At 43.6% G+C, this 144,179-nt stretch overlaps 1 protein-coding gene across 1 annotated transcript; it reads right to left on the minus strand.

Moving 5' to 3' along the window:
• Positions 1–10,800: 10,800 nt before the first annotated feature.
• On the minus strand, positions 10,801–119,283 carry TSEN54 (tRNA splicing endonuclease subunit 54). The gene is made up of 11 exons (XM_077459605.1): positions 119,119–119,283; positions 104,111–104,275; positions 85,819–85,882; positions 74,180–74,263; positions 62,410–62,508; positions 62,236–62,288; positions 59,201–59,287; positions 39,726–40,342; positions 39,491–39,551; positions 24,103–24,219; positions 10,801–11,118 (listed from the first exon to the last, which is right to left on the minus strand). Exons 1-11 carry the CDS (start codon positions 119,124–119,126, stop codon positions 10,968–10,970), a joined length of 1,506 nt encoding a protein of 501 aa, XP_077315731.1. The 5' UTR covers positions 119,127–119,283; the 3' UTR covers positions 10,801–10,967.
• Positions 119,284–144,179: the final 24,896 nt, after the last annotated feature.

Raw genomic sequence — 144,179 nt, forward strand, 5'->3', positions numbered from 1 at the left:
CTCGGTTGCGAGCGGTGTTTCCGTGACACGCCGCCACCGAAGGAACAGGGATGACGCCCTCCCGCCACAATAGGTGCGCCGCCTGGCCATCATTTGACGGCCGGCGGTCAGCATCTAGTTAAAGAGGAAGTTCCACTCCGCTTTAAGTATTTGTGTGATCTCTTTTTGCACATATTAAACACAGCCCCAAAAACGTGACAAAACACACACTTCAAGACTTTTTTTTGCCTGAATAAACTTTTGGCAGGATGTATTTTTTACCTTTATTAAACCGATAAAACACATACAATATTATATTTAACAGACTAAACGTGAGCAAATGAGAGAACTTTATTGTTAGGATTTACATAAACTTTAACCCTTTACAACAATGATCCCTTCATGTCTCTAAGGAGTTTCCTTCCAGTGCTGCTGCTTTCTTGATGAATTACTTATTTGATGGACTGCGTTTGTATGAATTATTAGTTTTTGGGACTCATGTGGATTGCTTCCCATGGACTTTAAAGGCGTCTCCCTACCTATGTGCTGTCTGTTTACACTTGTGTGATCACAATGGTCACATGATCAAAAGTGCCCAATCACAAAAATTGACCAGGATCTGACCATGACAGCTTGATCACTGTGTTGGGAGCATGCAAGTGGGAGTGCTCCCAGCACCGAAGAGCAGTTCCCTATGGACATATATGTGTGGCCATAACTCCCAACTGTTCCTGATTTTGAGGGACGGTCCCTGATTTGGAACAATGTCCCTCTGTCCCTCATTCCTCCTCATTGTCCCTCATTTTGGTCTGATCCATATAGCTGTATATAAAATGCACTTTTTATCTACCAAAAAGTGATTCCCAGTGCTAAACCTTTCATCTAATTTCTAAATTGCTGCATTTGTCAATTCCAAAAGCCAATATAAAGGAATAGTAGTGGTAAAAAAGCACCTGTGGGTTTAACCAATCTTGTTTTTTTTGTACTATTCTCCTTTAAGGGGGGGCGTGACAAGGGATGTGTCCTATGCCTGCATACTTTTGGTGATAGGTGTCCCTCATTCCCATCTCAAAAAGTTGGGAGGTATGGGTGTGGCGACTCAGTGATGAGGCCATTGCCACCCAACCAGACATATATGCGAACAGCCATCATTAGTTGACTCTAAGTGACTCTGTCTCAAAAAATACTACCTCCAACTTCCTGAAATAGAAGTATTATTATTTCACTTCTCCAGTGGCCCACGTCTCTTACCTTTCCTCCCTTCTGCTGCAGCAACATGGAAAAGACTCTTCAGCATTTCACACTTCTTAGAGTATTGGATTCCTGTGTCCTTCCTATCCTATCTCCTACATCACTACAGAACACTGCAGATACCTTGGGCATCAAAGGATGGAACGAAAGTGTACAGTGAGGCCTCATTCTCATAGGTATACTTACCTACTGCAAACCTTTGAGACATGTCATCTTTGTCCCTACACCTGTGCATCCACATGCAGGTAGTCCCGTTTCTGTCTGTTAGGACACAGCCACTGGTCCCAATGTGACAGCCATGTGGGTACATGTCCCTGAACGCAGAACCACGTGGCAGTCTTGTGTCGCATGCTGAAGAGTCTTTTAGAGGGTGCTACATTGAAATGGAGCAGAAGTATTAGATGCAGACCAAAGGATTTAATAAGGAGAGACATGTGCTGCCCTGGGAGTTGTCTCTCCACCAAAGCCCATGCACAAAAAAGCCTGCCTAGAATTTGCCAGGGCCCTTGCTGAAAAAGGAGACTACTGGGACTCTGTACTCTGGACTGGTGAGTGAAAGATAAATGTTTTTGGAACTGATGGCTTCAAAACTGTATGGTGTTGGAGCGTGACTTGCGCGCTGAAGAAGATGGCTGCTTAAGCCTAGAGCTCTCCACAGACGGCCATTTAACAGCAAAAAACAGGCAGGTATTCTCCTCTAAAAACATACCTAAATACTCTGCAGTACTCCTGGGACAGTTGGGGCAATAATGTCTCGCAAAAGAGGACAAGAAAGGGGTCAAAAAAGCTGTCATTATTTACATTTAAACATAGCAGTGAGCTGACTAAAATCCAAGATGGCGCCGCCGGAGCTATGAGGAAAAATAATAAAACTCACACAAACCTTTCTGATAGGCATCCACCTGAAATGAATGAGGAATTATCATCCTCATATTCTAATGGCTCCTCTCATCTATCCCCAACATCTCAGGGACCCGCAAAATCCCGGATGAAGCTGGATTCATATTGTCAGGCAGCTGATACTGTGAACACACCTCTGCATAGTGATAATACTATGTCCTCATTACAGACATCTATAGCTGCTTTCCCAACATCAGGTCAGCCAGTACTAGATACCACAATGAAAGAAATGCTTGTGTCATTACAATCATCTATTATATCCTCCATGATTCATAAATTCTCTCTTGATATGAAACATATGGATGGTACACTGCAATACGTTGAAAACAAAATGGAGGAATGCACTGAAACAGTGAATGAGCTAATGGATGCATGTACAGAACAAAAAGATGATTCCATGTGGGTCAAGATGAAATTTGCAGATCTCGGGGACTGCTCACGTCGAAACAACATTAAAATGAGAGGAATACCAGAGTCAGTTCTACCTATGGACATACGTAACTATGCAAATACACTATTTTCTACATTATTGCCAGAATTATCGTCGATTGAACTTACAATCGATCGTATTCATAGAATTCCCAAACCAAAACATCTAGAAGAATCAATTCCCAGAGATGTTATTCTGCAAATTAATTTTTATCAAGCTAAAGAGCAAATTCTCTCCAAAGCGAGGGAGCTAACTACTCTGCCACCACCATACTCAGATATATAATTATTCGCCGATCTCTCGCAATTTACACTACAAATGAGAAGACAGCTCAAAACTGTAACAAAGGCATTATCTAATCATAAGATCACATACAAATGGAGACATCCAGCCACTATCTTGACCACTTACAACGGGAAACATTTTGCTATATCTACCATTGAAGATGGCATGCAATTACTCCAAACATGGGGTATTATAGTTGATCTTCCACATAACACCCCTGCCTTGAAGGAAAAACCAAATTTGTTCCACTTTGGACAAAAACGTGAACAAAATAGAATTAAATACAAATGAACTACTCCTGCCTGTTAACTCATATGCATTACTGACATACACGGTCTGGTTTGATGCTCAATACCTTACTACTTGAACTTCACCCCCTATCTTGGTCAGCATTCCTTTAAGTGGATTACTGCTGACTCTTGGGAAAAAAAAATTTCTTTACTCTTATTTTTTTTCTTCTCTCTTTTTTTTTTTTAATTCATTTTTTTTTCTCTTGCAATATATATTGCCAAAAAACTACTAATAGTGTAATAACTAGTTTTTTTCATAGATTTGAAAAAAAAAAAAAAAAATCGACATTGTTGTGTGCATGATTTAATAGTAACTGTGAACTGATCATATAACAAATACTTAGATATTTAGTTTAAGTGTTATAGAAACTAGATAATATTCTTTTAGGAATATACAGAATTATAGTAACATCTAATTGTGATATATATTAATATGTCTTTCAAAATATTGTCCCTAAATGTGAAGGGACTGGATCACCCAGCGAAAAGAAACCTCTATGTGGAGGTCTGCCTTATCCTTTAATAGTGACATATTATGTGTTCAAGAGACACATTTTGCTAAAGATGCATCTCCCAAATGTCAACATAAACATTTTCCTCATATTTTTCAAATAAAATTCTCCAAAAAACAAAGAGGGGTGTTAATAGCTATTAGAGATACTATTACATTTCAATTAGATAATTGTATCACTGACCCTGAAGGTCGTTATATTTTTTTTGATTTGTACCATTAACAATATTCAATACACCCTTGTATATATTTATGCTCCGAATATGAGGCAAATGCATTTCATAAAAAAAACTATAGAGGAGGCGAAGAAAGTTCAAAAAGGACACCTCCTGATATGTGGAGATTTCAATTTGATTCCAAACAATGATATGGATTCTTCTGCTAAGTCCAAACGCTATGCTTCTCCCCTTGATAAGTTCATAACTTCAAACGACTTATTTGATGTGTGGAGATGTGGACATGCTAATGAAAGGGGTTACACATTTGTCACCACGGCACAATACCTACTCCAGAATTGACTTATTTTTGACAGATAAATGGCTGCTTGACAAGATTTCATCCTCCCATATACATACGGCCACGTGGTCGGATCACGCTCCCATTAGCATGTCTATAACAACCACATCATCCGAACCAAATTCATATATATGGAGAGCTAATAACTATATTCTCCAAAATGAAAATTACTCCACAACACTCCAACAACACCTTACTGAATTCTTTTCAATTAATTCAACGTCTATATCTGACCCAATGATATTATGGAATGCTCATAAAGCTGTTATGAGAGGGGTGTTTATGCAATTAGGTTCTAAAGCTAAAAGAAAGAGAACTCAGAGAATGGATGAACTTACTAAGGAGATAGCCAAAGCTGAGGAACACAATAAAAATGATCCTTCTCTTTTTCATTAAAACACAAATTTTCCAGCTACGTAATGAATTAAGAACCCTACTTCTAGAGACGCATGAGAAATCCTATAAAAAATTCAGAGCTACCACTTATGCAACAGGGAACAAAGCAGGGAAAACAATGGCATTACGCATTAAAGGTTATCGATCTAAGACTAAAATTCCATTCCTCTACCATCCTCACACTAATGAAAAATTGCTTAAGCCTTCTTCAATAGCTGAAGCATTTAACTCATATTATAATGATTTATATAACATTAAGAACAATGGCTATACCCATCAACCTTCTCAGGAGGAGATTGACACCTTTTTGGAGAGTGTCAAACTTCCATCTATTTCCCCACAACAATTAGAATTTCTCAATTCTCCCTTTACTATCCCTGAAATTCTACAAACTATCCTTTTTCTTCCTAACTTGAAATCACCTGGTCCAGATGGCTTTACAGGGGAATATTTAAAAAAACGTCAAAGTACTCTAGCACCTATACTATGTGACATTTATAATTTAGCAGCCAATTCTTCATCATTTCCCAATGAAATGCTGAATGCTCTTGTTGTAACTCTTCCAAAACCAAATAAGGAACCATCTTCACCTAAAAATTTTAGACCAATTTCCTTACTCAATTTAGATGTTAAAATTTATGCAAAACTTATAGCCAAAAGACTAGATAGTTTGTTACCCTCTCTTATCCATAGGGATCAATCGGGTTTCACCAAAGGAAGACAAGCATCGATGCTACTAGAAGAATGATAAATATAATACACCATGTAGAACTCACCAAATCGCCATCCCTGTTTCTGTTTCTTGACGCTGAAAAAGCATTTGATAGAGTTCATTGGGGATACCTGTCATCAGTTCTGACTAAATTTGGCTTAACAGGTCAAATCAATAAAGCAATATTAGCCCTGTACTCTGTCCCCTCGGCTCGAGTGTATACTACGGATTCTTTATCACCTCTATTCCCAATAACAAATGGTACACGACAAGGATGCCCCTTATCCCCCCTAATTTTTAACCTCGTTATTGAATCCCTAGCTGAGAGTATTAGGTCCAACAAAAAAATTCTAGGAGTTACCATTGCTGAATATGAACATAAAAGCAACCTTTTTGCAGATGATGTTGTTCTTATGATTACTGATCCAGTGAAATCCTTACCGGAAATTCAGGAAACACTAAATATGTTCAGCAAAGTTTCTTATTACAGGCTTAACGCGAATAAATATTAGTATATTGAACTTGGGGATAGATGAAAATACTACTAAACATCTTAAATTAAAATTCCCTTATACATGGACTGAAAGTACAATGAAATATTTGGGTATTTAATTATCAAATTCATGTAAAACACTGTTCCAATATAATTATATTCCACTTCGTAATGCATTACAAGAAAATCTCACTAAACTAGCATCCCATGAATTTTCATGGATGGGACGTTTGTCAGCATTTAAAATGCTTCACCTTCCACAAATTTTATACTTTTTTTAGAACTCTCCCGATTCCAATTCTGTTAAAATTTTTCCAATCCCTTCAGACTCTGTTTACTAGATTCATCTGGCAGGGTAAAAAATCTAGATGTGCTCATTCAAACTTAGTGAAGAAACGTCAAGCTGGGGGAACAGGGTATGTGGATTTCCAAGATTATTATTTAGCCTCGGTTCTCACACAGTCTAAGGAATGGTTTCTAGCTCCTCCATCTACAATTTGGGGGGAAGATGGAAACTGCTAAGATCCCAGGAAATAATCTATCAATATGGATTCCTTCCATGGCACTTGGAGCCAAGATACCTTCTCGCATCTCCCCAACAATATTATCAATACTTAAATCCTGGGTTCGATTTCTGCATCTAACTTCCTCTCACCCTCTTCCTACCAAAGTCCAAATTCCGCTAAATACTCTACATAATTTCATGAAGACAACCTTATTCACACCATGGATAGAGAAGGGAATTAAATATCTATCTGATCTACTTGATAATGGGGTGATCAAACCATTTCCTACACTTCAAAAGAAATTTCAATTGCCAAACTCAGATTTATTCCTCTACATTCAAACTAAGAATTGCATTTCCATCCTCCCATCATGGACCTATAATGTTCCCCATATGGCTTGGTCCTTCCTTAAGATCCCCATACATCAACAAAAAGGGATCTCTCTTTTCTATAATCTTCTTCAACAAAAAAGGGTGTTTACAAAGACTATCCCTTTAATTAGATGGGAAGAAGACTTAGGATAAACCTATACAGTTGACCAATGGGAAAAAGCTTGTAACACCACATATAAAGCCACATGCTGCTCTACATTATGGGAAGTATCCATTAAATTGACTCAACGCTGGTATCTTACTCCTGAGAAAATATCTAAATTCAACGGCACATTTGATGACAAATGTTGGAGATTGTGCGGCAAAATAGGTGATATGTTACATACATTTTGGACATGCCCTAAACTTGGGAAGTATTGGGAACAAATCTTTCAAGTTATGTCTGAAATTACCAAAACAGTCATTCCTCCAAATCCCTCACTGGCTCTATTATCCATTGATCTTGATCGATATCCTATCCAGTTTAGAAATGTGTTTACACATATTTTGCTGTCAGCCAGGATCAGTATAACGAGGAACTGGAAAAATCCTGACCCTCCTTCCATAAAAGAAGTGATAGAATCGACTCAAACTCATTACATTTATGAATCAATTCTAGATCTTCGGCCTCACAAAAAAGAACACTCTCATAAAATATGGCAGCCATGGTTAAAATGGGCTAGTCCCCAAAACATTGCACAAGTTCTTTGTTCCTAGATAACGTGAATTAAAAAATTACTTACCCCGCTCTAATATTTTAATCTTCATCTTGTATCTATTAAATGACAGGTTACTATTACTGTCCCGAACACAGTTTAGCACCCATAGGGGTGTTCGGGAATATATTTAGGTTCATCATCTTTGAATTACTTGAATTGGCAGTATATAAATATATGAAGATAATATTTATATTACTTTTGTGTATTGTCTCCACAATGGATGTATTAATAACCTCCTGATCGTTATCTTTATTTCCCCTATTATAATTGAGATAATTAATATGGTTTTCTTTATATTATATTTTTTATTATTTTTGGATACTATTATCTATCTGATCTGTTATTTAGTCATAATTTCTGTCATTTGTCTTGATAAAAATATAAACTTTAATAAAAACCATTGATTAAAAAAACAAAAACTGTATGGCGTTGCAAAGGTGAGGAGTACAAAAAAATGCATGGTGCCTACAGTGAAACATGGTGGTGGCAGTTTGCATCTGGGGGGCTGCATAAGTGCTGCGGGTGTCGGGGAGCTGCTTTTTATTTGATGTTATCATGAATTCACAGATGTACTGCTCTATACTGAAAGAGTAGCGGTTACCATCATGCCATGCCCTTGGTCATTGTGCACTTTTTCCAACATGACAATAATCCAAAACACACATCTAAGGCCACTGTTGCATTTCTGAAGAACAGGTTGAAAGCGATTCAGTGGCCAAGTCTCCTGATCTGAACCCAATCAAACACCTATGGGGAATTCTGAAGAGACAAGCTGAGCATCACTCTCCATCCAGCATCCAGGCTCTAAAATAGGTCGTTCTTAAAAAAGGAAGAAAACTCTGCTTTTGTTTTTTTTGCTTTTTTTTCTTACCTGCAAAGTAAAGGCATAATGTCTGCATTGCATACTAGCACATTATGTGAAACTTACCTGCAAACGAAGCCCCTGTCATCTCAAAAATAGCCTGTGTCTTAGTTTAAATAGATTGCGTTCACTCTCCAACAATAACAAAAGAAAATTAATCATGGAATGCACTTGGCTGCTATTAGAAATCTTTCAAATGTTTTCCTTGCTCCAGTTTTTTTTAAATGGAACTCAAAATGGTTTCTGGAGTTATACAAGAGGTGCAGAAACACCTTTTATACTATTGTAAAATGTTGTATAATTAAGAAGCGTGCAACTAGGTTAATTGCCTTGTTACTAAATTAGTTCTGGAGAGTGCAAAGGCCTGAGAAAGGAATGGATCCAGTAAATGTCAGCAATGCAGTAACTGTAAAAGATTTTATTTATTTATTTTTTAATACAAAAAACCTTTGTACAGATGGAGACCTTTAAACTGTCAATGCATGTTTGCTATTGCTGCATCTTATAAAATAAAGTATAAGTTCATCTTTTCAGAAAAATGAAAAGAAAAAAAAATGAAAAGGTGAACTAACACCCTACATCTGCCAGGCCTCCCTCATGGGTGATGGGTAGTCAGTGCCCATAAAGCTGTCGTAGCGGTAGGGGGATTTGAGATCCCTGCTCTTCTCACTCTTCTTTCTGCAGTGCTTCTGGGATGGATGCAGGGGTCTCAAACTGGTGGCCCTCCAGCTGTTACGAAACTACGAGCCCCATCATGCCTCTGCCTGTGGCAGTCATGCTTGTAACTGTCAGCCTTGCAATGCCTCATGGGAGTTGTAGTTTTGCAACAGCTGGAGGGCCACCAGTTTGAGGCCCCTGGATTAGAGCAATTCTGATTGGCCAGCACTGCTTTGATCTGTTCTGGTATCATTTCAAAAAGAAGAGGAAGAAGAGTGGGGATTTCAAACCCATGGACTACTGCACCAGCTGCGAGGGAAGTACATATACAACAGGGACCAAGGAGGGTGTCTAATAATTTACTGGTTCACTTTTTTTTTTTTTGAAAGAGTGAACTATCCCTTAGTAACATCGTAACTTAAAGTGGATGTAAACCCACTCTCATCCTTTCTAAACTACTGCCATAGTGGTTATCTATAAGGATATGCATGCCTCCTGCATGTATCATTACCTGTCAAATGTCTCCCCTCTGTTACAAGATCCAAAGAACTGCAGATTCTGTAGGTGGGTCTGTTGTCCAGAGCTCAGTGGGCGTTTATTTTTATTTTTTTCAGGGTTACATCCACTTTTTAAGCTGGCCATAGATGGTTTGAATCTCGGCCAGTTCAGCAGGGATCAGTTGAGATTCGAACCATGTATGGGCAGGCTGATTGTACCCAGCAATTGACTTTGGTACAACCAGCATGTTGGAGTTCTAGCATGACAAACGGAAGAAAACAATGGCTCTGTGGAAGGGATTGCAATGACTGTGTTGATGGGGGGATTGAGTGATTTTCTTTTCTGCAATCCGTGGTTGCAGGAAGGAAAATTGCATCATCTATGGCCTTCCTTAACGTGTATCCAAACCTAAGAACAAAACAAATCCATGGATGTGGGGATCTGCATTCGTTTTCTTTATTTTTATCTGAGGACACTGCCATTAACACACTTCTGACAGGACAGGGTGCTCACTTAGTGTACGGTACCTATAGAAAGAATATTGGGGGGGGGGGGGGGGGTGTTGGGACCTTAAATGAAGCACATGGTAAATGTGCCTCCACCCCTGGTTCGAGTAAACAAAAAAGGAGGTTTGGGACTTTAAACGAGGCTGTTGACTTGTTGAAATTGGATACATGTAGACATATTTGATAGACATAAATATCATACCATCTCCAATTAATCATGTCCATACAATCTTTTGTCAAAATTACATTATGGCGATGTGCCGTAAATATGACATGTGTTCATACATGAATTTATACAACAACTTTACTAACAATTTTTCCTCATTGTCATGTGCTGTCAAGCCGACATGTATATATCCATGTATCCACGATGTCCATGCCATGTGTGCATGTGTATTTATATATGAAATTACTTTTCCACATGTTTTGTACCATGTCATGTACTCCAATATATATTTATGCCTATCAAATATGTCTACTTATTATCCAACCTCAACAAGTCAACAGCCTCATTTTAAGTCCCAAACCTCCATTTTTGGCACCTATAGAAAATTATCCTCGTCACCCCAGGCTGCTGTATCCTGATTTGGAATACAAAACCTCTCTCCCTTTCCTCATCTACATAAAACATATAGGGGAAAGGTGTTGTGTACCCAACACACTGGGTAGGGTCAGTATCAATAAAATTACAGTGCAGTACAGGCAGAATCCTCAGGAAGTCAGGAGCCCACCAGATGGTATTTTTTGCATTTATCAGATATAACAAAATGCTTTCAATTGTTCTTTCTAAGGGTTTACATACCCTTTCATATTCTATATTAGACTGTTAGATGCGAGAGTTCTTTTGCACAAAATTTTAGCATACACTCAGTAATTAAGAAAAAAAAAAAAAAAAAAAACTTAGAAGAAGCTTTTCAGTTTATAGTCTTAATTCTGTATTTATTAAAATAATTCATTTTACTGAAACAAGCATGTTTGCATTTTGTTTCATTCTGCAAAAGGTCAGGAAAAATATATCAATTACATTTATTCCCAAATTCATGTAAACGCATGGCTCTGTGTACATGCTCAGTTGCTAGTCTTCTTCAAGGATATACATCCACAGGCAGCTGAAAGTCTTTGAAAGTGTAAAAGGCCACTTCTCCATAATCCACCAGAGCAAACACCACAGGTACATCTCCACTTTGATAGGCCAGGTTCTTCAGCATATGTAGAGTGGGAATCTGCTCATCAAAGCTATAAGAAGGGAGGACAATGGCTATTAATTGCATCATTTTCAATTAACACATAGTTTAGGTTACTATTGTGTTGTCACTTTTAATGTGACTTACACATTTGTTTTTCCATATTCTTGCTATTGTATAAAAGAAGAGTCTTCAGTGAAAAGAAAACACTACTCACCCTTTCCACTCTCCAACTACATCCTCCTCTGCTGGACGCCAGTTAAATGAAGCGGAGCATCATTCAACCTACTTTCTGTAAGCCAAGGTTATGATAGACACTCCCCAGGGGTGTATCACCAAGCAGCCTGGACTGACAGAAGAATGCTTTATCTGGAGTCCCTACAGCATGGATGACCATCCACTGCTGGAGGGAAAGTAAGAGTACCCCACTTAACAGGTGACTGTGCAGAAGACACCTGGAAATCATACAAAACTTTAATGTATGTGAGCTGCCTTATCTGAAAGTGGGCTTTAACCCCTTCCTGCCCTCAATCTGTATATTAAGGCAGCATTGTTCGGTGAAAACATTTACAACATCCTCCCCTTGAGAGTCACCAGCAGACAGTGCAGCTGTTGGTTTTCAATCCCGGCTTCCATTAGCCACTTAAGCCCCGGACCAATTGTCAGCCTAAGGACCAGAGGTCTTTTTACAATTTCGCACTGCACTGCTTTAACTGGTAATTGCGCGGTCATGCAATGTTGTACCCAAATGAAATTTGCGTCCTTTTCTTCCCACAAATAGAGCTTTCTTTTGATGGTATTTGATTGCCTCTGCGCTTTTTATTTTTTACGATATAAATGGAAAAAGACAGAAAATTTGGAAAAAAAAAGAAAAAGATATTTTTAAATTTTTGTTATAAGAAAAATCGTATAAACTCAATTTTAGTCATACATTTAGGCCAAAATGTATTCAGCCACATGTCTTTAGTAAAAAAAAATGTCAATAAGCGTATATTTATTGGTTTGCGCAAAAGTTATAGCGTCTACAAACTAGAGTACATTTTCTGGAATTTACACAGCTTTTAATTTATGACTGCCTATCTCATTTCTTGAGGTGGTAAAATGGCAGGGCAGTACAAAACCCCCCAAAATGACCCCATTTTGGAAAGTAGACACCCCAAGGAAACTGATGAGAGGTATGTTGAACCCATTGAATATTTTTTTTTTGTCCCAAGTGATTGAATAATGACAAAAAAAATTGTTTACAAAAAGTTGTCACTAAATGATATATTGCTCACACATGCCATAGTTATATGTGGAATTGCACCCCAAAATATATTCTGCTGCTTCTCCCGAGTACGGGGATACCACATGTGTGGGACTTTTTGGGAGCCTACCCGCGTACGGCACCCCGAAAACCAATCACTGCCTTCAGGATTTCTAAGGGTGCAAATTTTTGATTTCACTCCTCACTACCTATCACAGTTTCGAAGGCCATAAAATGCCAAAATAGCACAAAACCCCCCCATATGACCCCATTTTGGAAAGTAGACGGCCCAAGCTATTTACTGAGAGGCATGTTGTCCATGAAATATTTTATATTTTGCCACAAGTTGCGGGAATATTACAAACTTTTTTTTATTTTTTTGCACAAAGTTGTCACTAAATAATATATTGCTCACACATGCTATGGGAATATGTGAAATTATACCCCAAAATACATTCTGCTGCTTCTCCTGAGTATGGGGGGATACCACATATGTGGGACTTTTTGGGAGCCTAGACGTGTATGAGACCCCGAAAACCAAGCACTGCCTTCAGGATTTTTAAGGGCATTCATTTTTATTTCACTGAGCCTGAATCTGACGGATGAGTGACTTACTCTTCACTATCTGTCATGCTCAGAAAGGTGTAGGCCTCTTCACTACTGTACCTTCGCTTTGCCATTTTGGGCTCTAAATTTAGTGGTACACTAGTAAGATTCACAGGTAAAAAAGCACCTAGGCTGTCAGCGACTGTATAAAACGCTACCAAAAAAAACTGTTAGCGGTCGCAGGGATCAGGCCTGACTCTGCGAGCGCTGCAGTTATGTGTTTAGTGTTTTGTAAGTGACAGTGATCGATCGATCGATACTGCACTTGGGTGGGCTAGGCAGAGAGGCAAAACGCAGGTGCTAGCAGGTATCTGGACTGATCCCGCTAACAATGCGTTTTTTGGAACCCTAATATAGATCTGATCAGATATTGATCTGTTCAGATACTATACCACTACGGGAGGTGTATGCTTTGCTCGTGGGTGTTAGCGGTACTGGCACTAACCTAGCGCTGCCTGGGGCGACGCAGACCCTATCTGACCCTAAAACCTAATTGATATCACCCGCCGGGTGATTAGGGGGTTAAACCTTTATTGGGTAATAAATGGAGGGTGCCCTGATGCTATAAAAAGCAAAACTAACTAACCAGCGTCACCCATAACACTTACACGGTGATCACTGGTGAAAGGGTTAACTAGGGGCAATCAGGGGGTTAAAACCTTTATTAGGTAGTATATGGGGGTACCTGACGCTATATAAAAAACTGACGGGGAACTAACTGGATAACCAGCATTACCAGTGACACTTATACGGTGATCACTGGTGAAAGGGTCAACTCTAGGGGCAATCAGGGGGTGACAGGGGGTTAAAGTGTGCCTATGTGTACCTACGTGTCAGTGGACTGTTGGTGCATTTACTATGTCTTATCTCCTTGCGTCCGGTCAAAAAGACCGCCACAAGGAGAGTGACATCACTTCCTCCTGCCTGTGTTTACACTACACAGGCAGGGGAAGCTTCTCATTCCCCAGGAGCGATCGCGAGGGGATGGCCAGAAACCAACGGCCATCCTCTCATCCCGGATCGCTCCTGAAGTGAAACGGACTACCGCAGCCAGCGGGAGGGGGTCCTGTCGAACCCCCCACCCACTGGAAGGCAGGCACGTACGTGCTTGTGCCTGTCCGTGCCATTGTGCCAACGTATAAATTACATGCGGCTGTCCTTAAGTGGTTAACAATTCCAGTCCCAACTGATAAATGGGAACCAACCAGTCAGCTATGACATTATATGCAGGCTACAGACTTAAATGGCAAAATAAGCCTTTAGCCTGCAGATGAACACTGCCACCTTATTGCTGAGATGGGATCTGCTGTGCCAACTATTAAATAATGCAGTTGTCAGATTCAATTACATTAATAAAGACAATAAATTAACAAAATAAATATGATTTTTTTTTAACTTAACTGTTTTCTTCTTGTTTTTATTTTAAAAAAGTGTACTTTTCCCCCAAAAAATTTAGTTTGTAAGACCGCTGCACAAATACGGTGTGATAAAGTATTTCAACGACTGCCATTTTATCCTCTAGGGTTTCTGAAAAAAATATATATAATGTTTGGGGGTTCGAAGTAATTTTCTAGCAAAAAAATAAATGATTTTAACTTGTAAACACCAAGTCTAAAAAATATGACCAATGCTTAACCACATGCTGACCAGCAAATGACGATGTACGACGGCACAATGGCATGGCTGGGCAAATGGGCGTACAAGTACTTCCCCTCTAAATAGTGGCATTGTGGGCGCATGAGCGCCGCAAACTCCACGACCGTGCCTGCGGACTCGATGCCCGTCAGCACCCCGGGGATCGTGTCACGGAGTGGCAGAACAGGGAGATGCCTTTGTAAACAAGGCATTTTCCTGTTCTCCCTAGTGACACGACAGAGATCTACTGCTCCCTGTCATCAGGAGCAGTGATCACTGTCATGTCAGTGGTAGCCCTTCCCCCCCAGAGTTAGAACACCTAGCTAGGACACACTTAACCCCTTGATCCCCCCCTAGTGTTTAACCCCTTTCCTGCCATGTCATTTACACAGTAATCAGTGCATTTTTGATCGCTGTATAAATGACAATCGTCCAAAAATAGTGTCAAAAGTGTCCGATCTGTCCGCCATAATGTCGCTGTCACAATAAAAAAAAAAAATCACAGATCGCCGCCATTAATAAAAAAATTATAATAAAAATGCCATAAATGTATCCCTTATATTGGAGACACAATAACATTTGCGCAAACCAATCAATATACGCTTATTGCGATTTTATTTACCAAAAATATGTAGAAGAATACAGATCGGCCTAAACTGAGAAAATAGGATTTTTATTACAGCTTACCTGTAAAATCATTTTCTTGGAGTACATCATGGGACACAAAGCCATAGTATTAACTATATGGGTATATAGGCACCTTCAGGTGATTGACACTGGTATACCACATATACCCCCTCCTCCTACCAGGAGTACCTCAGTTTTTGTAGCAAAGCAATATACCTAAACCCCGGAAAGAGGGGAGGGACCTCTGTGTCCCATGATGTACTCCAAGAAAAGGATTTTACAGGTAAGCCGTTATAAAAATCCTATTTTCTTTATCGTACATCAGGGGGCACAGAGCCATAGTATTAACTATATGGGGCATCCCATAGCAATGCTATTTGAGGGGAGACACAACCCGTAGGGCACCCCCAGACCTGAGGACCTATACCGCTGCCTGCAGCACACCGCCCTAAGGCGATATCCTCATACCTCCTTACATCCACCGGAAAAAAAACCTTGTAAATGTATGTACTGAAGACCAAGTTGCGGCCTTGCAGATTGAGCCATGGAGGCCTGGTGACACACTACCCAAGAAGCACTAACCGCCCTGGTAGAGTTTGCTTTGACTTGAAAAGGTGGAATCTTACCCCTTAAATCATAAGCCTGAATTATAACTTGCTGAATGCACTTAGAGACAATGGATTTCAACACAGCCTGTCCTTTCCTAGGACCTTCTGGCAACACAAACAAGACATCAATCTTCCAGATCTGAGCAGTCATCTTTAACCACATCAATACTGGGCACTTTCACCCCTTCCTTCCTAGTCCAATTTTCAGCTTTCAGCGCTCGCACTTTCAATGACAATTGCGTGGTCATGTACACATTGTGTGTGTGTGTGTGTGTGTGTATTATGTGTGTATATATATATATATATATATATATATATATATATATATATATATACACACACACACACACACACACACACACACACACACACACACACACTGGATATAAAAAGTCTGCACACCCCGGTTAAAATATCAGGTTTCTGTGATGTAACAAAATGAGACAAAGATTAATCATTTCAGAACTTTTTCGACCTTTAATGTGACCTATAAATTGTACAACTCAATTGAAAAGCAAACTGAAATCTTTTAGGCGGAGGGAAGTAAAATAATATGGTTGCATAAGTGTACATACCCTTAAACTACAACTTTGTTGAAGCACCTTTTGATTTTATTACAGCACTCAGTCTTTTTGGTATGAGTCTATCAGCATTGCACATCTTGACTTGGAAATATTTGCCCACTCTTCTTTGCAAAAACACTCCAAATCTGTCAGATTGCAAGGGCATCTCCTTGTGCACAGCTTCCTTCAGATAACCCCACAGATTTTCAGCCAGATTCAGGTCTGGGCTCTGGCTGGGCTATTCCAAAAGTTGAATCTTCTTTTGGTGAAGCCATTCCTTTATTGGTTTGGATGTATGCTTTGGGTCGCTGTCATGCTGAAAGATGAAGTTTCCCTTCGTATTCAGCTTTCTAGCAGAAGCCTGAAGGTTTTGTGCCAATATTGACGAGTATTTGGAACTGTTCATAATTCCTTCTACCTTGACTAAGACCCCTGTTCCAGCTGAAGACAAACAGCCCCAAAGCATGATTCTGCCACTACCATGCTTCACGGTGGGTATGGGATTCTTTTGGTGACGTACATTGGTGTTTTTGCGAACATATATTTTGGAATTATGGCCAAAAAGTTCAACCTTGGTTTCATTTGACCATAACACATTTTCCCACATGCTTTTGGGAGTCTTCAGATGTGTTTTTTGCAAAATGTAGTCGGGGTAGGATGTTTTTCTTTGTACTTGCCAGATATTTCTGTAGCTCCTTTAATGTTGCTGTAGGCCTTTTGGCAGCCTCCCTGGCCAGTTTTCTCGTCGTTTCATCAATGTTGGAGGGACGTCCAGTTCTTGGTAATGTCACTGTTGTGCCATATTTTCTCCACTTGATGATGACTGTCTTCACTGTGTTCCATGGTGTATCAAATGCCTTGGAAATTCTTTTGTACCCTTCTCCTGACCGATAGCTTTTAACAATGAAATCCCTCTGATGCTGTGGAAGCTCTCTGCGGACCATGGCTTTTGCTGTAGGATGTCAGGAAAGACCCACTAGAACAGCTGAACTTTATTTGGAGTTCATCAGAAGCACTTTAAATGATGACAGGTGTGTACTGACTCCTATTTAACATGAGTTTGAATGTGATTAATTCTGAACACAGCTACATCCCCAGTTATAAGAGGGTGTGCACACTTATGCAATCACATTATTTTAGTCGTTTTATTTTTATGTGATAGACCAACACAAAGTGGCACAAATCTGTGAAGTGGAAGGAAAACAATAAATGGTTTTCAAATTTTTTTTACAAATAAATATCTGAAAAGTGTGGCACTCATTTGTCAATACTTGGTAGAACCACCTTTCCCTGCAATTACAGCTGCAAGTCTTTTTGGGGATGTTTTGCCCATTCTTCTTTGCAAAATAGCTCAAGCACTGTCAATTTGGATGGAGAGAGTCTGAACAGCAATTTTCAAGTGTTGCCACAGATTCTCAATTGGATTTAGGTCTGACTGGGCCATTCTAACACATGAATATGCTTTGATCTAAACCATTCCATTGCAGCTCTGTTTAGGGTCCTTGTCCTTCTGGAAGGTGAATCTCAGCCTTAATCTCAAGTCTTTTGCAGACTCGAAGCCCTTGTACACACGGTTGGACATTCGGAAGGAAAATGTCCGATCGGACTGTGTTGTCGGATAATCCAACCGTGTGTGGGCTTCATCTGACTTTTTCTGTCAGAATGTCTGACCAACAAAGTTTGAGAGCTGGATATAAAAAATTTCCGACAACATGATCCGATCGGACTTTGTCTGAATCGTTTGTAGAGAATTCTGATCGGACATGCTCAGATCAAATTTCTAGACCAAAGCTATTGGCTACTAGCCTGAACGTAGTCCCGCCGTAACTAAATAACGTTACGAACGATCTGATTTTCCGACAACTTTATCCAACTGTGTGTATGCAACACCAGTTTTGGACAAAATCCGTTGGACAAAATCCGACGGATTTTGTTGTCGGAATGTCCGACAGTCTGTACAAGGGCTAACAGGGTTTTTCGAAGATTGACCTGTATGTGGCTCCATCAATCTTCCCATCAACTCTGACCAGCTTCCCTGTCCTTGCTGAAGAAAAGCATCCCCACAACATGATGCTGCTACCACATTTCCGGTGGGGATGGTGTGTTCAGGGTGATGTGCAGTGTTAGTTTTCCCCCACACATAGCGTTTTGCTTTTAGGCCATACAGTTAAATTTTGGTCTCCTCTGACCAGAGCACCTTCTTCCACATGTTTCTTGTGTTCCCCACATGGCTTCCCACAAACTGCAAACGGGGCTTCTTATGGCTTTCAACAATGGCTTTCTTCTTGCCACTTCCATAAAGGCAAGATTTGTGGAGTGCACGACTAATAGTTGTCCTGTGGACAGATTCTCCCACCTGAGCTGTGAATCTCTGCAGTTCCTACAGTTACCTTGGGCCTTTTGGCTGTTTCTCTGATTAATGCTCTGAAGACAGATAGACCCAGAGGACTGGCAGATCATGACAGCAGCCCTTTCAAAATGCTCCAAGAATGTTCTCATACTCCAAAATGCCTACAATATAGATGTTAATATACACCAGTTACACTTTCCATCTTATTTCCTTCTCTGTTTACGGGGCCGTTCACAGGAAGGAACTATGGCTAATATTTGGTGGGAATGTCCTAAGTTATGCAGACTAATAGCCCTTGTACACACGGTCGGAGATTCCGACGGAATGTGTCCGATCGGATCGTTTGGCGGATATTCCGACTGTGTGTGGTCTACATTGGACTGTATCCGAAAGAAAGTTTTCCAACTTAATGCTCCGATCGGACATACTCCGATCATGTGTAGAGAATTCCGATCGGACAAAGTGCCACGCATGCTCAGATTAAATTCCTACACCAAAGCTATTGGCTACTAGCGTGAACGTAGTCCCGTCGTAACAAAATAACGTAATCACGTCGGATTTTCTGACAACTTTGTCCGACCGTGTGTATGCAACAGTTTTGGACAAAATCCGACGGATTTGGTTGTCGGAATCTCCGACCGTGTGTACAAGGGCTTAGAATTGCACAATTAACCGTTAAAAAATCGTGACCTCGATTCACCCCTTCTGACGATCTCTCCTGCAGAGGTTGCCGATTCTTTCATATAAACAAGTGGAGAAACTATCTGCTCACTCAAAAGACAAACATCTGGGCAGTCTGTTAAATTTTTTTTAACTTGCAACATTGTAACTAAGCTTCCTTCTTAGATCAAAGGGATTTTTCTGACACTTCTTTCTTAAGTTAAAATCAATATGTTTTGCTAGAAAATTACTTGGAACCCCCAAACATTATATATATTTTAGCAGAGACCCTAAGGAATAAAATGGCATTTGCTGCAATATTTTATGTCACACTGTAGTTGCCCAGCGGTCTTTGAAATGCATTTTTTTGGGAAAAAAAAAGAAAAAAATGAAACAGTAACGTTAGGCCAATTTTTTTGGTTTTAATGTGAAAGATGATGTTACGCCACGAGAATCGTGATCTATCTTATAAGCAAAAAAATTGCGATTCTCATTTTAGCCAGAATCGTGCAGCTCTACAGACTATGGGTCAGGGTTTATTCCCTCCTTCACAACATGTTTCACACTAACCTCAATAGAGACCCATACAAGCCCCTTCTTTGTAAACTGATATCAGAACTGCTTCGTCTCCAACTGGCTCTGCATCTTTTTACCTGCAACTAAGTTGACCATTGTGAGCTTGGAAAACCCCTGTGCTGAGCTTTGAAGCAGTCAAGAACAGTATGAAAGATATCATTATAATTGAGGAAATTGACGGCCTTTGCCTTGGATATCCATAATAAATTTCTCAGGGTCTGGCAGCCGTGGATAACATACAACAAACCTTCCAGGTTTGATAAATTCCTTTCAATTTAAGTGATCTCCCGCAATACATCCCGGTGGACTCCTCCCCTTCTTTTTCCTCTTCTCTGAGCTCTTTCCTTTTCACTTTATTTTTCAGCTTTCATTCTAGCTCTTTTCTTTTTATGTATAAATGTCTTTTACTCACCACGCTGCCGAGCGTGGGTTTGGTGAGGATGGTAAGGCATCCACTCTGTCTACCAGTTCCATGGTTTTGTATTCTTTATTAAAAAATTTGGGTGTCTAGGTTTTAGTCCAACATGCACTACAGTCTGGAGTATTAAGCTCTCTTCATCAAGGACTTAAGTTGATATTTTATATTGTATTTGAGAATTATGCAACATTCTTTTTGCACCCCTCTGTTGGGATCTTTTCCTTTATGCCATGTTTGATACAACCATCCCTTTGTCGAACTAACTTGTTACATTTATTTTTTGCAATAAAATACTTTTGTAAAAAAAAAAAAAAAAAATCCCAATAAAAAACACTTACGTTTTTGGTTGTAACATGACAAAATGTGGAAGATCAAGGGGTATGAATACTTTATCAAGGCACTGGGTGTGTGTGTGTGTGTGTGTGTGTGTGTATGTATAATATATATACACACACACACACAGTATATTTATTTTTTAAATAAAAAAAAACTAGGTCTATAAAAATACAACCTATGCAAAAACAGATCCCTTGTAGAACAAGAAGCAAATACCACAAATTATAATGGCCAAGGGAGTTTCAGGGACCGATTAAGGCAGTCATTTCAAAACCTCTGTAACAGTTTGCCTTAAACATTGAGGAAAAATCTCCACATGATGTCATTAGCATTCTCTTGTGGTTATGAAAATGCATAATGGACAATATTTATCTAAGTGTCTGATATATAAGATTGTCATAAATAACCTGAATACAGGGGTCATTGTGAATTAGAGACTTTCCTAATCATGCATATGCTCATTGCACAAGTCACAAGGTCCCAGGTCTAAAAGGGATGCATAGATATCCTCCCACCTACTGTTCCCAGGGAGATATATGGTTTAGTTTGTCACCTATGGCTGCTTTCCTGTTTTTGTTATAGTTGGGGCCTTGGATAAGCACTTCTTATTGACATTATGTAGATCTGTCTGTCAAGTCATAGCTCCTAACTCAACTCTGCATGGTTATCAAACATCAAATGCAAGACGTTTTTGCAGCTTGCCCGCAGCTGTAGAGCTCTTGTCCTAGTGATGACTCCAAATGCAAGAAACTTGGTGCCCAACTCAAAATGGTTGCATACTTTACTATAGTTCATGTTGGGGAAGGGGGGGGGGGGGGCTGCGCGGCACCCCCTTCCCCAAGGCACCCCCCATTTTGAGGGCACGCGGCCCAGGAGGGGGGGGGGGGGCGCTCGCTCAACTCCACACCCTTTCCTGGCCGACCAGGTAGCGTGCTCGGTTAAGGGTCTGGTATGGATATGGGGGGGACCCCCACGCCGTTTTTTCGGCGTAGGGGGTTCCCCTTAAAATCCATACCAGACCTAAGGGCCTGGTATGCTCCTGGAGGGGGGACCCACGCCGTTTTTTTTTTATTTGCCATGGAGTTTCCCCTTGAGAGCTCATTCTCTGACTTCGCCACGGCAAAAGTCGCCTAGCCTGGGGCGACTTAAAGTCGTGTTGTAAGTCGTGTTGAAGTTGCCTCCAAAAGTCGTGTTGAAAGTCGTGTTGCTCCTGTGTGAACTGGCTCCAAGGGTGTACTCCTAATCTCAGCTCGTTACCTGTATAGAAGACACCTGGGAGCCAGAAATCTTGCTGATTGATAGCAGATCAAATACTAACTTCACTCATTAACCACTTGCTTACTGGGCACTTAAACCCCCCTCAGTCCCAGACCAATTTTCAGCTTTCAGCGCTGATGCACTTTGAATGACAATTGCGCGGTCATACAACACTGTACCCAAATTAAATTTTTATCATTTTTTTCCCACAAATAGAGCTTTCTTTTGGTGGTATTTAGTTGCAGCTCGGAGTTTTATTTTTTGCTAAACAAACAAAAAAAGATGCAAAAAAATAAAAAAAATAAAATCATGTTTTAATAGTTTGTTATAAAATTTTGCAAACGGGTCATTTTTCTCCTTCATTGAAGTGCGCTGATTAGGCGGCACTGATAGGCTGCATTGGTGGGCACTGATGGGCTGCATTGGTGGGCACTGATGGGCTGCATTGGTGGGCACTGATAGGCTGCACCGGTGGGCACTGATAGGCACAGTTAAGGCGGCACTAATAGGCACAGATAAGGCGGCACCGATGGGCACAGATAAGGCGGCACTGATGGGCAAAGATGGGCACAGATAAGATGGCACGGATAAGTGGCACGGATGGGTGGCACGGATGGGCACTGATAGGTACCACAGATAGATGGGACTGATGGGCACTGATAGGTGGCACTGATAGGTGGCTCTGATAGGTGGCACTGCTGGGCACAGATGGGCAGCACTGCTGGGCACAGATGGGCGGCACTGCTGGGCACTGATGGGCGGCACTGGGGTGCAGCACCTTTGAGGCAGATTGGGTGGCACTGTGGGTGGCACTGTGGGTGGCACTGTGGGTGGCACTGTGGGTGGCACTGTGGGCACTGACGGGGGGCACTTACTTTTGCTTTTATTTTATTTCAGGATGGCACTGCGGGAGGCAGGTGGGCACAGGCAGGTGGTCCCTTGTTAGGATGGCCGTGATCGGGACTGATGTCCCGATCACGGCCGCCGGCGATCGGCTTTTTTTTTCTCTCCTCGCGCTGTCAGCGCGAGGAGGAATAATAGCCGATTACCGGCTCCGTTCTATCACATGATCAGCTGTCATTGGCTGACAGCTGATCACGTGATAAGGGGTCGGGATCGACCCCTTACACGGATCGGTGATCAGGCGAGTCTCACGGACTCGCCGATCACAGAGCACGCCTCCCAGTGTTAACCCCTTCCCTGCCAGTGACATTTATACAGTGATCAGTGGATGTTTTTAGCACTGATCGCTGTATAAATGTGGCTGGTCCCGAATAAGTGTGAAAAGTGTCTGATCTGTCCACCGCAAGCCTGCTAAAAAAAATAATAAAAAATAAAAATAAAAAAATAAATCACTGATCACCGCCATTACTAGTAAAAAAAAAAATGGATAATAAAAAAGCCATAAATATATTACCTATTTTGTAGATGCTATAACTTTTGCACAAACAAATCAATTTACATTTATTGCGATTGTTTTACCAAAAATATGTAGAACAATACATATTGGCCTAGACTGAAAAAAGTAAAAAAAAATTGCCTGTCTTTTTTTTTTATTGTGCAAAAAAAAAATAAAAAAAAAAGAAGTGATCAGATACCACCAAAAGAAAGCTCTATTTGAGGGGGAAAAAAGGACATAAATTTTGTTTGGGTACAACATCGCACAACTGCATAATTGTCAGTTAAGCAGTGCTGCATCGCAAAAAATGGCCTGGTCATTAAGGGGGCAAATCCTTCCGGTCCTTAACTAGTTAATCAAAAGATCATTTCAATATTCTGATTAAATCCAATACATTTTTTTTTTTTTTTCCACTGCTGTTTTAGCCATTTTGCATATTTAGTGGGATCAAACTGAAAATAACACAACTGAATAATAAAAGTGACCTTGTTTTGGACATCCAATTGGTTAAAAAGTTTGAATGGTCGATGGGTGTATGGCCAGAATAACACCGATAGGTGTCATGTGCACAGAACCAAATATTAGCACAAACAAGCAGCCACTCAGTTTAGATGAGCTTAGTCAGTAAAGAATAACAATGTACCTAGCACTGTACATTCTCCCACAAACACCTGATGAGTCTCACAGTGACAATGACAACTAACCTAAAGAGGAAGTGTTGTGTTAATATGAGCAATAGCGTTTGCTCTACTCACCTTCGTACACACAAATGCGCATAGGGCTTCCCTGGTTTAGACTTCCTAAATACCGAGGTTCCATCAGCCTGATACAGGTTAAAGTGGATCTGTAGAAGTTTTGGCATCTTTTGAATCCTGGTAAAGCAGAAAGGCAGTTATATAGGTTCGTCAAATTGTCTTATAAAGTGCCATTAAAGCACACCAAATCTAAAATATGTACATCCAAAACTATGCTGCATATGACAGTCAAAAAAATGAAACCTACTACAGAAACATACACCAGAGATAGCAACATTAAAATGAGGCAAAGGCTTTTTTTTCCCAAATTACACATTATGATAGACCTCTTTGATAAGCGATTTAAGATTACAGTATCCTTACAGCAAGGCTGATCATGTGACCACTGTCCCTCCGGCTTCTGATCATTAGACCAAGAGCTATCTGAGAGCTTGGTCACTGTGCTGTGATTGCGCTCTCAGCAGAGAAAGCTTTGCCACCCATGGATACACATGTGCGAAGCATTAACATTAAAGTCCACCCTCTCTGCCATTACACATATTCATTACATGGGCAGCAAGCGGTTAAATATGCCCCTTGTATAAAGACTATAGAATACCCTCTGTTCATCTCCATAATATAGGAGGAGGTGTTTTGTGGTGCACAGAGACAGCTGGGGAGTACAGCTCAGACAGAGTGCACAGGAAGTGATTAGCTCAAAAGATTTCCGACAAGATCAACAGGTTATTTATTTGCAAAAAGAACACTTTCAATGGTATTTACCAAACCAAAAGGGAGCAACAAAGAAAAGTTGATTTTATGGTTTACATATACTTTAATTTTCTTTAATCTTTTAAAAAAAAAAATTGTAACTTTAAAGTGGTTCTAAAGGCAAAACGTTTTCTATCTTAACCACTTAAAGAGATTGTAAAATCAGAAGGTTTTTAATCTTAATGCACTCTATGCATTAAGATAAAAAGCCTTCTGTGTGCAGCAGCCCCCCCTCAGCCCCCTAAATACTTGACCTCTTTGTTAACGAGTGTGTCAGCTGTCCGAGATTCTCCCACCTAATTGGCTGAGACACAGCAGCGGCACCATTGGCTGTCGCTGCTGTTAAAGTCAGCTAACCAATCAAGAGAGAGGGGGGGGGGGGGTGGGACCATGCCAGGACTCCATGTCTGAATGGACACACAGAGCTGTGACTCAGCTCCGGTGCCCCCATAGCAAGCTGCTTGCTGTGGGGGCACTGAACAGAACAGAAGAGGGACCCGAGAAGAGGAGGATCTGGGTTGCTCTGTGCAAATCCACTGCAATAAAGCAGGTAAGTATAACGTTTTTTTTTAAATATATAAAAATAACAGACTTTCCAATCATTTTATGGACCGGGCCTATTTTTCAGACTTGGTGTTTACAAGTTAAAATAATATTTTTTTTCTAGAAAATTACCTAGAAGCCCCAAACATTATAGATTTGTTTTTTTTTTAAAAACCCTAGAGAATAAAATGGCAGTTGTTGCAATACTTTCTGTCACACCGTATTTGTGCAGCGGTCTTACAAGCGCACTTAAAAAAACAAAAAAAATATTATTTTTTTAATTCAAAAAAGTGTAAGTCAACAGTAAAGTTAGCCTATTTTTTTTTTAGATTGTGAATGGATGATGTTACGCCTAGTATATCGATACCCAACATATCATGCTTCAAAATTGCACCTGCTCGTGGAATGGCAACAAACATTTACCCTTATAAATCTCCATAAGCGACGTTTAAGAAATTCTACAGGTTGCATGTTTCGAGTTACAGAGGAGGTCTATGGCTAGAATTATTGCTCTCTAACGATCGTGGCGATACCTCACGTGTGGTTTGAACACTGCTTTCATATGCAGGTGCTACTCATGTATGCATTTGCTTCTGTGCGCGAGCTCGGCGGGACAGGGCGCTTTAAAAAAACAGGATTTTTAAAACGGCTTACCTGTAAAATCCTTTTCTTTGATGTATATCAGGGGACACAAAGCCATAGTAGTTACTATGTGGGTAAATAGGCCACAAATAGGTGATGGACACTGGCACGCCCTAAGACCAGAAGTGTACTCCCTATATAACCCCTCCAATTACCGGGAGTACCTCAGTTTTGTAGCCAAGCAATACAAGTGTATACCAAGAAGGGAGGGACCCCTGCGTCCCCTGATGTACATCAAAGAAAAGGATTTTACAGGTAAGCTGTTTTAAAAAACCTGTTTTCTTTTCATACATCAGGGGACACAGAGCCATAGTAGTTACTATGTGGGATGTCCCATAGCAATGGCAACTGAAGGGAGGGAGACAACAAAAAAGTAGGCAAAAAAGAGGCTAGAGGACACTGAGCCCAAAGGCAATATCCTTATGACCTTTAACGTCGATTTGATAAAATCTGGTAAAATGTATGAAGTGAAGACCAAGTTGCAGCCTTACAGATCTGAGCCATAGAGGCCTGATGATGCACCACCCAAGAGGCACTAATCGCGCTGGTTGAGTGTGCTTTAACATGAAAAGGGAGGAATTTTCTTCTTTAAGCCATAAGCTTGAACAATCACTTGACAAATCCATTTGGAAATAGTAAATTTTGATGCTGCCTGTCCCCTTTTTGGACCTTCTGGCAGTACAAACAAAACATTAGTTTTGCAAACCTGAGCAGTCGCCTTTAAATAGACTCTGATTGCTCTTACTACATCAAAGGAATGTAGTGCATTCTCTTCCCTAGAGTGAGGCTCTGGGAAAAAGACGGAAGAATAATATCCTGGTTTAAATGAAAACCTGTCACCACTTTTGGTAGGAATTCAGAATGAGGACGCAAAACCACCTTATTCTTATGCATGATCAAATATGGCTCTTTACAAGATAGAGCTGCTAGTTCCGATACTCTTCTAGCAGAAGAAATGACAACCAAAAAGATTATCTTTCTTGTCAAAGAAAAGGCTCAAAAGGCTGACTTTGCAAAGCTGATAAGACCAAATTTAAATCTCAAGGATTTAGAGGTGCCTTGATAGGGGGATTAATCCGTGTTACCCCCTGAATAAAGCTACGCACCAGAGAGTGGGAAGCAAGAGGCCATTGTAAAAACACTGACAAGGCCAAGATCTGGCCCTTGATAGTACTCAAGGCCAGCTTAATTTCCAATCCCATTTGCAGGAAATCAAGGATCCTACCCATGACATAGTTCCTAGGGTGCCAACCCCTGGATCCACACCAAGAAACCTATGCCTTCCAGACTCTATAGTAAATGATTCTGGAAGCCAGCTTCCTGACATTAACGAAAGTAGACACTACTGAAGGAGATAACCCACTGTTCTTTAGAATGTGGGTTTCAATAGCCAAACCGTTAAATTTAGCGTCTGTAAGGTAGGATATAATATCGAACTTTGTGCGAGAAGGTCTGGCCATAATGTCCAAGGGACTCCTACTGCCATCTTTATGATCTCGGCAAACCAAGATCTTCTGGGCCACCAGAATCACCTCCTTCCGTTCCTGCTTGATCCTGTGGAGAAGGCTCGGAAGTAGCAGAACTGGAGGAAATGCATAGATCAGTGAAAACTGATCCCATGGGAAGACTAATGTGTCTGTTGCGCATGCTAGCGGATCCCTCGTTCTCGACACAAGTTGTCGACTTTGTTGTTGAATCTGGATGCAAACAGGTCCACGTCCAGAATACCCCATCTCTGACATATAGGAAGATGTCGGGGTGAAGAGACCATTCCCCCGGAAATAATTGTTGGTGACTCAAGTAGTTTGCCTGCCAATTTTCTATTTCTGGAATGAAAAATCGCCGATAGGCAAGGAATGTTGTTTTCTGCCCAAGCTAGAACACGATTCACCTCTTTTTGGGCTGCACAACTTCTCATGCACCCCTGGTGATTGATGTAGGCCACAGCCGTAGCATTGTCGGATTGAATCCTGACAGGGAAATCCCTGAGCGTCCAAGATTCTAGTGCCAGACGTATTGCCCGAATCTCCAAAATGTTGATAGGCAAGGTCCTTTCTGACTTGGATCATCTCCCCTGGACAGAATCTTCTTCCAGGACTGCTCCCCAGCCTAGAAGGCTGGCATCTGTTGCCAGGATATTGGCAGAAAGGATTTCCCCTTTTGGAGGTTGCTGGATATCAACCACCAATTTAGGCTCTGACGTACATTGGGAGACAAGCGTATTGGAAAATCCAAAGCCTGAACCTTCTTGTTCCAGACCGTCAGGATGGTGTTTTGCAGCAGTCTTGAGTGAAACTGTGTGTAAGGGACGGCCTCGAAGGAGGCCACCATTTTCCTTAACAATCTCATGCACATCCGAATGGAAAGATTTTTCATTGTTTTGACAAGTTGAATTAGTCATATAATGGAACTGATTCTTGTCTGGGGTAAGAATACCTTCTTCTGTACGGTATCTATGACCAGCCCCAAGTACTGTAATCTCCTTGATGGTTTTAGGGAGGATTTTTCTAGGTTGAGTATCCAACCTAGAGATTCCAGGTAGTTTACAGTTGTGACTAAACTTTCGTTTAGACGAGAGACTGAATTATCTATTAAAAGTAGATCATCTAAATAGGCTAGGACCATTATGCCCTGAGCCCTTAACCTGGCTAAAGGAGGTGCCAGAATTTTTGAAAACACCTGGTGAGTGGTAAATATTGGCATGTGGAGATATGCATCCTTGTTATCGATCGATACCAAAAACTCTCCTCCTTGCAGGATGGAAGCAACCGATCAGATTGATTCCATGCGAAAGGACCAGATATTTAAGTGCCGATTCAGATCATTGAGATCTAGAATGGGTCTTACCTCTCCATTTGGTTTTGTAACCGTGAAAAGGTTTGAATAAAAACCTGTGCCCTGTTCCTCTACCATGAACCTCTGATATCACCAGACTTCTTCTCTGGATCCCTGGGAACATTTGATCTTAGGAAACGAGGAGATGGAAACTCTCGGAACTCTAGTTTGTAAGCTAGAGAAACTGAGGAAGCCACCCATCTGTCTTGACATTGTTCTTTGAAAATTGCAGGAGCCTTCCCCCTACCCGAGCGAGCAGGGGCGTCCCTTCATAAGGAGGCTTTAGCATTCTGCTTTGCTGGCTTTCTGCCCCAAGACCTCTTTTGACACTGGTGCTGCCCTTGGGGTCGAGACTGCCTATAGGCTGATGCACCTGGCACAGGTGAGGAAGCACGCTTAAAGGAAAAAAGTTTAAACTTCTTCTTTACTGGCAAAAGAGAGCTTTTCCCATTAGAGATCATTTAGATGTATTTATCCAGATTGCCCCAAATAGCCGTTCACTATGAAAGGGGAAACTGGACAAGAGTTTCTTACACGGTGCTTTGGCTGACCAATTTTTCAGGCACAGAACTCTGCGAGAATGCACTAGTCCTAGCATAAGCCGTGAGGCTTGAATGATAGAATCTTTCATAGCATCTACTGTGCGTCTGATACTCCAGCCCACTGCTGGGCCTGCTGATCAGGCAGAATCTTAAGTATCTCCACAAACCGTTCCTTAATGGACTGAGATACACCAATTGCCGCAAGAACCAGTTGAGCTACTGAACTTGATAAAGACATATTGCTTTCAGAAAGAAGTTCCAACATTTTATCTGTTGGATCCTTTAACATTAGCGCATTATCCACCAGACATGTGAGACTCTTGTTCACTGAGGCGATTACAGCATCAACTGCTGTAACCCCCTATTTCTTATAGAAATCCTCCTCCATAGGATAAAGTGTAGAAATTTTTTTTTTTTTGGGGAGAATAATATTGATTATCCGGATATTCCCATTCAGAATATATAAGCTTTTTTAGCCATGAATGAATAGGAAAGGCACCCCCAGATAGGGGAGGTTTTAGTGATCCCAAACCAAAGGTGGGTTCATCAAGAGCCTGTGCTGCAGGCAGCAAAAAGGTTGAACAAACCAATTTAGTAAGAGTGCACAAGCAACCTGTCTTATGATGCTACTCCCTCTGTATTAGAATCCTCAGAAGAGGATATATTAGTATCTTCCAAATCTCTTGGAAGATCTTCCTGATCCCCTGCCCCTCAATAAGAGAGTCCTGAGCACAAGATGGGGATCTGCTACGTTTAGACCCACTATGGAGAGCATAAATCTTTTCCAAATTAGAAATGGTAGATGAGAAAACCTCCTGTGTGATATATATAGGGACTGAAGTGTCCAGCGCAGCTGCAAAAAGTCTCCCCAGACGGCTCAATCTGACTGGCCACATCACTCTCAGAGGAGGATGACATTCTTTTGGAAATGGATTTAGTTTGTTGTGAAACCATGGACCCTTTAGAACCCTTAGAGGAGTTCCTGGTCCCTCTTCCATTCATAGCCTGAAGCAAAGCAGAGGCACTACCAAAAAATGTACACTGCTAGGGTATAATCCAGCGCTATAAGCTGCTATTAATACCTAGCCTGGTAAAGTAACAACGTGTCAAATGAAAATGCCTGTGTGACCAAACCTGAAGTAAGCACACACACAGTGCTTTAAAAACTTCCTCCACATGCAGCCGATGTCTGACACCATTATCCCTGCCACGCTGATTACTGCCCCCCCCCCGTTTTCAAAAGAAAGAATTTTCCCACGTAAGTGGCGGTCTCCAGGCGCTAAGCAAACAGCTGGCATGGCGGGGGGGGGGTGCAAAAACCACCGCTGAGCGGCCACGCAGGTTTTTTTTTTCAAGAAAATACTTCTTTCGGCATACAATTCCCCCAAAAGGGTTAATTTCAACATGGGGGGGGGGGGGGGGCGCAAGAGGAGAGACCAGTCCCCCCCTTACTTACCGGAGGATCTGCCTGCTTTTGGCCAGAGGAAGAGAAGGAGGAAATGATGGGTCCTGGCACAGCGCTGTTTCCAGCATAAGGCGGTGAGTGCTCAATACAGCCCCCAGTGGTGACACATAGGCATGCCAACATTATAATCTTAAAAAGAGAAATTCATAAGAAAATCCAAAGATATTTCTTAGAAATCTCCACTTACCTTCCCGCCGCAGGGTTTCTGAGATAGACCCAATCTTCAACCTTCACGGCGGGCTCCGAAACCTTCAGGAACAGGGGAACCTAGAGGTTACCCTCAATCCTGGACCTGCAAGAGCACCCTGCCAGTAAAAACTTTATGGCCTACCAAAAAGTACTAGATCCCAGGGTGCAGCTCTCTAAAAAGAGAAGCATTCGCAAGCAAAAGTAGGAATTTTTGTACTCACCGTAAAATCCTTTTCTCTGGGTTTCCCGACTGACACAGCTCCTCTCTTAGTCATTGGGTTGTTACGCCACCTTTAGGAGAATACTAGGCATTACATGTTATGTAAAACACAGAACTTTCCAGTTCCACCCAAGGGGCGGTCCCTTAGGCAACAATCCCCCAGCCTGCCATGTAGTCATCAGTACGTCAACAAGCAGTATAACGTAAAGAACAAACAGGAGGGGTGGGTGCTGTGTCAGTCGGTGAATCACAGAGAAAAGGATTTTACTGTGAGTACAAAAAAAATCCTATTTTCTCTTATATTCACCGACTGACACAGCTCCTCTCTTAGCCATTGGGACGTCCCCAAGCAGTGCCAAACGAGAGGTGGGAAAACAGCACAAAACTTCATCCACTATAGCAAGTGGGAACTAGTGTAACTATACCCACAAAAACAACAGTGTGTGGAAAAAAACCACCACAAAAACAGGGTACACTTCAACAGGAGGGACTACCTTCAACCGCACCAAAAAACTGCAGTAACTAATGCAACAGCGCATTAACTCAAAAGGTACTGCGTTTTTATCCAAAAAAAAAAAAAAACAGGTAAAAGGGGAATATTGCATATACAATTGCAACTATACAGCCACCTGCAAAACTTTGCAGCCAAAACATGCATCAGCCGATGCACTGACGTCTACCTTGTAGAACTTGGTAAACGTGTGGACAGACGACCAGGTCACCGCTTTACACACTTAAACGACAGACTGATGTCAGAAAGCCCAAGACGTTTCGATTGCCCTTGTGGAGTGGGCCGTGACCAGAAAGGGGGGCATCTGCCCTTTCAAGGCGTAGGCTTGCACTACAATCTGTCTAATCCTCCTGGAAATGCTGGCGGACGAGACCACCATGCCTTTCTTTGGACCAGCCACCGAAACAAACAGTGAGTCTGACTTCCAGAAGGGAGCCGTGGCAGACAAATACACTTTTAGAGCCCGAACCACATCCAGAGCGTGAAGGGCCACCTCCTTAGGATGTGTCTGCTTAGGACACAAGGACGGTAACACAATGTCCTCATTGATCTGAAACGCCGAGACCACTTTCGGCAGAAAAGATGGTTGCGGATGCAACGCCACCTTATCCTTGTGGATAACCAGATAGGGCGACTTGCAGGACAAAGCCGCCAGTTGCGAAACCCTCCTGGCCGATGTGATGGCCATTAGAAAGACCACTTTCTGGGAAAGAGTCAACAGGGGAATCTCCCTATTTTCAAATGGCGGTTTTTGAAGCACCGATAAAACCAGGTTCAGATCCCATGGGGGTAACGGTGGACGCACCGGAGGGACTACATGACGCACCCCTTGGACAAAAGTACTCACTAGTGAGTGAGACGCCAGAAGTCATTGAAAGAAGACAGCCAAGGCTGATATTTGTCCTTTAATGGTGCTTAACGCCAATTTCTGGTCCACCCCTTGCTGGAGAAACAGCAGGATCCTGGATATAGAAAAGGAGCGCGGATGCCATCCTTTCTCCTCACACATGGAGATGTAGGCGTTCCAGGTACGATGATATATCCTACGAGAGGAAGATTTCCGTGCTCTCAACATAGTTGGGATCACAGAGTTCGACAGACCCAAAAGCAGGATGAAGAATCGGACTTTGAGACAGAAGGTCTTCTCGTAACGGCAGTCGCCATGGGACGTCCGCCACCAGGCGCACTAGGTCTGCATACCAAGGACGCTGAGGCCAATCTGGGGCAACCAGAATTATTGGGATCCCCTCTAATTCCACTCTGCAAAGAAGACGTGGTAACAGCTTCAGTGGAGGAAAAGTGTAGATCAGCTGGTACTGATCCCATGCCATCAGCGCGTCTGATGCGTCTGCTCATGAATCCCTTGTCCTGAACACAAATCTCGGCACCTTCCGATTGAGACAGAAGGCTAGAAGATCCACATCTGGTGTGCCCCACCGCAGGCACAGCAGCCTGAATACCTCCGGATGCAACGCCCATTCTCCTGGGTCCAGCATCTGTCAACTTAGATAGTCCACCTGCCAATTCTTCACTCCCGGGATGTAAATGGCCGACAGGGCCAGTACATGTCACTCTGACCACCGAAGCATGTGAGCGACCTCCCGTGCGGCGGCTGAGCTTCTTGTTCCTCCTTGGTGAAGGACGTATGCCACTGCAGTGGCGTTGTCTGACTGGATCCTGATCGGACGCCCTTGCAGTCTCATCGACCATGTGGAGAGGCATAGCCCGATCGCTCTTAGTTCGAGCAGATTGATCGACAACTTGGATTCCTCCGTTGACCAGAGGCCCTGAGCCGACTGAACCCCCATCACTCCACCTCAGCCGGATAGGCTGGCGTCCGTTGTGATCACTGTCCATTTCAGAGGCAGGAACGACTTCCCGGACTGAAGCACCGGGGACCTCAGCCACCAGATCAGGGAATCTCCGACTAACTGGCTCACCTGGATCTGTCGATCTAGGGACAACGGAGATTTGTCCCACTTTGTCAAAATCTCCCTCTGCAGAACTATGGCGTGGAACTGGGCATATGGTACTGCCTCAAAGGAGGCCACCATGAGTCCCAGGACTCGCATGCAGAAGCGAAGCGTTGACCACTTGCGGTTCATCTGCAGTTTTACCGTGGCTCTGAGAGCCTGCAGCTTGTCTGAAGGGAGAAACACTCTTGCTTCCCTGGAGTTCAGCAGTAAGCCTAGGTACTCCAAATGCTGAGTCAGTACTACCACCAACTTTTTTAGGTTCAACAGCCACCCAAATTCTTGCAGGGTCTGAATGGTGATCGCCACATCCTCTTCTAATTCTGAGGCAGAAGATGCTCTCAGGAGGAGATTGTCTAGGTATCCCACAATCGCAATCCCGCGTTGCGGCAGCAACGCCAGGACTGGAGCCAATACCTTGGTAAAGACTCGGGGGGCTGATGCCAAACCAAAAGGGAGAGCCACAAACTGGTAGTGGGCTTCCCCAACTGCAAACCTAGAAATTTTTGATGCCGGAGGCATATGGGTATGTGCAGGTATGCATCCTGGATGTCTAAGGACGCCAGGGAGTCTCCTTGATGGAGTGCAGCGACTACTGAGCGAACTGATTCCATTCTGAACCTCTGTACTTTCACAAAGTGATTGAGGGCTTTTAGATCCAAGATCGGCCGTACCCCTTCCTTCTTGAGAACTACAAACAGGTTTGAGTAGAACCCCTGGAAACGTTCTGATTCCGGAACAGGTACAATCACCCCGCGATTGAGCAGGTCCCTTACTGCCCACAAGAGGGCCTCCCGGCGAGCCGGGATAACGGGTATGCTGGAGGGGAAGAACCTGTTTTGCGGCCAAGAGAGGAACTCTATCTTGTAGCCATAGGAAATCAGATTGCAGACCCATTGGTTGGACAGTCGAAAGGACCACCGAGTTGCAAACTCCCAAAGGCGACCCTGAGTAATGGGTAGTGGCAAACCTTCATGAGGTAGCACTTTTGCTTGCAGGCTTGCGGTTCCAGGGACGTTTCTGTCCTTCAGTGGTCGTCCTGTTGGGCTGGGGACGTTTTGTCGAAGCTCCGGGCGGAAGAAAAAGCCGTTTGTGAGCAGAAAAAGAGGGCCCTTGCCTACGGCGTGTCTCTTAGCCTTCCTGGCCTGTGGGAGTAGTGTACTCTTAGCATCTGTGGTATTTTTAATAATGTCATCTAAAGAGGCTCCAAAGAGCCGGTCGCCAAGGAAGGGAAGAGCCACCAGGGCTTTCTTGGGTGCCTGGTCAGCAGACCAGCATTTCAACCAAATCAGGCGCTGCAGCACAACTGCTGACACTAAAGCCTTGGATAGCAGGGGAAGTGTATCCTGGGCCACGTCACAAACCTTCTTAAGGCCTTACACTAGCTGGTCTGCTAGTTCTACGCAGACACGAGAAGCCTGTTCTCCCAGTTCACAGTTTTGCCCACTCAGTGTCTGCGACACAAACACAAGTGCGGATGCCAGTACTGGTCGCATAGCTAACCCCACAACCGTAAACAAGGAATGAGCCACTGCCTCTGCCTTCCTGTCTGTGGAATCCTTAAATGTAGGAGTCCCCTCTACCAGGATTGTGGTTACTTTGTTTAACCCGGATACTGGGGGGTCCATGACTGGAGGAGCCTATGACTTTTTGAGAAGGCTTTCCTCAAAGGGGTAACGCACCGCCATGTATTTGGGGACCGAAAAGGTCAGTTGCGGGCGACCCCATTCCTTGTAAATGAACTTGTCAAAATAAGTCAGATACAGGAACACCTTAGGCTGGCTTACAGGACACAAAAAGGGACCGCTACATCAGCAGAGGCTCCTGAATCTTCAGGGTATCACGCACAGCTGTGATAAGTGCTCCAACAAGCGCTTTGTCGCGCACGGACCCGGACGGACTTGTCCTCACTGTCCAAACGGTCCTGGTCAGCGTCATCTTAAATGACAGAACAGGGGTCACCAGCCTCAGCAGGGCCAGAGTCTGCGTCAGAGCTCTCCCCAGAGGGGGGGCAGGGGCCGCTTTTTAGCACCTTTGCGCCCACGCACCTCCTCCATCTTGGCAACTAACGAATTGAGGACTGCCGACAAGGTGTCCAAAGGCACTGCGCATTCCGCAGGTCAACCGGTTGCAATTGCCTGGATTTCGGGGGAAGAAACACCAGTTTCTGAAGCCATGCTGACCCTACCCTGTCTGCAACCTGAAGGGCACTTAGAACAGTGACGGCATAGTTGCATAGTTAGTAAGGTTGAATAAAGACACCAGTCCATCCAGTTCAACCTGAGTGAGTGTCTACAATTGTCCCTATCCCTGTACATTGCACACTCACATCCGTCTCTACCCTCAAGGAGCCCACAATCCAAGGTCCCCATTCATATACTAGGGCCAATTTGGGACAGAAGCCAATTAACCTACCTGCATGTCTTTGGAGTGTGGGAGGAAACCAGAGTACCTGGAGGAAACCCACGCAGGCACAGGGAGAACATGCAAACTCCAGGCAGGTAGTGTCGTGGATGGGATTGGAACCAGCGACCCTTTTTACTGCTAGGTGAGAGTGCTAACCACTACATCACTGCCCATCCCTCCTTACTGCTACTGGCTGAGGGGCTCTTTCCCGCAGGACTCACCACCCTGAAAGGTTCTGTGCTATCCAGCAAGTAGTGCCTGTGGTCTATGTTGGCTCCCAGGTGCAGAGGAATCTGCTCTGTGTCAGTTGGAGCTGCTGCTAATGGCGCTGAAACCGCTCTGCAATGTGCTCAGGCTCAAAAGAAATGGACGCCCAGCGCCCAGCATAAGGACATAAAGCACTAAAAAATGCCCGCCGGAGTACAGGGACACATTCTGCCGCTAGAGCAAGCTGCAAAAACTTGTTCAGGCTTCTAGAAAATGGCCGCCCGCATCCAGTATAAGGACAAATCACAAGGAAAATGGCTGCCGAAGCACAGGAGAGCATGATTTCCCTTGCCCATACCTAAGATGGCCGCTGACACTGAACCCATGAGGGACAGAGCTAAAAAATGGCAGTGCTCAGCGATGCAAAGATCACAGACACAGCCTCCATGCACCCCCAGGGACATGATAAACAGGACTCAGGGCACAGCCAGCCAGTGCAGCCTCCCCAGAGGTGAGGACCCCCCCAGAGAGCCCCTTCACATGACACACACACCGCTAGTCAGCCACAGGCAGAATCCCCCACGGGGGGGGGGGGGGGGGATAGGGACAGGGAGAGAAGAGAGGGAGGTGAGGGACCCCGGAATCGACCTCCCAGGGAATGCCCAGCTGCTCAGCCCCACCAAGGCAGGGAAAGCTGTACTTACCAGTCCTAAAGAGCTGGGAGACATTATATTACAGACCCACTCTCTGATCAGTACAGGGTGGCTGCTGGCCTCGGCACACTGTGACGCAGACATCAGTAGCCCGGTCATATGTGCGCCCTGGAGCATTAATGCTCACCGACCACCTCTGGAGCTGAGGTTCGCCATGGCCGACCCAGAGCGGAAATCTGGTCTGCAAACACTCGATGGCCAGGCTGGGGAGACTACAAGGATAAGGGTATCCAGCCTGTCACACAGCCGGCTGTTGATAGCAGATCACAGGATCTATCATCTTGCGCAAAAAGCAAAGCTTCTGAAGAAAAGACAGATCAATGGGCCCGTCAGGATTCCTAGGTTCTTCTCCTTCACTAGGTAAAATAAAACTGATGACTGCATGGCAGGCTGGGGGGTTGTTACCTAAGGGACCGCCCTTTGGGCAGAACTGGAAAGTTGTGTTTTACATAACATGTAATGCCTAGTATTCTCCTAAAGGTGGCGTAACAACCCAATGGCTAAGAAAGGAGCTGTGTCAGTAGGTGAATATAACAGAAAGGCCCGGGTACCATTCCTTAGGCACAAATAAAGGACAGCTGAATGGATCCGGTCAGCATGGCTAGCCCCAGCAAGTATTGCTCCAGTGGAGGTCAGCACAGCACATCTTTACTCATGACCAACACCTTAGACACTGGCAAAAAAACTGAGGTACTCTCGGTAATGGGAGGGGTTATATAGGGAGTGCACTTCTGGTCTTAGGGCGTGCCAATGTCCATCACCTACTGGTGGCCTATTAACCCACATAGTAACTACTATAGCTCTGTGTCCCCTGATGTATGAAAATACATTTTTTTTTCTCATTAAATTTTTTATTTTTACATTGGTCTTTAAAAAAAAAAAAAAAGTGTCACTTTTATTCCTATTACAAGGAATGTAAAAATCCCTTGTAATAGAAAAAAGCATGACAGGACCTCTTACATATCAGATCTGGAGTCAAAAATACCTTAGATCTCATTTTTACACTAAAATGCAATAAACAAATGAATAAATAAATTATCCCTTTAAGAGCTATGGGCAGAAGTGATGTTTTGACTTCGCTTCCGTGCTGCAATGGTATGGAGCCAAGCGGGGGACATCTTCCCCTCACTCAGCTCCATGCCAAGCAGGGGACAGAACCAAACCCCTCCACCGGCTAGGGCACTGGAGAGCTGCAGTGGGGGCCGCATGGTCCCTCTCCCACCACGATAAAAGTAATCTCACTGCGAATCTGCCGCTGAGACCACTTTTATCTGAAAGCAGACCGCCTGCTAAAGAAGTGGATATGGAAGATAGCTGCTGCCATAACAATGGTATTCCACTTCAAAGAGCTGCCATGTAATACCGGCGGGCGGTCCGTAAGTGGTTAATGCATTCTATGCATTAAAGAGATTGTAAACTCTGAAAAAGAAGAAATCGCATACTAGCTCATTATGAAACACCTTAGATCGAAGCTGTTGCAGCAGCGTTTTTTCTGGGTTTGTGGGCTCCGGTGCTGTGATTGGCCAGAGCCGCGATGACATCACAGACCGTTCACGGCACGGAGCTCGGAAGTAACGGCACCCCGTGGCCGTTCGTTCAGAGCGCCAGTGATGTCACTAGCTGCGTGTAATTTAAATATCTCCTAAACAGTGCACATTTAGGAGATATTTTCACTACCTATAGGTAAGACTTATTATAGCCTTATTATATAGGTAAATGTCAGTGGAGAAAGTTTAGTTCCTCTTTAAGATAAAAAAAAAAAAACTGTGTGCAGCAGCCACCCTCAGCTCCTCGAATACTTACCTGAGCCCCATCTCGATCCAGCGATGTTGTGCGAGAGACTCGGCTGTCTTGGTCTCTCCCTCCTGATTGGCTGAGACACATGCCATTGGCTCCCGCTGCTGTTAAAGTCGGTGAGCCAATGAGGAGAAAGAGGGGGCAGGGCTGAATGGACACACAGAGCAGCGGCCCAGCCCATAATAATATATCATAATGGAAAGTGAGTTGCGTTGAAATGCTGGTCTCACTGGTGAAGTGAGCTGTATGCAAATATAACTTGTTGCATAGACATTGAGAAGTGAATTGTGGGTGCTGGAGATAAGGTATCACTGGGGAGTGGGCATAGTGTGTGCTGGAGACAGGATACTGGGAAAAGATCCAAGTGTGTGGTAGGGGTGGGATTTCTCATGTAGACCCTTGCACTGTTCTGCTAAATTTACATCTGGGGGAAAATCCTCCAGCAGTGAAACAGGAAGTTGCAATTTCCAGAATCCCTTTTAGTACTATATATAGGATAGTATAGATTAAATAGATAAATGATTATATATATATCTTGTAATAAGTTGTATTTTACTCACATAGCAAGAGAAAACCACAGGTACTCAGTACTTACCTCTTACTATCATCCAGTATAGTAGACTGGCTCATTACTGTGATCTTTTCCAAAACAGAAGCTGGATACAGAAATATAAACATTAAAAACTAAAATCCTATGAATATGAAACCACAAGGATAAAATGACAAGACAGAAAAACATACAAATATTCACACTTTTCACTAAAATGTAATACAAAGAGATTTAAAAGTAATTGTAAAAATAGAAGTACATGCATATGCAACATCATCACCTGTAGATTTAATAGATCCAGGCATCAGCAGTGGTTGAACAGTACTCTTCCAGAGATGTGGAGGTCTATCCTGGTCCTGCTGACATGTCTTCTCCTGCAGGAGAGTCTTGTATTCCTTCCAGTTGGTGCATTTCTTTACTTTAGGGTCAGCATTGATACTGATTTTATACTTGCGCTCCCAGTCCCATTGTTCTTGCTCTCTTCGAGATGCCTTCTCCCTACGCAAGTTCAGCTTCCCTAACCAACTTGATATGTCCACGGGACGCCCAGACACGTTATCTGGTAGCAGAGTCGGCTCTGGGTCTCTAAGCTTAACACAGGGTTGATCAGGGGCACAATTTGGAAAACAAAGTTTGGCAAAGTCCCATTGAGAATTGGTTGGGAATGTTGATCCTGATTTGCATGTTTCTAGGTCAAGTTGGGAAGTCTTACATGGAGATTTTACATGGGTATCTGAATGGCGGCTGTCTATTTCTCCAATGGCTTGTTGACTACTCTGATGTAAGGGCACTGTGGAAGATGTTGTATTCTCTTCATCGGGGGAGAAGGTACTAGCAGCAATCACGTTGATATGTTCTTTGCCAGTGTTTATTGAGGTTTCAGGCTTTGATCCTAAACTGCAAATACAACAGTACTTGATTGTAATTGTCATATTTTATTTTAAAGAAACCCAATACTAGATACAACATTAAAAAAAATATGAAAACACACAAGATCAATTCTAAGCCACTATGTTCCTAAAACCAAAACCTAAACATAGTTTCTGGGTAAAGCACCCTCCAACTTAATTCTGTGTTTTTTTTCTCTTTCTGAATTTATGAAAGGAGTTAAAAGGCAGAGAGTTTTTCTCATCATGATGCATTCTATGAATTAGGAAAAAAAGTCTTCTGTGTGTAGCACCCACACCAGCACCTCCTGTTACTTACCTAAGCCCCCTCTCTGTCCAGCAACGTCCACAAATCCCTTGCCTGTCTAGGACCCTCCCCCGATTGGCTGAGACACAAAAATGGCACTATTGACTCCTGCGGCTATCAATTAAAGTCAGTTACCCAATCAGGGGAGAGAGAGGGGCGGGCTGAACAGCAGATTTGTGCACGGACCTGCAGCTCTGCTCGGGTACCCCCATAGCAAGCTGCTTGCTGTGGGGGCACTCGACAGGAGGGAGAGGCCAGGAGCAGCAAAAAGGGACCCGAGAAGAGGAGGATCCAGGCTGCCCTGTGCAAAACTAACTGCACAGAGGAGGTATCCATGACATATTTGTTATTAACCACTTGACCACTGGGCACTTAAACACCCTTAATAACCAGACCAATTTTCAGCTTTCGGTGCTCTCACATTTTGAATGACAATTACTTAGTCATGCAACACTGTACCCATATGAAATTTTTGTCCTTTTTTCAAACAAATAGAGCTTTCTTTTGGTGGTATTTAATCACCGCTGGGTTTTTTATTTTTTGTGCTATAAAAGAAAAAAAGACCAAACATTCTGTAAAAAAAATTAATTTTTCTTCGTTTCTGTTATAAAATTTAGCAGATTAGTAATTTTTCTTCATAAATTTTGGCCAAAATGTATACTATTACATATCTTTGGTAAAAATAAAGTACAAATTGGTGGATATTATTTGGTCTTTGTGAAAGTTATAGAGTCCACAAGCTATGGTGCCAATATCTGAAAATTGATCACACCTGAAGTACTGACGGCCTATCTCATTGCTTGAGACCCTAACATGACATAAAAGTACAAATACCCCCTAAATGACCCCTTTTTGGAAAGAAGACATACCGAGGCATAATGAGTTTTTTGAAGTTGTCATTTTTTCCTACAATTCTTTGCAATATCAAGATTTTTATTTTTTTTTAACAAAATTGTCATATTATCAGGTTATTTCTCACACACACTCCCGAGTATGGCGATACCACATGTGTGAGACTTTTACACAGCGTGGCCACATACAGAGGCCCAACATGCAGGGAGCACCATCAGGCGTTCTGGAGCACCCAGGCCAATTCTGACATTTCTCTCCTACATGTAAAAATCATAATTTATTTGCTAGAAAATTACATAGAACCCCAAAACATTTTCTATGTTTTTTTAGCAAAGACCCTAGAGAATACAATGGTGGTCGTTGCAACTTTTTATCAGCAATTTTTCGACCGTGTTTTTTTGGGAAAATAAACAGTTTTGTGCTTAAAAAAAAACAAAAAGAAAACAGTAAAGTTATTCCAATGTTTTTGCACAATGTGAAAGATGAAGTTACGCTGAGTAAATAGATACCTAACATGTCACTCTTCAAAATTGCACACGCTCATGGAATGGTGCCAAACGTCGCTACTTAAAAATCCCCATAGCTGACGCTTTACATTTTTTTACTGGTTACATGTTTTGAGTTACAGAAGAGGTCTAGGGCCAAAATGATTGCTCTTGCTCTAACGTTGGGCGGGACCTACGTATATGTGTTCGCTTCTGCATGCGAGCACATGGGGACAGGGGCGCTTTACTTTTTTTTTTTTTTTTATTGTTCATTTTACTTTATTTTAGTTTGACATTTTTTTCCCCAAAAATAAATTTTTTGATCACTTTTATTCCTATTACAAGGAATGTAAACATCCCTTGTAATAGGAATATGGCATGAAAGGTCCTCTTTACAGTGAGATATGGGGTCAATAAGACCCCGCATCTCACCTCTAGGCTGGGATGCCTGAAATAAAAAATAAATAAAAAATTCTGGCTTTGATCGTATTGGCGAGTCGGTAGAAGCACCGAAGGAGCGGCGGGGGAGGGGAGGTACGACCCCTCTCGCCTCCTGTAAGAACGATCAAGCAACGGAACAGCCGATATGATTGTTCTTATGGTGTAGGGAATCGCTGGCTGAAAAAGCTGATATCTGAATGATGCCTGTAGCTGCAGGCATCATTCAGATATCCCCGCACAAATTCAAGGACATCATATGATGGCCCGAGGGCGGGTGGTTAAAATGCATTTTTTTTTAAACACAAAGTTGTCCATTTATACAATATTTCTAACACATAGAATATACATACCAAAAATGACACCCCAAAATAGATTCTCCTACTCCTCCTGAGTACGGCGATACCACATGTGTGAGACTTCCACAGCCTGGCCACATACAGAGGCCGAGTACAGCCAAGCATGGCCGGGTATCACCAAGAATGGCTGAGCATGGCCAAGTATTGCAGGGTATCACCGAGTATGGCTGAGTATGGCTGAGCATGGCCGAGTAAGGCTGGGTATTGCAGAGTATAACCGGGTATGGCTGGGTATTGCAGAGTATCACCGGGTATGGCTGGGTATTGCAGGGTACCACCGAGTATGGCTGGGTATTGCAGAGTATCTCTGGGTATGGCAATTTATGGCAGAGTATTGGCAGGATATTGCAGGCTATTGCTGGGTATTGAAGAGTATTGACAGGGTATTGAAGAGTATTGACAGGGTATTGCAGAGTATTGGCAGGGTATTGGCAGGGTAATGCAGAGTATTGGCAGGGTAATGCAGAGTATTGGCAGGGTAATGCAGAGTATTGGCAGGGTATTGCAGAGTATTGGTAAAGGTATTGGCAGGGTATTGCAGAGTATTGGTAAGGGTATTGGCAGGGTATTGTAGAGTATTGACAGGGATTTGAGGGGTTCATTTTCGATGAGCAGCGATGTGGGCACTGCAGATCCAGACCACAGCGCTGCTGACACCGATCTCTTCCCCCTCCGCTGTACCGATCAGTACAGAGAGGGGAGGCAGGAACCGGCGTCATAACATGACGCCGGTTTGTTTACAAGTGATTGCTCCGTCATTTGACGGAACGATCACGTGTTAAAACGGCCGCGATGAGCCCGGCGGTCACGGATGCTCTCGAGTGCGTGCCCCAGGGGGGTGCGTAAGAGTTGAATTCTGAGAAAACGTCAGACGACGGCCTCTCAGAGATAAACAACAGCCCTGTAGCCGGCATTCGGCTATGGGCCGGTTGTTAAGTGGTTAAAAAAAAATAAAAAAAATCACAAGACTTTACAATCATTTGAAGTATGATAGAAATCACCTAAATCCACAATGTGGGTCCCTCGCCGGATTCAAATCCAGCATGGCAGATACGCATTTTTTTTAACCCTTTCCCGCCGAGCGTACGCAGATATGCGTACTCGGCTTCGGGGGGGTATACCGGGATGATGCCCGCACCTGCAGGCATCATCCCGGTACAGTTTTATTGCAGCAGGCAATTGGCTATCCAGGCATAACAACCGATGCGGCTAAAAGCCGCTCGGCTGTTATGCCGGAGGAGCCTCCCGCCACTGTTACCGGTGCTCCCGCTCGATCGGGGGCACCGATTCGTGATCAGACGCCTCCGGCTGCTGGGGAGGAACTGGAACGAAGCCGTAATCGGCTTCGTTCCAGTCTCCTCATCGTAAACACGGAAGCGACGTCATGACGTCACTTCCCGTTTACTCGGCTGCCAATGGCGCCGGTTTTAAAAAAAATCCGGTATTCAGAATCGCCGTTTTCGGCGATCTGAATACATTGAAGTGTAAAGGAGGGGTTTTAGACCCCCGATCCCTCCATAAAGAGGACCTGTCACCACCTATTACTGTCACAAGGGATGTTTACATTCCTTGTGACAGCAATAAAAGTGATCAATTTTTTATTTATTTTTTTAAACAATTTAGTCATTTTAAAAAGAAATAAAATAAATAAAAAATTTTTTTTAAAGCACCCGCCGTCCCCGCGAGCTCGCGAAGCAAAGAAAACGCATACGGAAGTTGCGCCCGCGTATGTAAACAGTGTTCAAATCACACGTGAAGTATCGCTGCGATCGTCAGAGTGAGAGCAATAATTCTAGCACTAGACCTCCTCTGTAACGCTAACCTGGTAACCGTAAACAAAAATGTAAAGCGTCGCCTATTGAGATTTTTAGGTACCGTACTTTGTCGTCAATCTACAAGTGCGCGCAATTATAAAGTGTGACATGTTTGGTATCTATTTACTCGGCGTAACATTATCTTTCACATTACGCAAAAAAATTGGGCTAATTTTACTGTTTTTTTTATTTATTTTTTATTCATGAAAGTGTCCCTTTTCCCAAAAAGTTGCGTTTAAAACACCGCTGCGCAAATACCGTGTGACATAAAATATTGCAACAATCGCCGTTTTATTCTCTAGAGTCTCTGCTAAAAATATATATATAATGTTTGGGGGTTCCAAGTAATTTTCTAGCAAAAAATATGGAGTTTAACTTGTAAACACCAAATTCCAAAAACAGGCTTAGTCATGAAAGGGTTAATGAATGAACACATGCATTCCTTTCCTGAATGAACACACTGAGTAATCGTGATACCAATCACTCCTTTGTTCATTCATAACTGAAGCATAGTAAAATGTGTTCAGTTTATGAATGAGCAAGAAGCTTCAGAGTGATTACAATTCATTCATCTTAGCAACTCAGGCTGCAAAGAAAGGGACTGATAAATCTATATCCTCAGTCACTTCTGGTGAAGGCAGGAGGTTCTGTCAGATAGGCTGTATGGGGCCCCGTGATTCCTAACAGCAGCCCTGTATTTTACCACCGACGCCCCCAACGCCCCAGTGTGAAAGTAGCCTGAAATATCACATTGGTATAAGTATCCAGATCCTTTGCAACAACACTTGAAATTTAGCGTAGGTGCCTCCCATTTCTCTTGATTATTGATGAGATTTTTCTACATCTTGATTGGAGCCCACCTGTGGTAAATTGATTGGATGTGATTTGGAAAGGCACACACCTCTCTAAAAAAGGCCTCAGAGCTGACAATGCATAGAGAGCAAAAGAGGCCAAAAGAACTGTCTGCAGAGCTGAGACACAGGATTAGGGCTGAAACAACTAATCGATTAATCGACAACTAATCGGCCAGTAACAAAATGGGGTTAAAAAAAAAAAAAAAAGAGCCCTTTATAGTACAAAAATGTAATCGCTACTGTAAATAGTACTTTCACTGTTCTACAATAAAAAAATGAACCCCTTTCAGTAGCGATTATCTGCTTTTTTGTACTATAAAGGGCTAATTTTTATTTAGTTTTTTTAACCCCATTATGTTACTAAACATCTTAGACCTGGTTCACATCTATGTGTTTATTTGTGCTTTCTGTAGAAATGCACTACAGTTCATTTACATGGTTTCCTATGGGACACGTTCATATCTTTGCTTTTTTTCAGCCGATGCATATTTGGAAAGGGTCAGGGACTTAACGCAAAATTGAGCTTTTTTGGTTCAATATACTTCAATGGAGAAGCTGCAGAAAAGAATGTAATGTGTTTTTGCAGCAATTTGTGTTTTTTAACCTGCCCCAAAAAAATGCAAATTGCATTAAAATCATGTGCGCAAAAATCAAAACGCACAGCAAAAAGTACTGCAGAAACAGATCAAAAGCAAAAACTGCATAGGTGTGCACCGAGCCTTATGCTGGCGACACGGATCAATTTTCAGGTGAAAATTTTTTGTACATTCGCTGAATGAAAGAATTCTGTTTGAAATTTTCACTTCATTTCTGAACAAAAACAACATGCACTGAAAATTCCTTTGAACAAGAAGTTTTCTATTTCCAAATTTTCCCATCACTGTAGTTGAAAATGAACATCAATTTGACCCACTATTTTGTTAAGGTTATTAACCGATTAATCGAAACAATAATCAGCCAACTAATCGATTATGAAAATAATCGTTAGTTGCAGCCCTACACAGGATTATTGCAAGGCACAGATCTGAGGAAGGCTACAAAGAAATGTCTGCTGCACTGAAGGTTCCCAAGAGTATAGTTGCCTCCATAATTCTCAAACGGAAGAAGTTTGGCACAACCAGGACTCTTTCAAGAGCTGGTCACCAAGCCAATTGGGGGAGAAGGGCCTTAGTAAGAGAGGTGACCAAGAACCTAATGGTCACTCTGAGCTCCGTGACCCTGTGTGGAGATGGGACAAAGTTCCAGAAGGACAACCATCACTGCAGCCGTCTACTAATCTGAGCTTTATGGCAGAGTGGCTAAACGGAAGCCTCTCCTCAGTGCATTAGACATTGCTTTTACTTCCTCTTTTTCCCCTATAAAGTAAACGCATAATGGGCTAGCATGAATCGCACTTACCTACAAACGAAGCCCGGGATGCCCCCGAGGTCCCCGCTGGTGGCTACGACCATCTTCACCCCTCTTCCTTCCAGGTCCATGGACTCCGGCTCTGACTGGAAGGAGACACGGGAGCCGATGGCACGGGCCCTTTAGAAATGGCACGATCATGCCCTTTCTTCAGTGTGCATGCGCCGATGAGACCATGCAGGTTTAGTAGATATTTCCTGTACCTACAGGTAAGCCTCATTATAGGCTTACCTGTAGGGAAAAGTGGTGTGTACGGGTTTACAACCACTTTAAAGCACCAAAAGGGCTCTCAGACAGCGGGAAACAAGATTCTCTGGTCTGATAAAACCAAGATTGAACTATTTGACCTTAATTCTAAGGCTTTATGTACACTACAGCTATTTCAATTTAGGAGCTTTTGGCATTTTTTGCCAAACCTCCTAAACTTAACTCCATAAAAGCCTATGTGGCCATGTACACATAGGTTTTTAGGATCATTTAGGAGCTGATGCAGTTAGGGGAGGTTTAACCTCTCTCATTCAACCTCTCCTGAACCCAGTAAGAACGTTTTGACTGCAAAACCTGGAAAAATCATGCCATGATTTTGCTGCCTTTTGCGCTTTCCCGTGGCAGGCGATCATATTAGGCTATGTGTACATGATGCGTAAACGTTATGTCTGAAACCAGAGACCGCACATAACCTGCCCAATACCACCCCAACAGTGAAGCACAGTGGTAGCAGCAGCATGCTGTGGGGTTCTTTTTCAGCAACAGGGACTAGGAGACAGGTCAGAGGGAAAGTTGAATGGAGCAAAGTACAGAGCTATCCTCAATGCATAAAGGTTATGCCCTGTACACACGACCGGTTTTCCCATCGGAATAAACTCTGAAGATTTTTCAGACGGAATTCCGCTGAAACTGTCCTGCGTACACACCAAAGTCCAATTGTCAAAAACATGGTGACGTACAACACGTGCGATGGGACTAGAAAAAGGAAGTTCAATAGCCAGTAGCTAATAGCTTCCATCTCGTACCTGCTTCAGAGAATGCATAGTTTTTGGTCCGTCGGAACAGCATACAGACAAGCAGTTTTCCCAATAGGAATTGGTTCCGTCGGTAATATTTAGAACATGTTCTATTTCTAGGTCCGTCAGAATTTAAAAAAAAAAAGTCAGATGAGGCATACACATGATCGGAATATACGATGAAATGCTTCCATCTGGCTTTTTCTGTCGGATATTCCGCTCATGTGTGCGCACCTTTAACCTCCCTGGCGGTAATCCCGAGTCTGGCTCGAGTTGGGATTTTACTAACAGGAGTGGTAACCCCCGAGCCACTCGGGATCGCATCGCTGGATGCAGAGAGGACACAGGGAGAGTTACTTACCTTGTCCCCTGGATCCAGCGATGTCCTCCGCACTGTGTGATCGAGCTGTCCTCCGCTCAATTCACAGTGCCGAATGCCGCCGAGCTCCGTTCCCTGCGACGTTACGGCGCACGGGAACGGAGAACGGCGGCAAATTCAAAAAAGTAAAAAAGACACAAAACACACACAGCACTATAATCTTACAGATGACAGTACTGTATTAAAAAATGACACACCCCCTTTGTCCCTAATGGTCTGTGCAGTGCCCTGCATGCACTTTTATATTATATACTTTTATATTATAAATACTGTTTTTTATGGCTGGAATTTGGAGATTGTCCATAGCAACCAGAAAGTGTCCCTTTTTCAGTGTTTTAGGATTTGATTACATTATTGAATAATTTTTATTATTATTATATTATAAACTTTATCATACCCGGGATGTCTGCTAGAGTCTGGTTTGAACAGATTTAAGAGAGTTATTCCTAAGAATTACAGGACTACAATATAAAACGCCAAACTTCCATGCAAAATAATTGTACTGCTGTCAGCACCTAAAACCAGAACTAATCATACCGCCAGGGAGGTTAAACACAACGATCCTAAGCAAACAGCAATGACAACACAGGATAGCTTAGCGACAACTCTGTGAATGTCCTAGAGTGGCCCATCCAGAGCCCTGACTTGAAGTCTATGGAACACCTCTGGAGACCTGAAATTGGCTGTTCACTGATGGTCCCCATCCAACCTAACAGAGCTTGAGAGGATTTGCAAAGAAGAATGGTGGAAAATCCTCCAATACAGGTGTGCAAAGCCAAAGGTGCTTCTACAAAGTCTTTGGAAAACAGCGCTGTCCAAAAAATTGCTCAATCATTCAAAAAAGAGCCTAAGCCAGTGAGGCAAGCTCTAAAATTAATAGTAAATTAATTACTAATAATAAACTAAGTATAAGTTCTTGCTGCAACACAATGTGAGATACCCACAAACACAAGCCAAAAAATAAAGCTGCGCTAAAACTTATAAAGTGAAAAAACTAAAAACGTGATATTGTGACATATTAGATCTTAGTATCACATACTAAACAATGTGTGTAACCAAAAATTGTGCAAAAATTATTCAAAATTAAAACACATTAAAAACACATAAAAAAACACATAAAAAAAGTCCAGGGGAAGAGAAACGCAAAGAAATAAATTAATTCAGTTCATTGAAGTGACTCTTTAAAACACCCTTTAGATGTATAGCAGGTGCACCCAAAGAGAGAGTTCTATCCACCACCGAATTCAGTAAGGCTTACCAGCTGACAAGATCTCTTTTTAGGGAGATCATACAGGCTTGATAATGAAACGATCACTCCTGATCTCTCCAATGGGTTCTGCTGGCGTCTCCAACTCCTATGGCTTCTTGTTAGAGCATCTTGAGACATGAAAAGTTGCAACGATCGCCATTTTATTCCCTGGAGTCTACAGCACAAAGGAAAGATCAGCCTTAAGTCCGATGCGCCGGCCGGACGCAAACGGACAAACTCGTCGTTCCTGGGTACAATTCCTTCGTAAGGGGTGACGTCAGCGCAATCGCTCAGCCCTACGCGTTTCACAAAAAATTGCGTCATTAGTTTTTTATGTGTTTTTTTATGTGTTTTTAATGTGTTTTAATTTTGAATAATTTTTGCACAATTTTTGGTTACACACATTGTTTAGTATGTGATACTAAGATCTAATATGTCACAATATCACGTTTTTAGTTTTTTCACTTTATAAGTTTTAGCGCAGCTTTATTTTTTGGCTTCTACAAAGTACTCAGTAAAGGGTCTGAACATTTAAGTACATGCAACATTACTTTTTTTTCTTTTTAAAAAGTTTACAGACATTTCTAAAATTCTGTTTTCACTATGTTATTATGGGGTACGGAGTGTAGATTCATGACAAAAAAAATAAAATAGGATTTTTACTACAGCTTACCTGTAAAATCCTTTTCTTGGAGTACATCACGGGACACAGAGTAGCCATAACTAACTGGGTTATACGCCACTTATAGGTGAATGGGCACTGGGAAACCAAACAAAAAGATAAGAAGTCCTCCCCTATATAACTCCTCTTACACAGGAAGTACTTCAGTTTTGGAGCAAGCAATAAACTTCCCAGACAAGAAGGGAGGGATCTCTGTGTCCCGTGCTGTACTCCAAGAAAAGGATTTTACAGGTAAGCTGTAGTAAAAATCCTAATTTCTTTATCATACATCATGGTACACAGAGCAGCCATAACTAACTGGGACGTCCAGTTAAGTGGCTGTAAACCCTTACAAACCACTTTGACCTACAGGTAAGCCTAGATTAAGGCTTACCTGTAGGTCCAAGAAATATCTCCCAAACCTATACGGTTTAGGAGATATTTGCCTGAAGACGGGCACCACTGTCTACGGCACATGCGCCATAGACAGCGGCGCGCAGGCGCACTGAGCGTGGCATCCTCGATAACGAAGATGCCGCGCGTCTCGGCTCCCGTGCCCATGCGCGGGAGTGACGTCACCTCGGCTTCGTCGAATGACAGCGGTGGAGCTGCGAGACCCACCAAGAAGATGGATGCGGCGAACTACAGGGGACAGTGGTGACTTCGCTGGCTCCTGTGTCAGATAAGCGACACATAATGGGCTACTATGCAATGCATAGTAGTCCATTATGCTTTGCCTTTGCAGGGAATGAAAGAGGAAGTAAACTCATCAGGGTTTACTTTCTGTTTAGGGGACGGCCAAGCAATACTCTTTTAGGGGAGGGAACCCATTATGACCAAATAAACACCATCTGAACAACAGGATATATATTGCTGCCTGCAGTACACTGTGTCCAAATGCAATATCTGAACATCCACTTATAAAACCTAGTGAATGTTTGTACCGAAGACCAAATAGCAGCCTTGAAAATCTGAGCCATCGATGCTTAATGACAAACTGCCCAGGAAGCACTCACTGTTCTGGTAGCGTGTGCTTTTACTGGAAAAGGTGGAGCCTTACCCATTAAACCATACGCCTGAACAATTACCTGGCGGATCCACTGAGAAATAGTTGACTTAGATGCCGCCTGTCCCATCTTGAGACCTTCTGGCAATATAAACAGAACATCAGACTTCTGCATCTGAGCTGAAATTCTCAGATAGACTCTGATAGACCTGTACTATGTCAAGAGAATGAAATAATCTCTCCTCTGCCGACTGTGGATTCAGAAAAAAGGAAGGTAGAATAATATCCTGATTTAGATGAAAACTGGACTCTACCTTGGGCAAAAATTCTGGTTTTGGTGGCAAAACTGCCCTATCCCGGTGCAAGATCAAATAAGGTTCTTTACAGAACAGAGCCGCCAACTCCGACACCCTCCTGGCCGACGTCCCTGCCACCAAGAAAACACATTTTCTTGTCGAGAGGACTAAAGGAATCTGCTGGATAGGCTCAAAGGGCTGCCTCTGTAAAACACCCAGTACTAAATTTAAATCCCAAGGGCACAGAGGTGGCCTGACCGATGGAAGCACCCGAACCATCCCCTTTACGAATTTTCGTACTAAGAAGTGAGAAACAATAGGCTTCTGAAAAAAGATTGCTCAGGCCGTGATTTGACCCTTAATTGTACTTAAGGCTAGATTCATATGCACCCCTTTTTGCAGAAAAGCCAAAACTCTCCCGATGACATATCTACAGGGGGTGCCAACTCCTGGCCTCATACCAGGCAACATAGGATCTCCAGACCCTATAGTAGATATTTCTGGAAACTGGCTTTCAGTTTTTTCAACATGGTAGATAATACTGAGCCAGAAATGCCCCGGTCCCTTAAGATCCTGGTTTCAATAGCCAAGCTGTTAAACTTAGAGTCCATAAAGCAGTGTGGACTATTGGGCCCTGTGAGAGCATATGCGGACGGAATAGAAGAACCCAGGGGTTTCCCACCACCAGTCTTACAATCTGTGCCTACCAAGTCTTTCTGGGTCAGGCCGGAGCTACTAGGATTACCGGCTTTCTCTCTATCTGGATCCTGCGTAGTAGCCTTGGCTACAGCCGTATTGGGGGAGGGTGGGGGTTATATGAGGGAAAACTGATCCCACAGAATTATCAGGGCATCTGCCCCTAATAACAGTGGGTCCCTGGTTCTGGACACAAAACTGTCTAGTTTCCTGTTGAACCAGAATGCCCGCAAATCTACATCCAGAACCCCCCCCCCCCCATCGGTGGCAAATTGATGCAAAGACCTCAGGATTTAGGGACCACTCTCCTGGTAACATCTGCTGGTGACTCAGAAAGTGCACCTGCCAATTCTCTACTCCTGGGATAAACACCGCCAATAGAGATGGAACAAATCTTTCTGCCCAAGTCAGAATGTGATCTACTTCCTTCTGGGCTGTCTGACGCCTGGTGCCCCCCTGGTGATTGATATATGCCACAGTCGTGACGTTGTCCGACTGGACTCTCACAGGACATCCCTATAGCCTGGAAGTCCAGAAGCTTAGGGCCAAGCGAGCTGCCCAAAACTCCAAAACACCGAGCTACTCCCTGTGTAGGAGGGGTTATATAGGGGAGGACTTCCTGTCTTTTTGTTTGATTTGTCAGTGTCGTATAACCCAGTTAGTTATGGCTACTCTGTGTCCCATGATGTACAATAAAGAAAAATGTATTTAAACAACTGTAGTAACAGGTTGCAACATAACAAAACTGAAAAAAGTGAGGTGGATCTGAAAACTTTATGAATGCACTATAGAATACACACACACATATTATAATATATATATATATATATATATATATATATATATATATATATATATATTTATGCTTCCAAATAAATCTGTAAATCTCTCATGATAGAACTATGTAGGCTGTCACCGATAAACTAAAAAAATCTATTATATTTTATCTGCTGAATATGCTTGTTACGGGTCTGTAGCTCAGAATTAGCGAAACCAGACACAGCCAAGCAGTTGGACTATTGTAGAACAACAATGGCAGCCCCTGTATTTCCTAAGTGGCAAGTGTACTTTAGAGGAGAAGTGTGCAGCACCTATGGCACGTTCCCATGAAAATGAATGGTATTGTGCAAAACAAGTAATATACATACATTTTTACACATTTTAAAAACCTCAAATTTAAGCAGATGTAAAACTGCTATTTCAAGATTCCTTAAAATAATTGGAAATAGAAATAGCACTTGAATGAGCCTGTATATTAGCTTTCAATTTGTTTTATTGACACTCTCTGATTGGTTACTGTGATTTAATGGGCATATACACTCACTGGCCACTTTATTAGGTATACCTTGCTAGTTGGACCCCCTTTTGCTTTCATAACTACCTTAATTTTTCGTAGAAAAGATTCAACAAGGTGTTGGAAACATTCCTCAGAGATTTTGCGCCATATTGACATGATAGCATCAGGCAGTTGCTGCAGACTTGTCAGCTGCACATTCATAATACAAATCTCCCATTCCACCACATCCCAAAGGTGTTCTATTAGATTGAGATCTGGTGACTGTGGAGACCATTGGAGTACAGTGACCTCATTGTCATGTTCAAGAAACCAGTGGTGAGATGGTTTGAGCTTTGTGACATGGTGCATTATCCTGCTGGAAGGAGCCATCAGAAGATGGGGACACTGTAGTCATACAGGGATGGGCATGGTCAGCAACAATACTGAGGTAGGCCGTGGCATTTAACCACTTCCATACCAGGCACTTAACCCCCCCCCCGCCCCCACCCCACCCCTTCCCGTCCAGGACAATTTTTAGCTTTCAGCGCTGTTGCATTTTAAATGACAATTGCGCGATCATACAACACTGTACCCAAACTAAATTTTTGTCCTTTTTGTCCCACAAATTCTTTTGATGGTATTTGATCACCTCTGTGGTTTTAAATGTTTGCACTATAAATGAAAAAAGACCGACAATTAAAAAAAAAGCCTGATGGGCACTGATAAGGAGCTACTGACAGTCATTCCTGAGGGACACTGATTGGCACTTCAATGACGCAGTTACAGGCATTACTGTTGGGACACTGATTGGCACTTTTGTGGGCACTGACAGGTGTTTATTATGGGGACAGGCTGGCAGGTGTTGGGGACTGATTGCCAGCTGATGGGCACCTTTTGATGGGGGCTGTGCTCATAATCAATGTGCCGATTATCAGCACAGATAGGAAGAGCCACCGATCGGCTCTACCTGTCAGCGTGAACTGAGGAAAGTCGTTTACCGGCACTTCCTGGTTTACGTAAGGATCAGCTGTGATTGGCCACAGCTAATCACGTGGTAGGAAGCCTTTGTCAGAGACTTCATGCCACGATCGGTGTTGCGGTGTGTCAGATGGACGCACAGCACCTCTGATCACCGAGCTGCACACCCCCCGGGTGCACGCCAGCTGTGTTATCCTGGGCAGGTCATATTACGTCCAGTTAGGACATCAAAACCACTTTAGCGCCGTCATTCTGCTATATGATGGGACGCAAGTGGTTGAACAATGCTCAATTGGTACCAAGGGGCCCAAAGTGCGCCAAGAAAATATCCCCCACACCATTACACCACCACCAGCCCTTGATACAAGGCAGGATGGATTCATGCTTTCATGTTGGTTACACCAAATTCTGACCCAATCATCTGAATGTCGCAGCTGAAATTGAGACTCATCAGACCAGGCAACCTTTTTCCAATCTTCTATGGTCTAATTTTGGTGAGTCTGTGCGAATTGTAGCCTTAGTTTCCTGTTATCAGCTGATAGGAAGGGCACCCGGTGTGGTCTTCTGCTGCTGTAGTCCATCTGCTTTAAGGTTCAATGTGTTGTGCGTTCAGAGATGGTATTCTGCATGCCTTGGTTGTAATGAGTGGTTATTTGCATTACTGTTGCCTTTATATAATTTTGAACCAGTCTGACCATTCTGCTCTGAACCCTTGTCATCAACAAGGCATTTTCCTCCACACAGCTGCCGCTCACTGGATATTTTCTCTTTTTCAGACCATTTTCTGCAAACCCTACAGATTGTGTGTGAAAATCGCAGTAGATCAGCAGTTTTTGCAATACTCAGACCAGCCTGTCTGGCACTAACAACCATGCCACGTTCAAAGCCACTTAAATCCCCCCTTCTGATGCTCGGTTTGAACTTCAGCAAGTTGTCTTCACCACATCTAGATGCCTAAATGCATTGAGTTGTGGCCAAGTGATTGGCTGATTAGAAATTGGTGTTATCAAATAATTGATCAGGTGTACCTAATAAAGTGGCCAGTGAGTGTATAAAAGGCATAAACCTCTGTTGTTCACATCATTTACTTCCCTCCTTACACAAGTTAATCGGAGTGCAAAAGCTGCTTAAAGCAAATTGATGCAGGTTAGATGGAGGTCAAAGGCCTGGTTCACACCTATGCATTTTTCAGAAGCACACTACAGTCCATTTACCATAGTTTTCTGCTGCATTTTTGAAAAGGGTCAGGGACTTTTTTTGAATGCAACATGGTGTGTTTCAAATGGACACCCTGCAGAAACGCATGTAGTGCATTTTTGATGCGTTTTTTAATCTGCCTAATGAAAATATATCCCCTTTAACCACTTGCCCCCAGGTAGGGGGTGCATGTGCCAGCTGTGCTGTGATTAGCGGGTGCCGGCAAATGGATGACTGTTGGCACCCACTGATCAGCGAGAAGAAAGGCAAGACACAGCTCTGTCCTGTCAGTGGCGATGTGGTGGCATTTGTCTCCCTGCAAAGAATGGGGGGCAAAAACAGCACATCCCTTAGTGGAAGCACCTCACACAGTACACACAAACACTGGTTAGGCACACATTTAACCTTTTAATTGCTCTAGATGAACCCCTTCCCAGCCAGTGTCATTAGCACAGTGACAGTGCATATTTTTAGCACTGATAACTGTATTAGTGTCACTGGTTCCCACAAACTGTCAGACTGCACATCATACTATTGCAGCCCCGCTATAACTAGTAAAAAAATAAAAATTCCAGTAGATATACCATAATTTGTAGATGTTACAACGTTTGCGTAAACCGATCAAGATATACTTCATGGGATTTTTATTTTACCAAATAAATGTAGCAGAATACATATTGGTCTAAATTAATTGGATATGTTTTATAGAAAGTAAAAAATACTGTTTTTCAAAATTTTTGGACTTATTTTTTTTGTTTATAGCGCAAAACATAAAAAATCCAATGGTGATCAAATAACACCAAAATAAAGCTCTATTTGTGGGAAAAAATAATACAAATTTTGCTTGGGTACAACGTTGCATGACAGCATAATTGTATGTTAAAATAATGCAGTGCCAAAAAGCAAAAAATTACCTGGTCATGAATGAGGGTAAATCTTGAGTGGTCAGCATGTGGATAAAAAAATATATAAAAAAAAATGATTTTTTATTGTATTTTTTTGATTTTTAGCAAATTTATTTTAATAAAATGCTTTTGGAGTAAAAAAATATTTAAAGATACAATAATAATCGAGTTTATTCAGCATAAAATGGAGTTGTGTAGCATGAGGCTGTAATATTTAAATTTTTGGTAAACTCGTTCAATGAATCCAAGTTCTGCAAAGGGCGATAACATGCACCGAATTGATACATTCAAACAATTTTACAGTAACCATGAGATAAAACAAAGTTCAGGAATAATCATTCATCCCATTGTTTTGCAAATCTATGTACAGTACAAACTGTATGATTGAATCGGTTCTGATATCGCTGTTTTACTAACCTGACAGCTTATTATTCTAAATAGGAAACCTTTATTTTGTTAGCAAACATTAAAGATTCTAACTACCATCAAGAATGATTCCTTACATTTAAAGAGCACCGGTCATTTCAGATCCATCAGGGCAGTGCGTGTTAGCGGGCATTCACTCACTGCCGCATCACCAGCCGTCCCATTAAAATGAATGGGACAGTCGGTGAGTCAACAGCGGGTCAAAGGAGGAGCCACTGCAGGACAGAGATGACAGTTGCTCTTTAAAAATTATGATTGCAATTGAGTTGATTAAAATCAAGCCTTTTTACTAGTGATTTAAATCATGATTTCAATCGTAATTTAAATCAAATTCACCCTGTAAGTGGTTAAAAAATAAATAAAAACGTACCGCAAAAAGTACTGCAGAAATGGATCAGAAGAAAACTGCATAGATGTGAACCAGGCAAAAAGCAGGTCTGAAGGAGCTTGACTGCAGGTAAATGCATCTGTCAATGAATTCTAAATGATCACAAAAGCATCTCCAACTGATATTAAATGATATTAAATGTGAACGGAATGCACCTGAATACAAGCTACATTTATAGCTGCATTGGGGCATATTTACAAAAAGGAAAATCTACTTTGCACTGCAAGTGCACCCGCTCTAGATCTGAGGGGTAGATCTGAAATGAGTGGAAGCTCTGCTGATTTTATCATCCAATCACATGCAAGCTAAAATGCTGTTTTTGTTTTTTTTTTCCTTGCATGTCCCCCTCGGATGTACAGTGACTGCACTTCTAAGTGCACTTGCAGTGCAAGGTGGATTTGCCTTTAGTAAATAAACCCCACTGTCTTCCATAGGACGGCCTGGACTCCCATTTGAAAAACAGCGTTTACTAAATGGATTTCCTATGAGAGGGTAGAGTCTGTGAACAGAGGATCTATTCATCAGAAGCAGCCTTGTTACCACAGACAAGGAAACCACTACAAAACCAAATTGTCACATGTGATGATCTAATTAGCTACATATACAAGCACTCAGAAGTGTTCCACCTGCTCTCCCAAGTCCCCCCCCCCCCCCCAAATAAATAAATAAATGATATAATTTGCTGACAGGATAATACAGTGTACCGTATATACTCGAGTATAGGCCGACCCGAATATAAGCCGAGGTCCCCAATTTACCCCCAAAAAACTGGAAAAAATTATTGACTCGTGTATAAGCCGAGGGTGAGACATGCCTGTCCATCCCTGTGTGTCGTCCATCCCTGTGTGTGTCCATGCATCCGTGTGTGTGTGTGTCCATGCATCCGTGTGTGTGTGTGTGTGTCCATGCATCCGTGTGTGTGTGTGTGTGTCCATGCATCCGTGTGTGTGTGTGTCCATCCATCCCTGTGTGTGTGCATGCATCCGTGTGTGTGTGTGTGTGTGTGTGTGTGTGTGTGTGTGTCCATGCATCCGTGTGTGTCCATCCATCCCTGTGTGTGCATGCATCCGTGTGTGTGTGTGTGTGTGTGTGTGTGTGTGTGTGTGTGTGTGTGTGTGTGTGTGTGTGTGTGTCCGTGCAGCCTACCTGTGTCCAGCCTGCCTGTGTCCGTCCAGCCTGTGTCCGTCCAGCCTGTGTCCGTCCCGGCCTGCGTCCCGTCCCGGCCTGCGTCCCGTCCCGGCCTGCGTCCCGTCCCGGCCTGCGTCCCGTCCCGGCCTGCGTCCCGGCCTGCGTCCCGGCCCGTCCCGCAGCTCTTCGTCGGTGGCCATTCTAGGATTCAAAAGCCGCGCCTCCGTCGGTGATAGGCGGAACACTCAATTTCCCACTGACTGCTGGGAAATTGAGTGTTCCGCCTATCGGATGTCCGTGATAGGCGGAACACTCAATTTCCCAGCAGTCAGTGGTCCGCCTATCATGGACGTCCGCTCATCCTCATACTACGGACGAGGATGAGAGGACGTCCGTGATAGGCGGAACACAGACTGCTGGGAAATTCAGTGTTCCGCCTATCACAGGCGAAGGCGGAGACGGAGGCGCAGCCTTTGAATCCTAGAATGGCCGCTGTCTGTCTGCTCGACACGCTGATCGGGCAGACAGACAGCGATGACTCGAGTATAAGCCGAGGGGGGCACTTTCAGCCTCAAAAAAGAGGCTGAAAATCTCGGCTTATACTCGAGTATATACGGTATATAGACTTGCTATCACAGACTTTTACATTCAATACTGCCTTTTCTATTCCTGATCCCTATAAAAAAAAAACTGGTTAACAGATAAGCTCTTACACTTTGTGTATCTCACTGCAGTAATTAGATCCAAGAGCTCTGATAATTACCAAGGACTTGAGCTTCTTTTGCGTTTACGGCTGCGTGCAACATGGCTATCCAAGTTTATCTGCCTCTCATATGGCGTTTTTACAGAACTGCAAAAGATTAGAGTAGTACATATAAAAAAGCTGAGCAAATAGATATAAAATGCAAATGTCAGAAAATAAATAAATAAAATAACTGTATGCTAGAGAAAACACACAGGGCAGCTGAAGGTTAACCAGCTTCCAATATCGATTGCTACCTAAAGTTAAAGGAGAACTCCAGCTTTACTGGTATCTGTGAATTTACTTCTGCCTTTGGTGCTCAGTGGAAAACAGTGCTGTTTTTTTTTCTCCCCTTGACCATTGTGTACTTCTGAATTTTCACTGAAGGGCATTGCAGCAGATAAACTTCCTGTCAGCAGATGCAGTCTGACTCACTCACTGTCTTAAGGCCTGTACACACGATCGGACTTTTTGACAACAAGCATGCAAATTAGCTGTTTTAAGGCAACATTCGACTGTGTGTACGCTCCATCGGACAAACTTTTTTCAGTTTTCATCGGACAAATGTTGGCTGCGCGAACAAACTTTTTGACAGCATAAGTCCTATCGTGTGTACAGAAAACCATCGGACTTTACAAACGCGCATGCTCAGAACCAAGGCAAAAGATCAGACAACAATACAGCAGTTGACCAAAGGTGGCGGTAAAGAGCAGAAAAACCACATGATTTGGTGAAAGTTGGCTGAAAAAGTCAGATCGTGTGTATGCTTAACAAGTTCACGGGCAACGCCCTTTGTACAGAAATCCACGGGAAAGTCTGTATAAAGTCAGATTGTGTGCATGAGGCTTTTGACATACCCCCTGGTTATCAGGGAGTGTCAGTCACTACTGCTGTGTCCTATGTGGTGCACGCAACTTCCATACATACAGTCAGTTACATCTGGATGAGAATTAATTACTGTAGAGTCCGCCCTTCCACACACTGGGGGCCATTTACTAAAACTAGAGTATGCAAAATCTGGTACAGCTCTGAAAATAAACCAATCAGCTTCCAGGTTGTATTGCCCAGGCCTACGCAGTACATGGAATGACAACTTAATTTTTTGGCTGGAGCTCTGCTTTAAGCTGGCTATAAATGGATCTTTTTTTTTTCTCCAATCAGCTAGTGGGCCGATCGAAAAACTGAATAGATTTCCCCATCCACATAGGTGAGGTGTATGGAGTTATCCTCCATGGAATATTGTTGTATTTTGCCAGCAGACACTCTGCTGTCACAATACACAGATCAGAAATGATGCCAATTGAGTGGATGTTACTGTGGGGGTGGCTCACTCTACAGGCTAGGGCAGAGCAAGATGAAAAGAATGAGTTTGGTTATGTCACCCCCTCGTTTCTTTCCATTTTTAAAGTAAAAAAATGAAGTCAAACCTTTTCTTTTGGATAAAGTAGGGCTCTGTCCCTGTCATGTTTTATTGTTTATTTTTCTATCTGTGCCCCATTGAGGCTATTTCCCTTCATTTCTTGTTCTGTAGACACAACAGGAAGTGAGAGAACATTTCTCCAAAGTGGGAGAAATCCCCTCCCAAACAGCAATCACCAGAATATTGGAAGATTACCCCTCTATTCCAGTTCTAGTAGCACTTTCATTCCCAGTGAATTGGTGACCAGGCAAGTCAAAGGGTTCATCTCTCTAACAAAAGTTAGGGGGAATCGCCACTCACTCAAAGTTTCTGTTTTAGACTCCATTTAAGGTAGAAAACCTCAGAAAAATGTAACAGGAATCCACAATTTGCTAAAGAATGCTCAATGCTGCAACTATTGATTACTATTGTGGTTTACCTACAATGGGGGAATTAACAAAGTTGTACAAGCACAAACTCACACACCTCTTCTAAATTTAGAAGTGCCTCTTTGTTAATTAGAAGCAATCAGTTCTCTGTTCTGTGGACGAGACAGGCAACAGCACAATTCATAGAGAGCAAAAACCTGGAGTAACATGCTCCGATCTCTCAGCCACCCCATACTTAAACCATGCTTATACTCTGCTCATGTAGTATAGTCACTGCACATGCAGGGAGGAGGATGTGAGCAGTCTGCTGACAGCTCACACCCCCTATGACATTGTCACACCTTGTGGGAATCTAAGGTTGTTTTTGATATTGAAAACTGCCTTTTTCCCTCTGTTAACCACTTTCTGACCAGCCGCCTCAGTTATACTGCAGCAGGTTGGCAATGTGCATGCCCAGCGGTCGCGATGACCGCCAGGCACCCACGTTCACTCCACATAGAGACAGAACGGAGATCTGTCAATGTAAACAGACAGATCTGCGCGCTGTCAGGGGTGAGGAGAGAGATCTGTTGTTCATACTAAGGATAAATAAAGATCCGTCTCCTTGTCCAGGCAGTCCCATCCCCCCAGTTAGAACCACTCCCTAGGTAACACAGTTAAGCCTTTGATTGCCCCCTACTGTTAACCCCTTCCCTGCCAGTGACATTTACACAGTAATCAGTGCATTTTTATAGCACTGATCGCTGTATAAATGCCAATGAACCCAAAAATGTGTCAAAAGTTTCCGATCTGTCTGCCAAAATGTCACAGTCCCGATTTGTGGGATAAAAAGAACGTCAATTTTGTTTGGGTGCAGCGTCGAACGACCGTGTAATTGTCAGTTAAAGCGATGCAGTGCCTTTAAAAATGGCCTGGTCATTGAGCAGCCAAATATTCCAGGGCTGAAGTGGTTAGAGGCAGACCTGTGCTAGTTTCTACTGTATTTCACTTTGAAATAGGCCTGAAAAAGGTGTATCTGCTTAGATGATGTGGCACAAGCAACTTTTGATGGTTTCCTGCAACCTTATAATGGTGCAGGAAGTTATTTGCCCAGATTATGTGTACTCAGATTATCTTGGATAATTACAATGTAGTCAGCATAAACTGCAGTTATTTACAAAGCTGCGATAAATTGCAGGGAGAGAGGAAAACAGTATAATCAAGAATTGTCCTTGCAGTTAGGCGTTTTGTTACCCAGAGATAAAACTAAACTAAAATGGCACCATTACCTTGGGTTAAAGCGTGTGACAATGTAGCCCAGTCTCTTCAAATGGCTATAAACCTGCAGAACAAACCATGCACAGACAACGAAGTGAAAGCTGGGTCAATAATGATTCTATTGTTCTATAAATGAATGACTAGAATGAGAAGTCCTTTCAAACAGAATGATATCAAGTTAGTACCTGGTAGTATGGCAAGGTGATTGAACCAGCTGAAAGTAGTTTTTCATAGGCCTCCTGGACAGACAGTGCTAGATCCCTATAGAACAGCTGAATTGTGCCCTAAGCAGAGAAAAGAACACTATGACTGACATATAAAAAACTGATAATCTATAATGAGGCATAGCAAATAAAAGCAAACATGTCATTGCTCGATATTACCAAAACCTAAACTTGGTATCTTGGCATTTCCCTAGAATTTCCCAAGCTGGGTAAATGAGAAAAGTAAAAATATATGCCAACATAGAACCTAGATCTATAGACTAATATAAATATAAATTAGGGATGCACTGAAATTTCGGCCGCCGAAACATATCGGCCGAAAATCCCCTTTTCGGCAATTTGCCGAAAGGAAAAAACGATAATTGAGCCGAAAATGGGGCGGGGCCTGGGGGCGGAACTCCGCTCCCGCCCCTGGTGCCGCCCGTGATGGGGGTTAATAGCGCAGGACTGATGCAGCCAGCGATGCCCCTCTGCAGTGAAGAGAGCCATCTGGTTGAATAGAGCGCCGGGAACATCACAGCTTTAATTTCAATAGCTGTGTGTTCCCCGTCGCGCGCCGTCACACACAGCCCCTCCCCCTTGTCCAGGGAACTTTGATAGACAGATCACCTGTCTAGATTGGATGGGTGATCTGTCTATCAAAGTGCCTAGACAAGGGGGAGGGGCTGTGTGTGACGGCGCGAGACGGGGAACACACAGCTATTGAAATTAAAGCTGTGATGTTCCCGGCGCTCTATTCAACCAGACGGCTCTCTTCACTGCAGAGGGGCATCGCTGGCTGCATCACTGGGGGGCATAGCTGGCGGCATCAGTGGGGGCAACGCTGGCGGCATCACTGGGGGCAACGCTGGCGGCATCACTGGGGGCAACGCTGGCGGCAACGCTGGCTGCACTTATCTCTTTTATTATGTCGCCAGCCTCTGACCACCTCCTGTACCATGTCGCCAGTCTCTGACCACCTCCTGTACCATGTCGCCAGTCTCTGACCACCTCCTGTACCATGTCGCCAGTCTCTGACCACCTCCTGTACCATGTCCCCAGTCTCTGACCACCTCCTGTACCATGTTCCCAGTCTCTGACCATCTCCTGTACCATGTTCCCAGTCTCTGACCACCTCCTGTACCATGTCCCCAGTCTCTGACCACCTCCTGTACCATGTCCCCAGTCTATGACCACCTCCTGTACCATGTCCCCAGTCTCTGACCATCTCCTGTATAAAAATATTTTTTAAAAACAGTCATTTTCGGTATCGGTGCTGTTTCGGTATCGGTTTTCGGCCTAGTGTATTTTTCATTTTCGGTATCGGTTTCGGCACCAAAAAACCCATTTGGTGCATCCCTAATACATATACACACACACACACACACAGGACTTTTTGTCAGTGGATGCCTGGAGGGTCTACTGATGCTGGGGGATCTAGTTAGTCCGGTTGAATAAAGACACAAGTCCATCTAGTTCAACCAAGAAAAAAAAATGTATCATACAATCCCATATACACAATCCTTTACCCACAGTGGATCCAGGGGAAGGTGAAAAACCCCAGCAAAGCGTGCTCCAATTTGCTACAGCAGAGGAAAAAAAATCACTTCCTGATCCCCCGGAAGGCAATCAGATATTCCCTGGAATAACTTTACTAATAATTGTTAGTACCCAGTTATATTATGTACATTTAGGAAAGAATCCAGGCATTTTTAAAGCACTCTACTGAGCTGGCCCGAACAGGCTCTTGAAGGTGTCCATTCCACATTTTCACAGCTTACTGTGAAGAAACCTTTCCATATTTGGAGATTAAATCTCTTTTCTTCTAGATTTAAAGCGTGCCCCCTTGTCCTCTCTGATGACCTTAAAGGAGTTGTAAAGGCACAAGGATTGCATTAAGATAAAAAATCTTCTGTGTGTAGCAGCCTCCCCAGCACCCCCTAATTACCTGAGCCCCATCTCTCTCCAGCAATGTCCGTGAATGTTTAAGCCGTCCGGGAAACTCATCTAGATTGGCTAAGATACAGCAGAGGTGCCACTGGCTCCCATGGCTGTCAATCAAAATCAGTCAGACAATTAGGGAAGAGAGGGGGTCGGGTTGGGGCTCCATGTCTGAATGGATACACGGAGCTCTGACTCAGCTCGGGTGACCCCATCGAGAGCTGCTGGCTGAGGGGGCACTCGATAAGAGGGAGGGGCAAGAAGCAGCAAAGAGGGACCCGAGAAGAGGAGGATCTGGGCTACCCTGTGCAAAAACAACTGCACAGAGGAGGTAAGTATAACATATTTGTTTTTTTTAAACAAACCTTTATAATCATTTTAAAGTGAATAACTCAACACCAAGTTCACTATATGGACCCCTTATGTATTTATACATGGTGATCATAACCCCCTCCCCTTAAGGGGTTGTAAAGCTTAGTTTTTTATTTTCTACACAGGTTCCTTTAAGCTAGTGTATTGTTGGTTCACTTACCTTTTCCTCCAATTTCCCTTCTAAATGTTTTTCTTCTTTGTCTGAATTTCTCACTTTCTGTTTATCCTCAGTAAACTTCACACCATCATCCGAGTGGTGTTTAGTCAGCCAGAACAGCTTACTGAGGAGGAACAGGAAGTGAGAAATTCAGACAAAGAAAAAAAACATTTAGAAGGGAAATCGAAGGAAAAGGTAAGTGAACTAACAATGCACTAGCTTAAAGGAACCTATTTAGAAAATAAGAACACAAACCTTTACAACCCCTTTAATCTCCTCTTCTCAAGAGTGAATACATTCAGTTCCTCTAATCTTTCCTCATAGCTGAGCTCCTTCATGCCTCTTATCAGTTTTGTTGCCCTTCTTTGCACTTTCTCCTGTTCCCCCATATCCTTTTTGAGAACTGTTGCCCAAAACTCAACTGCATATTCCAGATGGAGTGTTACTAATGATTTGTACAGGGCCAAAACGATATCTCTCTCTCTGGAGTCCATACATCTCCTAATACAAGAAAGGACTTTGCTCACTTTGGAAACCGCAGCTTGGCATTGCATGCTATTATTGAGCTTATGATCTACCAAAACCCCCAGATCCTTCTCCACCATTAATTCTCCCAGTTACACTCCCCCCAGTATGTATGATGCATGCATATTCTTAGCCCCCAAATGCATAACCTTACATTTATCAACATTAAGCGCCCTTTCACACTAACAGCACGGGAGTTTTAGCAGTGCTTTTCAGCCACTAGCAGGGCGCTTTTAATCCCCGCTAGTGGCCGAGGAAAGGGTTAAATGCGCCGAAAAGCACTTTGCAGATGCTTTGGCAGCAGTGCTTATTAATTTTAATGGGAAGCGGCGGTGGAGGTCTGGTGTATACACCGCTCCAAAGATGCTGCTTGCAGGACTTTTTCTAACGTCCTGCAAGCACACCGCTCCAGTGTGAAAGCACTCGGGCCTTTTTTTTTCTTAAAGCAGCAGCAGAGTAAACCAAAAATTATGTCGCTTCCGTATTTACACATAGGAGACTGGAAGGAAGTGGTTTCTGGCTTCGTTCCAGTCTCACTCTAGCCGGCAGAAGTGCCAGAGCATGGATCGGGTCTCCCAGTGGGACGGGAGGTCGGGAAGAGTGGCAGAAGGGGGGGGGGGGGGGAGAATAACAACCGAGTGTCTTTTAGCTGCATCGGTTGTTATCCCTGAGCCGACAGCCCGCTCTAAAAAACTGTTCTGGGATGATGCATGCAGCTGCATGCATCATCACGGTATAACCCCTTGAAGCCGAGGCCGCATATGTGCATACGGTTGGCGCTAAGGGGTTAAAAAAAACAAAAAAAAACAAAAAAAACAAATGCAACTAGGGGGCAGTAAATGCAGGCAGATGAGCCACGTTTTTTTTTACTGGCCTCAACCACCCACCTGAACAAGGAGATACAGCTGTGCAGGTCTGTACACATGGAACAGCAAACCCATTCAAGTGAATGTGGCCATGGTGCAAACATCCACAGTGCATGTGGCTGCACGTAGGTCTGCTTTTTAGAGGTTAAAACAAGCAGTAAATTGCCCTCTGAAAAGCAATCCACCACAGATCCTTTTCAGAGTAGTGGAAATGATAGCTGCACATCTGAACGAGCCCCTACAGTGTCCCTTTAAAAAAAGTCTTCTTTGGATGTACCATAGAGCATTTCATAATAACCTCAATTATGGATTATCACAATAAACTACTCTTCCTGCTGTTAGCATGTTCCTTCAACAGCAACACACCTCATTGTCTCCTTATGCCGCTTCTCCCACCCTTGACTCTGCTGTGCTGCAGAGGGACTGCAAGAGGTTGCTATTATGTCAGATTAAGGTTCTTACACTGCTTGTATTAAGACTTAAGGACCAGGCCTCTTTTTCAGACTCGGTGTTTACATGTTTAAAACAGTTTTTTTTTTGCTAGAAAATTACTTAGAAAAAAAACAATATAAAATGTTTGGGGGTTCTAACACGCTAGAGAATAAAATGGCGGTCATTGCAATACTTTTTTTCACACCGTATTTGCGCAGCGGTCTTAAAAGTGCACTTTTTTTTGGAAAAAAAAACACTTTTTTGAATAAAAAAATAAGACAACAGTAAAATTAGCCCATTTTTTTTTTTTATATTGTGAAAGATAATGTTACGCCGAGTAAATTGATACCCATCATGTCACACTTCAAAATTGCGCACGCTCGTGGAATGGCGTCAAACTTTTAGCCTCAAATATCTCCATAAGCGACATTTAAAAAATAGGATTTTTAAAACAGCTTACCTGTAAAATTCTTTTTGGAGTACATCATAGGACACAGAGTCTGGGTTATAAGCCTACCTTCAGGTGTTGACACTGATATAACCAATACAGGAAGTTCACTCTCCTATATAACCCCTCCTTCCAGGAGCACTCAGTTTTTGTAACCAAGCAATATAAGTAATATAAAACAGAGGGGCGGGAGCTCTGTGTCCTATGATGTACTCCAAGAAAATGATTTTTACAGGCAAGCTGTTTTAAAAATCCTATTTTCTTTATCATACATCATAGGACACAGAGTCTCAAGTAATTACTTGGTGGGATGTCCCATAGCAATGCTACTTGAGGGGAGGGAGACACAACCCGTAGGTCAAACCCCAGACCTGAAGACTTCTACTGCTGCCTGCAGCACACTGTGCCCAAAGGCAATATCCTCATTACATCTTACATGCACTTGATAAAATTTTGCAAATGTATGTACTGAAGGCCAAGTCGCGGTCTTGCAGATTTGAGACCTGGAGGCCTGGTGACACACTGCCCAAGAAGCACCAACCGCTCTGGTAGAGTGCGCCTTAACTTGAAAAGGGGGAATCTTTCCCTTTAAATCATAAGTTTGAATTATAACTTGCCAAATGCACTTAGCGACAGTGGATTTTGACGCTGCCTGTCCCTTCTTAGGACCCTCTGGCAGAAGAAATAAGACATCAGTCTTACGAATCGGAGCAGTTTTCTTAAATACATTTTCACTGCTCTCACTACATCAAGACAATGTAGTGACCTTTCTTCCCTGGAACAAGGTCTTGGGAAAAAAAACCTGGCAGGACAATATCTTCATTCAGATGAAAGCCTTAAAGCACTTTTGGCAAAAAACCTGGACAAGGGCGTAACACCACTCTGTCCATGAATAATCAAATATGACTCCTTACAAGAAAGAGCAGCCAATTGTGAAATCCTCCTTGCTGAGGATATAGCAAATAAAAATATCAGCTTCCTAGCAGAAGGACTAAGAGAACATGCTGCAACGGTTCAAATGGCTGTTTTTGTAACACTGACAAAACTAAAATTTAAGTCCCAAGGGCTTAAGAGTGATTTAACTGGCGGATTAATCCGCAGCACTCCTTGCATGAAACCCTGGACTAAAGAATGCATAGCAAGCAGTCTTTGAAATAAAAATTGATAAAGCTGAGACTTAGTCCTTAATAGTACTCAGGGCCAACTTCATCTCTACGCTTAATTGTAGAAAGGTAAGAATTCTGCCTATGATATATCTCCGAGGGTACCAACCCTTTGACTCACACCAGGAAACATAAGCTTTCCAGGCTCTATAATATATAGCTCTAGAAGCTGGCTTCCTAGCATTAAAGTAGAGATAACTGACCTGGAAAGCCAACGTTTATTCAGAATGTGGGTCTCAATAGCCAAGCCGTTAAATTTAGCATTCGTAAAGTAGGATGGAATATTGGCCCCTGAGATAGCAGGTCTGGCCTTAGTGGGAAGAGCCCTGGACCCTCCACTACCATCCTTGCGATCTCTGCGTACCATGACCTTCTGGGCCATGCTGGTGCTACCAGTATTACTGATTTTCTTTCCAGCTTGATCCTGCAAAGAACTTGAGATAGCAACTGACCACGGGGTCGCCAACACATCTGTTCCGTATGCGAGTGGGTCCCCTGTCCTGGATGCAAAGTTGACTAGCTTAGTGTTGAATCTGGATGCTAGAAGGTCTACGTCAGGAGTCCCCCATCTTTGGCAAACAGCCTGAAACACCTTGGGGTGAAGAGACCATTCTCCTGGGAATAACTGCCGGTGACTTAGATAGTCCACCTGTCAATTCTCTACTCCCGGAATGAAAACTGCCGATAGGCATGGGACATTCTCTTCTGTCCAAGTTAGAATCTGGTTCACCTCTCTCTGAGCTGAGAGACTCTTGGTGACCCCTTGTGATTGATATATGCCACAGCCGTGGATCCTGGCAATCCCGGAATCTCTAGGATGTCGATGGGCAAGGCTCCTACTCCCCAGCCTGAAAAGGCTGGCATCTGTCGTTACTACCTTCCAGATAATTGATCTGAAGGACTTTCCCTTCAGCAGGTTCCAATATCGTAACCACCAACTGAGGCTTTGGGGCACTCATGGGGACAGCCACATTGGCAAGTCCAAAGCTTGAATCGTTTTGTTCCAAGCAGACAGAATACTGCTTTTAGTTTTGAATGGAATTGAGCATAGCGAACTGCTTCGAATGAAGCTACCACCTTCCCTAACAACCTCATGCAAAGGCGAATTGAAGGATTTCTCTTCGACCTGATCATCCTCACCAGCTCCTGTATGGAGCTGATCCTTGCGGGAGGCAAGAACACCCCTTTTCTGGGCTGTGTCTATGATCAGGCCCAGATACTCCAGCCTTCTTAGTGGCTTTAAGGAAGATTTCTTTAGGTTGAGAATCCAACCAAAATCTTCCAGGTAACTGCTTGTGATGGCTACACCTTGCTTCAAGCAAGCCACTGACTGGTCTATTAACAATAGATCGTCTAAGTAAGCCAAGACAGTTATGCCCTGTGCCCTTAACCTGACTAGAGGTGGGGCTAATACCTTAGTGAATACCCGAGGTGCTGTAGCAAGCCCAAAGGGCAAGGCTATTAACAGAAAATGCTTCTGTTCTACTTTGAACCGCAGAAACCTCTGGTGAGGAGGAAATATATGGACAAGCAGCTATGCATCTCTGATGTCGATGGACGCCAGAAGTTTTTCTGCTCACAGGATGGAAACGACGGACTTGATTGACTCCATGCAAATGGAGCGGATTTTCAGGAACCGATTTAGATTATGTAGATCTAGACTTGGTCTGATATCCCCATTTGGCTTTGGCACCGTAATTAGGTTTGAATAAAACCTTGTTTGGGAATCTGTCTGATCACCCCTTAAGCCAATAATCTTGCAACAGGGATTGCCTATTCCCTGGATCCTTGGGAACGTTTGATCTCAGAAAACGAGATGGTGGAAACTCTCAAAGCTCTAGCTTGTATCCTAGAGACACTGTGGAGACAGTGCATTTGTCCTGAATATCCCTTTGCCAGACTTCTGAATACATCAGAAGTCTTCCCCCCCACCTTGGTGAGGGGAGATGCCTCTTCATAAGGAGGTCTTGTATTCTGCTTTGCAGACTTGTAGCCCCAGGTCTTCCTTTATGCCTGGTCTGATGGCAGAGGCTGAACAGTTTAAATGAAAGACGCTTATATTTTCTTTTGACTGGCAAAAGAGTACCATTTCCGCTGGAAATTGTTTGAATGTATTTATCCAAACTATCGTCAAATAATCGTTCTCCCTTAAAGGGGAAACTAGTTAGTAGGTTCTTACAAGGCGTCTCAGCTGACCAACCCTTTAACCAAAGGGTCCTTCGCATATGTACAAGTACAAACGCAAGGCGTGATGCCTGGTGAATAGAATCCTTCATAGCGTCTACAGCAAAGCATAATGCTTTAGGTAGCTCGGCCAGTTCCTGTGCTTGTTGTGCAGGGAGCTCATCTGAGAGCATCTGTGAACTGGTCCTTTAAGGACTGACAGATGCCTATAGCTGCAATTGCAGGCTGAGCAACAGTACCTGCTAAGAAAAAAAGGATTTTAACAGACCTTCCAACTTCTTATCTGTTGGATCTTTGTGCATAAGCGCATTTTTTTTTCCACATTGGAAATCGCAGCGTCAACTGCTGGAACTTTCCATCTTTTAGTGAATCTTTCTTCCATAGGATAGAGCTTTGCGACTCTCTTTGGAAGGGAAAAAATGCTTATCTGGATGATCCCATTCGGTATAAATAAGCTTTTTTAGTAATGCGTGGACGGGAAACGCATGCAAAGGCTGTAAAGGCTTCAAAGAACCCAAGGAAGAGACCGGCCCTTCAGCTAACTCTGTTAGGGGTAGCATGCAAGTAGAGCAAAAGATTTTTGCAAGCTTCTGTACTTCAGATTTTGAAGTAGGGATCCTTGGGAACTTCAAGTATTGTTTCCTCCACAGAGAAATAATCGCATGTCTTTCCTCCCGATCATCTGAGGGAAATACCCCATCCTGTCCCCATAATTCTCTTGGACCCTCCACTGACTGTAAAGAGTCTATGGTGGGGGAGGGGGATCTAGGACGCTTCCTATACACTGGATGGAGGATGCGATTAAAGCTGCTAATCTTCCGTCTAAGCCTTGCAAGGCAGAGGAAAATGCATCTTCAGTCACCTCTACAGGAGCTGAAGTGTGTGAAGCAGTTGCACCACCGCTAGCTTCCAATGACTCACCCTGGCTTGCCATGTCTGATCTCTCCGAAGAGGAAGACAATATGGAGGCATAACTGGGATTCCCAGCGCCTGGGGGGGGGGGGGGGGGGGGGGACACACCTTAGGTACCTTTACCGTAGGTCTGGAACACATAGTGCAAAGCACAAGCAGAGGTACACACAAAATAACAGTTCTTTTGCTACTAACAATAGTTTTTCCTGTCTGGAAATGCCTGTATACACCCTTACGTGCCCAGCGCTCTGGTGTCTCTTAGTGTGACAGACTGCCTCTCTTCAGTAAAAAAGTATTTCTGAAATGAGTGTCTGTGATATAAATCCTCAGGTGGAACCTGATTTGCATCCTCAGCGCTTCCCCTCAGCTATGCGGCGAGTGCTGTGTGTGTGTGTGTGTACGTTACATCCATACACAGCGTCACGTGACCTTGCAGACATGCCCCTCTGCATTCTCAGGCCCTGCTAGGGACCCGAATGGCCAACACAAAGTAAGATGAACTTACTATACACCTCTACAATGGGGGAGGGGAAGAGGTGAAGGGGAGAGGGGGTTCTGTCAGCAGATTTATAGTTTTTTTTTTTTTTTAAACCACAGAAGCAAAGGGCATTTCCCAATGTTACTAGGTGGAAGAAGTGCTGGGTTGTAATTAAACCATGCAGCTAAAGCAGCTGTGTCAACCAATCAGCCACCGCCCATATAGAAGTTAAACACATCTCTGTATTAGCAACTGTTGTATTTTTTACCAAATCCCACAAGATCTATAGTAAGAACCCCCTCTGCCGCTGGGACCACACATGTTCTAAGACAGAGCTGCCCTAAGACACATCATAGGTAGTCTAAGTTACTCCTTATAGAGGAGACATTTATAAGGCATATAAGGTATATTGAAGGAAAAAGCAAAGCTTCTTCCCTTACCTTGTCCTCACTGTAGGATACTGCTGATTTAACAGACAGATCCAACTTTCACCCAATCACGGTGGGCTGCATTTAAACACGCTCAAAGACTGGGGCCCTTTTAAAAGGGGTTCCGCTCCTTTGGACCTTGTATAGCACCCCTCAGGACAACTTTAGGAAATGTAGCAAGACCAAAAAGCGTCCTGGTTCCTAGGGTCCAGCTCTCAAACAGAAGCGTTACAGGCAAAACCTCGTTCTTGCATCGAGGTCCAGGTACCATCCTATGGCCTCAGTGGCAAGAATGGATCTGATTGTGGAGGTTTCTTTAAATCCAGCACATATCCCTCCTGGAGCTCCGCAGAGCACATCTTCAGTCGTGACCAACACCTTAGACACTGGTGAAAAAACTGAGTGCTCCTGGAAGGAGGAGAGGTTATATAGGGGAGTCAACTTCCTGTATTGGTTATACCAGTGTCAACACCTGAAGGTAGGCCTATAACCCACCAAGTAATTACTTGAGACTCTGTGTCCTATGATGTACAATAAAGAAAATTCTACAGGTTGCATTTTTTGCGTTACAGAGGAGGTCTAGGGCTAAAATTATTGCTCTCGCTCTACCGATTGCGGCGATACCTCACATGTGTGGTTTGACTACCATTTTCATATGCGGGCACTACTCATGTATGCGCTCGCTTCTGTGCGCGAGCTCGTCGGGACGGGGTGTTTTTAAAAACCTTTTTTTAATTTTTTCTTATTTTAATTGATTTTATTTATTTTTACACTGTTTAAAAAAAAAAAAAATGGATCACTTTTATTCCTATTACAAGGAATGTAAACATCCCTTGTAATAGAAAAAAGCATGACAGGTCCTCTTAAATATGCGATCTGGGGTCAAAAAGTCCTCAGATTTCATATTTGAACTTAAATGCAATAAAAAAAAAAAAAAAAAGCCATTTGAAAAAAAATGTGCCTAAGTGGTATGGGCAGAAGTGACGTTTTGACGTCGCTTCCGCCCTCCTATGGTATAGAGATGAGTGGGGGCTATCTTAGCCTCACTCGTCTCCATACCCAGCACAGGAAAGGACCCGATAGCCTTCACCGCTACCGACGGCTCCAGTAAGCGGCGGAGGGGGCTGGCACCTCTCCCGCCGCCGATAGCGGTGATCTCGCGGTGAACCCACAGCAGAGACCACCATTATCGCACACACAACCGGCGCCTGAAGAGATAGATAGCTCAGTTGTGGCAGCAGCTGCTGCCGTTACCGAGATATCCCTCTTCAAAAAATGGACATACATCGGTGTGCGCTGGTCGTAAAGTGGTTAAAGCAGAACTTCACCACAAAAGGGATCCTAATGCCTTCCCATCTCTTCTTACTGTAAACACTTTATTTTTTTTTGACAGGTACCCGCTCCCACAAATCCCTAACCCTCCACCCTGCAACCTCCAGTAACACGGCACAGGTCAAAGTAGGGTGCAGGACCAACAATCAGAAAGCACAAGGCATTTTGTGCATGCACAGTGGGGAGCTGGCTGTGAGCCAGCAGGAAGCCATAGTCGGCATAGAGGCACCAAGGACCCAAAGACCGATGAGGACAGTGCTGGATCACAGGTAAGGGTCTTTCTAGTAAAATTAAGTAGTTGCAGGATTTGTAGCTGCTGACTTTTAATTTTTTTTTTTAAAACAAGACCGGAGTTCCTCTATATATCCGCCTGTATATGAGAGACAGGAATATAAAAAAAATACTTACATTATTACTATTATACAGTTACTTACAAATTGTGTTTATAAGGTTAAGGGTGAGATATCATGGAAGAGTTAAGACAACAAGAACTGAATATAAACAGAATACTTACACATTCAAGCAAGTAGAGCCCTTCCTCGGGAAGCAGGCACTGTCTCCCTGCCTTGGTGAAACCCATTGTATGCCAAAATTTGCCCTACACAAAAGGAAGGCAGCATTATATTCACGCTTTCTTTTTCAGTGCTTACATTTAATTTAACAGTTACAACAATGGGCAAAGTGCACTGAAGAAAGAAAATCCGCAAGCAAAGGTTCTCTTCAGTAAAATTGTATTTTCTGTCACAGCTTAATTGAACAAGCTGAAGTTAGAAGCCGATTGGTTACCATGCAGAGGCGCACCAGATTTTGCACTGGTCGGGGGTTAGTAAATCAACCCCTGTATATCTAAACCAGGGGTGTCAAATTCCATTTCAAGGGCAGTATCGGCATTATAGTTTCCCTCAAAGGGCCGGTTGTAGCTGTAAGATGATTTAAATTTATCCAGGGCTTTTTTTCTGATAGAATAGGTGCAAACTCAACCATGTCCCTCCCAGCTAAACTGCATCAAATGGTAGGTGTGGCCAAATAGCACTAATAGTGGGAGGATCTTAAAGCGGAGGTCCACCCTAAAGTGGACCTTCCGCTCATCGGAACCCTCCCCCCCTCCGGCGCCACAATTGGCACCTTTCAGGGGGGAGGGGGGTGCAGGTACCTGTACAGTACAGGTACCTGTACAGTACAGGTATCTGCACCCACTTCCGGGATAGCTCTCTGCGGAAAGGGGCGTAGATTACGGCCCTTTCCGAAAGTCCCCCACTGCCTGCTGGGAAACACACAGATCCCAGAGGCAGCGGGTCCATCCTTATTGCGCAGCGCGACTCGCGCATGCGCAGTAGGGAACCAGGAAATAAAGCCGAAAGGCTCCACTTCCTGATTCCCATACCCAAGATGGCGGCGGCAGCACCCGAGAGACGATCGAGAGATCGGCTTCGGGTGCCGACATCGCGGGCGCGCTGGACAGGTAAGTGCCACTATTTTAAAAGTCAGCAGCTGCAGTATTTGTAGCTGCTGGCTTTAAAAAAAAAAAACGCGGAGTCCCGGCGGACTCCCGCTTTAAAGGGGCAACTACATGGCAAATAAGGTTTAACGTGGAAAAATGTAAAATAATGCATTTGGGTGGCAAAAATATGAATGCAATCTATATACTGGGGGGAGAACCTCTGGGGGAATCCACGATGGAAAAGGACCTGAGGGTCCTAGTAGATGGCATGCAATGCCAAGCTTCTGCTAACAAAGCAAACAGAATATTGGCATGTATTAAAAAAGGGATTAACTCCAGAAATACAAAGATAATTCTTCCGCTCTACAAGACTCTGGTCCAGCCACACCTGGAGTATGCTGTCCAGTTCTGGGCACCAGTCCTCAGGAAGGATGTGCTGAAACTGGAGAGGGTCGAGAGAAGGGCAACAAAACTAATAAAGGGTCTGGAGGATTTAGTTATGAGGAAAGGTTGCGAGCACCGAACTTATTCTCTCTGGAGAAGAGACGCTTGAGAGGGGATATGATTTCAATTTACAAATATAATACTGGTGAACCCACAATAGGGATAACATTTTCCACAAAAGGGAATTTAATAAGACAGAGTTCAGGGGTGCACTACATAAAGAGTGCAGGTCTGAGGGGTATGCTATGCAGTGTGCAGGTTTCAGTTCCCTCAACTTCTGGTTATAAAAAGCCCTGGGTGCAAGGGTCACATGAAATGGCCTGGCAGGCCGCGGGCCTTGTGTTTGACACGTGATCTAAACAATCAGAAGGAAACCTACATGTCATTCACAAACACATGGCAGCATGGTGGTGATCTTCAATGCTGTGCTACATACAGTAAATATGTATAGCTGGGCAGCCTGTGCTGCGAGTGCGCTCACTCAGCACCCCCAGCACTGTGTCTGAGCCGCCACCAGCAGCTCCAGGTCATCCTTTACGATGGGAAGCCAATAACAGTTTCTACAAGTCTGTTCTAAAGGAACCCCTTAAAGAGTTGGCGGGAGCCAATGGTAAGGGGGTAACGTGATGGCAGCCTCACTTATTAACAAGAAAGCTTTGCAGGAAAAAGCAAGTGGGGCTTGACTTTTATAGAAACATTGCGGAAGTTGCATATAACTTCAGCTGCCAATAACTCTGTACCTACTGATCATTCTGAAAATACAAGTTTCACTGTAATGCTTTATTTTATAATCAAATGTTCTGTTAAATTTGACGTGGTCTGTCCAACATGTTTAACCACTTGATGGCCACCCTATAGCAGTTTCACTGCTACAGGGCGGCCAGGCTGCGCAGGATCATGTGTATATAACAAATTTATATATATATATATATATATATATATATATATATATATATATATATATATATACACACACACACACACACACACACACACATACATACATACATACATACATACATATATATACATATACAAACATATATACACACATGTGACCCTGCACTTCCCGGTATCAGGCACGAGTGCGCACTGCCGAAGGCTCGTTCCCACTGTGATTCTACACAGCGGGACCTGCAGTCCTGATTCCGGCCATCACCCGCTGATCATGCAGTACAAAGGCAGATCGCAGACCTGCCTATGTAAACAAGGCAGATTGCCATAAGGAAGGCATGGATCCTGTATTCCTGTAATGCAGGGACACGGATCTAGGCCTCCCTCTAGTAAAAGCACCCCCACACTACAGTAGGACACCAGCTAGGCACACAGTTAACCCTTTGATTGCCCATGATGTTAACTCCTTCCCAGCCAGTGTCACCAGTACAGTGACAGTGCATATTTTTATTACTGATCACTACTGTTTATTCCTGTCTTCTCTGATCCTCCCCTCCTTTCACTGTCCCTTGATAATTTCCTGATAACACAGAGTCTATGGAGTCAGGCTGCACATGCTCAGTTTGGTGTGTATTGCTAGAGAGTTTTTTTTTTTCCTTGGGGGGGGGGGGCGGTGCATGTGATCAGCACAGGGCCAATGAGCACTGTCCAGACAGAAGGTCAGGGGTCTTGCAGTCTGATAGGACAGTGAAAAAACGATTTAACCGGTGCTTGGCTGGACACTGATAAAAGTCACAATGCTGCTCAAACTGCTGATGAGAAAAAAAAGGTATTTAATTGTTTATATTTACTAAAACTATTGCATTTCCATGTTCTGTGTACTGTGGGAGACCAAATAATAGGATTTTTATAACAGATTACCTGTAAAATCATTTTCTTGGAGTACATCATGGGACACAGAGCCTTAATCAATTACTTAATGGTTTATACTCCCCCTTCAGGTGATGGACACTGGTTATACCCAATCCAGGAAGTTTACTTCCTTATATAACCCCTTCTCCTTCCAGTAGCACATCAGTTTTTGTAGCTAAGCAATATACTTAAATCCCCAAAAAAGAGGGGAGGGACCTCTGTGTTCAATGATGTACTCCAAGAAAAGGATTTTTACAGGTAAGAGGTTATAAAAAATCCTATTCTCTTTAATAGTACATCATGGGATACAGAGCCTTAAGTAAATACTTAATGAGATGTCCCATAGCAATGCTACTTGAGGGGAGGGAGACACAACCCAGACTTGAGGACCTATATTGCTTCCTGCAGCACAGTGCGCCCGAAGGCGATATCCTCATACCTCCTTACATCCAGCTGATAACATTTTGTGAATGTATGCACTGAAGACCAAGTTGCAGCCTTAAGCCTCATACACACGGTCGGACTTGTACAAACTTTTCCGTGGACTTTTGTACAAAGGGCGTGGTCCACAAGTTTGTATTGCATACACACGGTCGGACTTTTTGACAACAAACACGAACGTGGTGACGTCACAACGTACGGACGCCACATCAAAAGAGGACGTTCAATGACTCCAGCGCCACCTTTGGTCAACTTCTGTATTGTAGTCTGATCGTTTGCATAAGTTCTGAGCATGCGTGTTTGTACCTTGTACAAAAGTCCGATGCTTTTGCGTACACACGGTCGGACTTTGCTCCATCGGACTTTTGTTGCCAGAAAGTTTGTCCGTTCGCACAGCCAACAAAAGTCCGATGAAAACAGAAAAAGTTTGTCCGATGGAGCGTACACACAGTCGGATGTTGCTCCAAAACAGCTAATTTGCATGTTTTTTGTCAAAAAGTCCGACCGTGTGTACGGACCTTTACAGATCTGAGCCATGGAGGCCTGCCCAAGAAGCATTAACCGCCCTGGTAGAGTGTGCCTTAACTGGAAAAGGGGGAATCTTAGACCCTTAAATCATAAGTTTGAATTATCACTTGCCGAATCCACTTAGCGACAGTGGATTTCAACGCTGCCTGTCCTTTCTTAGGACCCTCTGGCAGAATAAATAAGACATAAGTCTTACAAATCTGAGCAGTTGCCTTTAAAAAGATTTTCACTGCTCTCACCACATCAAGACAACGTAGTGACTTTTCTTCCCTGGAACATGGTTTTGGAAAAAAACAATGGCAGGACAATATCTTGGTTCAGGTGAAAACCTGAAACCCCTTTTTGCAAAAAGTCTGGATGAGGGCGTAACACCACTCTGTCCTCATGACAAATTAATTATGGCTCTTTACAAGAAAGAGCAGCCAATTCCGAAACTCTCCTTGCTGAGGATAGAGCAACCAAAAATACCAGCTCCCTTGTCAGAAGGACTAGGGGAATATGTTGTATCGGTTCAAATGGCTGTTTCTGTAACACAGACAAAACAAAAGTTCAAGTCCCAAGGGTTCAAGGCAGATTAAGCCACATCACCCTTTGTATAAAATCCTGGACTAAAGAATGTGTAGCAAGTGGTCTTTGAAATAAAATTGATAAAGCTGAGACCTGGCCTTTAACAGTACTCAAGGCCAATTTCATTTCTACCCCTAATTGTAGAAAGGCAAGAATTCTGCCTATGATGTATCTACAAGGGTGCCAACCCTTGGATTCGCACCAGGAAACATAAGTCCTCCAGACTCTATAATATATAGTTTTGAAAGCTGGCTTCCTTGCATTAAAGTAGAGACAACTGACCCAGAAAGCCCACGTTTCTTCAGAATGTGGGTTTCAATAGCCGAGCCGTTAAATTTAGAGACCGTAAGGTAGGATGGAATATTGTTCCCTGTGAGAGCAGATCTGGCCGTAGTGGGAGGGACCATGGGCTCTCCACTGCCATCTTAACGATTTCTGCATACCATAACACTCAACACCCTGAACAAGGCATTACTGCAATCAGCAGACTCGGTTGCACCAAAACGCAGGGCACTCATCAGGAAGAAAAATGCTGGATGGTTTAATAGCTCCCTCTCCGTACTAAAGCAAGAACGCAGAAGAGCGGAAAGAACATGGAGAAGAAATCCCACCGAGGAAAACCTATTTAACTACAAAGGTCTCACAGAGAATTATCGGAAAGCAATCTTCAAAGCCAAAAAGGACCATTTCTCATATACAATCTCAACGGCCGCAAACCAACCACGGGAACTGTTTAAACTGGTTAATCAATCAATGAATCCGGTGTGCCTAGAACCCCCAGAAAGCGAATCCCAGGATTACTGTGACAAACTGTCTGATTTTTTCATCGATAAAGTCAAAACCATCAGGGAAACAATTTGTCAGAAGAAAACATCCAACCTCAGCCAGCAAATACATAAAGAGGATGTCTGCACCAACATACCGCAACCGCCAAAATTTTCACTATCTCCAATTACCGTAGACACCGCAAAAAACATCATTAATAAACTGCGTGACAGTACCTCACCTATTGACATCATCCCCACAAAACGACTGAAAGAATGCTCCGACATCGTGGCTCCAACCATAACCCACCTCATAAACCGATCATTCCACAAAGGGATTGTTCCCAGCATCCTCAAACAAGGCATCATCAAACCTCTACTCAAGAAACCAAACCTGGACCCTCAGGATCCAAACAACCGTAGGCCAATTACAAGCCTCAACACCATTTCTAAGATCATGTAGAAAGCTGTAGTACATCAGCTACAACTTCACCTGGATACTCACAAACTCCTGGACCCGCTGCAATCAGGCTTCCGCCCGGGTCATGGCACAGAAACAGCTCTCCTCAAGATTTGGGATGACGCCCTCGAAGCAGCAGATGACGGAGAGCCGTGTCTCCTCGTACTGCTAGACCTAAGTGCAGCGTTTGATACAGTAGATCACAATACTCTACTCGTCCGCCTCACAGAAGTAGCCAGAGTCCAAGACATAGATCTCCAATGGTTCGCGTCCTTCCTAGGAAATCGGTCACAGACAGTGAAACTAGGAAAATTCCTCTCCGAAACTCGGGCAGTCACCTGCGGAGTCCCTCAAGGCTCTCCGTTGTCACCCGTTCTCTTCAACATTTACATTCGCCTACTCCTTCAAATCATCAGATGCTCAGATCTCTGCTTCCACTCTTACGTTGACGACACGCAACTTTATTTCCGGATCAATGGAAAAAAAGATCACCAACAACTTGAAAACTGCCTCAAATCAATAGAGGACTGGATGACCACCAACTCCCTCCAGCTGAACGAATCAAAGACAGAGCTTCTTATCTTACACCCAAATCATAAGCCCGCAACCAAAACCTCCTGGTCTCCACCAACCGTCTTTGGGCAGACTATCTCCCCAAAGACCAAAGCGAAGAGTCTTGGGGTTATTTTAGATGTACAAATGTCAATGGATGCGCAAATAGGATCTGTAGTCAGTCGATCTCACCATCTGCTGCGCATGCTTCGCAGACTCATCCCTTTTATCCCAAAGAATGACAAAGCAGTGGTAGTTGGAACAATCATTAATTCACGACTGGACTATGCAAACTCGCTTTACATAGGATTACCACAATATCAACTTGCGCGATTACAACTGATCCAAAACACGGCGGCAAGGCTGATAACAGGAAAAAAACCCTGGGAATCCATCTCTCCTTCACTGAGGAGCTTACATACCCACAAATGCGTGCATAGAGAAGCTCCGCAATACCTAATGGAGAAAATAAATCATTACACACCAAACCGCAGTCTTCGATCAGCCAACAAAAACCTCCTCCTCGTGCCCAAAGCCCGGTATAAATCCAAGGGTGATCGGAGATTCGCTGTCTAAGGGCCTCCGCTATGGAATGCTCTACCAATCAACATCCGCCTGGAAGAAAATCACCTGGCTTTTAGGAAAAAGCTCAAGACCTTCCTCTTTTAGCAGATGATCAAAGCTCGCCACAGCGTCTAGAGGCGATTCAGTTCGCATTGTGCGCTATACAAGTATTTCATTCATTCATTCATTCATTCATAACCTTCTGGGCCATGCTGGTGCAACCAGAATTATCGGCTTTCTTTCCAGCTTGATCCTGCAAAGAAGTTGAGGCAGCAACTGAACAGGGGGGGAATGCATAGATCAGTGAGAACTGATCCCACGGGGTCACCAAAGCATCTGTTTCACATACGAGTGGATCCCTTGTTCTGGCCACAAAGTTGACTAAATTCATGTTGAACCTGGACGCTGGAAGATCTACTTCCAGAGTCCCCCATCTTTGGCAAACAGCCCGAAATATGTTAAGGCGAAGAGACCATTCCCCTGGGAATAACTGCTGGTGACTTAAGTAGTCCGCCTGCCAATTCTCTACTCCCGGAATGAAGACTGTCGATTGGCAGAAAGGAATGTTCCGTGCCTAAGTTAGAATATGGTTCACCCCTCTCTGCGCTGAGAGACTTTTGGTGCCCCCTTGGTGATTGATATAGGCCACAGCTGTTGCATTGTCGGATTGAATCCTGACAGGACAATCCCGTAACCTGAAAGTCCAGGCCTTTAGAGCCAGACGTACTACCTGAATCTCTAGAATATTGATGGGCAAGGTTCTTTCGGTTCTTGACCACTGTCCCTGGACAGTTGTCTTTTCTAGTACTGCTTCCCAGCCTGAAAGACTGGCATCCGTCGTTACCACTTTCCAGGTGACTGGTCTGAAGAATTTTCCTTTCAGCAGATTCTGGGTTAGTAACCAAGTGAGGCTTTGGGACACTCTTGGGGGCAGCTGCATTGGCAAGTCTAAAGCTTAAATTGTTTTGTTCCAAGCAGATAGGATACTGTTTTGCAATAGTCTTGAATAATACTGGGCATAGAGAACTGCTTAGAATGAAGCCACCATGGTGACTAGCAACCTCATGCAAAGGCGAACGGAGGGATAGCCATTTGACCTGACCATCCGCACCAGCTCTCTTAGGCTGCTTTCACACTGGGGCGGGAGCAGCGTCGGCGGTAAAGCGCCGCTATTTTTAGCGGCGCTTTACCGTCGTTTTAGCGGCGGTGTGCGGGCGCTAGCGGGGTGGTTTTAACCCCCGCTAGCGGCCGAAAAGGGGTTAAACCCGCCCGCAAAGCGCCGCTTTGCCGGCGGTATTGCCGCGGTGTCCCATTGATTTCAATGGGTAGGAGCGGTATAGGAGCGGTGAATACACCGCTCCTTCCCCGCTGCAAAGATGCGGCTAGCAGGACTTTTTTCACCGTCCTGCCAGCGCATCGCTCCAGTGTGAAAGCCCTCCGGCTTTCACACTGGAGTTAAAGGGGCCGGTTTTTTTCAGGCGTTACACAGGCGCTATTTTTAGCGCTGTAACGCCTGAATACCGCCCCAGTGTGAAAGCAGCCTTATGGAGTTGATCTTTGCCTGAGGCAAGAACACCTTTTTCTGGGCTGTGTCTATGATCACACCCAAGTACTCCAGCCTTTTTAGCGTTATTAAGGAAGATTTCTCTAGGTTGTGCAACCAACCCAAACTTTCCAGATAATTGGTTGTAGTGCATATACTTTGCTCCAAACGAGCCACCGACTGATCTATTAGCAATATTAGCAGAAACTTTTGGTAATAGGGACATGCAGTTATGCATCCCTGATGTCGATTGATGCTAGAAGTTCTCCTCCTAGAAGGATAGAAACTACTGACCTCATCGTCTCCATGCAAAAGGAGTGGATCTTCAGGAACTGATTTAGATTTCTTAGATCTAGAATGGACCTGACTTCTCCATTTGGTTTTCGTACCATGAAAAGATTTGAATAAAACCCCAGACCTTGTTCTTTTCTGGGGATCTGTATGATTGCTCCTTGAGATATTAATTGGTCTAGTGCCTGAAACAGAGATTGTCTTTTCTCTGGATCTTTCGGAACGCTTGACCTCAGGAAACAAGATAGAGGAAAGTCCCAAAATTCCAGCTTGTACTCCAGTGTTACCGTGGAGATGACCCATCTGTCCTCTTGCCAGACCTCTGAAAACTGCAGAAGTCTTCCCCCCACCTTGGCGAGGGGGGGTTGCCTTTTCATGATGAGGCTTTAGGATTCTGCTTTGCAGGTTCAGACCCCAGGACTTCTTTTGAGCCTGGGTCTGACCCTGAGGTTTTCCTCTAGTGTCTGACGGCGGAGGCCGTCGGCACTGCCTAGAGGTGGAAGCCCCTGGTGCAAATTAAAGAGCCCGTTTTAATGGAGGCTGGAAATGGAGGCTGAAAAAGGTTAATTTACCATTGTTTCCCCCACAGAGGAATCATCGGTGTGTTTTTCCTCCTGATCGACTGAGGGTAACACCTCATCCTAAGCCCACTGTTCCCCATGCAAAGGTTCTGAAGTGGAGGAGGGGGATCTAGCACGCTTCCTATCCATTTGAATGGAGGATGCCATTAAAGCCACTAATCTTCCTTCCAGACCCTGCAGGGAGGAAGAAAGGACATTTTCAGTCACGTATACAAGGGCTGTGATGTGAACAGTTGCACCATCAATTTGTTCCTATGGCTCACCCTGGCTTGCCATAACTGGTAATTCAGGCGAGGATGACAGCGTGGAAATGCGACTCGAGATCCTAACGCCTGGGGGTGAAACCTTTACTTTTTTGGTCTTTTTTGGTCTTTGTGGTGTCTTTTTTTGGAGGCACTATACAAATTGCACTTAATCGTTGAAAATAGTCATGACATTTAAATCCGCTATAAAGTTCAACCTAGTGCTGGGAAAAGGGTGTATTTACTGTATCAGGAATGCCAGTTTGCAACCCACACGTGTCCCACAGCTCCTGTGTTGCAGGCTGCTTGTTTCCTCCTCATCAGCCAAGGAAAGACTGTCACAGCTGTAGCTTTATCTGTTTAATCCTGCCATGCGTCCTCATTGACGTTCATGGCTCCGCCCCTTTCTTTATATTTAAACTGTCCCCGCACAGCGTTTTCAGGTCCACAGACCCAACGGGGGGGGGGGGGAAGGTTCGGTTCAGGCAGAGACCCGTCCAGCAACAGGCACAAACAACAGAAAAATCAGCCAACAGTGATACATTTAGCAGGACCACCACACCCCCCACGGCGGGGGGGGGGGTAATGTAAAGGGGGTACAGCAGTGATGTACCCCTAATTCTCTGGTACTTTCAGAGGGGACACATTTTGCAGATTTTTTTTACCTTGAAAAAAATCTCACTGCACACGCTGCTGCAACCAGACACAGACTGAGGTTTACAATGAAGACAACAGAGTAAGGTATGTGCATAGACTCCCTCTAGTGGAGATTTAAGGCGTGCCATTTTTTCCTTAATAGAAGAATACATAGGTGTTTTTAATACCTGTTTCTTCCCTTACCTTATCCCCCCCGCAGGATTTGCTGAATTAACAGACAATCCAACCTTCACCCATCACGGTGAGCTGCATTTAGCAAACCTTCAAGGACCGGGTCCCTATATATCAGGGTTCCAAGTCCCTTGGACCTGTAAAGCACCCCACCAGGAAAGCTAGATAATGTAGCAAGACCAAAGCCCTAGGTTCCTGGGGTCCAGCCCTACAAAGAGGCGTTACAGGCAAAACCTTGTGCTTCGGATACGAGGCCCCAGGTACCATCCTTTTAGGCCTAAAGCCCCATACACACTATCAGATTTTTTGCTGATTTTTGTCTTCAGATTTACCAAAACCATGTAGTGCAAGGGCCTGCCCGATTGCATACACATTGAAACTCCTAAGGTTTGACCTCATATTATATGGTTTTCATAAATCTGAAGAAAAAAAAAATCAGCAGAAAATCTGATCGTGTGTATGGGCCTTTAGAGGCAATTTGGATGGATCTGGTCTTTATGGAGGCTATTTAAATCCAGCATGGATCCCTCCAGTGGAGCTCCTCAGAGCACATCTTCACTCGTGACCAACACCTTAGACACTGGTGAAAAAACTGATGTGTTATATAGGGTGTGAACTTCCTGGACTGGGTATAACCATCCCCTGAAGGTGGCCTATAACCCATTAAGTAATTACTTAAGGCTCTGTGTCCCATGATGTACAATAAAGAAATAGTGAATGCAGGGTCCTGGGTTTAGTAACACAAGTAGTGGTTGTGTACAGATTTTTGAGGAATACGAATACTGTATAGTGTCACTATACAGGTTTTCAAAATGATGGAGTAGATTAGGCCTCTTTCCTCATTTTAGTACCACAAAGCAGTGAGCACCGTTCGAGATGGTTGTAAAACTCATGCATCATAAAAAAAAGACAATATTCTACACATTGGTTACGTGGTGCGATGTAATTTATACATTGCTTCCAAACAGATTATTTCCGTTCCTGGGCTTGTCAGAGGAATGCTCTTGTATATGGATAACAAATAGAGGTTCTAACCCTTCCCTGCTCTACCCTGGGCTCCAAGATAATAAATGTCCCCAGAAAGTGAACCAAAGTACATACCGCAGGCCGTGTCAGTTCCACCAAGTCTTCCTTTGGCTTCCATACTCCTCTCCCCAAACTTCCTCTTAAAAGAAAAAAAACACAAGAATTAGGCAACGGATCTTGAACATTTAGAAACAGGTCAAGAAAACAGTTCTGTGCCATGAACAGGGCTGTTTATTAACGTCTCTGCACTTCACATGCTGTATGTGCCTGTATCACATAACACAGGTACTAGAATCAGCTCTTTGCACATACAGGCACACATGATTCTCAAATCCAAAACATACACAGAACACAGGGCCTTTAAGCCTTATGCTCACTGGACATTTTTAACACTGCTCTTAAGGGCATCTAATCTTAATCATGATTCCTTCACATATTTTCATATCATTTTAATAATGAATTAATTCATATACCTTAGGGCAGTGGTCATCAACCCTGTCCTCGGGGCCCACTCATAGGCCAAGTTTTATGTATTATCTTGGAGAGATGCAGACTAGAATACTCCAATCACTGAGCAGCAAATTATATCACCTGTGATGTATATTAGTTATCTTGCAAATTAATTTGGCCTGTTAATGGGCCCTGGGGACAGGAGTTGATGGCCACTGTCTTAGGGCATTTAGTGAATTGGTGCATATAGGGTGCTGTTGGGTTAGGATTGATCATTACGCACCTAGGGCAGTTCTCTTGTTTTTTTTTGTGAAGTTGTATGGTGTCACCCTTGCCTGCAGGGACTAGAGTTGTGTGTATGGAAGCCTGAGCATAGTTATTGACATTAAAATCTGACTGATCGGGTACAGAAAATAAGATGGAACACTTGGAATTGCTTCATTCCTCAGGACCTCTCCCAAACAGCTCCTACATAATAATCATTGTGCAAATATCTTTGGTATATCAGATGTATTTTGTAATAATATGCTTCTAATGTATTAAAGCTTCCTGGTATCAAGGGATAAAAGGCACCACATCCCATAGAAAACTATTTACAAAATACAAGAAAAATAGAGATTTTTAGGGTGCCAAAATCAATACTCACACAAGTAACATTTAGGCCCCTTTCACACATGTGGACCGTTTGGTTGATCAGTTCAGACACTTTTTTTCAAAAATAAAAAGCTCTCACTGCCCGCCCACCTCTGACATCATCTTCCCAATATGACAACTGGGGTTGAGGTTGCAGACTTGATCGGTCGCCCGTTCCTTAGCACCACTGTGGACAGGGAGTGCTGCCTGTCAGTGCTGCCTGTCAGTGTCCATTGGTGCCACCTGTCAGTGTTGCCTACCAGTGCCACCTGTCAATGCCCATCATCGCCACCTCAGTGATTTAAAAAAATGGCTCCTAAATTTTCAGCTGGCTCCTAGATTCTAAGCAAATTTGTCAAGGCCTGGATTATGGCACCCTGAAAATTACTATTTTCTTGTATCTTGTAAAACGATTATAATGTACTGGATAATATAAGTGATTAGCAGGATATAGTGTGCATTAGGTATACCTGAAAAACAGAATGGCAGAGAAGTGCAGTAAAACAAAGAACTACCGTCTGTAGCATGCTGCAATATACGGATTTGCAGTTGTACAGGGAGATTGTGCAGGGGAATGGATTTTATTTGGAAAAAATTATTCCGCGCTAGGGAAAAAAACAAACTCAAATGTACTAAATGAGAAACAGGCTGCAGCAATAGATGTGATACAACACCAAACAAGTATACAGAAACAAAAAACTGCGCCAACCCTACAATAAAGAATGTCAAAAAGTAATAACAAAATAAATAGGAATTAACCTTAAATAATTATGACAATGGAAAAACAGCTTAAGTGCATAAAGAACACAGCAATGTGTAAAGTAAAAAACATAAATAAAAGTCCATTCAAAAGAAGTTCCTATGTGGATCCAAATAAGCGTTTGTGACACCGCGGTGATTAGAAACGATCCAAAAGCTCAAAAAAGTGCCCGTCACCTTACAATGAATGTGCTTACCAGAGAATAAGCAATTTGGGCATGTGTGTATAATCGATGAGTCCCATCAAAAGATATCCTCCTTTTTGGTGAGTCAAATCTCCATCTCCCAATAATGCCCTCCAGGTATTAATATGCTTCGTGGAGCTCAGTAATTCCCGAAAAAGAAAGGGGCTAACATGGCATGATATCGTTTGGACAATTTATTAAAGAAAAAAGTAGCACACTTACATGTGGATGAGTAAAATACAGCTTTGTATAAACAGTAAAAAAAACCGGCCGGTAAAACAAGAGCCCGTCCTCCTCTCGAACAGCGTGGTGGCGTCACTGCGTGCCCTCCCAGACGCGTTTCGTCATACCTGACGTTGTCAATGGGGAACGGGCAGCGCAGTGACGCTCCACCTTATAAAGATACTACAGCGTACCAAGCCTCATTCTGAGATGCAGGGCTGGGTACTGGCACGCCATATTGAATAATGGCAAATAGCCCTAACGATGCGATCTGTCCCCTGCTGGTGATCTAAAAGGACTACGATATACTGTAGATCGCTGACTTGATGAACATCATGCAGATGCAGCAGATATTCAAAAAATATGTAAAATAAAAATCATGTGAAATAAAAAAGGCTTGCGCATTTTGAAAATGACATTAAATGCTGGCTCGTGAGTGTTAGTGCGCCGCCGGGTGCAAAGTAAATATTGCGCCGGCACCGCACCACATCCCAATATATAAAAACAGAAGAAATCTTAAAAATAAAGGGGAATTGGCCAAATAGTGGGATAAGTAACATTAAATCATGTAAGGGGATCGGTACAAAAAAAACATATTAAACCGCATTCGACATATCTAACATGTCTATCCCCTATACATCAATGGTCACTACATATATATGAATAGCCAAAAAAACATTGATCAGAGGGTCTGTAGGCTATATAATGACCGACGAGGGTTTTATCAATACGAACGAAAAACCACAAATCCGAAATGAAAGGGATATAATCAAATATGATAAAAAATAAAAAATAAAAAATAAGGAATAAAGATAAAAATCAAAAAATTAAAATATGTAATGCATAAAATCTGTACAAAAACAAATATAATGAAAATATCCCATATCTAGATATCATAGCCCAGTCCAACATCTCAGAACTGGCAAAGCCACAAAAGCTATCATGGTACATATAAAGAATAAATTTGACATACATAATACATAAAAAATATATATGTGTCTTACATAAGGTTCTCAACCATAATATTGGGAATGGAAAAGAAAATGAATCAGGAATTGTCAATGAAGGCATTGACATCGGTGTCAATATTAAGTCCAAAGGGGATATAAGTTTTGAGACGATGGACCCAAGACATCTCGAGTTTTGAAATTTCCCTCACTAAAGAGCTGCCCCGCCAATGAGGCTTATATTTGTCAATCCCTAAAAAAAGGGTCTTGGAAGGGTCTTTGTTGTGAAATCTCAAGTAGTGCTTAGACACAGAATGATTTGGGAAACCAATAATAATGTTAGTTATGTGTTCATTAAGTCTGACCTGTAGGGGGCGTTTTGTGCGTCCCACATATTGCAGCCCACAAGGGCATTGCAACATGTAGACCACTCCCGTGGTGACACATGTAATACATGGTTTGATGATATGATCTAATCCAGTGGCCATACTCCGAAAAGTGGTGGTCCGTCTCTGATTGCAGGAGTTCAGAGAACAGACCCTACACTTTCCGCATTTGTAAAATCCAGTGAGTTGGTCAAAAAAACCCCTACTCCTAACGGGAGGGTCAACAACATTGGGTGCTATACGATTACGTAATGACGGAGCACCTCTAAATACCACTTGAGGTTTCTCACTTATCACATTTTTTAAAGTGGCATCACTACTAACAATGTGCCAATGTTTATTTATAAGTTTTTTTATACTCTTCTGTTGAAGAGAATAAGTAGTTATAAAAGGGACTTTTCCATGAAAATCATTTATACGTGGACCCCTTTCAACTAACAGGTCATCACGATTAATGTTGGTCACTTCATTAAGGGTTTTAATCAAAAAATCTTGTTGGTATCCCTTTTCCAAAAATCTGGAAGTAAGTATTTCGGCCTGTACATGAAATTCCTCTATTCTGGAGCAATTTCGTCTGAGTCTAATATATTGACTTTTGGGGACTGCTCTGAGCCAGGGGATGTGGTGACAGCTGTCGATAGGAATGAATGAATTCCTATCTGTGTCTTTAAAGAATGTCGAAGTGACAAAACGATCCTCTACCACTGAAATATTCAAGTCCAGAAAATTAATTTTTACCTGACTCAACTCGTAACTGAGACTTATGCCCCTTTCGTTGTTATTCAAGGACTCTAAAAAGTTCCTCAACTCACTCTCCTGGCCATTCCAAAGGAGGAGGATGTCATCTATATATCTAGCCCACAATCCAATCTGAGGTATATTGTGGGCATAGATGACATCCTCCTCCCACTTGGCCATGAAGAGATTGGCCAAGCTAGGGGCATATTTAGCCCCCATAGCTACGCCCATAGTTTGTCTATAGAACTGGCTCCCAAACCAAAAATAGTTATGGGAAGCAGCGAACTCCAGGAGAGACATAAGGAAAGCTACCTGCTGGGTAGAGAGCCTAGGGTCTCTATCTAAATAGGAATGGACTGCAGCAAAGCCTAAATTATGCGGAATACTCGTATACAGGGAGGCCACATCTGCCGTGACCATCCATGTATCAGGACCAGCAGACAGGTTTTCTAAAAGGTTGATGACATGTCTCGTATCTTTAACATAAGAGGGAGTCATTTGGACCAAAGGCTGCAGATATGAATCGATATATCTGCCCACCCGGGAAGTGATGGAATCAATACCACTAATGATAGGTCTTCCCGGGGGGCAGACAGGATTCTTATGTATTTTAGGTAAGTAGTACAGGATCGGTGTACGTGGAGCTCTAGGGATCAGGAAATGGCTCTCTTTGTTGTTCAAAAAACCAGCTACCTGCCCTACCTTAACCAATTTTTGCAATTCCTTAATGTAGGTAAGTTTTGGATCAGAGGGTAGTTTAATATAAGTATTGGTATCACCCAAAATTCTATCAATTTCTGCCTCATAATCCGCCCGATCCAGCACCACAATAGCACCACCCTTGTCAGCAGGCCTAATGACAAGATCTTTACTCTCACAAAGTGAGTCCAAACCTTCCTGCAATACTTTTTTCATTTTGCATCTCTTCACTTCTAGTGCATCCAGGTCTCTTAAGACAACATCTCTAAAGACACGTAATGCAGCAGGGAGAGTGCCAGGAGGGTTAAAAAGTGAGGCATTAGCCAAGCCTGAATGAACAACCTGTGGAACTACATTATTTGATGTATTAAGATTATGTGTGTTGGATGATCCCATCATATATCTTTTAATATTTATCTTCCTCACAAACTTATGTACATCCATATAAGTTTGGAATTTATTTAGTCTAGCTGGGGGTACAAACTTCAAACCTTTGTCAAGAATTAGTTGTTCAGACTCTGACAAAGTTTTGGAGCTCAAATTAAAGATGCCCTTACCAATTACATTCTTGGCCTTTTTAATTGTTCGGGCTCTCCTCCCCCCTCTGGTTCCTCTCCTCTTTCTCCCAGTCTTTTTATGCCTTGTGTGGGTTTGTGAAAACCCCAACTAGTAGGTGCATTAAGGCCCAAAGAGCCCCCAGCAGGCTGTTCCTTGGTAGGGACCTGTTGGAATTTGGTTCTTAAAGGTTCCTGGACTGGGACAAAAGGGGCTTGCGAGTTACCTTCAGTCACAGGGGTGTTAAGATCGCTTAGTGGGAAGAAGGAGTTTCCAGTGGGAATGCCATAATTCCACTCCGAAAATCCTCCCATATCATAATAAGGGGAGGGGTTATGATCCCAATAGTTACCCCCTTGGGAATTCCACCCATCATAATAATTATTGGGGGGACCTCTTCCTCTTGTATTGGAATGTTGTACCCAACCTCTCCCACGGGGTGGGTAGTTCATGTTGTGGGGGAGAGTGTATTCTCCATTCACATTCCCATGCCCATTATATGTTCTCGACGTGCCAAAAGGTCTAAATTGGCCCCGAGGGGGAAATGCACCCCTATTGTTACCACGCCCTCTCCGGGGGGAAGGGTGTGCATAGTTAGTGTTGTTGGACTGGACTTTGTTCATGGATTGAGGACGCTTTTGATTAAGCGATTGTGGAGGTGGCCCAGATTGTGAGACTGTCTCTACTACAGGGCCCACTGTTTGTGTGGAACTCACCTCCATACATTCCTGTGTAGGACCCACTTCCAACAGTTTTTTTTGCCACTCAAAGACAATATTGTTATTATAATCAGCTAGATCCCTATTATATTTTTTCTTCTTTTTGGCCCTTTGATCTCTATCCTCTTTTTCAAGGATTTTTAATAGGTTCTGCGATTTTTCTTGATAATCTATACTTCCTTTGACTGGAAGATTTTATGCATTACATATTTTAATTTTTTGATTTTTATCTTTATTCCTTATTTTTTATTTTTTATTTTTTATCATATTTGATTATATCCCTTTCATTTCGGATTTGTGGTTTTTCGTTCGTATTGATAAAACCCTCGTCGGTCATTATATAGCCTACAGACCCTCTGATCAATGTTTTTTTGGCTATTCATATATATGTAGTGACCATTGATGTATAGGGGATAGACATGTTAGATATGTCGAATGCGGTTTAATATGTTTTTTTTGTACCGATCCCCTTACATGATTTAATGTTACTTATCCCACTATTTGGCCAATTCCCCTTTATTTTTAAGATTTCTTCTGTTTTTATATATTGGGATGTGGTGCGGTGCCGGCGCAATATTTACTTTGCACCCGGCGGCGCACTAACACTCACGAGCCAGCATTTAATGTCATTTTCAAAATGCGCAAGCCTTTTTTATTTCACATGATTTTTATTTTACATATTTTTTGAATATCTGCTGCATCTGCATGATGTTCATCAAGTCAGCGATCTACAGTATATCGTAGTCCTTTTAGATCACCAGCAGGGGACAGATCGCATCGTTAGGGCTATTTGCCATTATTCAATATGGCGTGCCAGTACCCAGCCCTGCATCTCAGAATGAGGCTTGGTACGCTGTAGTATCTTTATAAGGTGGAGCGTCACTGCGCTGCCCGTTCCCCATTGACAACGTCAGGTATGACGAAACGCGTCTGGGAGGGCACGCAGTGACGCCACCACGCTGTTCGAGAGGAGGACGGGCTCTTGTTTTACCGGCCGTTTTTTTTTACTGTTTATACAAAGCTGTATTTTACTCATCCACATGTAAGTGTGCTACTTTTTTCTTTAATAAATTGTCCAAACGATATCATGCCATGTTAGCCCCTTTCTTTTTCGGGAATTACTGAGCTCCACGAAGCATATTAATACCTGGAGGGCATTATTGGGAGATGGAGATTTGACTCACCAAAAAGGAGGATATCTTTTGATGGGACTCATCGATTATACACACATGCCCAAATTGCTTATTCTCTGGTAAGCACATTCATTGTAAGGTGACGGGCACTTTTTTGAGCTTTTGGATCGTTTCTAATCACCGCGGTGTCACAAACGCTTATTTGGATCCACATAGGAACTTCTTTTGAATGGACTTTTATTTATGTTTTTTACTTTACACATTGCTGTGTTCTTTATGCACTTAAGCTGTTTTTCCATTGTCATAATTATTTAAGGTTAATTCCTATTTATTTTGTTATTACTTTTTGACATTCTTTATTGTAGGGTTGGCGCAGTTTTTTGTTTCTGTATACTTGTTTGGTGTTGTATCACATCTATTGCTGCAGCCTGTTTCTCATTTAGTACATTTGAGTTTGTTTTTTTCCCTAGCGCGGAATAATTTTTTCCATTTGCACTGTTCTGATATTTTTTACTGCTGCTGGGTTAACAATACCCTTCACTGGGTTCTTCTATATAGCCTTCATGGATATTTTTGACTTTCGAGCCACTAAGGTGGTGAACATCGATGGAGTATTTGAACTCTATAGAGACGATGAAGATGATTTGGGAGGAAGTTTCATGAGATTAAAAAATCTCATGATCTCCGAAAACCACACTAAATGGGACATTGCTTATCTGGAAACTTACATCAGACATGCAATGGTCCCTAGGAGCTTGAGGTGGGAGGTAGCACCTCAAAAAGGCGATACACATCTGGAGGAATGGTACAAATATTTTAATGAAGCAGGTGTCTCTTTTTTAAAATTTTTGGTGGGGAGGAAAACTTCTAAATTATCAAAATTGGATGATGAGATAAAAGAAATTCAAACTAAGCTATTTCCAGTCAAAGGAAGTATAGATTATCAAGAAAAATCGCAGAACCTATTAAAAATCCTTGAAAAAGAGGATAGAGATCAAAGGGCCAAAAAGAAGAAAAAATATAATAGGGATCTAGCTGATTATAATAACAATATTGTCTTTGAGTGGCAAAAAAAACTGTTGGAAGTGGGTCCTACACAGGAATGTATGGAGGTGAGTTCCACACAAACAGTGGGCCCTGTAGTAGAGACAGTCTCACAATCTGGGCCACCTCCACAATCGCTTAATCAAAAGCGTCCTCAATCCATGAACAAAGTCCAGTCCAACAACACTAACTATGCACACCCTTCCCCCCGGAGAGGGCGTGGTAACAATAGGGGTGCATTTCCCCCTCGGGGCCAATTTAGACCTTTTGGCACGTCGAGAACATATAATGGGCATGGGAATGTGAATGGAGAATACACTCTCCCCCACAACATGAACTACCCACCCCGTGGGAGAGGTTGGGTACAACATTCCAATACAAGAGGAAGAGGTCCCCCCAATAATTATTATGATGGGTGGAATTCCCAAGGGGGTAACTATTGGGATCATAACCCCTCCCCTTATTATGATATGGGAGGATTTTCGGAGTGGAATTATGGCATTACCACTGGAAACTCCTTCTTCCCACTAAGCGATCTTAACACCCCTGTGACTGAAGGTAACTCGCAAGCCCCTTTTGTCCCAGTCCAGGAACCTTTAAGAACCAAATTCCAACAGGTCCCTACCAAGGAACAGCCTGCTGGGGGCTCTTTGGGCCTTAATGCACCTACTAGTTGGGGTTTTCACAAACCCACACAAGGCATAAAAAGACTGGGAGAAAGAGGAGAGGAACCAGAGGGGGGAGGAGAGCCCGAACAATTAAAAAGGCCAAGAATGTAATTGGTAAGGGCATCTTTAATTTGAGCTCCAAAACTTTGTCAGAGTCTGAACAACTAATTCTTGACAAAGGTTTGAAGTTTGTACCCCCAGCTAGACTAAATAAATTCCAAACTTATATGGATGTACATAAGTTTGTGAGGAAGATAAATATTAAAAGATATATGATGGGATCATCCAACACACATAATCTTAATACATCAAATAATGTAGTTCCACAGGTTGTTCATTCAGGCTTGGCTAATGCCTCACTTTTTAACCCTCCTGGCACTCTCCCTGCTGCATTACGTGTCTTTAGAGATGTTGTCTTAAGAGACCTGGATGCACTAGAAGTGAAGAGATGCAAAATGAAAAAAGTATTGCAGGAAGGTTTGGACTCACTTTGTGAGAGTAAAGATCTTGTCATTAGGCCTGCTGACAAGGGTGGTGCTATTGTGGTGCTGGATCGGGCGGATTATGAGGCAGAAATTGATAGAATTTTGGGTGATACCAATACTTATATTAAACTACCCTCTGATCCAAAACTTACCTACATTAAGGAATTGCAAAAATTGGTTAAGGTAGGGCAGGTAGCTGGTTTTTTGAACAACAAAGAGAGCCATTTCCTGATCCCTAGAGCTCCACGTACACCGATCCTGTACTACTTACCTAAAATACATAAGAATCCTGTCTGCCCCCCGGGAAGACCTATCATTAGTGGTATTGATTCCATCACTTCCCGGGTGGGCAGATATATCGATTCATATCTGCAGCCTTTGGTCCAAATGACTCCCTCTTATGTTAAAGATACGAGACATGTCATCAACCTTTTAGAAAACCTGTCTGCTGGTCCTGATACATGGATGGTCACGGCAGATGTGGCCTCCCTGTATACGAGTATTCCGCATAATTTAGGCTTTGCTGCAGTCCATTCCTATTTAGATAGAGACCCTAGGCTCTCTACCCAGCAGGTAGCTTTCCTTATGTCTCTCCTGGAGTTCGCTGCTTCCCATAACTATTTTTGGTTTGGGAGCCAGTTCTATAGACAAACTATGGGCGTAGCTATGGGGGCTAAATATGCCCCTAGCTTGGCCAATCTCTTCATGGCCAAGTGGGAGGAGGATGTCATCTATGCCCACAATATACCTCAGATTGGATTGTGGGCTAGATATATAGATGACATCCTCCTCCTTTGGAATGGCCAGGAGAGTGAGTTGAGGAACTTTTTAGAGTCCTTGAATAACAACGAAAGGGGCATAAGTCTCAGTTACGAGTTGAGTCAGGTAAAAATTAATTTTCTGGACTTGAATATTTCAGTGGTAGAGGATCGTTTTGTCACTTCGACATTCTTTAAAGACACAGATAGGAATTCATTCATTCCTATCGACAGCTGTCACCACATCCCCTGGCTCAGAGCAGTCCCCAAAAGTCAATATATTAGACTCAGACGAAATTGCTCCAGAATAGAGGAATTTCATGTACAGGCCGAAATACTTACTTCCAGATTTTTGGAAAAGGGATACCAACAAGATTTTTTGATTAAAACCCTTAATGAAGTGACCAACATTAATCGTGATGACCTGTTAGTTGAAAGGGGTCCACGTATAAATGATTTTCATGGAAAAGTCCCTTTTATAACTACTTATTCTCTTCAACAGAAGAGTATAAAAAAACTTATAAATAAACATTGGCACATTGTTAGTAGTGATGCCACTTTAAAAAATGTGATAAGTGAGAAACCTCAAGTGGTATTTAGAGGTGCTCCGTCATTACGTAATCGTATAGCACCCAATGTTGTTGACCCTCCCGTTAGGAGTAGGGGTTTTTTTGACCAACTCACTGGATTTTACAAATGCGGAAAGTGTAGGGTCTGTTCTCTGAACTCCTGCAATCAGAGACGGACCACCACTTTTCGGAGTATGGCCACTGGATTAGATCATATCATCAAACCATGTATTACATGTGTCACCACGGGAGTGGTCTACATGTTGCAATGCCCTTGTGGGCTGCAATATGTGGGACGCACAAAACGCCCCCTACAGGTCAGACTTAATGAACACATAACTAACATTATTATTGGTTTCCCAAATCATTCTGTGTCTAAGCACTACTTGAGATTTCACAACAAAGACCCTTCCAAGACCCTTTTTTTAGGGATTGACAAATATAAGCCTCATTGGCGGGGCAGCTCTTTAGTGAGGGAAATTTCAAAACTCGAGATGTCTTGGGTCCATCGTCTCAAAACTTATATCCCCTTTGGACTTAATATTGACACCGATGTCAATGCCTTCATTGACAATTCCTGATTCATTTTCTTTTCCATTCCCAATATTATGGTTGAGAACCTTATGTAAGACACATATATATTTTTTATGTATTATGTATGTCAAATTTATTCTTTATATGTACCATGATAGCTTTTGTGGCTTTGCCAGTTCTGAGATGTTGGACTGGGCTATGATATCTAGATATGGGATATTTTCATTATATTTGTTTTTGTACAGATTTTATGCATTACATATTTTAATTTTTTGATTTTTATCTTTATTCCTTATTTTTTATTTTTTATCATATTTGATTATATCCCTTTCATTTCGGATTTGTGGTTTTTCGTTCGTATTGATAAAACCCTCGTCGGTCATTATATAGCCTACAGACCCTCTGATCAATGTTTTTTTGGCTATTCATATATATGTAGTGACCATTGATGTATAGGGGATAGACATGTTAGATATGTCGAATGCGGTTTAATATGTTTTTTTTGTACCGATCCCCTTACATGATTTAATGTTACTTATCCCACTATTTGGCCAATTCCCCTTTATTTTTAAGATTTCTTCTGTTTTTATATATTGGGATGTGGTGCGGTGCCGGCGCAATATTTACTTTGCACCCGGCGGCGCACTAACACTCACGAGCCAGCATTTAATGTCATTTTCAAAATGCGCAAGCCTTTTTTATTTCACATGATTTTTATTTTACATATTTTTTGAATATCTGCTGCATCTGCATGATGTTCATCAAGTCAGCGATCTACAGTATATCGTAGTCCTTTTAGATCACCAGCAGGGGACAGATCGCATCGTTAGGGCTATTTGCCATTATTCAATATGGCGTGCCAGTACCCAGCCCTGCATCTCAGAATGAGGCTTGGTACGCTGTAGTATCTTTATAAGGTGGAGCGTCACTGCGCTGCCCGTTCCCCATTGACAACGTCAGGTATGACGAAACGCGTCTGGGAGGGCACGCAGTGACGCCACCACGCTGTTCGAGAGGAGGACGGGCTCTTGTTTTACCGGCCGTTTTTTTTTACTGTTTATACAAAGCTGTATTTTACTCATCCACATGTAAGTGTGCTACTTTTTTCTTTAATAAATTGTCCAAACGATATCATGCCATGTTAGCCCCTTTCTTTTTCGGGAATTACTGAGCTCCACGAAGCATATTAATACCTGGAGGGCATTATTGGGAGATGGAGATTTGACTCACCAAAAAGGAGGATATCTTTTGATGGGACTCATCGATTATACACACATGCCCAAATTGCTTATTCTCTGGTAAGCACATTCATTGTAAGGTGACGGGCACTTTTTTGAGCTTTTGGATCGTTTCTAATCACCGCGGTGTCACAAACGCTTATTTGGATCCACATAGGAACTTCTTTTGAATGGACTTTTATTTATGTTTTTTACTTTACACATTGCTGTGTTCTTTATGCACTTAAGCTGTTTTTCCATTGTCATAATTATTTAAGGTTAATTCCTATTTATTTTGTTATTACTTTTTGACATTCTTTATTGTAGGGTTGGCGCAGTTTTTTGTTTCTGTATACTTGTTTGGTGTTGTATCACATCTATTGCTGCAGCCTGTTTCTCATTTAGTACATTTGAGTTTGTTTTTTTCCCTAGCGCGGAATAATTTTTTCCATTTGCACTGTTCTGATATTTTTTACTGCTGCTGGGTTAACAATACCCTTCACTGGGTTCTTCTATATAGCCTTCATGGATATTTTTGACTTTCGAGCCACTAAGGTGGTGAACATCGATGGAGTATTTGAACTCTATAGAGACGATGAAGATGATTTGGGAGGAAGTTTCATGAGATTAAAAAATCTCATGATCTCCGAAAACCACACTAAATGGGACATTGCTTATCTGGAAACTTACATCAGACATGCAATGGTCCCTAGGAGCTTGAGGTGGGAGGTAGCACCTCAAAAAGGCGATACACATCTGGAGGAATGGTACAAATATTTTAATGAAGCAGGTGTCTCTTTTTTAAAATTTTTGGTGGGGAGGAAAACTTCTAAATTATCAAAATTGGATGATGAGATAAAAGAAATTCAAACTAAGCTATTTCCAGTCAAAGGAAGTATAGATTATCAAGAAAAATCGCAGAACCTATTAAAAATCCTTGAAAAAGAGGATAGAGATCAAAGGGCCAAAAAGAAGAAAAAATATAATAGGGATCTAGCTGATTATAATAACAATATTGTCTTTGAGTGGCAAAAAAAACTGTTGGAAGTGGGTCCTACACAGGAATGTATGGAGGTGAGTTCCACACAAACAGTGGGCCCTGTAGTAGAGACAGTCTCACAATCTGGGCCACCTCCACAATCGCTTAATCAAAAGCGTCCTCAATCCATGAACAAAGTCCAGTCCAACAACACTAACTATGCACACCCTTCCCCCCGGAGAGGGCGTGGTAACAATAGGGGTGCATTTCCCCCTCGGGGCCAATTTAGACCTTTTGGCACGTCGAGAACATATAATGGGCATGGGAATGTGAATGGAGAATACACTCTCCCCCACAACATGAACTACCCACCCCGTGGGAGAGGTTGGGTACAACATTCCAATACAAGAGGAAGAGGTCCCCCCAATAATTATTATGATGGGTGGAATTCCCAAGGGGGTAACTATTGGGATCATAACCCCTCCCCTTATTATGATATGGGAGGATTTTCGGAGTGGAATTATGGCATTCCCACTGGAAACTCCTTCTTCCCACTAAGCGATCTTAACACCCCTGTGACTGAAGGTAACTCGCAAGCCCCTTTTGTCCCAGTCCAGGAACCTTTAAGAACCAAATTCCAACAGGTCCCTACCAAGGAACAGCCTGCTGGGGGCTCTTTGGGCCTTAATGCACCTACTAGTTGGGGTTTTCACAAACCCACACAAGGCATAAAAAGACTGGGAGAAAGAGGAGAGGAACCAGAGGGGGGAGGAGAGCCCGAACAATTAAAAAGGCCAAGAATGTAATTGGTAAGGGCATCTTTAATTTGAGCTCCAAAACTTTGTCAGAGTCTGAACAACTAATTCTTGACAAAGGTTTGAAGTTTGTACCCCCAGCTAGACTAAATAAATTCCAAACTTATATGGATGTACATAAGTTTGTGAGGAAGATAAATATTAAAAGATATATGATGGGATCATCCAACACACATAATCTTAATACATCAAATAATGTAGTTCCACAGGTTGTTCATTCAGGCTTGGCTAATGCCTCACTTTTTAACCCTCCTGGCACTCTCCCTGCTGCATTACGTGTCTTTAGAGATGTTGTCTTAAGAGACCTGGATGCACTAGAAGTGAAGAGATGCAAAATGAAAAAAGTATTGCAGGAAGGTTTGGACTCACTTTGTGAGAGTAAAGATCTTGTCATTAGGCCTGCTGACAAGGGTGGTGCTATTGTGGTGCTGGATCGGGCGGATTATGAGGCAGAAATTGATAGAATTTTGGGTGATACCAATACTTATATTAAACTACCCTCTGATCCAAAACTTACCTACATTAAGGAATTGCAAAAATTGGTTAAGGTAGGGCAGGTAGCTGGTTTTTTGAACAACAAAGAGAGCCATTTCCTGATCCCTAGAGCTCCACGTACACCGATCCTGTACTACTTACCTAAAATACATAAGAATCCTGTCTGCCCCCCGGGAAGACCTATCATTAGTGGTATTGATTCCATCACTTCCCGGGTGGGCAGATATATCGATTCATATCTGCAGCCTTTGGTCCAAATGACTCCCTCTTATGTTAAAGATACGAGACATGTCATCAACCTTTTAGAAAACCTGTCTGCTGGTCCTGATACATGGATGGTCACGGCAGATGTGGCCTCCCTGTATACGAGTATTCCGCATAATTTAGGCTTTGCTGCAGTCCATTCCTATTTAGATAGAGACCCTAGGCTCTCTACCCAGCAGGTAGCTTTCCTTATGTCTCTCCTGGAGTTCGCTGCTTCCCATAACTATTTTTGGTTTGGGAGCCAGTTCTATAGACAAACTATGGGCGTAGCTATGGGGGCTAAATATGCCCCTAGCTTGGCCAATCTCTTCATGGCCAAGTGGGAGGAGGATGTCATCTATGCCCACAATATACCTCAGATTGGATTGTGGGCTAGATATATAGATGACATCCTCCTCCTTTGGAATGGCCAGGAGAGTGAGTTGAGGAACTTTTTAGAGTCCTTGAATAACAACGAAAGGGGCATAAGTCTCAGTTACGAGTTGAGTCAGGTAAAAATTAATTTTCTGGACTTGAATATTTCAGTGGTAGAGGATCGTTTTGTCACTTCGACATTCTTTAAAGACACAGATAGGAATTCATTCATTCCTATCGACAGCTGTCACCACATCCCCTGGCTCAGAGCAGTCCCCAAAAGTCAATATATTAGACTCAGACGAAATTGCTCCAGAATAGAGGAATTTCATGTACAGGCCGAAATACTTACTTCCAGATTTTTGGAAAAGGGATACCAACAAGATTTTTTGATTAAAACCCTTAATGAAGTGACCAACATTAATCGTGATGACCTGTTAGTTGAAAGGGGTCCACGTATAAATGATTTTCATGGAAAAGTCCCTTTTATAACTACTTATTCTCTTCAACAGAAGAGTATAAAAAAACTTATAAATAAACATTGGCACATTGTTAGTAGTGATGCCACTTTAAAAAATGTGATAAGTGAGAAACCTCAAGTGGTATTTAGAGGTGCTCCGTCATTACGTAATCGTATAGCACCCAATGTTGTTGACCCTCCCGTTAGGAGTAGGGGTTTTTTTGACCAACTCACTGGATTTTACAAATGCGGAAAGTGTAGGGTCTGTTCTCTGAACTCCTGCAATCAGAGACGGACCACCACTTTTCGGAGTATGGCCACTGGATTAGATCATATCATCAAACCATGTATTACATGTGTCACCACGGGAGTGGTCTACATGTTGCAATGCCCTTGTGGGCTGCAATATGTGGGACGCACAAAACGCCCCCTACAGGTCAGACTTAATGAACACATAACTAACATTATTATTGGTTTCCCAAATCATTCTGTGTCTAAGCACTACTTGAGATTTCACAACAAAGACCCTTCCAAGACCCTTTTTTTAGGGATTGACAAATATAAGCCTCATTGGCGGGGCAGCTCTTTAGTGAGGGAAATTTCAAAACTCGAGATGTCTTGGGTCCATCGTCTCAAAACTTATATCCCCTTTGGACTTAATATTGACACCGATGTCAATGCCTTCATTGACAATTCCTGATTCATTTTCTTTTCCATTCCCAATATTATGGTTGAGAACCTTATGTAAGACACATATATATTTTTTATGTATTATGTATGTCAAATTTATTCTTTATATGTACCATGATAGCTTTTGTGGCTTTGCCAGTTCTGAGATGTTGGACTGGGCTATGATATCTAGATATGGGATATTTTCATTATATTTGTTTTTGTACAGATTTTATGCATTACATATTTTAATTTTTTGATTTTTATCTTTATTCCTTATTTTTTATTTTTTATTTTTTATCATATTTGATTATATCCCTTTCATTTCGGATTTGTGGTTTTTCGTTCGTATTGATAAAACCCTCGTCGGTCATTATATAGCCTACAGACCCTCTGATCAATGTTTTTTTGGCTATTCATATATATGTAGTGACCATTGATGTATAGGGGATAGACATGTTAGATATGTCGAATGCGGTTTAATATGTTTTTTTTGTACCGATCCCCTTACATGATTTAATGTTACTTATCCCACTATTTGGCCAATTCCCCTTTATTTTTAAGATTTCTTCTGTTTTTATATATTGGGATGTGGTGCGGTGCCGGCGCAATATTTACTTTGCACCCGGCGGCGCACTAACACTCACGAGCCAGCATTTAATGTCATTTTCAAAATGCGCAAGCCTTTTTTATTTCACATGATTTTTATTTTACATATTTTTTGAATATCTGCTGCATCTGCATGATGTTCATCAAGTCAGCGATCTACAGTATATCGTAGTCCTTTTAGATCACCAGCAGGGGACAGATCGCATCGTTAGGGCTATTTGCCATTATTCAATATGGCGTGCCAGTACCCAGCCCTGCATCTCAGAATGAGGCTTGGTACGCTGTAGTATCTTTATAAGGTGGAGCGTCACTGCGCTGCCCGTTCCCCATTGACAACGTCAGGTATGACGAAACGCGTCTGGGAGGGCACGCAGTGACGCCACCACGCTGTTCGAGAGGAGGACGGGCTCTTGTTTTACCGGCCGGTTTTTTTTACTGTTTATACAAAGCTGTATTTTACTCATCCACATGTAAGTGTGCTACTTTTTTCTTTAATAAATTGTCCAAACGATATCATGCCATGTTAGCCCCTTTCTTTTTCGGGAATTACTGAGCTCCACGAAGCATATTAATACCTGGAGGGCATTATTGGGAGATGGAGATTTGACTCACCAAAAAGGAGGATATCTTTTGATGGGACTCATCGATTATACACACATGCCCAAATTGCTTATTCTCTGGTAAGCACATTCATTGTAAGGTGACGGGCACTTTTTTGAGCTTTTGGATCGTTTCTAATCACCGCGGTGTCACAAACGCTTATTTGGATCCACATAGGAACTTCTTTTGAATGGACTTTTATTTATGTTTTTTACTTTACACATTGCTGTGTTCTTTATGCACTTAAGCTGTTTTTCCATTGTCATAATTATTTAAGGTTAATTCCTATTTATTTTGTTATTACTTTTTGACATTCTTTATTGTAGGGTTGGCGCAGTTTTTTGTTTCTGAATGGATTTTATTTCCCAGCTCCCAGGAACTCCGCTCTAAGGTGAACTGGATTTATTACTCTTTTACTTACAAACGCTCAACTCGTTCTTCTCCTAAGAGTTCCCACTGTTCTGTACGACAGATCTGCAACTTTGTCTCCTGAAATTCCGAGCCATCTGGTAAAAAGTCCTTCTGCCCATGAGAGCGCTGAGGAATGTTCTGCTGCCGACTTCGCACCGCGAACAGCTCTGCTGGACTGAATGATGCGTATGTTGTTAGACATCATGATATTCTACTAAAGCCATGCTGTTTAATTGGTATTCAAGACCTAAATCTGAACTTGTGTTTCTTTTATATTTGTTGTCCTGCTAAATAAGATAAGAAAGCAGCATTTGCAGCAATACGCATCTCCAATCTAGAAAAGTCCCCAGCAGTAATTTTTAGCAGGGGCTCCCAGAGACTGGAGAACTTTTTCAAGGGTTCCTCTGTATTGAAAAGGTTGAGAAAGGCTGCTATACATAATGCCCAGATGTCAATATCTGTGAACACTGTTTTTTTCCCTTTTTTGGAAATATTATACAAATTTGTTTACACAAAAGTTTGCACTTATCTTGTGTATCTCTTTGATTGAGAATAAGGCCTCTTTCACACGGGACGGATCAGTAATGATCCGCCCCGTGAAGATCCGCTCGCTCAGCGGGGATCGCTCCGTTGTCCCCGCTGAGCCGGCTGCGGACAGGGCGGTCTCCGCACACTGTGCAGGGACCGCCCTGTCAGATCTCCGCTCTCCTCTATTGGGATCGGACGAGCACGGACCGTCTGTCCGTGTTCGTCCGATCCGCTCTGCAGACGGATAGAAAAATAGGATTTTCCTCCGTCTGCAGAATCGGACTGTTGCGGAGGCGGACAAAATCGGGTGTCTGCGGATGCTCATCCGCAGACACCCGCTATCCCATAGGGATGAATGTATGTCCGTATTTCATCCACAAACGGATGGATGAAATACGGACATATCGTCCGCATGTGTGAAAGGGGCCTAAGGCCTCATGCACATAGGATGTTAAAATAACGTTATAAAAACGTCAGTAGCTTGGCAGTGTTTTTCAAAGTTTTTGCAATATCGGTTTTATTTGCATTTTTCTATCTTTTTCCGCATTAGCGTGTTTTTTTTTTTTTTTTATTTGGATCAAAAACATCCAAAAATGCTGGCGAGCCATGTTTTTAATCGTTTATCTGCGTTTTTTTGATGTTAGAGCATCTTTACAGCTGAAAACAACTAAAAAATAAACGCCTCTCGGAACCCACTAGTTTTTGGGTTTTTTTAAAGCCAAAAAACGCCCCAGCCAAAAACTGCTGATAGCAGCCTATGTGTGCAAGGACACACAGGAGAACATGATGGGGAGTTTATTGACTTTAGAAAAAAAATGTCTAAAAGCCAAAAACAGCTGCTGTAAAAACATCCAAAAATGTCCAGTGTGCATGAGGCCTAATGATAAAAATGATTGGAAACTAAAATTGTGCAGGCCAGTGAAACGACAGCAAACTTTGCTACCCAAAATAGTCCATAAATATCACTGGATAAGTCTGTACAGGTCATCAGTTGAGTGCCAACCATAAATGATGGCTCTAGAATGATTGTGGTGATATGCAACATGTGTCACGCAATCATCAGTTTCATACATAGAAACATAAAGGCATGCGACGGGTGTGCCTTTGTGCTTCAAAAAAAAGTTTTTTGTATTTTTTATGTTACTTTATTTTTTTTTACATTTACAAATTAACCCCTTTAACCCAGCAGGAGCCACCCCTTTAAAACTCTGCCATACCATAAATGTTACAAAGGGTTCCCAACCATGTGAGCACATGATCAGGAGCCTGCCCCACAGATTGCCAGTTAGAAACAGTGACAGTGTGGTGACTGGAGGTGGTGAATAAGCAGGCTCCCAGCAAACAAGAGATGCTGGCTGTATGCATATATACACAGATCAGCCATACCTTTATGATCACCCAGCTAATATTGAATAGGTCCCTCTTTTGCTGCCAAATCAGCACCGATTCATCAAGGCATGGACACCACTAGACCTCTGAAGGTATGTTGTGGTATTTGGCACCATGCTGTCAGTAGGAAATACTTTAAGTTGTGATGTGGGACCTCTATAGATTGGACTGTTCTTTCCAGCATACCCCACCGATGGCCAATTGAATTGAGATCTGGAGAATTTGGTGGTCAAGTGAACACCTCAGACTCATTCTTGCGTTTCTCAAACTATACTTGAACCATCTAAAATGAATGTATGAAAAAAGCTAAGGGGGTATCTCTTCCTAAACAGCATAAACAAAAAAGGGGAGGGAGAAAACGGACTATACCGGTACCTGAACAAGATATAAAAACAATTTTTAATAAATTTCTAATTTTATTGATACAAAATTACAAAATCCAAAGCATACACATAAAAAAAAAATCATTAAAAACTAAAATACATGTTCTAGTATACTTTTGTAGTCAAAATCATAGATACTGGTTGACGCGTTTCGCCAATGGCTTCCTCAGAACCATGTAAATATGACCATAGAACCTAAATATTATAGTATATGTACATTATCAATAAATATTCCATCTTAATTCTACTCAGAATCAGACTCACATGTGTATAGCCCAAGTCAGGACAACCATAAAAGGAGGCCCGTACAATGGAGGAGATGTATCACCCTTAGATCGAACTTAGGGGACAGGTGGATGGTGCCTGTGCAAACCCAAGATCCAGGAGTAGCATTCAACAAGATATATCTGTCAAAATAATTATCTAATTAAGATATCCGTCATGGTATCCAGGCTCCTAGACAGTAATCAAAACCCCCCATCATAGGCTAGAGATACTTACAGCTGACGGATCGAGATGTACCCTCAAATTAACTATATACACAAATATAAGAAGAGAAGGCTCAGGCAACAACCTAAAAGTTCCAGAAAAAACAAATTATAATATAATTATAAATAGTACACATCCAATAGGACATGGGAGCTATATCAAAATAGTCCCATATCCACCTGTGTGTATCTCTAGCCTATGATGGGTGGGTGGGGGGGGGGGGGGTTGATTACTGTCTAGGAGATGTGGGATGTCCCATAGCAATGGCAACTGAAGGGGGGGGGGAAACAGAACAAAAAAACAGGAGGCGAGAGGACTCATACTGCAGCCTCATGACCTTTAACCACTTCAGCCACGGACAAATTTTCAGCCTAAGGACCAGAGGTCTTTTTACAATTTCGCACTGCACTGCTTTAACTGGTAATTGCGAGGTCATGCAATGTTGTACCCAAACAAAATTTGCGTCCTTTTCTTCCCACAAATAGAGCTTTCTTTTGATGGTATTTGATTGCCTCTGCGATTTTTATTTTTTGCAATGTAAATGTAAAAGACCGAAAATTTTGAGAAAAAAAATATATTTTCTACTTTTTGTTATAAGAAAAATCGAATAAACTCAATTTTAGTCATACATTTAGGGCAAAATTTATTCAGCCACATGTCTTTAGTAAAAAAAAAAAAAAAAAAAAATTTCAATAAGCATATATTTATTAGTTTGCGCAAAAGTTATAGCTTCTACAAATTAGAGTACATTTTCTGGAATTTACGCAGCATTTAATTTACGACTGCCTATCTCATTTCTTGAGGTGCTAAAATGGCAGGGCAGTATAAACCCTCCCCAAATGACCCCATTTTGGAAAGTAGACACCCCAAGGAAATTGCTGAGGGGCATGTTGAGCCCATTGAATATTTTTTTTCTTTTGTCCCAAGTGATTGAATAATGACACAAAAAAAAAAAAAAAAAAGTTTACAAAAAGTTGTCACTAAATGATATATTGCTCACACATGCCATAGTTATATGTGGAATTGCACCCCAAAATATATTCTGCTGCTTCTCCGGAGTACGAGGATACCACATATGTGGGACTTTTTGGGAGTCTAGCTGCGTACGGCACCCCGAAAACCAATCACTGCCTTCAGGGTTTCTAAGGGTGCAAATTTTTGATTTCACTCCTCACTACCTATCACAGTTTCGAAGGCCATAAAATGCCAAAATAACACAAAACCCCCCCCCCCAAATGACCCCATTTTGGAAAGTAGACACCCCAAGCTATTTACTGAGAGGCATGTTGAGTCCATGAAATATTTTATATTTTGCCACAAGTTGCAGGAATATAAATTTTTTTTTTTTTTTTTTTTGCACAAAGTTGTCACTAAATGATATATTGCTCACACATGCTATGGGCATAAGTCAAATTACACCCCAAAATAAATTCTGCTGCTTCTCCTGAGTACGGGGATACCACATGTGGGGGACTTTTTGGGAGCCTAGCCACGTACGGGACCCCGAAAACCAAGCACTGCCTTCCGGATTTAAATATAAAACGCTACCAAAAAAAACTGTTAGCGATCGCAGGGATCAGGCCTGACTCTGCGAATGCTGCAGTTATGTGTTTACTGTTTTGTAAGTGACAGTGATCGATCGATACTGCACTTGGGTGGGCTGGGCGGAGGGGCAAAACGCAGGTGCTAGCAGATATCTGGGCTGATCCTGCTAACAATGCTTTTTTTTGGAACCCTAAACTGCTGGGGACGCTAGTATAGATCTGATCAGATCAGATATTGATCTGTTCAGATTCTATATCACTACGGGAGGTTTATGCTTTGCGCGTGGGTGTTAGCGGTACTGGCACTAACCTAGCGTTGCCTGGGGTAAATAAATGATCACTGCAATCAGTGACACTGTGACTGGGGGGGGGGGGGAATCGGGGGGCGATCGGGGGGGGGGGTGATCGGGGAGGGTTTGTGTACCTATGTGTGCATACGTGTTAGTGTAGTGTTGGTGCACACTTACTTTCACTTCTCCTCGTAGTCCGGTCAATAAGACCGCCCCGAGGAGAATGACATCACTTCCTCCCTGCCTGTGTTTACTATACACAGAGGGAGGAAGCTTCTCATTCACCAGGAGCGATCGAGAGGGGATGGCCAGAAACCAACGGCCATCCCCTCATCCCGGATCGCTCCTGCAGCGAAACGGACCCCCCACCCGCTGGAAGGCAAGCACATACATGTACGTGCTTGTGCCTGTACATGCCATTGTGATGACGTACAATGGCATGCGGCGGTCCTTAAGTGGTTAATATCCATTTGATAAAATCTGATAAACATATGAACTGAAGACCAAGTCGCAGTCTTACAGATCTGAGCCATAGAGGCCTGATGATGCACCACCCGATAGGCACTAATCGCCCTAGATGAGTGTGCTCTTAATATGAGAAGGAAGACATTTTCTTCTTTAAGCTGAAGCTTAAATAATCACTTGACAAATCCTGTCAGGACAGTACCGTATTCTGCCCGCCAAGATACTTGGGCCAGACGTACTGCCTGAAACTTCCAAAAAAGTTGATAGGCAAGGTCCTCGAACCTGGACGATCTCCCCTGGACAGAATCTTCTTCCAGGGTTTCTCCCCAACCTAGAAGGCTGGCATCTGTTGTTAACACCTTCCAGGATAAAGATTTTTCCTTTTGCTGGATAACAACCACCAATTTAGGCTCTGACTATGTTGGGAGCCAAGCGTATTGGAAAAAAACAAGGCCTGAATTTTTGTTCCAGACTGACGTGATGGTGTCTTGAAGCAGTCTGAGTAAAACTGCGCGTAAGGGACGGCCTTGAAGGAGGCCACCATTTCCCCGAACAATCTCATGCACAGCCGAATGGAAGGATTTTTCTTTGTTTTGATAAGTTGAATTAGTCCTACAATGGAACTGATCCTTGTCTGGGGTAAGAATACCTTCTTCTGTATGGTATCTATAACCAGTCCCCAAGTACCGTAAGCTCCTTGATGGTTTTAAGGAGAATCTTCCTAGGTTGAGACGCCAACCTAGAGATTTCAGATATTTACGGCTGAGATCAGACTCTGGTTTTAGACCTGAGACTGAATGATCTATTAAAAGTAGATCTTCTAATAGGCTAGGACCGCTATGCCTTGACCCCTTAACCTGGCTAAAGGAGGTGCCAGAATCTTTCAGAACACTCATGGTGCTGGTGGCTAAGCCGAATGGCAGGGCTCAACTGAAAAAATATATATATTTCAAACCGCAGAAATTTCTGGTAAGAGGGGAACTTTGGCACATGGAGATATGCAACTTCCCTCCTTGCAGGATGGACACAGCCGATCGAATTATGAAAGGATCAGATGTTTAAGTGCCAATTCAGATCTTCGAGATCTAGAAAGGGTCTTGCCTCTCTGTTTGGTTCTGGAACCTTAAAAGGTTCACTAAGGGAACCTCTGATTAGAGGTTGACCGATATATATTTATATATGCATTTGGTGTTTTTTAATTAATCAGCATTGGCCGATCGTGCTGATAAAAAGGCAGATTATATGTTCAGCGCGACTTGCAAAATACTTTGGTAATAGAAGTCAATGTAGGTTGCCTGAAGTTAATCAGTGGAGGCACTTTGCTCCTCTCTGGGCAGTCTGCCATGAAAAGATCAGAGAGATACAATGTTTCTTCTTCAATGGACTGAACTCCCTGTGTAGAGTTCTCAGTTTAACCATTTAAAGACTAAATCTTTTCTGACACTTGTTGCTTACAAGTAAAAATCCTGTATTTTCTGCTAGAAAATCACTTAGAACCCCCCAAAATTATATATATATATATATATATATATATATATATATATATATATATATATATTTTTTTTTTAGCAGAGACCCTAGGGAATAAAATAGCGGTTGTTGCAATATTTTATGTGACGTGGTATTTGCGCAGAGGTCTTTCCAACGCAATTTTTTTGGGAAAAAATACACTGATTTAAAAAAAAAAAAAAAAATATGAAAACAGTAAAGTTAGCCCTTTTTTTTCGTCCAAAAGTTTTGAGCACCTGTTTTTGTGTATTTAATATAGAGGTTTTTTTTGTTTTGTTTTTTAATCTAAATTATAGTGAACTGATTGGAGGTTTGTTTTGTTTAATAAATGTTTAGATGTAAGAAATTTTCTGTATCACTTATTACTTAAGGCTGCTTTCACACTGGAGCAGCAGGCGTTGACGGTAAAACGCTGCTAGTTTTAGCGGCGCTTTACCGTCATTTTAGCGGCGCTATTCTAAATATCGGCATCGGCCAGAGAAAAACCCATGACGGTCGACCTCTTCCTCTGATATCACCGACTGGGATAACAGCTGATCCAGAGGCCAGAAAGAGAGACTTCTTTTTTTTATCTTGATCCTTAGGAACATTCTCAGAGGAGACTGCCCCATCAGCAGCCCAAGGATCCCACAGGCAGCACCCAAACAGGGACCCGAACCCTCAGATCAAAAGCCGACTGAGCCATCCGGGCTCTCGGAACTCTAGTTGTAACCTAGTGAAAAAAACTGCAGAAATCCCTCTGCTCATGACATTGTTCCTGCCAGATCTATAGAATCGCAAGATATCCTGGTGCTGCCCTTTAGGACTTTCCCTTGAACATGACAATTGAGACCTTCGAGACTGCCTAGAGGCAGATGCCCCAGGAATAGGACAGGCAGCATGATAAAAAGAAGAAATGTTTGAACCTCCTTTTACAGGTAAAGAGAGCTTTACCCTTTTGGATGTACTTATTCACTCTAAATAGCCGTACCCCAGGAAGGGAAAGAAACTGGCTAAGGGTCCTTTCACACGGGGCGGATCAGTTCTGATCCGCCCCGTGGATATCCGTTTGCTCAGCGGGGATCACTCCGCCGATCCCCGCTGAGCAGGAAGATGACAGGTCTGTCTCTGCACACTGCACAGGGACGGACCTGTCACAGCGCCGCTCTCCCCTATGGGAGATCGGATGACGACGGACCGCAGTGCCCGTCGTCACCCGATCCGATCCGCAGACGGATGGAAAAATAGCTTTTTCCTCCGTTACACTTTTTCGGATCGGAGCGGGGTCGGATGTCAGCGGACATGTCACCGCTGACATCCGACGCTCCATAGAGCTCTATGGAGCACCCGTTCAGGTCCGCCTGAAAAACTGACAGGCGGGCCTGAACGGGACGTCAGTGTGAAAGAGGCCTAAGAGTTTTCACATGGTTCTTCGGCTGATCAATATGTCAGCCACGGAACTCTGCAAGAATGCACTAGTCCAAGTATAAGCCATAAAGCTTAAATGATAGAGTCTTTCATAGCATCTACTGTGAGACATAGTGTGTCAGATACAGCAGCCCATTGCCAGGCCTGCTGATCAGGTAGAATTTCAGGTATCTCCACAAACGGTTTTTTAACCCTTAGAAGTCCACATTTTACAATGAATTAGCGTGACTCAAATGTGCTCCACCAGACGTTAAAGGGTTAATGGACTGAGATACACCAACTGCAGCAAGAACTGCAAAAGACATCTTGTCTTTAAAAGGAAGTTCCAAATTTAATTTGCTGGATCCTTTAACATCAGTGCATTATCCACCGGACATATGAGACTCTGCTCACTGAGGTGATTGCAGCATTAATAGCTGAAACCCCCCATTTCTTCATAGAAATGTTCCCATTCAGAATTAGGGCTGAAACAACTAATCGATTAATCGACAACTAATCGATTATGAAATCGATTATTATTTTCATAATCGATTAATCGCCAGTAACATATTGGGGTTAAAAAAAACTAAATTGAGCCCTTTATAGTACAAAAAGAGCAAATAATCGCTACTGTAAATATTACTCACTGTTCTACAGTAAAAAAAAAAAAAATAAATACAGTAGTGATTATCTGCTTTTTTCTACTATAAAGGGCTAATTTAATTTTTTTTTAACCCCATTATGTTAGTAAACGTCTTAGACCTGGTTCACATCTATGTGTTGGTGCTTTTGCAGAAATGCACTACAGTTCATTTACATGGTTACCTATGGGACACGTTCACAACTGAAAGGGTCAGGGACTTTTAATGCAAAATGGTGCTTTATTGGTTCAATATACTTCAATGGAGAAGCTACAGAAAAGCATGTAATGCGTTTTTGCAGCAATTTGTGTTTTTTAATCTGCCCAAAAAAAAGGCAAAAATGCAAATTGCAGTAAAATCACGTGCGCAAAAATCAAACGTACAACAAAAAGCACAGCAGAAACAGATGAAAAGCAAACTTCACAGGTGTGTACCGAGCCTTATGCTGGCCACACAGATCAATTTTCAGATGAGAATATTCCGACGAAAAATCTTTGTACATTCGCTGAATGAAAGAATTTTGTTTGAAATTTTCACTCTTTTTTAACATTCTGGTTTTTTAAAATGAATGTAATTTCTGAACGAAAACCACATACACTGTCTGAAAATTCCTTTGACTAAGAAGTTTTCTATTATTTCCAAATTTTCCCGTCACTGTGGTTGAAAATGAACATCAATTTGACCCACTTTTTTTTTTTAAAGGTTATTAACCGATTAATTGAAACAATAATCGGCCAACTAATCGATTATGAAAATAATCGTTAGTTGCAGCCCTATTCAGAATACATAAGCTATGCATGAACAGGAAAAAAACATCTCCAGGTGGGGGAGATTCAGATGAACCTTATTAGAGGTAGATACCTCAAGAGCCTGTGCTGCAGACAACAAAAAGGTTAAGTAAGGGAGTAGACAAGCACCTGACTTGTCTCCCTGTTAGGATCCTCTGAAGAGTAAAAATATGTATCTTACAATATTTGGGAAGATCTACCTGATCCCCAGCCTCCTGCACCTCAACAAAAGGGCCCCGAGGACTAGATGGGAATCTGCTATGTTTAGTCCTACTATAGAGAGACATCATAGCAATAATCTTCTTTCAAATTTTTTTGGACACGAGGCCTGGGTACAATTCATTTAGCCCTTGAAAAGACATCAGAACGGATCCGGTCAGCATGGCTAGCCCCTGTGATTACTACCCGTGGAGCTCAGCACAACACATCTTTACTCGTGCCCAACACCTTAGACACTGGCGAAAAAACTGAGGACTCCCAATAATGGGAATGGGGGAAAAATGGTTATATGGGGGAAGTTCATGCCTTAGGGGCATGCCAGTGTCCAGCACCTGTCGGTCCAATATAACCTACATAGTAAATTACTATGGCTGTGTCCCCTGATGTAAGAAAAGAAATAACTTATTTTCTAAATCTTAGAACAAAAAATGTTTGTTTTTTTTCTGTCTTTTTTCGCTTGGCATCAGACGTGACTGAATTCTTATTGCCCGACGCCCTGGACATGCAGTCCTGGGTGCTGGGAAGCTGATTTAAAAAACTGCCTCCTAAGGCCTCTTTCACACGGGGCGGATCAGTAATGATCCGCCCCATGATGATCCGCTCGCTCAGCAGGGATCGCTCCGTTGTCCCCGCTGAGCCAGCTGCGGACAGGGCGGTCTCCGCACACTGTGCGGGGACCGCCCTGTCAGCTCTCCGCTTTCCTCTATGGGGATCGGACGAGCACGGACCATCTGTCCGTGTTCATCCGAACCGCTCTGCAGACGGACAGAAAAATAGGATTTTCCTCCGTCTGCAGAATTGGACATTTGCGGAGGCGGACAATAGCGGGTGTCTGCGGATGCTCATCCGCAGACACCCGCTATCCCATAGGGATGAATGTATGGCCCGTATTTCATCCGCAAACGGATGGATGAAATATGGACATACCATCCGCATGTGTGAAAGGGGCCTAACTTTTTAAGCTGGCTCTTAGATTCTAAGCAAGTTTGCCAAGCCCTGACCTACAGTCACTGTGTACTATGGGCAGCATTGTATACACTCACCGGCCACTTTATTAGGTTCACCTGTTCAATTAATTGGTAACACAAATTGTTAATCACCCAATCCCATGGCAGAAACTCAATGCATTTAGGCATATAGATGTGGTGAAGACAACTTGCTGAAGTTCGACTTGGGAAAGAAAGGGGATTTAAGTGACTTTGAACGTGGCATGATTGGTCGGAGTATTTCAAAAACTGCTGATCTACTGAGATCTTTACACACAACCATCTCTAGGGTTTACAGAGAATGGTCCGAAAAAGAGAAAATATCCAGTGAACGGTCGTTGTTTGGACAGAAATGCCTTGTTGATGTCAGAGGAGAATGGGCAGAGTAGTTTGAGATGATAGAAAGGCAACAGTAACTTAAATAACCATTTGTTACAACCCAGGTATGCAAAATACCATCTCTGAATGCACAACACATTGAACCAGATGGGCTGCAGCAGCAGAAGACCACACCGGGTGCCACTCCTGTCATCTAAGAACAGGACACTGAAGCTACAATTCTCACAGGCTAACCAATATTGGACAATAGAAGATTGAAGAAACATTGGCTGGTCTGATAAGTCTCTTTTCAGCTGCGACATTCAGATGGTGGGGTCAGAATTTGGTGTAAACAACATGAAAGCATGGATCCATCTAGTCTTGTATCACCGGTTCAGGCTGGTGGTGTAATGTTGTAGGGGATATTTTCTTGATGCACTTTGGACCCCTTAGTGCCAATTGAGCATTGTTTAACCACTTGCTTACTGGGCACTTTTACCCCCTTCCTGCCCAGGCCACTTTTCAGCTTTCAGAGCTGTCACATTTTGAATGACAATTGCGTAGTCATGAAACTCTGTACCCATATGAAATCTTTCTAATTTTTTTTTCTTCACAAAAATAGAGCTTTCTTACAGTGATTTATTTATTATTTATTCACCACTGGGTTTTTTCTTTTTTGCTAAACAAAATTTGAAATTTTTTTTTTTTTTTTTATAGTTTGTTATAAAATGTTGTAATTGGGTCATTTTTCTCCTTTACCGATGTGCGCTTTTGAGGCTGCACTGATGGGCACTGGTGGGCAAATGCTGGGACCGATGTCCCTTTTACAGAAAGCAGTAATCGGCTATATTCTTTTCTCCTCACTCTGTCAGCATGAGGAACAACAACAACAAAAAAAGCCGATAACCGACTTCTGTTTACATCAGCTGTCATTGGCTGACAGCTGGTCACGTGGTAAAGGGCCATAACTGGCCCTTTATCCCGATCTGCGATCAGCCGAGTCCCAAGGACTGGTGATCACAGGGGGTGCATGGGTGCCCTCCTGGCATTTTGAGCCTACGCTGTAGCCATCATTCGGCTATAACGTGGTCATGAAGTGGTTACACACCAAGGCCTGCCTGAGTATTGTTGCTGACCATGTCCATCCCTTTATGACTACAATTTACCCATCATCTGATGGATACATCCAGCAGGATAATGCAGCAGGTCACAAAGATCAAACCATCTCAAACTGGTTTCTTGAACATGACAATGAGGTAACTGTGCTCCAATGGTCTCCACAGTCCCCAGATATCATCCAATAGAGCACATTTGGGATGTGGTGGAACGGGAGATTCGTATCATGGATGTGCAGCTGACAAGTCTGCAGCAACTGCCTGATGCTATCATGTCAATATGGAGCAAAATCTCAGAGGAATGTTTCCAACACCTTGTTGAATCTATGCCATGAAGAATTAACCATTTGAGGACTGAGCCTCTTTCTGAGATTTGGTGTTTACAAGTTAAAAACATTTTTTTTGCTAGAAAATTACTTAGAACCCCCAAACATTATACATTTTTTTCTAACATCCTAGAGAATAAAATGGTGGTCATTGCAATACTTTGTCACACCGTATTTGCACAGCGGTCTTACAAGCGCACTTTTTTTTTGTAAAAAATACTTTTGCATTAAAAAAATAAGATAAAAGTAAAGTTAGCCCAATTTTTTTTATATTGTGAAAGATAATGTTACGCTGAGTAAATTGATGCTCAACATGTCATGCTTCAAAATTGCACCCGATGTGGAATGGCGACAAACTTTTACCCTTAAAAATCTGCATAGGTGACGTTTTAAAGAAATCTACAGGTTGCATATTTTCACTTACAGAGGAAGTCTAGGGCTAGATTATTGCTCTCGCTCCACCGATCGCGGCGATATCTCACGTGTGTGGTTAGACCACCATTTACATATGCATTCACTTCTGCGCGTGGGCTCGGCGGGACGGGGTGCGTTACCAAGTCCTTTTTCTCCTCACTGATGTGCGCTGATGAGGCGGCACTGATAGGCTGGACTTGTGGGCATTGATGGAGGTGGTGCTAATATGCTGCACTTATGGGCACTAATAGGCGCACAGAAAGGCGGTACTAATGGGCACTGATAGCCAGCACTCACTGGCCCTGATTGGTGGCACTGGGGAGCACTTAATTGTAATCAGGGTACTGCTGATCAGTGCCCTGATAACATACCCAGCTGTCCCCTGTGAGGAGATGCTGCTGATTGGCTCTCCTCTCTTCACACTCTGTCAGTGTGAGGAGAGGAGCGCCTATTACTGGCAACTCCGTGTTTACATGTGACTGGCTCTGATTGGACACAGCCGATCACATGGTTAAAGAGCCCCGGATGGAGCTCTTTACACAGATCGGAGTCGCACTGTATCCTAGCAACACAGCGTGGCAGGTGCGCGATATCAGCTGTTCTGGGATGCCGTCATATGACAGCGCCCCCGACAGCAGGGCGTGTGGCAAGTAGTTAAGAACTATGGGCGGAAGTGATGTTTTGACGTCACTTCTGCCCTGCAATGGTAAGAAGAAGGGTGGGGGTCATCTTCCCCTCACTGGTCTCCATACGAAGCCAGGGAGAGGACTCGATTGCCTCCGGTAAGCGGCGGGGGGTGGCCCTCTCCCACCAACGATAAAAGTGATCTTGTGGCGAATCCACTGCAGAGACCACTTTTATCTGAAAACGGACCACTCACTGAAGAAGAGAATTACCGGGGTTATGGTAGCTAGCTGCTGCCATAACAATAATATCCGTCTCGGGCTATCGCCGTGAGTCGGTCCTGAAGTGGTTAAAGCGGATCGGAACCCTCCCCCCCTCCGGTGTCACAATTGGCACCTTTCAGAGGGGAGGGGGGTGGAGATAGCTGTCAAAGACAGGTATTTACACCCACTTCTGGGCATAGACTCCCGTGGGAGTCTACGCCATTTCCTGTCCTGCCGCGCTGTCTGCTGGGACACACACGGGTCTCAGAGACAGCGCGGACAATTCCTATTGCGCTGCACGACTCGCGCATGCGCAGTAGGGAACCGGGAAGTGAAGCCGATTCGCTTCACTTCCTGATTCCCTCATCTAGAATGGTGGCGGCAGCAGCCGAGAGATCGATCGGCCTCGGCATCGCTGGAACCCGGGACAGGTGAGTGTCCATTTATTAAAAGTCAGCAGCTGCAGTATTTATAGCTGCTGGCTTTTAATATTTTTTTTGTAGGTGGAATCCCTCTTTAGGCTGTGTTCACACCGCTGCGGGTGGGAGACCCGGATGTGATTCGCACCGCACTGCAGTGCAAATCACATCCGATCTCTGTAGCGATGCGAGTTCAGCCATACAGATAGTATGGCTGAATTCACATCGCACCCGCCGCAAACTCGCACAGGACCCTTTTTTTGGTCCGCAGCAGAATCGGATCGCATGGGTGTTCACACCATGCGATCCGATTCCTGTCCGAGTTTGCAGATCGCACTGCGATATGCGGACTGATCTGGGGGTGTCATTAAGATTTCATTGACACTCCCAGCAGTCCGCATAGGGCAGTGTGAACTGCCGGCGGGAGGCATGCGATGCGGGAAAACGTCGTGTATTTGCGGCGTTCCCGCATCGCTACGGTGTGAACCTAGCCTTAAGGCAGTTCTGAAGGTAAAAGGGGGTCCAACCCAGTACTAGCAAGGTGTACCTAAAAAAAAGTGTCCAGTGAGTGTACAGTCATGGTGTACTATGGTTAGTCAGCACTGTATATATCCCCGCACAGAGATGAAGCATGGGGCTGACACTGTACAAGGGAATTTTCCCCAGAGTTTCCTATATGAGGCGACTGTACACTTTACAAAGAACAACCAATCACACGCAAGAAAAATAATCAAACAGTATATTTGATTGGACATGATGGGATGATGAAGTCAGCATAGCTTGTGCTCATTTACTGAGCTGTGAAGAAACTTCCATTATGAAGTGCTGAGTATGTCTTTAGTAAGCCCCTCATAGGTCTATGTGCACAGGCCAGTCCTACGTAACCATACAGCAGGTACACATGTGCTCACACAAGGCTTACCTTAACATCAGGAAGTACTTCCCGGCCGGACTTCCGGTCCCGGCTCTCCGCCCACATTACAAGCTGCGATAGGAGACAGGTAGGAGCGAGCACGCTTCTCCCTCCGCTGTGCCCAGACACTGAGGACTGTCTGTATGCTCCGTACAGGAGGTTCGGCGGAATGCTCCCACAGCGCTATCTGCTGGTGCCTCGCTCAGCTCTCAGGCTGGAGGAGCTAAGAAAAGACTAGATGGTTATACCGCATTTCCGCACTAGATGGCGATGTTTACCATATGAAACCGCTATTGTACTTAGCGCCATTTGCTGGTCAAATACGGTAATTGCCTTTTGAGATCAAAGCAAAACATACAGTAAAACTGCTAGTTTTGCAAATGCACAACATGGTAGACATTTGTAAGAAAACATCTTACAGAGCTTTTCTTTTAACCACTTAGGGACCAGGCCTCTTTTTAACACTTGTTGTTTACAAGTACATTTTTATTTATTTTTTTTGCTAGAAAATTACTGAGAACCCCAAACTTATTATATATGTTTTTTTTTTCTAATACCCTAGATCAGGGGTGTCCAAACTTTCAGAGAGGTCCAGATTTGATGAAGTGAACAATGTGTGAGGGTCAACCATTTTGCCTGACATTCTTTGAACCTCAAAAATTCAGTCTAAGCGTGTTGTCCGAGCATTAATGCATGGGCGAGCAAGAATTCTCTGCCTTTGTGCTGTGTGTGGTGAAGAGATGAGCTGGGGCGTGTTATTTATCGGCTTATAACACACACTTTCACTTTAGGATAGGCTGCCCAGACATCCCTGGACCGAATATGTCCCTGGTTTTGTCCCCGGATTGGCGCGGCAGCAGCCATGGCACTATTTTCGGCTGCTTAGTCTCAGGCGCTTCGCATTTTAGCTCCGGGAGTCAGCTGTAGCACCTGTTACCCATCCCATCAGTACTTCCTGGCTCCTCTCTCACTCCGCCGCCTGTCCAATCAGACAATCCACCTCAAATTGATGTCCACCCAACCCCACCCAAACTCCAGCCCCCTGCATGTAATGCATGCACTGTGCTCAGCCTATCCACTCCATGAACAGCTCTCCTCTCTCACCAGACCTCTTTGCTTCTTTCCCTTCTCATTTTGTTTTCCTCCCTGTGCAGACTGGGGGATTACACGTGCCTTAGACAGTGGTATGAAGTATTTCATTTTTATCTCATGTACGAAATGTGAGAAATAACGTATATATCATACAATCATTCCATAAACATTAGACATGTGCATTCGTTTTCGTCCGAATGCATTTTCGTCCGAATTTCAGCTATTTTCGTTTTGACAAACGATAACGAAAGCACAAAATCCGAAAAACGAAAGATCCGACATAAATAAATGCTTTATTTTCGTTTTCATTGTTACAACAGTTCGATATAGAATAGGAGATTCGACATGACTCTGACAACAATCTGTGTCTATAGAACCTGTGGTCGAATGTGCTTAACCTTACCTCTATTAGTCCAAGATTATATAGAGAAAATATTCGACAGAGAAAAAAGATTTGACAGAGAGAAAAGATTCTGCAAGTTACTGTCCTAAAAAGTGTTTGGGGACCCGGGTCCTGCCCCAGGGGACATGTATCAATGCAAAAAAAAGTTTTAAAAACGGCCGTTTTTTCGGGAGCAGTTATTTTAATAATGATTAAAGTGAAACAATAAAAGTGTAATATTCCTTTAAATTTCGTAGGGGGGGGGTTGTCTATAGTATGCCTGTGAAGGGGCGCATGTTTGCCGTGCTTAGAATTGTCCCTGCACAAAGTGTCATTTATGCAGGAAAAAAAGTCCTTTAAAATCACTCGCAGCTATTATGAATTGTCGGCTCCCGTAATACAGAGAACACTCATTGAAAGTCATTGATAAAAAATAAATAAATAAAAAAAAAAGCGTGGGGGTCCCCCAAATTCAATTACCAGGCCCTTCACGTCTGGTATGGATATTAAGGGGAACCCCGCATCAAATAAAAAAAAAATTTGACGTGGGGTTCCCCCTAAAAATCCATACCAGACTCTTTATCCGAGCACGCAACCTGGCAGGCCGCAGGAAAAGAGGGGGGGACGAGAGAGCGGCCCCCCCTCCCTCCTGAACCGTACCAGGCCACATGCCCTCAACATTGGGAGGATGCTTTGGGGGTCCGTGACCCCTCAAAGCACCTTGTCCCCATGTTGATAAGGACAAGGGCCTCATCCCCACAACCCTGGCCGGTGGTTGTGGAGGTCTGCGGGCGGGGGGCTTATCAGAATCTGGAAGCCCCCTTTAACAAGGGGACCCCCAGATCCCGGCCCCCCCCCTGTTTGAAATGGTAAGGGGGTACAAAAGTACCCCTACCATTTCACAAAGAAAGTGTAAAAAATGGTTAAATAAAACAAACACACTTTTGAAAAATTCCTTTATTAAAAATAAAAAAATAAAAAAAAGATTCCAGCGGCGGTAATCCACTCTTGCTATCCAGCGACGGACGATCATCTCTCCAGCGATGTCTCATGTCATCCAGCGCAGCGAATCCTCCGTCCTTCTTCTGTCTCCGTGGAGGAGACACTGCAAGGATTCCGGCGGATGACGTTTCTTATATACGGAGGGCGGGGCCACCCGTCACCTGACCCCGCCCCCCTCTGACGCAAGGGGAAACCCGGGGTTCCCTGTGACGTAGGGGTGACCCGCACCCCTCTGATGTAACACAGGCAGGTTTCCGTTACATCAGAGGGGGGCAGGGTCACCCATACGTCACGGGGAACCCCAGGTTTCCCCTTGCGTCAGTGGGGGGCGGGGTCAGGTGACGGGTGGCCCCGCCCTCCGTATATAAGAAACGTCATCCGCCGGAATGCCTGCAGTGTCTCCGTGGAGGAGACAGAAGAAGGATGCTGCGCTGCGCTGGATGACATTAGACATCGCTGGAGAGATGACCGTCCGTCGCTGGATAGCAAGAGTGGATTACCGCCACTGGAATCTTTTTTTTTATTTTTAATAAAGGAATTTTTAAAAAGTGTGTTTGTTTTATTTAAACATTTTTTACACTTTCTTTGTGAAATGGTAGGGGTACTTTTGTACCCCCTTACCATTTCAAACAGGGGGGGGGCCGGGATCTGGGGGTCCCCTTGTTAAAGGGGGCTTCCAGATTCTGATAAGCCCCCCGCCCGCAGACCTCCACAACCACCGGCCAGGGTTGTGGGGATGAGGCCCTTGTCCTCATCAACATGGGGACAAGGTGCTTTGAGGGGTCACGGACCCCCAAAGCATCCTCCCAATGTTGAGGGCATGTGGCCTGGTACGGTTCAGGAGGGAGGGGGGCCGCTCTCTCGTCCCCCCCTCTTTTCCTGCGGCCTGCCAGGTTGCGTGCTCGGATAAAGGGTCTGGTATGGATTTTTAGGGGGAACCCCACGTCAATTTTTTTTTTAATTTGACGCGGGGTTCCCCTTAATATCCATACCAGACCTGAAGGGTCTGGTTATGGATATTTAGGGGGAACCCCACGTCAAATTTTTTCTTAAATTTGAGGCAGGGTTCTCCTTAATATCCATACCAGACCTGAAGGGCCTGGTAATTGAATTTGGGGGACCCCCACGCTTTTTTTTTTATTTATTTATTTATTTATTTATTTATTTATCAATGACTTTCAATGAGTGTTCTCTGTATTACGGGAGCCGACAATTCATTATAGCTGCGAGTGATTTTAAAGGACTTTTTTTCCTGCATAAATGACACTTTGTGCAGGGACAATTCTAAGCACGGGAAACATGCGCCCCTTCACAGGCATACTATAGACAACCCCCCCCCCTACGAAATTTAAAGGAATATTACACTTTTATTGTTTCACTTTAATCATTATTAAAATCACTGCTCCCGAAAAAACGGCCATTTTTTAAACTTTTTTTTGCATTGATACATGTCCCCTGGGGCAGGACCCGGGTCCCCAAACACTTTTTAGGACAGTAACTTGCAAATTAGCCTTTAAAATTAGCACTTTAGATTTTGAACGTTGGAGTCCCATAGACTTTAATAGGGTTCTAAAGTATGCTATATAGTAGCTCCGTCGAATCTTCTTTATACATTCGACAGACACCATAAGCCTTCAAAGACAGATTCGACCGTAATTCATGTGGATTTTCGGACGAATGCAATTTTTGAACGAAAAACAAAATAAATAAAAACGAATTTCGGGAGTAACTAAATAAATTAAGTTTTCAGACGAAAACGAAATTCCGAAACGAAATATTTTACTCTGCACATGTCTAATAAACATGTGCCACATACGCTGCATATATCATTTGAGGAAAACATGCTTATAAAATAGTTTACCATTTGCCAAAAATAAATAAAAAATATGTCCCCGGATTTCATTTTGAAAATCTGGTCAACTTACTTAAGGAGGGAAGTTTCAGGAAAAAAACGTAATTTTAAATGAAGAACTGTGAAGCAAAATAAGTGCCCATCTGCAGCGCCCCCATTGTCTAGAATGCAGCACCCCCATTGTCTAGAATGCAGCACCCCCATTGTCTAGAATGCAGCACCCATATTGTCATGAATGCAGCACCCATATTGTCCTGAATGCAGCACCCCCGTTGTCCTGAATGCAGCACCCCCGTTGTCCTGAATGCAGCACCCCCGTTGTCCTGAATGCAGCACCCCCGGTGTCCAGAGTGCAGCACCTCATTGACATGAATGCAGGTTCACCATTGCCATCAGTGCAGCCCGATTCATGCCCATCTGAAGGCTTAGAGGGGACAGGGAGGCGGCTGGATGCGCGCCAACAGACATACAGTAGAAACTTCTGTTTTCTCAGTGGCCTCTTTAATAGAAAGTCCCACCTCCTATGGTGGACAGAACAGTTGTCCAATGGCAGCGCAGGAGGCTGGACTTCCTTTTACAGATGCTGCCTTGTAAACGGAAAATACTCCTGTATGTACGGTACTCGTCCCATCCCCTCCAAGGCAGCCAGCATGTATATCCTTTTGTGGCCCCTGGCGCTCGGGGATTCGTTGGGGGCCACAAAAGATATACATGTCAAAATTACCAGGCGAGCCGTCCAAAACGCGGGTCGGACTTTGGACACGCCTGCCCTAGAGAATAAAATGGCGATCGTTGCAATACTTTCTGTCACACTGTATTTGCGTAGCGGTCTTACAAGCGCACTTTTTTTAAAAAAAATACATTTTTTGAATTAAAAAATAAGACAACAGTAAAATTTGCCCATTTTTTTTTTATATTGCGAAAGATAATGTTACACCGAGTAAACTGATACCCAACATGTCACGCTTCAAAATTACGCCCGCTTGTGGAATGGCGACAAACTTTTACTTTTAAAAATTTCTATAGGCAATATTTAAAAGATGCTACAGGTTACCAGTTTTGAGTTACAGAAGAGGTCTATGGCTAGACTTATTGCTCTCACTCTAACAATCACGGTGATACCTCACGTGTAGTTTGAACACCGTTTTCATATGCAGGCCCTGCTTATGTATGCGTTCGCTTCTGTGTGCGAGCTCAGCGGGATGGGGCGCGTTAAAAAAACGAAAACCTTTGTTTGCAGGTAAGTTTCACATAATGCCTTTACTTTACAGGTTAGAAAAAAAAAGGCAAAGTTTACTTCATCCTTTAAAAATATCCATTGGCGATGCTTTAATTTTTTTTTAAAGGTTACCTGTTTAGAGGTACAGAGGAAGTTTAGTGCTAGAATTATTGATCTCGCTCTAACATTCGTGGCGGTACCTTATATGTGTGGTGCGAATACTGTTTATAAATGCGTGCGTGCAAACACGGAGGAATGGGGGTGCTTTTGAATTAATTTTTTTTGTTCTTATTTATTTCATTTCTTTTTTCTTTTTAAACTGTCCCATTACATTTTTGATCACTTTTATTCCTATTACAAGGAATGTAAACATCCCTTCTAATTGAAATAAGGATGATAGGTCCTCTTAATGGAGCGATCTGGGATCAAAGACACCCCAAATCGCTCCTTCACCTTTAAAAGCAAAAGATGGGAAAAAAAATGATCTTTTGGTTTAACCACTTAAGCCCCGGACCATTTTGCTGGCCAAAGACCAGACCACTTTTTTTGCGATTCAGCACTGCGTCGCTTTAACTGACGGTTGTGCGACGTGGCTCCCAAACAAAATTGACGTCCTTTTTTCCCCACAAATGGAGCTTTCTTTTGGTGGTATTTGATTACCACTGCAGTTTCTATTTTTTGCACTATAAACAAAAAAAGAGCCAATACGTATTCTTCTACATATTTTTCGTTAAAAAAAAAATCGCAATAGGCGTTTGGTTTGTGCAAAAGTTATAGCGTTTACAAAAAAGGGGATAGTTTGTCATTTTTATTAATTATTTTTTTTTTTTTACTAGTAATGGCAGTGATCAGAGTTTTATTTTTTATTTTATTTTTTTGTTATCATGACTGCGACATTATGGCGGACACATCGGACATTTTTTGGGACCATTGTCATTTATACAGCAATCAGTGTTATACATATGCACTGATTCCTGTGTAAATGACAGTGAAGGGGCTAACCAGTAGGTGGCAGTGTAGGGGTGAAGTGTGTCCTGGGGCGTGTTTCTAACTGTGGGGGGCTTGGCTGTGTGTGACACATCACTGATCTCTGCTCCCGATCACAGGGAGCAGAGATCAATGACACTGTCACTAGGCAGAACAGGGAGATGCTAGTTTACATTAGCATCTCCCCATTCTTCCTCCCCATGAGACGATCGTGGATATCACTCGAGGTGATTGAGTCCATCTGACTCACGGAGGTCACGACCAGCACGAGCGATGGCACGGCGGCAAATTTAAAAAGGCGTACAGGTACGCCCATTTGCTTGTCCATGCCATTCTGCTGCCGTACATTGGCGTGCGCAGGTCGGCAAGTAGTTAAAAAAATATTATATTGTTTACTTCCAGCCTAGACCGGAAATTATGTTATGACATCACTACAGTCCTCCATGACCATAGAGGTGATCAAAGATGATCTAAACTTTGATCGCCTCTGGGACCAGCTGGCCGCACCGTTGGATTATTTCTCGGGCTAGCCAGCAGAAATGGTAAGCCCAAGAGACGCTGGCGAGCAGCGGGAGCCGTTCAGACCACTTTCATGAGAAAGCCAGCCACCGGCTGAAGAAAAAGATACCAGGCTTATGACTGATATCTTCAGCCATAATCCAGGTAAACCACTTCATCACTTTATATACGTATTGCCATCTTGAAGTATTAAGCCCAAAACTAAAAATGAAAAATGTATTAGGACACTTTCACACTGAGACGCGGGGGCATTGGTGGTAAAGCGGCTCTTTACCGTAGTTTTAGCGGCGCTTTTCAGCCACTAGCGGGGCGCTTTTTAACCCCCGCTAGAAGAGGAAAAAGGGTTAAAAGTGCCCGCTAAAGCGCCTCAAAGATGCAGCTTGCAGGAATTTCATACTGGAGTGACAGGAGAGGCGCTTCACAGACACTATTTTTAGCGCTATAGCGCCTGTAAAGCATCTTAGTGTGAAAGTAGCCTTAGATTGCAGCTTACCAACCATTAGCATTCATTTGATTTCGGCATTTTCCCCTGGTGATTGGGCCATTAACACACCAACGGCCTTAGAGTGCCTCAACTTTGTATTAAGGAGCACAGGGTGGCACAGCAGCATTGTCAATCTGGGAGGAGGGGAGTGTTAAATGTACTAGCAGATTTAGATCCACTAACACATTGAATGAAGCCAAACACCAGCTTACACCTTATAATCAGATACAGCAAATAGTTTTTTATCCTTTTGGAATAAAGGTTTTACATAAATGAAATAAAGCTGACCACTGCAAGCACCAATGTCAATGTTATATGGTTTGTCCCATTCCTCTAATTTCTACATCTGCAGGACAGCTTGTTCTGTTGATAAACTTCTTTCTTCGTCATCAGAAGACGTTCTGTAGGATGAAACACATAAGGATGGAGCTATGTGATGACAGCATCACACCAGCTCAAAGGGGTGGTGGCTGACAGTTTTAATGCTTGATTTTAATCCTTGCCTTATGAGTATTCTACTTTTTTTTATTAAACCAATCTGGAAACTGTTACACTGTGTGGATTCTCCTTTATTTTTCTCCTGCATATCCGATCTGTATATCTAGTACTGTATATGTGAGCAGCACAGTGGAGAGAGCCATCCATCCATCCATCTGTGGACAGTATAAAGCCATATTAGACCTCCTGTGTGTTGAGGTCTAATGATGTTCTGGCTAGTTGATTGGTTGAGGATAGCCAGGAGCACTAGAATTGGTAAAGGTGTTTGAAAGGAATAAAACATTTCACAGTGGACTTTTTATTTTGGAATGCTTATTCTTTATGGACTGCTTCTATAATTCACAGTTGAATTGCCGAAACGTTGTATTTAAAAATGCAATATATTTGTAACAGGGCAGCACATTGTTTATATTGCATGTGAAAAGAAACGAAAGAAAGCCTAAAAAGGAAAACTAATGCAGCCACCACATCTGAGGCCGCGTACACACGGGCGGACTGTTCGCCCAACCTTGTCCGCTGAACAGTGTTTGGGCGGACAGTCCGCCCGTGTGTGGGCTTTCAGCGGACAGTTTCAGCGGACAGTTGGACGGACAAAGTCTTTCGGAAATTCCGAAAAACTGTCCGCTGAAACTGTGTTTGAGCGAACAGTCCGCCCGTGTGTAGGCTACTTTCGAAATGAGCAAACTGTTCCCGCTCCGAAAGTCCGCCCATTTCGAGCGCGTGTACAGGTAGGCGGGGCCCGCGAAGGAGACGTCGCGGGCTCCGCCGCCTGGAATGGGCTTAAAGGGGAACCCCAACGCCGAAAAAAATCGGCGTGGGGGTTCCCCCAAAGTCCACACCAGACCCTTGTCCGAGCACGCTACCCGGCCGGCCAGGAAAGGGGGGCGAGCGAGCGCGCCCCCCCTCCTGAGCCGTACCAGGCCGCGTGCCCTCAACATGGGGGGTGCCTTGGGGAAGGGGGGGGCCGCGCGGCCCCCCCACCCCAAAGCACCTTGTCCCCATGTTGATGAGGACAAGGGCCTCTTCCCGACAACCCTGGCCGTTGGTTGTCGGGGTCTGCGGGCGGGGGGCTTATCGGAATCCGGGAGCCCCCTTTAAGAAGGGGGCCCCCGGATACCGGCCCCCCCACCCTATGTGAATGAGTATGGGGTACAATGTACCCCTACCCATTCACCTGTGAAATAAAGTACAAAAAAAAACACAACACAGGGAAAAAATATTTTATTGCACAGCTCCGGGGGTCTTCCGTCTTCGGGGGTCTTCTCGCCGGACTCCTCCGCTATCTGTGTGTAGCTCTTTTGCTAGCGGAGGAGTCCGGCTTTCTTCCTCCCCGCCGCCGGCCTCTTCTCCCGACTTCGGGGGTCTTGTCCCCCTCTTCGGTTCTTCTGCCGGGCCACCGCGCCTTCTTGTAGCTCTTTTGCAGGCGGTGGCCCGGTCTTCTGTCGCCGCTGCCTTCCGTTCTTCTGTCGCCGCCTTCGGTTCTTCTGCCGGGCCACCGCGCCTTCTTGTAGCTCTTTTACAGGCGGTGGCCCGGTCTTCTGTCGCCGCTGTCGTCGCCGCCGCCGCCGCCGCCACCTTCCGTTCTTGTTCTTCTTCTTGTTCTTCTTCTTCTTCTCCTGGAGATGTTGACTCGACGAGCTCTCCGGCCGGAATGCCAGGGACACGCTCCGCTGCCACTTATATAGTGACAATGGGGCGGTGTCACATGGTATATGTCACATGGGTTGGTCACATGGTGACCCCGCCCCCTTACGATGTCATAGTCCCCATGTGACATCAACCCATGTGACCAACCCATGTGACATATACCATGTGACACCGCCCCATTGTCACTATATAAGTGACCGCACAGCGCGGCTCTGGCATTCCGGCCGGAGAGCTCGTCGAGTCAACATCTCCAGGAGAAGAAGAAGAAGAAGAAGAAGAAGAAGAAGAAGAAGAAGAACAAGAAGAACAAGAAGAACAAGAAGAACAAGAAGAACAAGAACGGAAGGCGGCGGCGGCGGCGACGACAGCGGCGACAGAAGACCGGGCCACCGCCTGTAAAAGAGCTACAAGAAGGCGCGGTGGCCCGGCAGAAGAACCGAAGAGGGGGACAAGACCCCCGAAGTCGGGAGAAGAGGCCGGCGGCGGGGAGGAAGAAAGCCGGACTCCTCCGCTAGCAAAAGAGCTACACACAGATAGCGGAGGAGTCCGGCGAGAAGACCCCCGAAGACGGAAGACCCCCGGAGCTGTGCAATAAAATATTTTTTCCCTGTGTTGTGTTTTTTTTTGTACTTTATTTCACAGGTGAATGGGTAGGGGTACATTGTACCCCATACTCATTCACATAGGGTGGGGGGGCCGGTATCCGGGGGCCCCCTTCTTAAAGGGGGCTCCCGGATTCCGATAAGCCCCCCGCCCGCAGACCCCGACAACCAACGGCCAGGGTTGTCGGGAAGAGGCCCTTGTCCTCATCAACATGGGGACAAGGTGCTTTGGGGTGGGGGGGCCGCGCGGCCCCCCCTTCCCCAAGGCACCCCCCATGTTGAGGGCACGCGGCCTGGTACGGCTCAGGAGGGGGGGCGCGCTCGCTCGCCCCCCTTTCCTGGCCGGCCGGGTAGCGTGCTCGGACAAGGGTCTGGTGTGGACTTTGGGGGGACCCCCACGCCGATTTTTTTCGGCGTTGGGGTTCCCCTTTAAGCCCATTCCAGGCGGCGGAGCCCGCGACGTCTCCTTCGCGGGCCCCGCCTACCTGTACACGCGCTCGAAATGGGCGGATTTGCCTCCTCCTTACGTGGGCGAGTCCGTTCATTTCAAAAGTTGAGCGAACTGTTTGGCAAACAGTTCGCTGAAACAGTCCGCTCGTGTGTGGGCAAGTCCGCTCATGCAAATTTTGAGCGGACTGTTTGCCGAAACTGTTTGACGAACAAGGTTGGGCAAACAGTCCGCGCGTGTGTACGCGGCCTAAGAGTTGGTGAGCTGGTAATAAATGTTTGCTTTTGGGTTTAATACCAGTTTAGCAATAAGGATTTTGCTGTGATAATTTTGTTGAAATAGAACACAATAAAAACAGAGAATAAGACATATTTCTAATTTAAAGTGATACACTATTTAATTTACGTTGACACTTCTATTTCTGTATGTGGATGATGGTGCTATAATTATTTATTTATTTTTTAAGTTCCTTTTTCCTAATCAATATAAAGCTTTCACATGGCCCAGCTCTTTCCCAGCCTGTTTGCAGGGAAGCATAAGCAGGAGGAGCTTCTAGTTCTCTGCTACTGGTCATATTTTAATAATAAAAAAAACAGCCTTTGCAATATAGAGTAAAAAAATTACATCAATAAACTGTTTTAAATCGTCATACAAATATATCTCTGAAATATTTATCACTTTGTGGAAATAAAATGATGTGGGCAGATTTCTGCCAGTCGCAGGTTGTGTCACGTGCTCTGGCGTGTTCGCACACTCCACGTGCAGATCCTGCCAGGAAGTCGGCACAGCGCTGCGCTAATCACAGGCAGTGAAACATTGTCCCGATGCGCAGCTGCAGAGATCGGGAAATGTCTCACTGACTGTGATCAGCGCAATGCCGACTTGCTAGCTGGCTCTGCACGTGGGGTGTGCGAACACGCCGGAGCGCATCCTTAGTAGTAGGTCTGCAGTCTCTTGTAGCATGTTTGCACAGTCTCTGACCATCTCCTGTATCATGTCCGCACAGTCTCTGACCATCTCTTGTATCTTGTCCGCACAGTCTCTGACCATCTCCTGTATCTTGTCCGCACAGTCTCTGACCATCTCCTGTATCATGTCCGCACAGTCTCTGACCATCTCCTGTATCATGTCCGCACAGTCTCTGACCATCTCCTGTATCATGTCCGCACAGTCTCTGACCATCTCCTGTATCATGTCCGCACAGTCTCTGACCATCTCCTGTATCATGTCCGCACAGTCTCTGACCATCTCCTGTATCATGTCCGCACAGTCTCTGACCATATCTTGCATTACGTCTGCAATCTCTGACCATCTCTTGTATCTGTTTGATGGGATCTGCCTCGGGGGATGGTATTTGGAGTATCTTTATCTGCTGAGTGTTAAACTTTTTGAAATACACATATTGATATTGTGGTGTAGGATCTGGGCCTGCTGTCCCTCCATCCTTTTTTTCTTTCCTTCCTTCTTTCTCTCTCTCTCTCTCTCCATCTTTCTTTCTCCCCTCCCTAGCTCTCCTTTTTTTACTCTCTTCCTCTCTCTCATGCTCTCTCGCCTTCTTCCTCTCTTTTTTTCTCTCTCCCTCTATCCTTCTACCTCTCTTTATTCGCAGACTCTATTTAACCACATCCCCTTTAAGCCACACCCTATATTTAGCATAGTTTAAACTACGGCCATTTTTGCTGCATTTTTCCACTCCTACTAGACCAGGCATGTCCAAAGAATTTGGAATGCAGTGTTGGACATTTCAAGTAAATCTTATGGAGGTCTGTTCACTTCCTATCCATGGTGACACAACAGGAAGCGAATACAAATTTCCTCCCAGTGGATCCAGCAGTGAAAACAGAACAGAGGTTTAATTTCTCCCTCACTCTCATTCTATCCTTTGGGTCTGTCAGAATGTGGAGGAGATCTGGGTGTCACACTGTTAGGAGAAGCAGGGCCGGGGCTACCACTAGGCAAACTAGGCAGCCGCCTAGGGAGCAGCCATGGCCACTGGTTTCTGGGACAAAGGGAGGCGGAGGCGAACTGGGCCGGGGGGCAATTGCCTCCTGGGCCACTCTGATGCCTCAAAAAAAGCTGCTGTAGCACCGCTTCACTTACAGTATTACTGTCCCATTCTGCTTGTTCCACTCTGGCTGCTACTGCCCAGTTGTTAGGACCGCCTGGCCCAGCCGTCAGTGTGGAGGTCAGAGGAGGATGCAACTTCCTCCTCTTCCTCCTAGTGCTTAGCTCTACCCACCTCCACCAGCACCTGCCAGGGCAGCCCCTTCCTCAAAGGGACAGGAACTGAATTTGAGAGTCTCAGTCAATTCAGACCGAGGCCGGACGCTGGGCATGGAACTACATGTCATGAGGGAGTCGGGCAGACACCCATACAGAAAGGATGGCAACTGAGCTACTGCTGAAGGAGGACAGATGACACCCACGGAGGGATGGGAGGAGGAGGTCACATCCTTAGATTTCAGAGGTTCAGGCTGGGACTTGTAGTCCTTAACTTTGGGGAGATGAACCCCTCAGAGCTGAGGAAAGACCCCCCCAACTAGTGAAGGACTACAAACACCAGCATGAACCCTTGAGCTCTAAGTATGTGACCCCCCCAAAAGTGAAGGACCACAAGTCCCACCATGAACCCCTTGGAGGGGAGACTACAAATCCCAGCATGAACCCTTGAGCTCTAAGGATGTGACCCCCCCCCCCCAAAAGTGAAGGACTACAAGTCCCAGCATGAACCCTTGCAATGAAAGCATGTGACCCCACTCCCCCCAAAAAAGGTATCAGTAATTGGACTGCAAATCATATTCTTTTTTAATATAATACCAGGGCACTGGCCCTGAGGAGAAGAATGTTGTCTGTCATTAGCCGACACATGATAAGGAATGATGTGACTTTAGTATGTACAGAAAAAGCTGGGGGAATCCTCCATTCTGTCATCACTGCCTTCAGCTGATCTAGACAGAGAAGACTGATAGGGATGACAAAGGAGCTGGATTCCCTTCTGAGGAATGTTACAAACACACTATGAAGTCTTAAACCTGTACACACGCTTTGATTTTCAGTCGTCAATTGTGTTACCACGACCAATCATCCGCAAATCTTACAGTTAGTATGGCAGTTTCGACAGCCGATTTCACTTTTTCGTCAGATAAAAGCTCGATGTGTAGACTATTACGTTTTTGTCAGATGTGAACTCAACATCTGATTTTCGTTTAATTAGTACGGTTTTCAGACGAAAAAAATTGCGAGACTACGCATGCTCAGAAACTAAAGAATACATACAAAACTATTCAACACATAACGTCACTTCTGACGTTATATTCTGTCGAACGAAAATTCTCGTATTGTTAATAATCTCTTCACTTTTGACATGAGACTAGCATGCCACAAAAATCGGACGTTCTGTCATCCAAAAATCAAAGCGTGTGTACCAGGTTATAGGCTGGATTTACACCTTTGTGCTCTTGATTAATGCGTTTTTCCATTGAAGTCAATAAAAAGACATTAAATGCATGTTAATGGGAGAAGTGACAAACAATGTGTCATGACGCACAGGAACGGATCATGATATGCATCAGTGCTTTCCAATGCAGACGATGAGGTGCTTTGACATTAATACAATAATACAAAATGCACAGCAACACACATCACATTGAGAACGTGCTACAACACACGTTAACGCAGGATGTCATGTCATGATGCGTTTCCATTGATTTCAGGGGTGGAAACACATAGGACTCTAGGCTTATGATGCCTTACCATTTCAATTCAGTCATTCCATATTTTCAGTATTTAAAGCTGAACTCCAGGGGAAGCAAAACTCCTCACATTTTAGTGGGGCTGCTGCTGTACTGCAAGGGTTAAAGCGTAACTTCACCCAAAAGGGGAATTCTGCTTGTTTGCAGGTGCTTGGTCTTGACAGGTACCCACTTCCGGTTCAGATTGCCACAGCAATCTGAGCCAGAAGTTTGCCACGCCCTCCTTCCCCCGCAGACTTTTGGGAATGGTCCTAGAAGACTACATGACCATTCACAAGGCACAGCACAGCTCACGAATATGCAGTAGGAAACCCTTACTTGAGATGCCGATGTCTCGTCTGCACCCAAAGCCGATTGAAGAATCAGCTTGAGTGAGGACATTGATGGATCCATGGACAAGTAAGTGTCCTTATATTAAAAGTCTGTAGTTGCTGACTTTTAATTTTTTAGGGGAGCCTGGAGCTCCTCTTTAACTGGTCGTTTTGTGTCTAGGTCAATGGTTCCCAACCGGGGTGCTGTTTAACCACTTCCCACCCGGCCAATGTATATATACGGCCGGGTGGGAGCCGCCTGCTCCTGATAGGACGTTCGGGAACGTCATTCAGGAGCAGCGGGATCGCGCGCGCGCGCGCCCGCGCAGCGGCGCGATCCCGATGTGCTCGTGTCACCCGGACACGGCACATCTCAGATCGGCAGGAGGGCTCTGTGATTGGCCCTCCTGATCACATGACGGCCGTGTCCAATCACGGCCGTCATGTGATGTAAACAAACAGCCGGTTGCTAGGCAATCGGCTCTCCTCTCCTCACACGGAAGTCACCGCTGAGAAGAGGAGAGCAGAACGCTGCAGCCGGCTGATGATCAGTGAGTATGGGCTGCTTTTCACAGCTTTTTACTCACTGATCATCAGTGTAGTGTAAACACACAACACACCACACAGTGAAAACACAGTCCCCACATATGTCCCCAAAACACACATGTCCCCAAAACATACATGTCCCCAAATAATAAAAACACATTTCCCTAATAATAAAAACATGTCCCCCACATATGTCCCACTAAAATCACATGTCCCAATGATTATCTGCACACATATGTACGTGATCACCTGCACACATATGTACATGATCATTTGCGTACATATGTCCGTGATCACACAAACCAATTATTATACACTTAACGGAATTTTTTTTACCAAAAACATGTAGCAGAATACATTTTGGCTTAAATTTATGACAAAATTTGATTTTATTGGATTTCTTTTCAAATAGAAAAAAGAAAATATTGTTTTTTTCCCAAATTTCCGCTTTTTTTGCGCTTATATCGCAAAAAAAAAAAAACGGAGTCGTGAATAAATAACACCAAAATAAAGCTCTATTTGTGCGAACAAAATGATAACAATTTCATTTGGGTACAGTGTAGCATGACCGCGCAATTGTCACTGAAAGCGCTAGAGCGCTGAAAGCTGAAAATTGGGCTGGGAAGGAAGGGGGTGAAAGTGCCCTGTATTGAAGTGGTTAAGCTCCCCCCAGGGTACAGTGTGCACGGAACCCTTGTTTGCCCCTTGGCCAGCATCATAACTTGACATGGTGCCTCACAAAGCATTCTCTGATTGGATGAGGTAGAGAGGCAGGGCATTGACATCATGATCTCCACCTCATCCAATCAGAGAACGCTTTGCATTTATTGAGAGAATGCAAAGTATTCAGTGAATGGTGTGTAGCGAGACCCCTGGGGCCCAGGGCTGGACTGGGACAGAAATTCGGCCCTGGACGTCATCCAGACCGGCCCACTTACGTTTTGAGTGTCCCATCAGCATCCCCTTTACATCAGATTCTCATCAGCAGCCCCCTTACATCAGAGTCCCACCACCAGCTCCTTACATCAGAGTCCCACCACCAGCTCCTTACATCAGAGTCCCACCACCAGCTCTTTACATCAGAGTCCCACCACCAGCTCTTTACATCAGAGTCCCACCACCAGCTCTTTACATCAGAGTCCCACCACCAGCTCTTTACATCAGAGTCCCACCACCAGCTCTTTACATCAGAGTCCCACCACCAGTTCCTTACATCAGAGTCCCACCACCAGTTCCTTACATCAGAGTCCCACCACCAGTTCCTTACATCAGAGTCCCACCACCAGTTCCTTACATCAGAGTCCCACCACCAGTTCCTTACATCAGAGTCCCACCACCAGTTCCTTACATCAGAGTCCCACCACCAGTTCCTTACATCAGAGTCCCACCACCAGCTCCTTACATCAGAGTCCCACCACCAGCTCCTTACATCAGAGTCCCACCACCAGCTCCTTACATCAGAGTCCCACCACCAGTTCCTTACATCAGAGTCCCACCACCAGTTCCTTACATCAGAGTCCCACCACCAGTTCCTTACATCAGAGTCCCACCACCAGTTCCTTACATCAGAGTCCCACCACCAGCTCCTTACATCAGAGTCCCACCACCAGCTCCTTACATCAGAGTCCCACCACCAGCTCCTTACATCAGAGTCCCACCACCAGCTCCTTACATCAGAGTCCCACCACCAGCTCCTTACATCAGAGTCCCACCACCAGCTCCTTACATCAGAGTCCCACCACCAGCTCCTTACATCAGAGTCCCACCACCAGCTCCTTACATCAGAGTCCCACCACCAGCTCCTTACATCAGAGTCCCACCACCAGCTCCTTACATCAGAGTCCCACCACCAGTTCCTTACATCAGAGTCCCCTCCCACATGTACTCACGGTTCTAAAGGCAGCCTCTCTTCTTCCTCTCTCCAGTCATGTGATAACAAGCGATAGGGGAGAGAGGAAGGAAAGTCTGCTGACCGTGTCTATCTCCCCCTGCAGGCTGGAGGGAGCAGAAAGCCTAATGCTCTCTCCAGCATATCTCGGAGACTGCTCCTCCTGACAGGAGTGAAATCGAAATCACTCACTGTCAGAGAGGAGCGGCTCCAGGACTGCACCAGACCGGCCCACTGAGCCATCGGCCCACCGGAAATCTCCCGGTAGTCCCAATGGCCAGTACATGCCTGCTGGGGCCTAATGGTGACCTCCAGAGTTAGGGACAGCTGACATCCTTTTATTCACCCAACTAAAGTCAATACTTTGTAGAGCCACCTTTTGTGGCTATCACAGCTCCAAGTCGCTTTGGATAAGTCTCTATGAGCTTGCCACATCTTACCAATGAGATTTTTGCCCATTCCTCATTGCAAAACTGCTCCAGCTCCTTCAAGTTGGATATTTTGCGCTTGTGAACAGCAATCTTTAAGTCTGACCACAGATTTTCTATTGGATTGAGGTCTGGGCTTTGACTAGGCCATTCCAACACATTTACATGTTTCCCCTTAGACCACTCAAGTGTTGCTTTAGGAATGTGTTTGGGGTCATTGTCCTGCTGGAAGGTGAACCTCCATCCTAGCCTCAAATCACACACAGAGTGGTACAGGTTTTGCTAAAGAATATCCCTGTATTTAGCACCATCCATCTTTCCCTCAACCCTGACCAGTTTCCCAGTCCTGACTGCTGATGGTGTTCTTTTGGTGATGTAATGTGTTGGGTTTGCGCCAGACATAGAGTTTTTTTTTTGATGGCCAAAAAGTAAAATTTTAGTCTCATCAGACCAGAGCACCTTCCTCCATACAATTTGGGAGTCTCCCACATGCCTTTTCGCAAACTCAAACATGCTATTTTGCTGAAAGTAATGGCTTTCTTCTGGCTACTCTGCCTCTCTGATTAATGCCCTCCTTGCCCGGTTCGTGAGTTTTGGTGTGCAGCTGTCTCTTGGCAGGTTTGCTGTTGTGTTTTCATTTGATTATGATAGATTTTTATGGTGCTCCTAGGGATCATCAAAGATTTGGATATTTTTTTATAACCTTACCCTGACTTGTACTTCTCAACAACATTGTCCCTTACTTGTTTGGAGAGTTCCTTGATCTTCATGGCAGTGTTTGGTTAGTGGTTCCTCTTGCTTAGTTGTTTGTTCCTTTGGGGCCTTTCAAAAAGGTGTGTATATGTAATGACAGATCATGTGACACTTAGGCTGCATTCACACCTGAGCGTAGCTTTTTCAAGCGTTTTTTGCGGCGTTTTTTACCGCGATTTGCGGCGTTTTTTACCGCGATTCGCAGCGTTTTTTTACCGCAAATGCGGCGTTTTTTACCGCGATTCGCTGCGTTTTTTGCCGCATTTTGTTGCGAATTTGTGCAGGGCAAAAGGTCACCAATGTTAAGCATTGCAGATACAGCGTCAAAACGCCCATAGAAACGCTCGTTGTCGCGCTAAACGCTCGAATCGAGCGTTTCCATTAGTTTCTATGGGAACGAAAACGCCAAAATCAGCCCGATTCGCGCGACAAAAAAGGGTCCGGAACTTGTTTGAGCTTCAGGCGTAGGGCTTCAGGCGACTTGGAGTGGAGATGTGAACCATCTCCATTGAGAATAATGTATTTTTTCCCCTCCAGCGTTTTGTAGCTTCAGGCGTAGGGCTACAAAACGCTCAGGTGTGAATGGGGTCTTAGATTGCACACAGGTGGACATCATTTCACTAATTATGTGACTTCTGAAGGTAATTGTTTGCACCAGAGCTTTTTATGGGCTTCATAACAAACAGCTGAGAAGAGACGCCATTAGATTTCTGGGTCTTCATCTCCATTTGGGAGAATTATCCATCTGGATATTCACGCCTGTTTGATTCGGTGTCGTTGACATCCAGATCCGCCTGTTTTGGTAAGAGTGTACGACCTCTTTTCACTTTAAGGATTCACCTGTTTTGGATGTATTTCCTACCGAGAGACCATCACTTCACAGTTGGACTTTTATGTACATTAGGAATTTTTATAGGACTGGTGCTATAGGATTACATTTCATATGGTTCCGTCCTACTTATACATTTATTGCACTTATTTGGATTTTAATGTTTCAATATTTAATATTGTATGCACTAATACTTTTCAGGTATTTTCACTGCACTATTTGTTTTAGCGCTACATTTTTCTTATTACCGTATATACTCGAGTATAGGCCGACCCGAATATAAGCCGAGGCCCCCAATTTACCCCCAAAAAAACTGGCAAACTTATTGACTCGTGTATAAGCCGAGGGTGAGACATGCCTGTCCATCCCTGTGTGTGTGTCCGTCCATCCCTGTGTGTCCGTCCATCCCTGTGTGTCCGTCCATCCCTGTGTGTCCGTCCATCCATCCCTGTGTGTGTGTGTGTCCATCCATCCATCCATCCCTGTGTGTGTGTGTCTCCATCCATCCATCCATCCATCCCTGTGTGTGTGTGTGTGTCTCCATCCATCCATCCATCCCTGTGTGTGTCTCCATCCATCCACCCATCCCTGTGTGTGTCTCCATCCATCCACCCATCCCTGTGTGTGTGTGTATCCATGTGTGTGTGTGTGTGTGTGTGTGTGTGTGTGTGTGTGTGTGTGTGTGTGTGTGTGTGTGTGTCCAGCCTACCTTTGTCCCGAGCCTCCGTCCCGTGCCTTGCCTCCGTTCCGTCCCGTGCCGTCCCGTGCCGTGCCGTGCCTTGCCGTCGTGTCGTGCCTTGCCTTGCCTTGCCTCCGTCCCGTCCCGTGCCGTGCCGTGCCGTGCCTTGCCTTGCCTTGCCTTGCCTCCGTCCCGTGCCCTCTTCGGCGGCCATTGTAAAATTCAAAAGCCGCGCCTCCTCCTTCGCCTGTGATAGGCGGAACACTGAATTTCCCAGCAGCCTGTGTTCCGCCTATCACTGACGTCGTATCATCCTCGTCCGTAGTACGAGGATGATACGATGTCCGTGATAGGCGGAACACAGGCTGCTGGGAAATTCAGTGTTCCGCCTATCACAGGCGAAGGCGGAGCCGGAGGCGCGGCTTTTGAATAGTAGAATGGCCGCTGTCTGTCTGCTCGACACGCTGATCGAGCGGGCAGACAGCGATGACTCGAGTATAAGCCGAGGGGGGCACTTTCAGCCTCAAAAAAGAGGCTGAAAATCTCGGCTTATACTCGAGTATATACGGTACTTCATAACAAAGGGGGTGAATACATACACATGTGCCAATTATCATTTTTTTTATTTCTGAAAAATAGTTTTATGTATATATTTTTTTTTCTAATTTTACTTCATCAACTTAGACTATTCTGTTCTTATTCATCACATATAATTCCGCAAAAAAAAAAAAAACATTGAACTAAAGGCTGTAATGTAACAAAATAGGTAAAAAGCCAAGGGGTGGGGTGAATACTTTTGCAAGGCACTGTATGAGTGCTGCCAGTATTGCTTCAGAAGTTGAAGGAGTGGGGGTCAGCCTGTCAGTGTTCAGACCATATGCCGCACACTGCATCAAATTTGGTCTGCATGGCTGTTGTCCCAGAAGGAAGCCTCTTCTAGAAATGATGCACAAGAAAGCCCGCAAACAGTTTGCTAAAGACAAGCAGACTAAGGACATGGATTACTGGAACCATGTTCTGTGGTCTGATGAGACCAACATAAACTTATTTGGTTCAGATGGTGTCAAGCGTGTGTGGCGGCAACCAGGTGAGGAGTACAAAGACAAGTGTGTATTGCCTACAGTCAAGCATGGTGGTGGAGATATCATGGTCTGGAGCTGCATGAGAGCTACAGTTCATTGAGTGAACCATGAATGCCAACATGTACTGTGACATACTGAAGCAGAGCATGATCCCCTCCCGTCAGACTGGGCCGCAGGGTAGTATTCCAACATAATAACCCAAACACACCTCCAAGATGACCAAAGCCTTGCTAAAGAAGCTGAGGTTAAAGGGATGGACTGGCCAAGCATGTCTCCAGACCTAAACCCTATTGAGCAGCTGTGGGGCATCCTCAAACGGAAGGTGGAGGAGCACAAGGTCTCTAACATCCACCAGTTCCATGATGTTGTCATGGAGAAGTGGAAGAGGACTCCACTGGCAACCTGTAAAGCTCTGATAAACTCCATGCCCAAGAAGGTTAAGGCAGTGTTGGTAAATGGTGGCCACACAAAATATTGACACTTTGGGCCCAATTAGGACATTTTCACTTGAGGTATTTTGAGGGGACAGCAAATTGGCACTGTCATACAAGCTGTACACTCACTACTTTACATTGTAGCAAAGTGTAATTTCTTCAGTGTTGTCAAATATTTACAAAAATGTGAAGGGTGTACTCACTTTTGTGAGATACTGTATATCTCATATCAGTGATGGCGAACCTTGGCACCCCAGATGTTTTGGAACTACATTTCCCATGATGCTCAGCTACACTGCAAAGCACTTGAGCATCATGGGAAATGTAGTTCCAAAACATCTGCGGTGCCAAGGTTCGCCATCACTGTCTCATATGATCAAAGCACCACCTAGAGGCCATAATGTGCTATGTAAGAAAAAAATATTTTCGACTACTAGATGGCCTGCTGATTATTGACACCACTGTTTCTACAGGCTCCTTTTTAGGCTAGGTTAAAGTGCGTGTAAAGGGTCAATTTAAAATAATAAATAAATGTAACATTATTTAAAATAAAAAAGATGTTATACTTACCTGCTCTGTGTAATGGTTTTGCCAAGTGAAATCCCTTACCTCCTTTTCTGAAGTCCAGCACTGGCGAGCCATGCACTGTGAGGGCATCCGTGCAGGTGTAATTCCTAGCTGAGCTGTGCGTCCATAGGGCTATGGCTCCCGCTGTTCGCAGAGTTTCCTGTTAGAGCAGGAAGAGAGGAGAGCTGAAGACGGGACAGTGCTAGATTAGTGGAGGTACAGTGCCTTGCGCAAGTATTCGGCCCCCTTGAACTTTTCAACCTTTTGCCACATTTCAGGCTTCAAACATAAAGATATAAAATTTTATTTTTTGTGAAGAATCACCAACAAGTGGGACACAATTGTGAAGTGGAACGAAATCTATTGGATTTTTGAAACTTTTTTAACTAATAAAAAAATGAAAAGTGGTGCGTGCAAAATTATTCGGCCCCCTTGCGTTCATACTTTGTAGAGCCACCTTTTGCTGCGATTACAGCTACAAGTCGCTTGGGGTATGACTCTATCAGTTTTGCACATCGAGAGACTGAAATTCTTGCCAATTCTTCCTTGCAAAACAGCTCGAGCTCAGTGAGGTTGGATGGAGAGCGTTTGTGAACAGCAGTTTTCAGCTCTTTCCACAGATTCTCGATTGGATTCAGGTCTGGACTTTGACTTTGCCATTCTAACACCTGGATACGTTTATTTGTGAACCATTCCTTTGTAGATTTTGCTGTATATTTGGGATCATTGTCTTGTTGGAAGATAAATCTCCATCCCAGTTTAAGGTCTTTTGCAGACTCCAACAGGTTTTCATCCAGAATGGTCCTGTAATTTTAACCATCTTCCCTGTCCCTGGCAGGCCCAAACCATGATGCTGCCACCACCATGTTTGACAGTGGGGATGGTGTGTTGAGGGTGATGAGCTGTGTTGCTTTTACGCCAAACATATCATTTTGCATTGTGGGCAAAAAGTTTGATTTTGGTTTCATCTGACCAGAGCACCTTCTTCCACATGTTTGGTGTGTCTCCCAGGTGGCTTGTGGCAAACTTTAGACGAGACTTTTTATGGATATCTTTGAGAAATGGCTTTCTTCTTGCCACTCTTCCATAAAGGCCAGATTTGTGCAGTGTACGACTGATTGTTGTCCTATGGACAGACTCTCCCACCTCAGCTGTAGTTCTCTGCAGTTCATCCAGAGTGATCATGGGCCTCTTGGCTGCATCTCTGATCAGTCTTCTCCTTGTCTGAGCTGAAAGTTTAGAGGGACGGCCAGGTCTTGGTAGATTTGCAGTGGTCTGATACTCCTTCCATTTCAAAATGATCGCTTGCACAGTGCTCCTTGGGATTTTAAAACTTGGGAAATCTTTTTGTATCCAAATCTGGCTTTAAACTTCTCCACAACAGTATTACGGACCTGCCTGGTGTGTTCCTTGGTCTTCATGATGCTCTCTGCGCTTTCAACAGAACCCTGAGACTATCACAGAGCAGGTGCATTTATACAGAGACTTGATTACACACAGGTGGATTCTATTTATCACCATCAGTCATTTAGGACAACATTGGATCATTCAGAGATCCTCGCTGCACTTCTGGAGTGAGTTTTCTGCACTGAAAGTAAAGGGGCCGAATAATTTTGCACGCACCACTTTTCAGTTTTTTATTTGCTAAAAAAGTTTAAAATATCCAATAGATTTCGTTCCACTTCACAATTGTGTCCCACTTGTTGGTGATTCTTCACAAAAAATAAAATTTTTATATCTTTATGTTTGAAGCCTGAAATGTGGCAAAAGGTTGAAAAGTTCAAGGGGGCCGAATACTTTTGCAAGGCACTGTAAGTGTTTAGGGATGGGGAAACAGGTAGTGAGGTATTTTTTAGGCCTAATACATAGAATGCATTAAGATACAAAATGCATAGACTTTAGAACCGTGGTCTCCAAACTGTGGCCCAGGGGCCAGATGCAGCCCTATGCTTGCATTTATCTGGCCCTTGGGGCACTTTTTCATTCACTCAGGCTGGCTTAGCCCTTCCTTCTCTGGGCTGGCTGCTCAGCTGTCGGCTAATTGCCAGCTCTCATCTCTCTCCACAGTTACCAGCTGTTCCTGATCCTGCTCGTCTTACCTGCCTACTTAAAGCTGTCCAGCTCACTTCATCTCTGCCTTCACCTTGGTCACATCACAAGAAACCATCTCCTGTGGTTCTGTTTAAAGACTGGCTTGCTGACATCCCTTCTGGCTCCTTATCCTGCTTGCTGTTGCTCCACTTGGATCCCTGACTTCTGGCCTGGCTGATTACCCGATCTCGTTATTGAACTCTGGACTGGCTGACTACTCGATCCGGTTACTGGACTCTGGCTATGCTTTGACTACCCTTACTCTATTTACTTTTTGATTTTTTATTAATAAACAAGTGTGATTTAATTGTACTTCTGTCTAGGTCTGGTTCATGGTTTCTGACAGCAATGACAACAACAATGTGGCCAAATGGCATCATTGATGTGGCACAGTTCTTCCCAATGACACCAACAATGGGGCCCAATGACACCATTGATGGGGTTCAATTCCTCCCAAAGACACCATGATGGGGCACAATTGCTCCCAATGATGTCAACAATGGGACACGATTCCTTTCACTGACACCAAAGATGGGGCATTATTTATTTCCACTGAAGGTAAACTGGCCCTTTGTTTAGTAAGTTTGGAGACCCCCTGCTTTAGAACCACAAAGTGCCCTACCCTAGACTGGATACATTTAGTTTTTGGTTCTGGCTCTTCTATTCCCAGCTGAGCAGCAATTTATTTTCCAGGTCTGGTCAGGTCTACCCCTAAGCCTGGTGGTTGCCTGCCTCTAGGAGAAGTTTCCAGAAATAGAGTAGGAGGGTCAGCCACTGGGTTATGAATATTTATCTGACCTCAGCCAATCCCTGGGAGGTAGTGTCATGAATCAGGTGTGATCAGAACTGCGTGGACAGCTCCAGACGAAACCAAACACACGTAAAGTGAAAACAGAGTCATTTATTAAATATTAAACAATTAAACAATTCCTATTGCACTGCGAGACTCGCGCATGCGCAGTAGGGAACCGGGAAGTG

The sequence above is a fragment of the Lithobates pipiens genome, unplaced genomic scaffold, assembly GCF_037356315.1.
Source record: "Lithobates pipiens isolate NorthernLeopardFrog02 unplaced genomic scaffold, aLitPip1_a1.2 Scaffold_28, whole genome shotgun sequence".
In the NCBI taxonomy this organism is placed as follows: Eukaryota; Metazoa; Chordata; class Amphibia; order Anura; family Ranidae; genus Lithobates; species Lithobates pipiens.

Excerpts from the sequence above, each read along its gene's own strand:
- TSEN54 (XM_077459605.1), bottom strand. Across the intron at positions 74,264-85,818 it reads TGGAACTGACACGGCCTGCG|GGCAAATTTTGGCATACAAT; the intron begins GTATGTACTTTG and ends CCTTTTGTGTAG. Across the intron at positions 24,220-39,490 it reads ATACTGGATGATAGTAAGAG|GATTCAAAAGATGCCAAAAC; the intron begins GTAAGTACTGAG and ends CTGCTTTACCAG.